Genomic DNA, 144179 nt, shown 5'->3' with positions numbered 1-144179 from the left:
CACAGCAGAGCTCAGAGCCTCACTGCTGTCTCACCACAGCAGAGCTCACAGAGCCCACTCACTGCTGTCTCACCACAGCAGAGCTCACAGAGCTTCACTGCTGTCTCACCACAGCAGAGCTCAGAGCCTCACTGCTGTCTCACCACAGCAGAGCTCACAGAGCCCACTCACTGCTGTCTCACCACAGCAGAGCTCACAGAGCCCTCTCACTGCTGTCTCACCACAGCAGAGCCTCGAGCCTCACTGCTGTCTCACCACAGCATAGCTCACAGAGCCCACTCACTGCTGTCTCACCACAGCATAGCTCACAGAGCCCACTCACTGCTGTCTCACCACAGCAGAGCTCACAGAGCAGACTCACTGCTGTCTCACCACAGCAGAGCTCAGAGCCTCACTGCTGTCTTACCACAGCAGAGCTCACAGAGCCCACTGACTGCTGTCTCACCACAGCAGAGCTCACAGAGCCCACTCACTGCTGTTTCACCACAGCAGAGCTCAGAGCTTCACTGCTGTCTCACCACAGCAGAGCTCACAGAGCCCACTCACTGCTGTCTCACCACAGCAGAGCTCACAGAGCTTCACTGCTGTCTCACCACAGCAGAGCTCATAGAGCCCACTCACTGCTGTCTCACCACAGCAGAGCTCACAGAGCCCACTCACTGCTCTCACCACAGCAGAGCTCAGAGCTTCACTGCTGTCTCACCACAGCAGAGCTCACAGAGCTGATTCACTGCTGTCTCACCACAGCAGAGCTCAGGGCCTCACTGCTGTCTCACCACAGCAGAGCTCACAGAGCCCACTCACTGCTGTCTCACCACAGCAGAGCTCACAGAGCCCACTCACTGCTCTCACCACAGCAGAGCTCAGAGCCTCACTGCTGTCTCATCACAGCAGAGCTCACAGAGCCCACTCACTGCTGTCTCACCACAGCAGAGCTCAGGGCCTCACTGCTGTCTCACCACAGCAGAGCTCAGGGCCTCACTGCTGTCTCACCACAGCAGAGCTCACAGAGCTCACTCACTGCTGTTTCCCCACAGCAGAGCTCAGAGCCCACTCACTGCTGCGTCACCACAGCAGAGCTCACAGAGCCCACTCACTGCTGTCTCACCACAGCAGAGCTCACAGAGCCGACTCACTGCTGTCTCATCACAGCAGAGCTCACAGAGCCCACTCACTGCTGTCTCACCACAGCAGAGCTCACAGAGCCCACTCACTGCTGTCTCACCACAGCAGAGCTCAGAGCCTCACTGCTGTCTCATCACAGCAGAGCTCACAGAGCCGACTCACTGCTGTCTCATCACAGCAGAGCTCAGAGCCCACTCACTGCTGTCTCACCACAGCAGAGCTCACAGAGCCCACTCACTGCTGTCTCACCACAGCAGAGCTCACAGAGCCCACTCACCGCTGTCTCACCACAGCAGAGCTCACAGAGCCCACTCACTGCTGTTTCACCACAGCAGAGCTCACAGAGCTTCACTGCTGTCTCACCACAGCAGAGCTCACAGAGCCCACTCACTGCTGTCTCACCACAGCAGAGCTCAGAGCCTCACTGCTGTCTCACCACAGCAGAGCTCAGAGCCTCACTGCTGTCTCACCACAGCAGAGCTCAGAGCCTCACTGCTGTCTCACCACAGCAGAGCTCACAGAGCCTCACTGCTGTCTCACCACACCAGAGCTCAGGGCTTCACTGCTGTCTCACCACAGCAGAGCTCAGAGCCTCACTGCTGTCTCACCACAGCAGAGCTCAGAGCCTCACTGCTGTCTCACCACAGCAGAGCTCACAGAGCCCACTCACTGATGTCTCACCACAGCAGAGCTCACAGAGCCTCACTTCTGTCTCACCACAGCAGAGCTCAGAGCCCGCTCACTGCTGTCCCATCACAGCAGAGCTCAGAGCCCCACTGCTGTCTCACCACAGCAGAGCTCAGAGCCCACTCACTGCTCTCACCACAGCAGAGCTCACAGAGCCTCACTGCTGTCTCACCACAGCAGAGGTCACAGAGCCCACTCACTGCTGTCTCACCACAGCAGAGCTCAGAGGCTCACTGCTATCTCACCACAGCAGAGCTCACAGAGCCCACTCACTGCTGTCTCACCACAGCAGAGCTCAGAGCCTCACTGCTGTCACATCACAGCAGAGCTCACAGAGCCCACTCACTGCTGTCTCACCACAGCAGAGCTCACAGAGCCCACTCACTGCTGCCTCACCACAGCAGAGCTCACAGAGCCCACTCACTGCTGTCTCACCACAGCAGAGCTCACAGAGCCCACTCACTGCTGTCTCACCACAGCAGAGCTCACAGAGCCCACTCACTGCTATCTCACCACAGCAGAGCTCACAGAGCCCACTCACTGCTGTCTCATCACAGCAGAGCTCAGAGCCTCACTGCTGTCTCACCACAGCAGAGCTCACAGAGTCCACTCACTGCTGTCTCACCACAGCAGAGCTCACAGAGCCCACTCACTGCTGTCTCACCACAGCAGAGCTCACAGAGCCTCACTGCTGTCTCACCACAGCAGAGCTCAGAGTCTCACTGCTGTCTCACCACAGCAGAGCTCACAGAGCCCACTCACTGCTGTCTCACCACAGCAGAGGTCAGAGCCTCACTGCTGTCTCACCACAGCAGAGGTCACAGAGCCCACTCACTGCTGTCTCACCACAGCAGAGCTCAGAGCCTCACTGCTGTCTCACCACAGCAGAGCTCACAGAGCTGACTCACTGCTGTCACATCACAGCAGAGCTCACAGAGCCTCACTTCTGTCTCACCACAGCAGAGCTCAGAGCCCACTCACTGCTATCTCATCACAGCAGAGCTCAGAGCCTCACTGCTGTCTCACCACCGCAGAGCTCACAAAGCCCACTCACTGCTCTCACCACAGTAGAGCTCACAGAGCCTCGCTGCTGTCTCACCACAGCAGAGGTCACAGAGCCCACTCACTGCTGTCTCACCACAGCAGAGCTCAGAGCCTCACTGCTGTCTCACCACAGCAGAGCTCACAGAGCTGACTCACTGCTGTCACATCACAGCAGAGCTCTCAGAGCCCACTCACTGCTGTCTCACCACAGCAGAGCTCACAGAGCCCACTCACTGCTGTCTCACCACAGCAGAGCTCACAGAGCCCACTCACTGCTGTCTCACCATAGCAGAGCTCACAGAGCCCACTCACTGCTGTCTCACTGCATCAGAGCTCACAGAGCCCACTCACTGCTGTCTCACCACAGCAGAGCTCACAGAGCCCACTCACTGCTGTCTCACCACAGCAGAGCTCAGAGCCTCACTGCTGTCTCATCACAGCAGAGCTCACAGAGCCGACTCACTGCTGTCTCATCACAGCAGAGCTCAGAGCCCACTCACTGCTGTCTCACCACAGCAGAGCTCACAGAGCCCACTCACTGCTGTCTCACCACAGCAGAGCTCACAGAGCCCACTCACCGCTGTCTCACCACAGCAGAGCTCACAGAGCCCACTCACTGCTGTTTCACCACAGCAGAGCTCAGAGCTTCACTGCTGTCTCACCACAGCAGAGCTCACAGAGCCCACTCACTGCTGTCTCACCACAGCAGAGCTCACAGAGCTTCACTGCTGTCTCACCACAGCAGAGCTCACAGAGCCCACTCACTGCTGTCTCACCACAGCAGAGCTCACAGAGCCTCACTCCTGTCTCGCCACAGCAGAGCTCACGGAGCCGACTCACTGCTGTCTCACCACAGCAGAGCTCAGAGTCTCACTGCTGTCTCACCACAGCAGAGCTCACAGAGCCCACTCACTGCTCTCACCACAGCAGAGCTCAGAGCCTCACTGCTGTCTCACCACAGCAGAGCTCACAGAGCTGATTCACTGCTGTCTCACCACAGCAGAGCTCAGGGCCTCACTGCTGTCTCACCACAGCTGAGCTCACAGAGCCCACTCACTGCTGTCTCACCACAGCAGAGCTCACAGAGCCCACTCACTGCTCTCACCACAGCAGAGCTCAGAGCCTCACTGCTGTCTCATCACAGCAGAGCTCACAGAGCCCACTCACTGCTGTCTCACCACAGCAGAGCTCAGGGCCTCACTGCTGTCTCACCACAGCAGAGCTCAAGGCCTCACTGCTGTCTCACCACAGCAGAGCTCACAGAGCTCACTCACTGCTGTTTCCCCACAGCAGAGCTCAGAGCCCACTCTCTGCTGCGTCACCACAGCAGAGCTCACAGAGCCCACTCACTGCTGTCTCACCACAGCAGAGCTCACAGAGCCGACTCACTGCTGTCTCATCACAGCAGAGCTCACAGAGCCCACTCACTGCTGTCTCACCACAGCAGAGCTCAGAGCCTCACTGCTGTCTCATCACAGCAGAGCTCACAGAGCCGACTCACTGCTGTCTCATCACAGCAGAGCTCAGAGCCCACTCACTGCTGTCTCACCACAGCAGAGCTCACAGAGCCCACTCACTGCTGTCTCACCACAGCAGAGCTCACAGAGCCCACTCACCGCTGTCTCACCACAGCAGAGCTCACAGAGCTTCACTGCTGTCTCACCACAGCAGAGCTCACAGAGCCCACTCACTGCTGTCTCACCACAGCAGAGCTCAGAGCCTCACTGCTGTCTCACCACAGCAGAGCTCAGAGCCTCACTGCTGTCTCACCACAGCAGAGCTCAGAGCCTCACTGCTGTCTCACCACAGCAGAGCTCACAGAGCCCACTCACTGCTGTCTCACCACAGCAGAGCTCACAGAGCTTCACTGCTGTCTCACCACAGCAGAGCTCAGAGCCTCACTTCTATCTCACCACAGCAGAGCTCAGAGCCTCACTTCTGTCTCACCACAGCAGAGCTCACAGAGCCCACTCACTGCTGTCTCACCACAGCAGAGCTCAGAGCCTCACTGCTGTCTCACCACAGCAGAGCTCACAGAGCCCACTCACTGCTGTCTCACCACAGCAGAGCTCACAGAGCCTCACTGCTGTCTCGCCACAGCAGAGCTCACAGAGCCGACTCACTGCTGTCTCACCACAGCAGAGCTCAGAGTCTCACTGCTGTCTCACCACAGCAGAGCTCACAGAGCCGACTCACTGCTGTCTCACCACAGCAGAGCTCACAGAGCCCACTCACTGCTGTCTCACCACAGCAGAGCTCACAGAGCCCACTCACTGCTGTCTCACTGCATCAGAGCTCAGAGCCCACTCACTGCTCTCACCACAGCAGAGCTCACAGAGCCTCACTGCTGTCTCGCCACAGCAGAGCTCAGAGCCTCACTGCTGTCTCACCAGAGCAGAGCTCACAGAGCTGACTCACTGCTGTCTCACCACAGCAGAGCTCAGAGTCTCACTGCTGTCTCACCACAGCAGAGCTCACAGAGCCCACTCACTGCTGTCTCATCACAGCAGAGCTCAGAGCCTACCCACTGCTGTCTCACCACAGCAGAGCTCAGAGTCTCACTGCTGTCTCACCACAGCAGAGCTCACAGAGCTCACTCACTGCTGTCTCATCACAGCAGAGCTCAGAGCCGACTCACTGCTGTCTCACCACAGCAGAGCTCAGAGTCTCACTGCTGTCTCACCACAGCAGAGCTCACAGAGCCCACTCACTGCTGTCTCATCACAGCAGAGCTCAGAGCCTCACTGCTGTCTCACCACAGCAGAGCTCACAGAGCCTCACTGCTGTCTCACCACAGCAGAGCTCACAGAGCCTCACTGCTGTCTCGACACAGCAGAGCTCAGGGCCTCACTGCTGTCTCACCACAGCAGAGCTCAGAGCCCACTCACTGCTCTCACCACAGCAGAGCTCACAGAGCCGACTCACTGCTGTCTCATCATAGCAGAGCTCACAGAGCCCACTCACTGCTGTCTCACCACAGCAGAGCTCACAGAGCCCACTCACAGCTGTCTCATCACAGCAGAGCTCACAGAGCCCTCTCACTGCTGTCTCACCACAGCAGAGCTCACAGGGCCCACTCACTGCTGTCTCACCACAGCAGAGCTCACAAAGCCCACTCACTGCTCTCACCACAGCAGAGCTCACAGAGCCTCACTGCTGTCTTACCACAGCAGAGCTCAGGGAGCCCACTCTCTGCTGTCTCACCACAGCAGAGCTCACAGAGCCCACTCACTGCTGTCTCACCATAGCAGAGCTCACAGAGCCCACTCACTGCTGTCTCACCACAGCAGAGCTCAGGGCCTCACTGCTGTCTCACCACAGCAGAGCTCAGGGCCTCACTGCTATCTCACCACAGCAGAGCTCAGGGCCTCACTGCTGTCTCACCACAGCAGAGCTCAGGGCCTCACTGCTGTCTCACCACAGCAGAGCTCAGGGCCTCACTGCTGTCTCACCACAGCAGAGCTCAGTGCCTCACTGCTGTCTCACCACAGCAGAGCTCAGAGCCTCACTGCTGTCTCACCACATCAGAGCTCACAGAGCCTCACTGCTGTCTCACCACAGCAGAGCTCAGAGCCTCACTGCTGTCTCACCACAGCAGAGCTCACAGAGCCCACTCACTGCTGTCTCACCACAGCAGAGCTCACAGAGCTTCACTGCTGTCTCACCACAGCAGAGCTCAGAGCCTCACTGCTGTCTCACCACAGCAGAGCTCACAGAGCCCACTCACTGCTGTCTCACCACAGCAGAGCTCACAGAGCCCACTCACTACTGTCTCACCACAGCAGAGCCTTGAGCCTCACTGCTGTCTCACCACAGCATAGCTCACAGAGCCCACTCACTGCTGTCTCATTACAGCAGAGCTCACAGAGCAGACTCACTGCTGTCTCACCACAGCAGAGCTCAGAGCCTCACTGCTGTCTTACCACAGCAGAGCTCACAGAGCCCACTGACTGCTGTCTCACCACAGCAGAGCTCACAGAGCCGACTCACTACTGTCTCACCACAGCAGAGCTCAGGGCCTCACTGCTGTCTCACCACAGCAGAGCTCAGGGCCTCACTGCTGTCTCACCACAGCAGAGCTCAGTGCCTCACTGCTGTCTCACCACAGCAGAGCTCAGAGCCTCACTGCTGTCTCACCACATCAGAGCTCACAGAGCCTCACTGCTGTCCCACCACAGCAGAGCTCAGAGCCTCACTGCTGTCTCACCACAGCAGAGCTCACAGAGCCCACTCACTGCTGTCTCACGACAGCAGAGCTCACAGAGCTTCACTGCTGTCTCACCACAGCAGAGCTCAGAGCCTCACTGCTGTCTCACCACAGCAGAGCTCACAGAGCCCACTCACTGCTGTCTCACCACAGCAGAGCTCACAGAGCCCTCTCACTGCTGTCTCACCACAGCAGAGCCTCGAGCCTCACTGCTGTCTCACCACAGCATAGCTCACAGAGCCCACTCACTGCTGTCTCACCACAGCATAGCTCACAGAGCCCACTCACTGCTGTCTCACCACAGCAGAGCTCACAGAGCAGACTCACTGCTGTCTCACCACAGCAGAGCTCAGAGCCTCACTGCTGTCTTACCACAGCAGAGCTCACAGAGCCCACTGACTGCTGTCTCACCACAGCAGAGCTCACAGAGCCGACTCACTACTGTCTCACCACAGCAGAGCTCAGAGCCTCACTGCTGTCTTACCACAGCAGAGCGCACAGAGCCCACTCACTGCTGTCTCACCACAGCAGAGCTCAGAGCCTTACTGCTGTCTCACCACAGCAGAGCTCACAGAGCCCACTCACTGCACTCACCACAGCAGAGCTCACAGAGCCGACTCACTGCTGTCTCACCACAGCAGAGCTCAGAGCCTCACTGCTGTCTCACCACAGCAGAGCTCACAGAGCTTCACTGCTGTCTCACCACAGCAGAGCTCAGAGCCTCACTGCTGTCTCACCACAGCAGAGCTCACAGAGCCCACTCACTGCCGTCTCACCACAGCAGAGCTCACAGAGCCCACTCACTGCTGTCTCACCACAGCAGAGCTCAGAGCCTCACTGCTGTCTCACCACAGCATAGCTCACAGAGCCCACTCACTGCTGTCTCACCACAGCAGAGCTCACAGAGCAGACTCACTGCTGTCTCACCACAGCAGAGCTCAGAGCCTCACTGCTGTCTTACCACAGCAAAGCTCACAGACCCCACTCACTGCTGTCTCACCACAGCAGAGCTCACAGAGCCGACTCACTGCTGTCTCACCACAGCAGAGCTCTGAGCCTCACTGCTGTCTTACCACAGCAGAGCTCACAGAGCCCACTCACTGCTGTCTCACCACAGCAGAGCTCAGAGCCTTACTGCTGTCTCACCACAGCAGAGCTCACAGAGCCCACTCACTGCTCTCACCACAGCAGAGCTCACAGAGCCCACTCACTGCTGTCTCACCACAGCAGAGCTCAGAGCCTCACTTCTGTCTCACCACAGCAGAGCTCAGAGCCTCACTTCTGTCTCACCACAGCAGAGCTCACAGAGCCCACTCACTGCTGTCTCACCACAGCAGAGCTCAGAGCCTCACTGCTGTCTCACCACAGCAGAGCTCACAGAGCCCACTCACTGCTGTCTCACCACAGCAGAGCTCACAGAGCCTCACTCCTGTCTCGCCACAGCAGAGCTCACAGAGCCGACTCACTGCTGTCTCACCACAGCAGAGCTCAGAGTCTCACTGCTGTCTCACCACAGCAGAGCTCACAGAGCCGACTCACTGCTGTCTCACCACAGCAGAGCTCAGAGTCTAACTGCTGTCTCACCACAGCAGAGCTCACAGAGCCCACTCACTGCTGTCTCATCACAGCAGAGCTCAGAGCCCACTCACTGCTCTCACCACAGCAGAGCTCACAGAGCCTCACTGCTGTCTCGCCACAGCAGAGCTCAGAGCCTCACTGCTGTCTCAGCACAGCAGAGCTCACAGAGCCGACTCACTGCTGTCTCACCACAGCAGAGCTCAGAGTCTCACTGCTGTCTCACCACAGCAGAGCTCACAGAGCCCACTCACTGCTGTCTCATCACAGCAGAGCTCAGAGCCTACTCACTGCTGTCTCACCACAGCAGAGCTCAGAGTCTCACTGCTGTCTCACCACAGCAGAGCTCACAGAGCCCACTCACGGCTGTCTCATCACAGCAGAGCTCAGAGCCGACTCACTGCTGTCTCACCACAGCAGAGCTCAGAGTCTCACTGCTGTCTCACCACAGCAGAGCTCACAGAGCCCACTCACTGCTGTCTCATCACAGCAGAGCTCAGAGCCTCACTGCTGTCTCACCACAGCAGAGCTCACAGAGCCTCACTGCTGTCTCACCACAGCAGAGCTCACAGAGCCTCACTGCTGTCTCACCACAGCAGAGCTCAGAGCCCACTCACTGCTCTCACCACAGCAGAGCTCACAGAGCCGACTCACTGCTGTCTCATCACAGCAGAGCTCACAGAGCCCACTCACTGCTGTCTCACCACAGCAGAGCTCACAGAGCCCACTCACCGCTGCCTCACCACAGCAAAGCTCACAGAGCCCACTCACTGCTGTCTCACCACAGCAGAGCTCACAGAGCCCACTCACTGCTGTCTCACCACAGCAGAGCTCACAGAGCCCACTCACTGCTGTCTCACCACAGCAGAGCTTACAGAGCCCACTCACTGCTGTCTCATCACAGCAGAGCTCAGAGCCTCACTGCTGTCTCACCACAGCAGAGCTCACAGAGTCCACTCACTGCTGTCTCACCACAGCAGAGCTCACAGAGCCCACTCACTGCTGTCTCACCACAGCAGAGCTCACAGAGCCTCACTGCTGTCTCACCACAGCAGAGCTCAGAGTCTCACTGCTGTCTCACCACAGCAGAGCTCACAGTGCCCACTCACTGCTGTCTCACCACAGCAGAGGTCAGAGCCTCACTGCTGTCTCACCACAGCAGAGGTCACAGAGCCCACTCACTGCTGTCTCACCACAGCAGAGCTCAGAGCCTCACTGCTGTCTCACCACAGCAGAGCTCACAGAGCTGACTCACTGCTGTCACATCACAGCAGAGCTCACAGAGCCTCACTTCTGTCTCACCACAGCAGAGCTCAGAGCCCACTCACTGCTATCTCATCACAGCAGAGCTCAAAGCATCACTGCTGTCTCACCACCGCAGAGCTCACAAAGCCCACTCACTGCTCTCACCACAGCAGAGCTCACAGAGCCTCACTGCTGTCACACCACAGCAGAGGTCACAGAGCCCACTCACTGCTGTCTCACCACAGCAGAGCTCAGAGCCTCACTGCTGTCTCACCACAGCAGAGCTCACAGAGCTGACTCACTGCTGTCACATCACAGCAGAGCTCTCAGAGCCCACTCACTGCTGTCTCACCACAGCAGAGCTCACAGAGCCCACTCACTGCTGTCTCACCACAGCAGAGCTCACAGAGCCCACTCACTGCTGTCTCACCATAGCAGAGCTCACAGAGCCCACTCACTGCTGTCTCACTGCATCAGAGCTCACAGAGCCCACTCACTGCTGTCTCACCACAGCAGAGCTCACAGAGCCCACTCACTGCTGTCTCATCACAGCAGAGCTCACAGAGACCACTCACTGCTGTCTCACCACAGCAGAGCTCAGGGCCTCACTGCTGTCTCACCACAGCAGAGCTCAGGGCCTCACTGCTGTCTCACCACAGCAGAGCTCACAGAGCTCACTCACTGCTGTTTCACCACAGCAGAGCTCAGAGCCCACTCTCTGCTGCGTCACCAAAGCAGAGCTCACAGAGCCCACTCACTGCTGTCTCACCACAGCAGAGCTCACAGAGCCCACTCACTGCTGTCTCACCACAGCAGAGCTCACAGAGCCCACTCACTGCTGTCTCACCACAGCAGAGCTCACAGAGCCCACTCACTGCTGTCTCACCACAGCAGAGCTCAGAGCCTCACTGCTGTCTCATCACAGCAGAGCTCACAGAGCCGACTCACTGCTGTCTCACCACAGCAGAGCTCACAGAGCCCACTCACTGCTGTCTCACCACAGCAGAGGTCAGAGCCTCACTGCTGTCTCACCACAGCAGAGGTCACAGAGCCCACTCACTGCTGTCTCACCACAGCAGAGCTCAGAGCCTCACTGCTGTCTCACCACAGCAGAGCTCACAGAGCTGACTCACTGCTGTCACATCACAGCAGAGCTCACAGAGCCTCACTTCTGTCTCACCACAGCAGAGCTCAGAGCCCACTCACTGCTATCTCATCACAGCAGAGCTCAGAGCCTCACTGCTGTCTCACCACCGCAGAGCTCACAAAGCCCACTCACTGCTCTCACCACAGCAGAGCTCACAGAGCCTCGCTGCTGTCTCACCACAGCAGAGGTCACAGAGCCCACTCACTGCTGTCTCACCACAGCAGAGCTCAGAGCCTCACTGCTGTCTCACCACAGCAGAGCTCACAGAGCTGACTCACTGCTGTCACATCACAGCAGAGCTCTCAGAGCCCACTCACTGCTGTCTCACCACAGCAGAGCTCACAGAGCCCACTCACTGCTGTCTCACCACAGCAGAGGTCAGAGCCTCACTGCTGTCTCACCACAGCAGAGGTCACAGAGCCCACTCACTGCTGTCTCACCACAGCAGAGCTCAGAGCCTCACTGCTGTCTCACCACAGCAGAGCTCACAGAGCTGACTCACTGCTGTCACATCACAGCAGAGCTCACAGAGCCTCACTTCTGTCTCACCACAGCAAAGCTCAGAGCCCACTCACTGCTATCTCATCACAGCAGAGCTCAGAGCATCACTGCTGTCTCACCACCGCAGAGGTCACAAAGCCCACTCACTGCTCTCACCACAGCAGAGCTCACAGAGCCTCACTGCTGTCACACCACAGCAGAGGTCACAGAGCCCACTCACTGCTGTCTCACCACAGCAGAGCTCAGAGCCTCACTGCTGTCTCACCACAGCAGAGCTCACAGAGCTGACTCACTGCTGTCACATCACAGCAGAGCTCTCAGAGCCCACTCACTGCTGTCTCACCACAGCAGAGCTCACAGAGCCCACTCACTGCTGTCTCACCACAGCAGAGCTCACAGAGCCCACTCACTGCTGTCTCACCATAGCAGAGCTCACAGAGCCCACTCACTGCTGTCTCACTGCATCAGAGCTCACAGAGCCCACTCACTGCTGTCTCACCACAGCAGAGCTCACAGAGCCCACTCACTGCTGTCTCATCACAGCAGAGCTCACAGAGACCACTCACTGCTGTCTCACCACAGCAGAGCTCAGGGCCTCACTGCTGTCTCACCACAGCAGAGATCAGGGCCTCACTGCTGTCTCACCACAGCAGAGCTCACAGAGCTCACTCACTGCTGTTTCACCACAGCAGAGCTCAGAGCCCACTCTCTGCTGCGTCACCAAAGCAGAGCTCACAGAGCCCACTCACTACTGTCTCACCACAGCAGAGCTCACAGAGCCCACTCACTGCTGTCCCACCACAGCAGAGCTCACAGAGCCCACTCACTGCTGTCTCACCACAGCAGAGCTCAGAGCCTCACTGCTGTCTCATCACAGCAGAGCTCACAGAGCCGACTCACTGCTGTCTCATCACAGCAGAGCTCAGAGCCCACTCACTGCTGTCTCACCACAGCAGAGCTCACAGAGCCCACTCACTGCTGTCTCACCACAGCAGAGCTCACAGAGCCCACTCACCGCTGTCTCACCACAGCAGAGCTCACAGAGCCCACTCACTGCTGTTTCACCACAGCAGAGCTCAGAGCTTCACTGCTGTCTCACCACAGCAGAGCTCACAGAGCCCACTCACTGCTGTCTCACCACAGCAGAGCTCACAGAGCTTCACTGCTGTCTCACCACAGCAGAGCTCACAGAGCCCACTCACTGCTGTCTCACCACAGCAGAGCTCACAGAGCCCACTCACTGCTCTCACCACAGCAGAGCTCAGAGCTTCACTGCTGTCTCACCACAGCAGAGCTCACAGAGCTGATTCACTGCTGTCTCACCACAGCAGAGCTCAGGGCCTCACTGCTGTCTCACCACAGCAGAGCTCACAGAGCCCACTCACTGCTGTCTCACCACAGCAGAGCTCACAGAGCCCACTCACTGCTCTCACCACAGCAGACCTCAGAGCCTCACTGCTGTCTCATCACAGCAGAGCTCACAGAGCCCACTCACTGCTGTCTCACCACAGCAGAGCTCAGGGCCTCACTGCTGTCTCACCACAGCAGAGCTCACAGAGTCCACTCACTGCTGTCTCACCACAGCAGAGCTCACAGAGTCCACTCACTGCTGTCTCACCACAGCAGAACTCACAGAGCCCACTCACTGCTGTCTCACCACAGCAGAGCTCACAGAGCCTCACTGCTGTCTCACCACGGCAGAGCTCAGAGTCTCACTGCTGTCTCACCACAGCAGAGCTCACAGAGCCCACTCACTGCTGTCTCACCACAGCAGAGGTCAGAGCCTCACTGCTGTCTCACCACAGCAGAGGTCAGAGCCTCACTGCTGTCTCACCACAGCAGATGTCACAGAGCCCACTCACTGCTGTCTCACCACAGCAGAGCTCAGAGCCTCACTGCTGTCTCACCACAGCAGAGCTCACAGAGCTGACTCACTGCTGTCACATCACAGCAGAGCTCACAGAGCCTCACTTCTGTCTCACCACAGCAGAGCTCAGAGCCCACTCACTGCTATCTCATCACAGCAGAGCTCAGAGCCTCACTGCTGTCTCACCACCGCAGAGCTCACAAAGCCCACTCACTGCTCTCACCACAGCAGAGCTCACAGAGCCTCGCTGCTGTCTCACCACAGCAGAGGTCACAGAGCCCACTCACTGCTGTCTCACCACAGCAGAGCTCAGAGCCTCACTGCTGTCTCACCACAGCAGAGCTCACAGAGCTGACTCACTGCTGTCACATCACAGCAGAGCTCTCAGAGCCCACTCACTGCTGTCTCACCACAGCAGAGCTCACAGAGCCCACTCACTGCTGTCTCACCACAGCAGAGGTCAGAGCCTCACTGCTGTCTCACCACAGCAGAGGTCACAGAGCCCACTCACTGCTGTCTCACCACAGCAGAGCTCAGAGCCTCACTGCTGTCTCACCACAGCAGAGCTCACAGAGCTGACTCACTGCTGTCACATCACAGCAGAGCTCACAGAGCCTCACTTCTGTCTCACCACAGCAGAGCTCAGAGCCCACTCACTGCTATCTCATCACAGCAGAGCTCAGAGCATCACTGCTGTCTCACCACCGCAGAGCTCACAAATCCCACTCACTGCTCTCACCACAGCAGAGCTCACAGAGCCTCACTGCTGTCACACCACAGCAGAGGTCACAGAGCCCACTCACTGCTGTCTCACCACAGCAGAGCTCAGAGCCTCACTGCTGTCTCACCACAGCAGAGCTCACAGAGCTGACTCACTGCTGTCACATCACAGCAGAGCTCTCAGAGCCCACTCACTGCTGTCTCACCACAGCAGAGCTCACAGAGCCCACTCACTGCTGTCTCACCACAGCAGAGCTCACAGAGCCCACTCACTGCTGTCTCACCATAGCAGAGCTCACAGAGCCCACTCACTGCTGTCTCACTGCATCAGAGCTCACAGAGCCCACTCACTGCTGTCTCACCACAGCAGAGCTCACAGAGCCCACTCACTGCTGTCTCATCACAGCAGAGCTCACAGAGACCACTCACTGCTTTCTCACCACAGCAGAGCTCAGGGCCTCACTGCTGTCTCACCACAGCAGAGCTCAGGGCCTCACTGCTGTCTCACCACAGCAGAGCTCACAGAGCTCACTCACTGCTGTTTCACCACAGCAGAGCTCAGAGCCCACTCTCTGCTGCGTCACCAAAGCAGAGCTCACAGAGCCCACTCACTGCTGTCTCACCACAGCAGAGCTCACAGAGCCCACTCACTGCTGTCTCACCACAGCAGAGCTCACAGAGCCCACTCACTGCTGTCTCACCACAGCAGAGCTCAGAGCCTCACTGCTGTCTCATCACAGCAGAGCTCACAGAGCCGACTCACTGCTGTCTCATCACAGCAGAGCTCAGAGCCCACTCACTGCTGTCTCACCACAGCAGAGCTCACAGAGCCCACTCACTGCTGTCTCACCACAGCAGAGCTCACAGAGCCCACTCACCGCTGTCTCACCACAGCAGAGCTCACAGAGCCCACTCACTGCTGTTTCACCACAGCAGAGCTCAGAGCTTCACTGCTGTCTCACCACAGCAGAGCTCACAGAGCCCACTCACTGCTGTCTCACCACAGCAGAGCTCACAGAGCTTCACTGCTGTCTCACCACAGCAGAGCTCATAGAGCCCACTCACTGCTGTCTCACCACAGCAGAGCTCACAGAGCCCACTCACTGCTCTCACCACAGCAGAGCTCAGAGCTTCACTGCTGTCTCACCACAGCAGAGCTCACAGAGCTGATTCACTGCTGTCTCACCACAGCAGAGCTCAGGGCCTCACTGTTGTCTCACCACAGCAGAGCTCACAGAGCCCACTCACTGCTGTCTCACCACAGCAGAGCTCACAGAGCCCACTCACTGCTCTCACCACAGCAGAGCTCAGAGCCTCACTGCTGTCTCATCACAGCAGAGCTCACAGAGCCCACTCACTGCTGTCTCACCACAGCAGAGCTCAGGGCCTCACTGCTGTCTCACCACAGCAGAGCTCAGGGCCTCACTGCTGTCTCACCACAGCAGAGCTCACAGAGCTCACTCACTGCTGTTTCCCCACAGCAGAGCTCAGAGCCCACTCACTGCTGCGTCACCACAGCAGAGCTCACAGAGCCCACTCACTGCTGTCTCACCACAGCAGAGCTCACAGAGCCGACTCACTGCTGTCTCATCACAGCAGAGCTCACAGAGCCCACTCACTGCTGTCTCACCACAGCAGAGCTCAGAGCCCACTCACTGCTGTCTCACCACAGCAGAGCTCAGAGCCTCACTGCTGTCTCATCACAGCAGAGCTCACAGAGCCGACTCACTGCTGTCTCATCACAGCAGAGCTCAGAGCCCACTCACTGCTGTCTCACCACAGCAGAGCTCACAGAGCCCACTCACTGCTGTCTCACCACAGCAGAGCTCACAGAGCCCACTCACCGCTGTCTCACCACAGCAGAGCTCACAGAGCCCACTCACTGCTGTTTCACCACAGCAGAGCTCACAGAGCTTCACTGCTGTCTCACCACAGCAGAGCTCACAGAGCCCACTCACTGCTGTCTCACCACAGCAGAGCTCAGAGCCTCACTGCTGTCTCACCACAGCAGAGCTCAGAGCCTCACTGCTGTCTCACCACAGCAGAGCTCAGAGCCTCACTGCTGTCTCACCACAGCAGAGCTCACAGAGCCTCACTGCTGTCTCACCACACCAGAGCTCAGGGCCTCACTGCTGTCTCACCACAGCAGAGCTCAGAGCCTCACTGCTGTCTCACCACAGCAGAGCTCAGAGCCTCACTGCTGTCTCACCACAGCAGAGCTCACAGATCCCACTCACTGATGTCTCACCACAGCAGAGCTCACAGAGCCTCACTTCTGTCTCACCACAGCAGAGCTCAGAGCCCGCTCACTGCTGTCCCATCACAGCAGAGCTCAGAGCCCCACTGCTGTCTCACCACAGCAGAGCTCAGAGCCCACTCACTGCTCTCACCACAGCAGAGCTCACAGAGCCTCACTGCTGTCTCACCACAGCAGAGGTCACAGAGCCCACTCACTGCTGTCTCACCACAGCAGAGCTCAGAGGCTCACTGCTATCTCACCACAGCAGAGCTCACAGAGCCCACTCACTGCTGTCTCACCACAGCAGAGCTCAGAGCCTCACTGCTGTCACATCACAGCAGAGCTCACAGAGCCCACTCACTGCTGTCTCACCACAGCAGAGCTCACAGAGCCCACTCACCGCTGCCTCACCACAGCAGAGCTCACAGAGCCCACTCACTGCTGTCTCACCACAGCAGAGCTCACAGAGCCCACTCACTGCTGTCTCACCACAGCAGAGCTCACAGAGCCCACTCACTGCTATCTCACCACAGCAGAGCTCACAGAGCCCACTCACTGCTGTCTCATCACAGCAGAGCTCAGAGCCTCACTGCTGTCTCACCACAGCAGAGCTCACAGAGTCCACTCACTGCTGTCTCACCACAGCAGAGCTCACAGAGCCCACTCACTGCTGTCTCACCACAGCAGAGCTCACAGAGCCTCACTGCTGTCTCACCACAGCAGAGCTCAGAGTCTCACTGCTGTCTCACCACAGCAGAGCTCACAGAGCCCACTCACTGCTGTCTCACCACAGCAGAGGTCAGAGCCTCACTGCTGTCTCACCACAGCAGAGGTCACAGAGCCCACTCACTGCTGTCTCACCACAGCAGAGCTCAGAGCCTCACTGCTGTCTCACCACAGCAGAGCTCACAGAGCTGACTCACTGCTGTCACATCACAGCAGAGCTCACAGAGCCTCACTTCTGTCTCACCACAGCAGAGCTCAGAGCCCACTCACTGCTATCTCATCACAGCAGAGCTCAGAGCCTCACTGCTGTCTCACCACCGCAGAGCTCACAAAGCCCACTCACTGCTCTCACCACAGCAGAGCTCACAGAGCCTCGCTGCTGTCTCACCACAGCAGAGGTCACAGAGCCCACTCACTGCTGTCTCACCACAGCAGAGCTCAGAGCCTCACTGCTGTCTCACCACAGCAGAGCTCACAGAGCTGACTCACTGCTGTCACATCACAGCAGAGCTCTCAGAGCCCACTCACTGCTGTCTCACCACAGCAGAGCTCACAGAGCCCACTCACTTCTGTCTCACCACAGCAGAGCTCACAGAGCCCACTCACTGCTGTCTCACCACAGCAGAGCTCACAGAGCCCACTCACTGCTCTCACCACAGCAGAGCTCAGAGCTTCACTGCTGTCTCACCACAGCAGAGCTCACAGAGCTGATTCACTGCTGTCTCACCACAGCAGAGCTCAGGGCCTCACTGTTGTCTCACCACAGCAGAGCTCACAGAGCCCACTCACTGCTGTCTCACCACAGCAGAGCTCACAGAGCCCACTCACTGCTCTCACCACAGCAGAGCTCAGAGCCTCACTGCTGTCTCATCACAGCAGAGCTCACAGAGCCCACTCACTGCTGTCTCACCACAGCAGAGCTCAGGGCCTCACTGCTGTCTCACCACAGCAGAGCTCAGGGCCTCACTGCTGTCTCACCACAGCAGAGCTCACAGAGCTCACTCACTGCTGTTTCCCCACAGCAGAGCTCAGAGCCCACTCACTGCTGCGTCACCACAGCAGAGCTCACAGAGCCCACTCACTGCTGTCTCACCACAGCAGAGCTCACAGAGTCGACTCACTGCTGTCTCATCACAGCAGAGCTCACAGAGCCCACTCACTGCTGTCTCACCACAGCAGAGCTCAGAGCCTCACTGCTGTCTCATCACAGCAGAGCTCACAGAGCCGACTCACTGCTGTCTCATCACAGCAGAGCTCAGAGCCCACTCACTGCTGTCTCACCACAGCAGAGCTCACAGAGCCCACTCACTGCTGTCTCACCACAGCAGAGCTCACAGAGCCCACTCACCGCTGTCTCACCACAGCAGAGCTCACAGAGCCCACTCACTGCTGTTTCACCACAGCAGAGCTCACAGAGCTTCACTGCTGTCTCACCACAGCAGAGCTCACAGAGCCCACTCACTGCTGTCTCACCACAGCAGAGCTCAGAGCCTCACTGCTGTCTCACCACAGCAGAGCTCAGAGCCTCACTGCTGTCTCACCACAGCAGAGCTCAGAGCCTCACTGCTGTCTCACCACAGCAGAGCTCACAGAGCCTCACTGCTGTCTCACCACACCAGAGCTCAGGGCCTCACTGCTGTCTCACCACAGCAGAGCTCAGAGCCTCACTGCTGTCTCACCACAGCAGAGCTCAGAGCCTCACTGCTGTCTCACCACAGCAGAGCTCACAGAGCCCACTCACTGATGTCTCACCACAGCAGAGCTCACAGAGCCTCACTTCTGTCTCACCACAGCAGAGCTCAGAGCCCGCTCACTGCTGTCCCATCACAGCAGAGCTCAGAGCCCCACTGCTGTCTCACCACAGCAGAGCTCAGAGCCCACTCACTGCTCTCACCACAGCAGAGCTCACAGAGCCTCACTGCTGTCTCACCACAGCAGAGGTCACAGAGCCCACTCACTGCTGTCTCACCACAGCAGAGCTCAGAGGCTCACTGCTATCTCACCACAGCAGAGCTCACAGAGCCCACTCACTGCTGTCTCACCACAGCAGAGCTCAGAGCCTCACTGCTGTCACATCACAGCAGAGCTCACAGAGCCCACTCACTGCTGTCTCACCACAGCAGAGCTCACAGAGCCCACTCACCGCTGCCTCACCACAGCAGAGCTCACAGAGCCCACTCACTGCTGTCTCACCACAGCAGAGCTCACAGAGCCCACTCACTGCTGTCTCACCACAGCAGAGCTCACAGAGCCCACTCACTGCTATCTCACCACAGCAGAGCTCACAGAGCCCACTCACTGCTGTCTCATCACAGCAGAGCTCAGAGCCTCACTGCTGTCTCACCACAGCAGAGCTCACAGAGTCCACTCACTGCTGTCTCACCACAGCAGAGCTCACAGAGCCCACTCACTGCTGTCTCACCACAGCAGAGCTCACAGAGCCTCACTGCTGTCTCACCACAGCAGAGCTCAGAGTCTCACTGCTGTCTCACCACAGCAGAGCTCACAGAGCCCACTCACTGCTGTCTCACCACAGCAGAGGTCAGAGCCTCACTGCTGTCTCACCACAGCAGAGGTCACAGAGCCCACTCACTGCTGTCTCACCACAGCAGAGCTCAGAGCCTCACTGCTGTCTCACCACAGCAGAGCTCACAGAGCTGACTCACTGCTGTCACATCACAGCAGAGCTCACAGAGCCTCACTTCTGTCTCACCACAGCAGAGCTCAGAGCCCACTCACTGCTATCTCATCACAGCAGAGCTCAGAGCCTCACTGCTGTCTCACCACCGCAGAGCTCACAAAGCCCACTCACTGCTCTCACCACAGCAGAGCTCACAGAGCCTCGCTGCTGTCTCACCACAGCAGAGGTCACAGAGCCCACTCACTGCTGTCTCACCACAGCAGAGCTCAGAGCCTCACTGCTGTCTCACCACAGCAGAGCTCACAGAGCTGACTCACTGCTGTCACATCACAGCAGAGCTCTCAGAGCCCACTCACTGCTGTCTCACCACAGCAGAGCTCACAGAGCCCACTCACTGCTGTCTCACCACAGCAGAGCTCACAGAGCCCACTCACTGCTGTCTCACCATAGCAGAGCTCACAGAGCCCACTCACTGCTGTCTCACTGCATCAGAGCTCACAGAGCCCACTCACTGCTGTCTCACCACAGCAGAGCTCACAGAGCCCACTCACTGCTGTCTCACCACAGCAGAGCTCAGAGCCTCACTGCTGTCTCATCACAGCAGAGCTCACAGAGCCGACTCACTGCTGTCTCATCACAGCAGAGCTCAGAGCCCACTCACTGCTGTCTCACCACAGCAGAGCTCACAGAGCCCACTCACTGCTGTCTCACCACAGCAGAGCTCACAGAGCCCACTCACCGCTGTCTCACCACAGCAGAGCTCACAGAGCCCACTCACTGCTGTTTCACCACAGCAGAGCTCAGAGCTTCACTGCTGTCTCACCACAGCAGAGCTCACAGAGCCCACTCACTGCTGTCTCACCACAGCAGAGCTCACAGAGCTTCACTGCTGTCTCACCACAGCAGAGCTCACAGAGCCCACTCACTGCTGTCTCACCACAGCAGAGCTCACAGAGCCTCACTCCTGTCTCGCCACAGCAGAGCTCACGGAGCCGACTCACTGCTGTCTCACCACAGCAGAGCTCAGAGTCTCACTGCTGTCTCACCACAGCAGAGCTCACAGAGCCCACTCACTGCTCTCACCACAGCAGAGCTCAGAGCCTCACTGCTGTCTCACCGCAGCAGAGCTCACAGAGCTGATTCACTGCTGTCTCACCACAGCAGAGCTCAGGGCCTCACTGCTGTCTCACCACAGCTGAGCTCACAGAGCCCACTCACTGCTGTCTCACCACAGCAGAGCTCACAGAGCCCACTCACTGCTCTCACCACAGCAGAGCTCAGAGCCTCACTGCTGTCTCATCACAGCAGAGCTCACAGAGCCCACTCACTGCTGTCTCACCACAGCAGAGCTCAGGGCCTCACTGCTGTCTCACCACAGCAGAGCTCAAGGCCTCACTGCTGTCTCACCACAGCAGAGCTCACAGAGCTCACTCACTGCTGTTTCCCCACAGCAGAGCTCAGAGCCCACTCTCTGCTGCGTCACCACAGCAGAGCTCACAGAGCCCACTCACTGCTGTCTCACCACAGCAGAGCTCACAGAGCCGACTCACTGCTGTCTCATCACAGCAGAGCTCACAGAGCCCACTCACTGCTGTCTCACCACAGCAGAGCTCAGAGCCTCACTGCTGTCTCATCACAGCAGAGCTCACAGAGCCGACTCACTGCTGTCTCATCACAGCAGAGCTCAGAGCCCACTCACTGCTGTCTCACCACAGCAGAGCTCACAGAGCCCACTCACTGCTGTCTCACCACAGCAGAGCTCACAGAGCCCCCTCACCGCTGTCTCACCACAGCAGAGCTCACAGAGCTTCACTGCTGTCTCACCACAGCAGAGCTCACAGAGCCCACTCACTGCTGTCTCACCACAGCAGAGCTCAGAGCCTCACTGCTGTCTCACCACAGCAGAGCTCAGAGCCTCACTGCTGTCTCACCACAGCAGAGCTCAGAGCCTCACTGCTGTCTCACCACAGCAGAGCTCACAGAGCCCACTCACTGCTGTCTCACCACAGCAGAGCTCACAGAGCTTCACTGCTGTCTCACCACAGCAGAGCTCAGAGCCTCACTTCTGTCTCACCACAGCAGAGCTCAGAGCCTCACTTCTGTCTCACCACAGCAGAGCTCACAGAGCCCACTCACTGCTGTCTCACCACAGCAGAGCTCAGAGCCTCACTGCTGTCTCACCACAGCAGAGCTCACAGAGCCCACTCACTGCTGTCTCACCACAGCAGAGCTCACAGAGCCTCACTGCTGTCTCGCCACAGCAGAGCTCACAGAGCCGACTCACTGCTGTCTCACCACAGCAGAGCTCAGAGTCTCACTGCTGTCTCACCACAGCAGAGCTCACAGAGCCGACTCACTGCTGTCTCACCACAGCAGAGCTCACAGAGCCCACTCACTGCTGTCTCACCACAGCAGAGCTCACAGAGCCTCACTGCTGTCTCGCCACAGCAGAGCTCAGAGCCTCACTGCTGTCTCACCAGAGCAGAGCTCACAGAGCTGACTCACTGCTGTCTCACCACAGCAGAGCTCAGAGTCTCACTGCTGTCTCACCACAGCAGAGCTCACAGAGCCCACTCACTGCTGTCTCATCACAGCAGAGCTCAGAGCCTACCCACTGCTGTCTCACCACAGCAGAGCTCAGAGTCTCACTGCTGTCTCACCACAGCAGAGCTCACAGAGCTCACTCACTGCTGTCTCATCACAGCAGAGCTCAGAGCCGACTCACTGCTGTCTCACCACAGCAGAGCTCAGAGTCTCACTGCTGTCTCACCACAGCAGAGCTCACAGAGCCCACTCACTGCTGTCTCATCACAGCAGAGCTCAGAGCCTCACTGCTGTCTCACCACAGCAGAGCTCACAGAGCCTCACTGCTGTCTCACCACAGCAGAGCTCACAGAGCCTCACTGCTGTCTCGACACAGCAGAGCTCAGGGCCTCACTGCTGTCTCACCACAGCAGAGCTCAGAGCCCACTCACTGCTCTCACCACAGCAGAGCTCACAGAGCCGACTCACTGCTGTCTCATCATAGCAGAGCTCACAGAGCCCACTCACTGCTGTCTCACCACAGCAGAGCTCACAGAGCCCACTCACAGCTGTCTCATCACAGCAGAGCTCACAGAGCCCTCTCACTGCTGTCTCACCACAGCAGAGCTCACAGGGCCCACTCACTGCTGTCTCACCACAGCAGAGCTCACAAAGCCCACTCACTGCTCTCACCACAGCAGAGCTCACAGAGCCTCACTGCTGTCTTACCACAGCAGAGCTCAGGGAGCCCACTCTCTGCTGTCTCACCACAGCAGAGCTCACAGAGCCCACTCACTGCTGTCTCACCATAGCAGAGCTCACAGAGCCCACTCACTGCTGTCTCACCACAGCAGAGCTCAGGGCCTCACTGCTGTCTCACCACAGCAGAGCTCAGGGCCTCACTGCTATCTCACCACAGCAGAGCTCAGGGCCTCACTGCTGTCTCACCACAGCAGAGCTCAGGGCCTCACTGCTGTCTCACCACAGCAGAGCTCAGGGCCTCACTGCTGTCTCACCACAGCAGAGCTCAGTGCCTCACTGCTGTCTCACCACAGCAGAGCTCAGAGCCTCACTGCTGTCTCACCACATCAGAGCTCACAGAGCCTCACTGCTGTCTCACCACAGCAGAGCTCAGAGCCTCACTGCTGTCTCACCACAGCAGAGCTCACAGAGCCCACTCACTGCTGTCTCACCACAGCAGAGCTCACAGAGCTTCACTGCTGTCTCACCACAGCAGAGCTCAGAGCCTCACTGCTGTCTCACCACAGCAGAGCTCACAGAGCCCACTCACTGCTGTCTCACCACAGCAGAGCTCACAGAGCCCACTCACTGCTGTCTCACCACAGCAGAGCCTTGAGCCTCACTGCTGTCTCACCACAGCATAGCTCACAGAGCCCACTCACTGCTGTCTCACCACAGCAGAGCTCACAGAGCAGACTCACTGCTGTCTCACCACAGCAGAGCTCAGAGCCTCACTGCTGTCTTACCACAGCAGAGCTCACAGAGCCCACTGACTGCTGTCTCACCACAGCAGAGCTCACAGAGCCGACTCACTACTGTCTCACCACAGCAGAGCTCAGGGCCTCACTGCTGTCTCACCACAGCAGAGCTCAGGGCCTCACTGCTGTCTCACCACAGCAGAGCTCAGTGCCTCACTGCTGTCTCACCACAGCAGAGCTCAGAGCCTCACTGCTGTCTCACCACATCAGAGCTCACAGAGCCTCACTGCTGTCTCACCACAGCAGAGCTCAGAGCCTCACTGCTGTCTCACCACAGCAGAGCTCAGAGCCTCACTGCTGTCTCACCACAGCAGAGCTCACAGAGCCCACTCACTGCTGTCTCACCACAGCAGAGCTCACAGAGCTTCACTGCTGTCTTACCACAGCAGAGCTCAGAGCCTCACTGCTGTCTCACCACAGCAGAGCTCACAGAGCCCACTCACTGCTGTCTCACCACAGCAGAGCTCACAGAGCCCTCTCACTGCTGTCTCACCACAGCAGAGCCTCGAGCCTCACTGCTGTCTCACCACAGCATAGCTCACAGAGCCCACTGCTGTCTCACCACAGCATAGCTCACAGAGCCCACTCACTGCTGTCTCACCACAGCAGAGCTCACAGAGCAGACTCACTGCTGTCTCACCACAGCAGAGCTCAGAGCCTCACTGCTGTCTTACCACAGCAGAGCTCACAGAGCCCACTGACTGCTGTCTCACCACAGCAGAGCTCACAGAGCCGACTCACTACTGTTTCACCACAGCAGAGCTCAGAGCCTCACTGCTGTCTTACCACAGCAGAGCGCACAGAGCCCACTCACTGCTGTCTCACCACAGCAGAGCTCAGAGCCTTACTGCTGTCTCACCACAGCAGAGCTCACAGAGCCCACTCACTGCACTCACCACAGCAGAGCTCACAGAGCCGACTCACTGCTGTCTCACCACAGCAGAGCTCAGAGCCTCACTACTGTCTCACCACAGCAGAGCTCACAGAGCTTCACTGCTGTCTCACCACAGCAGAGCTCAGAGCCTCACTGCTGTCTCACCACAGCAGAGCTCACAGAGCCCACTCACTGCCGTCTCACCACAGCAGAGCTCACAGAGCCCACTCACTGCTGTCTCACCACAGCAGAGCTCAGAGCCTCACTGCTGTCTCACCACAGCATAGCTCACAGAGCCCACTCACTGCTGTCTCACCCCAGCAGAGCTCACAGAGCAGACTCACTGCTGTCTCACCACAGCAGAGCTCAGAGCCTCACTGCTGTCTTACCACAGCAAAGCTCACAGAGCCCACTCACTGCTGTCTCACCACAGCAGAGCTCACAGAGCCGACTCACTGCTGTCTCACCACAGCAGAGCTCTGAGCCTCACTGCTGTCTTACCACAGCAGAGCTCACAGAGCCCACTCACTGCTGTCTCACCACAGCAGAGCTCAGAGCCTTACTGCTGTCTCACCACAGCAGAGCTCACAGAGCCCACTCACTGCTCTCACCACAGCAGAGCTCACAGAGCCCACTCACTGCTGTCTCACCACAGCAGAGCTCAGAGCCTCACTTCTGTCTCACCACAGCAGAGCTCAGAGCCTCACTTCTGTCTCACCACAGCAGAGCTCACAGAGCCCACTCACTGCTGTCTCACCACAGCAGAGCTCAGAGCCTCACTGCTGTCTCACCACAGCAGAGCTCACAGAGCCCACTCACAGCTGTCTCACCACAGCAGAGCTCACAGAGCCTCACTCCTGTCTCGCCACAGCAGAGCTCACAGAGCCGACTCACTGCTGTCTCACCACAGCAGAGCTCAGAGTCTCACTGCTGTCTCACCACAGCAGAGCTCACAGAGCCGACTCACTGCTGTCTCACCACAGCAGAGCTCAGAGTCTAACTGCTGTCTCACCACAGCAGAGCTCACAGAGCCCACTCACTGCTGTCTCATCACAGCAGAGCTCAGAGCCCACTCACTGCTCTCACCACAGCAGAGCTCACAGAGCCTCACTGCTGTCTCGCCACAGCAGAGCTCAGAGCCTCACTGCTGTCTCAGCACAGCAGAGCTCACAGAGCCGACTCACTGCTGTCTCACCACAGCAGAGCTCAGAGTCTCACTGCTGTCTCACCACAGCAGAGCTCACAGAGCCCACTCACTGCTGTCTCATCACAGCAGAGCTCAGAGCCTACTCACTGCTGTCTCACCACAGCAGAGCTCAGAGTCTCACTGCTGTCTCACCACAGCAGAGCTCACAGAGCCCACTCACGGCTGTCTCATCACAGCAGAGCTCAGAGCCGACTCACTGCTGTCTCACCACAGCAGAGCTCAGAGTCTCACTGCTGTCTCACCACAGCAGAGCTCACAGAGCCCACTCACTGCTGTCTCATCACAGCAGAGCTCAGAGCCTCACTGCTGTCTCACCACAGCAGAGCTCACAGAGCCTCACTGCTGTCTCACCACAGCAGAGCTCACAGAGCCTCACTGCTGTCTCACCACAGCAGAGCTCAGAGCCCACTCACTGCTCTCACCACAGCAGAGCTCACAGAGCCGACTCACTGCTGTCTCATCACAGCAGAGCTCACAGAGCCCACTCACTGCTGTCTCACCACAGCAGAGCTCACAGAGCCCACTCACCGCTGCCTCACCACAGCAGAGCTCACAGAGCCCACTCACTGCTATCTCACCACAGCAGAGCTCACAGAGCCCACTCACTGCTGTCTTACCACAGCAGAGCTCACAGAGCCCACTCACTGCTGTCTCACCACAGCAGAGCTTACAGAGCCCACTCACTGCTGTCTCATCACAGCAGAGCTCAGAGCCTCACTGCTGTCTCACCACAGCAGAGCTCACAGAGTCCACTCACTGCTGTCTCACCACAGCAGAGCTCACAGAGCCCACTCACTGCTGTCTCACCACAGCAGAGCTCACAGAGCCTCACTGCTGTCTCACCACAGCAGAGCTCAGAGTCTCACTGCTGTCTCACCACAGCAGAGCTCACAGAGCCCACTCACTGCTGTCTCACCACAGCAGAGGTCAGAGCCTCACTGCTGTCTCACCACAGCAGAGGTCACAGAGCCCACTCACTGCTGTCTCACCACAGCAGAGCTCAGAGCCTCACTGCTGTCTCACCACAGCAGAGCTCACAGAGCTGACTCACTGCTGTCACATCACAGCAGAGCTCACAGAACCTCACTTCTGTCTCACCACAGCAGAGCTCAGAGCCCACTCACTGCTATCTCATCACAGCAGAGCTCAAAGCATCACTGCTGTCTCACCACCGCAGAGCTCACAAAGCCCACTCACTGCTCTCACCACAGCAGAGCTCACAGAGCCTCACTGCTGTCACACCACAGCAGAGGTCACAGAGCCCACTCACTGCTGTCTCACCACAGCAGAGCTCAGAGCCTCACTGCTGTCTCACCACAGCAGAGCTCACAGAGCTGACTCACTGCTGTCACATCACAGCAGAGCTCTCAGAGCCCACTCACTGCTGTCTCACCACAGCAGAGCTCACAGAGCCCACTCACTGCTGTCTCACCACAGCAGAGCTCACAGAGCCCACTCACTGCTGTCTCACCATAGCAGAGCTCACGGAGCCCACTCACTGCTGTCTCACTGCATCAGAGCTCACAGAGCCCACTCACTGCTGTCTCACCACAGCAGAGCTCACAGAGCCCACTCACTGCTGTCTCATCACAGCAGAGCTCACAGAGACCACTCACTGCTGTCTCACCACAGCAGAGCTCAGGGCCTCACTGCTGTCTCACCACAGCAGAGCTCAGGGCCTCACTGCTGTCTCACCACAGCAGAGCTCACAGAGCTCACTCACTGCTGTTTCACCACAGCAGAGCTCAGAGCCCACTCTCTGCTGCGTCACCAAAGCAGAGCTCACAGAGCCCACTCACTGCTGTCTCACCACAGCAGAGCTCACAGAGCCCACTCACTGCTGTCTCACCACAGCAGAGCTCACAGAGCCCACTCACTGCTGTCTCACCACAGCAGAGCTCACAGAGCCCACTCACTGCTGTCTCACCACAGCAGAGCTCAGAGCCTCACTGCTGTCTCATCACAGCAGAGCTCACAGAGCCGACTCACTGCTGTCTCATCACAGCAGAGCTCAGAGCCCACTCACTGCTGTCTCACCACAGCAGAGCTCAGAGAGCCCACTCACTGCTGTCTCACCACAGCAGAGCTCACAGAGCCCACTCACCGCTGTCTCACCACAGCAGAGCTCACAGAGCCCACTCACTGCTGTTTCACCACAGCAGAGCTCAGAGCTTCACTGCTGTCTCACCACAGCAGAGCTCACAGAGCCCACTCACTGCTGTCTCACCACAGCAGAGCTCACAGAGCTTCACTGCTGTCTCACCACAGCAGAGCTCACAGAGCCCACTCACTGCTGTCTCACCACAGCAGAGCTTACAGAGCCCACTCACTGCTCTCACCACAGCAGAGCTCAGAGCCTCACTGCTGTCTCACCACAGCAGAGCTCACAGAGCTGATTCACTGCTGTCTCACAACAGCAGAGCTCAGGGCCTCACTGCTGTCTCACCACAGCAGAGCTCACAGAGCCCACTCACTGCTGTCTCACCACAGCAGAGCTCACAGAGCCCACTCACTGCTCTCACCACAGCAGAGCTCAGAGCCTCACTGCTGTCTCATCACAGCAGAGCTCACAGAGCCCACTCACTGCTGTCTCACCACAGCAGAGCTCAGGGCCTCACTGCTGTCTCACCACAGCAGAGCTCAGGGCCTCACTGCTGTCTCACCACAGCAGAGCTCACAGAGCTCACTCACTGCTGTTTCCCCACAGCAGAGCTCAGAGCCCACTCTCTGCTGCGTCACCACAGCAGAGCTCACAGAGCCCACTCACTGCTGTCTCACCACAGCAGAGCTCACAGAGCCGACTCACTGCTGTCTCATCACAGCAGAGCTCACAGAGCCCACTCACTGCTGTCTCACCACAGCAGAGCTCACAGAGCCCACTCACTGCTGTCTCACCACAGCAGAGCTCAGAGCCTCACTGCTGTCTCATCACAGCAGAGCTCACAGAGCTCACTCACTGCTGTTTCCCCACAGCAGAGCTCAGAGCCCACTCTCTGCTGCGTCACCACAGCAGAGCTCACAGAGCCCACTCACTGCTGTCTCACCACAGCAGAGCTCACAGAGCCCACTCACTGCTGTCTCACCACAGCAGAGCTCACAGAGCCTCACTGCTGTCTCACCACAGCAGAGCTCAGAGTCTCACTGCTGTCTCACCACAGCAGAGCTCACAGAGCCCACTCACTGCTGTCTCACCACAGCAGAGGTCAGAGCCTCACTGCTGTCTCACCACAGCAGAGGTCACAGAGCCCACTCACTGCTGTCTCACCACAGCAGAGCTCAGAGCCTCACTGCTGTCTCACCACAGCAGAGCTCACAGAGCTGACTCACTGCTGTCACATCACAGCAGAGCTCACAGAACCTCACTTCTGTCTCACCACAGCAGAGCTCACAGAGCCCACTCACTGCTGTCTCACCACAGCAGAGCTCAGAGCCTCACTGCTGTCTCACCACAGCATAGCTCACAGAGCCCACTCACTGCTGTCTCACCCCAGCAGAGCTCACAGAGCAGACTCACTGCTGTCTCACCACAGCAGAGCTCAGAGCCTCACTGCTGTCTTACCACAGCAAAGCTCACAGAGCCCACTCACTGCTGTCTCACCACAGCAGAGCTCACAGAGCCGACTCACTGCTGTCTCACCACAGCAGAGCTCTGAGCCTCACTGCTGTCTTACCACAGCAGAGCTCACAGAGCCCACTCACTGCTGTCTCACCACAGCAGAGCTCAGAGCCTTACTGCTGTCTCACCACAGCAGAGCTCACAGAGCCCACTCACTGCTCTCACCACAGCAGAGCTCACAGAGCCCACTCACTGCTGTCTCACCACAGCAGAGCTCAGAGCCTCACTTCTGTCTCACCACAGCAGAGCTCAGAGCCTCACTTCTGTCTCACCACAGCAGAGCTCACAGAGCCCACTCACTGCTGTCTCACCACAGCAGAGCTCAGAGCCTCACTGCTGTCTCACCACAGCAGAGCTCACAGAGCCCACTCACAGCTGTCTCACCACAGCAGAGCTCACAGAGCCTCACTCCTGTCTCGCCACAGCAGAGCTCACAGAGCCGACTCACTGCTGTCTCACCACAGCAGAGCTCAGAGTCTCACTGCTGTCTCACCACAGCAGAGCTCACAGAGCCGACTCACTGCTGTCTCACCACAGCAGAGCTCAGAGTCTAACTGCTGTCTCACCACAGCAGAGCTCACAGAGCCCACTCACTGCTGTCTCATCACAGCAGAGCTCAGAGCCCACTCACTGCTCTCACCACAGCAGAGCTCACAGAGCCTCACTGCTGTCTCGCCACAGCAGAGCTCAGAGCCTCACTGCTGTCTCAGCACAGCAGAGCTCACAGAGCCGACTCACTGCTGTCTCACCACAGCAGAGCTCAGAGTCTCACTGCTGTCTCACCACAGCAGAGCTCACAGAGCCCACTCACTGCTGTCTCATCACAGCAGAGCTCAGAGCCTACTCACTGCTGTCTCACCACAGCAGAGCTCAGAGTCTCACTGCTGTCTCACCACAGCAGAGCTCACAGAGCCCACTCACGGCTGTCTCATCACAGCAGAGCTCAGAGCCGACTCACTGCTGTCTCACCACAGCAGAGCTCAGAGTCTCACTGCTGTCTCACCACAGCAGAGCTCACAGAGCCCACTCACTGCTGTCTCATCACAGCAGAGCTCAGAGCCTCACTGCTGTCTCACCACAGCAGAGCTCACAGAGCCTCACTGCTGTCTCACCACAGCAGAGCTCACAGAGCCTCACTGCTGTCTCACCACAGCAGAGCTCAGAGCCCACTCACTGCTCTCACCACAGCAGAGCTCACAGAGCCGACTCACTGCTGTCTCATCACAGCAGAGCTCACAGAGCCCACTCACTGCTGTCTCACCACAGCAGAGCTCACAGAGCCCACTCACCGCTGCCTCACCACAGCAGAGCTCACAGAGCCCACTCACTGCTATCTCACCACAGCAGAGCTCACAGAGCCCACTCACTGCTGTCTTACCACAGCAGAGCTCACAGAGCCCACTCACTGCTGTCTCACCACAGCAGAGCTTACAGAGCCCACTCACTGCTGTCTCATCACAGCAGAGCTCAGAGCCTCACTGCTGTCTCACCACAGCAGAGCTCACAGAGTCCACTCACTGCTGTCTCACCACAGCAGAGCTCACAGAGCCCACTCACTGCTGTCTCACCACAGCAGAGCTCACAGAGCCTCACTGCTGTCTCACCACAGCAGAGCTCAGAGTCTCACTGCTGTCTCACCACAGCAGAGCTCACAGAGCCCACTCACTGCTGTCTCACCACAGCAGAGGTCAGAGCCTCACTGCTGTCTCACCACAGCAGAGGTCACAGAGCCCACTCACTGCTGTCTCACCACAGCAGAGCTCAGAGCCTCACTGCTGTCTCACCACAGCAGAGCTCACAGAGCTGACTCACTGCTGTCACATCACAGCAGAGCTCACAGAACCTCACTTCTGTCTCACCACAGCAGAGCTCAGAGCCCACTCACTGCTATCTCATCACAGCAGAGCTCAAAGCATCACTGCTGTCTCACCACCGCAGAGCTCACAAAGCCCACTCACTGCTCTCACCACAGCAGAGCTCACAGAGCCTCACTGCTGTCACACCACAGCAGAGGTCACAGAGCCCACTCACTGCTGTCTCACCACAGCAGAGCTCAGAGCCTCACTGCTGTCTCACCACAGCAGAGCTCACAGAGCTGACTCACTGCTGTCACATCACAGCAGAGCTCTCAGAGCCCACTCACTGCTGTCTCACCACAGCAGAGCTCACAGAGCCCACTCACTGCTGTCTCACCACAGCAGAGCTCACAGAGCCCACTCACTGCTGTCTCACCATAGCAGAGCTCACGGAGCCCACTCACTGCTGTCTCACTGCATCAGAGCTCACAGAGCCCACTCACTGCTGTCTCACCACAGCAGAGCTCACAGAGCCCACTCACTGCTGTCTCATCACAGCAGAGCTCACAGAGACCACTCACTGCTGTCTCACCACAGCAGAGCTCAGGGCCTCACTGCTGTCTCACCACAGCAGAGCTCAGGGCCTCACTGCTGTCTCACCACAGCAGAGCTCACAGAGCTCACTCACTGCTGTTTCACCACAGCAGAGCTCAGAGCCCACTCTCTGCTGCGTCACCAAAGCAGAGCTCACAGAGCCCACTCACTGCTGTCTCACCACAGCAGAGCTCACAGAGCCCACTCACTGCTGTCTCACCACAGCAGAGCTCACAGAGCCCACTCACTGCTGTCTCACCACAGCAGAGCTCACAGAGCCCACTCACTGCTGTCTCACCACAGCAGAGCTCAGAGCCTCACTGCTGTCTCATCACAGCAGAGCTCACAGAGCCGACTCACTGCTGTCTCATCACAGCAGAGCTCAGAGCCCACTCACTGCTGTCTCACCACAGCAGAGCTCAGAGAGCCCACTCACTGCTGTCTCACCACAGCAGAGCTCACAGAGCCCACTCACCGCTGTCTCACCACAGCAGAGCTCACAGAGCCCACTCACTGCTGTTTCACCACAGCAGAGCTCAGAGCTTCACTGCTGTCTCACCACAGCAGAGCTCACAGAGCCCACTCACTGCTGTCTCACCACAGCAGAGCTCACAGAGCTTCACTGCTGTCTCACCACAGCAGAGCTCACAGAGCCCACTCACTGCTGTCTCACCACAGCAGAGCTTACAGAGCCCACTCACTGCTCTCACCACAGCAGAGCTCAGAGCCTCACTGCTGTCTCACCACAGCAGAGCTCACAGAGCTGATTCACTGCTGTCTCACAACAGCAGAGCTCAGGGCCTCACTGCTGTCTCACCACAGCAGAGCTCACAGAGCCCACTCACTGCTGTCTCACCACAGCAGAGCTCACAGAGCCCACTCACTGCTCTCACCACAGCAGAGCTCAGAGCCTCACTGCTGTCTCATCACAGCAGAGCTCACAGAGCCCACTCACTGCTGTCTCACCACAGCAGAGCTCAGGGCCTCACTGCTGTCTCACCACAGCAGAGCTCAGGGCCTCACTGCTGTCTCACCACAGCAGAGCTCACAGAGCTCACTCACTGCTGTTTCCCCACAGCAGAGCTCAGAGCCCACTCTCTGCTGCGTCACCACAGCAGAGCTCACAGAGCCCACTCACTGCTGTCTCACCACAGCAGAGCTCACAGAGCCGACTCACTGCTGTCTCATCACAGCAGAGCTCACAGAGCCCACTCACTGCTGTCTCACCACAGCAGAGCTCACAGAGCCCACTCACTGCTGTCTCACCACAGCAGAGCTCAGAGCCTCACTGCTGTCTCATCACAGCAGAGCTCACAGAGCTCACTCACTGCTGTTTCCCCACAGCAGAGCTCAGAGCCCACTCTCTGCTGCGTCACCACAGCAGAGCTCACAGAGCCCACTCACTGCTGTCTCACCACAGCAGAGCTCACAGAGCCGACTCACTGCTGTCTCATCACAGCAGAGCTCACAGAGCCCACTCACTGCTGTCTCACCACAGCAGAGCTCACAGAGCCCACTCACTGCTGTCTCACCACAGCAGAGCTCAGAGCCTCACTGCTGTCTCATCACAGCAGAGCTCACAGAGCCCACTCACTGCTGTTTCACCACAGCAGAGCTCAGAGCTTCACTGCTGTCTCACCACAGCAGAGCTCACAGAGCCCACTCACTGCTGTCTCACCACAGCAGAGCTCACAGAGCTTCACTGCTGTCTCACCACAGCAGAGCTCACAGAGCCCACTCACTGCTGTCTCACCACAGCAGAGCTTACAGAGCCCACTCACTGCTCTCACCACAGCAGAGCTCAGAGCCTCACTGCTGTCTCACCACAGCAGAGCTCACAGAGCTGATTCACTGCTGTCTCACAACAGCAGAGCTCAGGGCCTCACTGCTGTCTCACCACAGCAGAGCTCACAGAGCCCACTCACTGCTGTCTCACCACAGCAGAGCTCACAGAGCCCACTCACTGCTCTCACCACAGCAGAGCTCAGAGCCTCACTGCTGTCTCATCACAGCAGAGCTCACAGAGCCCACTCACTGCTGTCTCACCACAGCAGAGCTCAGGGCCTCACTGCTGTCTCACCACAGCAGAGCTCAGGGCCTCACTGCTGTCTCACCACAGCAGAGCTCACAGAGCTCACTCACTGCTGTTTCCCCACAGCAGAGCTCAGAGCCCACTCTCTGCTGCGTCACCACAGCAGAGCTCACAGAGCCCACTCACTGCTGTCTCACCACAGCAGAGCTCACAGAGCCGACTCACTGCTGTCTCATCACAGCAGAGCTCACAGAGCCCACTCACTGCTGTCTCACCACAGCAGAGCTCACAGAGCCCACTCACTGCTTTCTCACCACAGCAGAGCTCAGAGCCTCACTGCTGTCTCATCACAGCAGAGCTCACAGAGCCGACTCACTGCTGTCTCATCACAGCAGAGCTCAGAGCCCACTCACTGCTGTCTCACCACAGCAGAGCTCACAGAGCCCACTCACTGCTGTCTCACCACAGCAGAGCTCACAGAGCCCACTCACCGCTGTCTCACCACAGCAGAGCTCACAGAGCCCACTCACTGCTGTTTCACCACAGCAGAGCTCACAGAGCTTCACTGCTGTCTCACCACAGCAGAGCTCACAGAGCCCACTCACTGCTGTCTCACCACAGCAGAGCTCAGAGCCTCACTGCTGTCTCACCACAGCAGAGCTCACAGAGCCGACTCACTACTGTCTCACCACAGCAGAGCTCAGGGCCTCACTGCTGTCTCACCACAGCAGAGCTCAGGGCCTCACTGCTGTCTCACCACAGCAGAGCTCAGTGCCTCACTGCTGTCTCACCACAGCAGAGCTCAGAGCCTCACTGCTGTCTCACCACAGCAGAGCTCACAGAGCCCACTCACTGCTGTCTCACCACAGCAGAGCTCACAGAGCTTCACTGCTGTCTCACCACAGCAGAGCTCAGAGCCTCACTGCTGTCTCACCACAGCAGAGCTCACAGAGCCCACTCACTGCTGTCTCACCACAGCAGAGCTCACAGAGCCCACTCACTGCTGTCTCACCACAGCAGAGCCTCGAGCCTCCCTGCTGTCTCACCACAGCATAGCTCACAGAGCCCACTCACTGCTGTCTCACCACAGCAGAGCTCACAGAGCAGACTCCACTGCTGTCTCACCACAGCAGAGCTCAGAGCCTCACTGCTGTCTTACCACAGCAGAGCTCACAGAGCCCACTGACTGCTGTCTCACCACAGCAGAGCTCACAGAGCCGACTCACTACTGTCTCGCCACAGCAGAGCTCAGAGCCTCACTGCTGTCTTACCACAGCAGAGCTCACAGAGCCCACTCACTGCTGTCTCACCACAGCAGAGCTCAGAGCCTTACTGCTGTCTCACCACAGCAGAGCTCACAGAGCCCACTCACTGCACTCACCACAGCAGAGCTCACAGAGCCGACTCACTGCTGTCTCACCACAGCAGAGCTCAGAGCCTCACTGCTGTCTCACCACAGCAGAGCTCACAGAGCTTCACTGCTGTCTCACCACAGCAGAGCTCAGAGCCTCACTGCTGTCTCACCACAGCAGAGCTCACAGAGCCCACTCACTGCCGTCTCACCACAGCAGAGCTCACAGAGCCCACTCACTGCTGTCTCACCACAGCAGAGCTCAGAGCCTCACTGCTGTCTCACCACAGCAGAGCTCACAGAGCCCACTCACTGCTGTCTCACCACAGCAGAGCTCACAGAGCTTCACTGCTGTCTCACCACAGCAGAGCTCAGAGCCTCACTGCTGTCTCACCACAGCAGAGCTCACAGAGCCCACTCACTGCTGTCTCACCACAGCAGAGCTCACAGAGCCCACTCACTGCTGTCTCACCACAGCAGAGCCTCGAGCCTCCCTGCTGTCTCACCACAGCATAGCTCACAGAGCCCACTCACTGCTGTCTCACCACAGCAGAGCTCACAGAGCAGACTCCACTGCTGTCTCACCACAGCAGAGCTCAGAGCCTCACTGCTGTCTTACCACAGCAGAGCTCACAGAGCCCACTGACTGCTTTCTCACCACAGCAGAGCTCACAGAGCCGACTCACTACTGTCTCGCCACAGCAGAGCTCAGAGCCTCACTGCTGTCTTACCACAGCAGAGCTCACAGAGCCCACTCACTGCTGTCTCACCACAGCAGAGCTCAGAGCCTTACTGCTGTCTCACCACAGCAGAGCTCACAGAGCCCACTCACTGCACTCACCACAGCAGAGCTCACAGAGCCGACTCACTGCTGTCTCACCACAGCAGAGCTCAGAGCCTCACTGCTGTCTCACCACAGCAGAGCTCACAGAGCTTCACTGCTGTCTCACCACAGCAGAGCTCAGAGCCTCACTGCTGTCTCACCACAGCAGAGCTCACAGAGCCCACTCACTGCCGTCTCACCACAGCAGAGCTCACAGAGCCCACTCACTGCTGTCTCACCACAGCAGAGCTCAGAGCCTCACTGCTGTCTCACCACAGCATAGCTCACAGAGCCCACTCACTGCTGTCTCACCACAGCAGAGCTCACAGAGCAGACTCACTGCTGTCTCACCACAGCAGAGCTCAGAGCCTCACTGCTGTCTTACCACAGCAAAGCTCACAGAGCCCACTCACTGCTGTCTCACCACAGCAGAGCTCACAGAGCCCACTCACTGCTGTCTCATCACAGCAGAGCTCAGAGCCCACTCACTGCTCTCACCACAGCAGAGCTCACAGAGCCTCACTGCTGTCTCGCCACAGCAGAGCTCAGAGCCTCACTGCTGTCTCAGCACAGCAGAGCTCACAGAGCCGACTCACTGCTGTCTCACCACAGCAGAGCTCAGAGTCTCACTGCTGTCTCACCACAGCAGAGCTCACAGAGCCCACTCACTGCTGTCTCACCACAGCAGAGCTCACAGAGCCCACTCACTGCTGTCTCACCACAGCAGAGCTCAGAGCCTCACTGCTGTCTCACCACAGCATAGCTCACAGAGCCCACTCACTGCTGTCTCACCACAGCAGAGCTCACAGAGCAGACTCACTGCTGTCTCACCACAGCAGAGCTCAGAGCCTCACTGCTGTCTTACCACAGCAAAGCTCAGAGAGCCCACTCACTGCTGTCTCACCACAGCAGAGCTCACAGAGCCCACTCACTGCTGTCTCATCACAGCAGAGCTCAGAGCCCACTCACTGCTCTCACCACAGCAGAGCTCACAGAGCCTCACTGCTGTCTCGCCACAGCAGAGCTCAGAGCCTCACTGCTGTCTCAGCACAGCAGAGCTCACAGAGCCGACTCACTGCTGTCTCACCACAGCAGAGCTCAGAGTCTCACTGCTGTCTCACCACAGCAGAGCTCACAGAGCCCACTCACTGCTGTCTCATCACAGCAGAGCTCAGAGCCGACTCACTGCTGTCTCACCACAGCAGAGCTCAGAGTCTCACTGCTGTCTCACCACAGCAGAGCTCACAGAGCCCACTCACTGCTGTCTCATCACAGCAGAGCTCAGAGCCTCACTGCTGTCTCACCACAGCAGAGCTCACAGAGCCTCACTGCTGTCTCACCACAGCAGAGCTCACAGAGCCTCACTGCTGTCTCGCCACAGCAGAGCTCAGAGCCTCACTGCTGTCTCACCACAGCAGAGCTCAGAGCCCACTCACTGCTCTCACCACAGCAGAGCTCACAGAGCCGACTCACTGCTGTCTCATCACAGCAGAGCTCACAGAGCCCACTCACTGCTGTCTCACCACAGCAGAGCTCACAGAGCCCACTCACCGCTGCCTCACCACAGCAGAGCTCACAGAGCCCACTCACTGCTGTCTCACCACAGCAGAGCTCACAGAGCCCACTCACTGCTGTCTCACCACAGCAGAGCTCACAGAGCCCACTCACTGCTGTCTCACCACAGCAGAGCTTACAGAGCCCACTCACTGCTGTCTCATCACAGCAGAGCTCAGAGCCTCACTGCTGTCTCACCACAGCAGAGCTCACATGGTCCACTCACTGCTGTCTCACCACAGCAGAGCTCACAGAGCCCACTCACTGCTGTCTCACCACAGCAGAGCTCACAGATCCTCACTGCTGTCTCACCACAGCAGAGCTCACAGAGCCCACTCACTGCTGTCTCACCACAGCAGAGGTCACAGAGCCCACTCACTGCTGTCTCACCACAGCAGAGCTCAGAGCCTCACTGCTGTCTCACCACAGCAGAGCTCACAGAGCTGACTCACTGCTGTCACATCACAGCAGAGCTCACAGAGCCTCACTTCTGTCTCACCACAGCAGAGCTCAGAGCCCACTCACTGCTATCTCATCACAGCAGAGCTCAGAGCATCACTGCTGTCTCACCACCGCAGAGCTCACAAAGCCCACTCACTGCTCTCACCACAGCAGAGCTCACAGAGCCTCACTGCTGTCACACCACAGCAGAGGTCACAGAGCCCACTCACTGCTGTCTCACCACAGCAGAGCTCAGAGCCTCACTGCTGTCTCACCACAGCAGAGCTCACAGAGCTGACTCACTGCTGTCACATCACAGCAGAGCTCTCAGAGCCCACTCACTGCTGTCTCACCACAGCAGAGCTCACAGAGCCCACTCACTGCTGTCTCACCACAGCAGAGCTCACAGAGCCCACTCACTGCTGTCTCACCATAGCAGAGCTCACAGAGCCCACTCACTGCTGTCTCACTGCATCAGAGCTCACAGAGCCCACTCACTGCTGTCTCACCACAGCAGAGCTCACAGAGCCCACTCACTGCTGTCTCATCACAGCAGAGCTCACAGAGACCACTCACTGCTGTCTCACCACAGCAGAGCTCAGGGCCTCGCTGCTGTCTCACCACAGCAGAGCTCAGGGCCTCACTGCTGTCTCACCACAGCAGAGCTCACAGAGCTCACTCACTGCTGTTTCACCACAGCAGAGCTCAGAGCCCACTCTCTGCTGCGTCACCAAAGCAGAGCTCACAGAGCCCACTCACTGCTGTCTCACCACAGCAGAGCTCACAGAGCCCACTCACTGCTGTCTCACCACAGCAGAGCTCACAGAGCCCACTCACTACTGTCTCACCACAGCAGAGCTCAGAGCCTCACTGCTGTCTCATCACAGCAGAGCTCACAGAGCCGACTCACTGCTGTCTCATCACAGCAGAGCTCAGAGCCCACTCACTGCTGTCTCACCACAGCAGAGCTCACAGAGCCCACTCACTGCTGTCTCACCACAGCAGAGCTCACAGAGCCCACTCACCGCTGTCTCACCACAGCAGAGCTCACAGAGCCCACTCACTGCTGTTTCACCACAGCAGAGCTCAGAGCTTCACTGCTGTCTCACCACAGCAGAGCTCACAGAGCCCACTCACTGCTGTCTCACCACAGCAGAGCTCACAGAGCTTCACTGCTGTCTCACCACAGCAGAGCTCACAGAGCCCACTCACTGCTGTCTCACCACAGCAGAGCTCACAGAGCCCACTCACTGCTCTCACCACAGCAGAGCTCACAGAGCCCACTCACTGCTGTCTCACCACAGCAGAGCTCACAGAGCTGATTCACTGCTGTCTCACCACAGCAGAGCTCAGGGCCTCACTGCTGTCTCACCACAGCAGAGCTCACAGAGCCCACTCACTGCTGTCTCACCACAGCAGAGCTCACAGAGCCCACTCACTGCTCTCACCACAGCATAGCTCAGAGCCTCACTGCTGTCTCATCACAGCAGAGCTCACAGAGCCCACTCACTGCTGTCTCACCACAGCAGAGCTCAGGGCCTCACTGCTGTCTCACCACAGCAGAGCTCAGGGCCTCACTGCTGTCTCACCACAGCAGAGCTCACAGAGCTCACTCACTGCTGTTTCCCCACAGCAGAGCTCAGAGCCCACTCTCTGCTGCGTCATCACAGCAGAGCTCACAGAGCCCACTCACTGCTGTCTCACCACAGCAGAGCTCACAGAGCCGACTCACTGCTGTCTCATCACAGCAGAGCTCACAGAGCCCACTCACTGCTGTCTCACCACAGCAGAGCTCACAGAGCCCACTCACTGCTGTCTCACCACAGCAGAGCTCAGAGCCTCACTGCTGTCTCATCACAGCAGAGCTCACAGAGCCGACTCACTGCTGTCTCATCACAGCAGAGCTCAGAGCCCACTCACTGCTGTCTCACCACAGCAGAGCTCACAGAGCCCACTCACTGCTGTCTCACCACAGCAGAGCTCACAGAGCCCACTCACCGCTGTCTCACCACAGCAGAGCTCACAGAGCCCACTCACTGCTGTTTCACCACAGCAGAGCTCACAGAGCTTCACTGCTGTCTCACCACAGCAGAGCTCACAGAGCCCACTCACTGCTGTCTCACCACAGCAGAGCTCAGAGCCTCACTGCTGTCTCACCACAGCAGAGCTCAGAGCCTCACTGCTGTCTCACCACAGCAGAGCTCAGAGCCTCACTGCTGTCTCACCACAGCAGAGCTCACAGAGCCTCACTGCTGTCTCACCACACCAGAGCTCAGGGCCTCACTGCTGTCTCACCACAGCAGAGCTCAGAGCCTCACTGCTGTCTCACCACAGCAGAGCTCAGAGCCTCACTGCTGTCTCACCACAGCAGAGCTCACAGAGCCCACTCACTGATGTCTCACCACAGCAGAGCTCACAGAGCCTCACTTCTGTCTCACCACAGCAGAGCTCAGAGCCCGCTCACTGCTGTCCCATCACAGCAGAGCTCAGAGCCTCACTGCTGTCTCACCACAGCAGAGCTCAGAGCCCACTCACTGCTCTCACCACAGCAGAGCTCACAGAGCCTCACTGCTGTCTCACCACAGCAGAGGTCACAGAGCCCACTCACTGCTGTCTCACCACAGCAGAGCTCAGAGCCTCACTGCTATCTCACCACAGCAGAGCTCACAGAGCCCACTCACTGCTGTCTCACCACAGCAGAGCTCAGAGCCTCACTGCTGTCTCATCACAGCAGAGCTCACAGAGCCCACTCACTGCTGTCTCACCACAGCAGAGCTCACAGAGCCCACTCACCGCTGCCTCACCACAGCAGAGCTCACAGAGCCCACTCACTGCTGTCTCACCACAGCAGAGCTCACAGAGCCCACTCACTGCTGTCTCACCACAGCAGAGCTCACAGAGCCCACTCACTGCTATCTCACCACAGCAGAGCTCACAGAGCCCACTCACTGCTGTCTCATCACAGCAGAGCTCAGAGCCTCACTGCTGTCTCACCACAGCAGAGCTCACAGAGTCCACTCACTGCTGTCTCACCACAGCAGAGCTCACAGAGCCCACTCACTGCTGTCTCACCACAGCAGAGCTCACAGAGCCTCACTGCTGTCTCACCACAGCAGAGCTCAGAGTCTCACTGCTGTCTCACCACAGCAGAGCTCACAGAGCCCACTCACTGCTGTCTCACCACAGCAGAGGTCAGAGCCTCACTGCTGTCTCACCACAGCAGAGGTCACAGAGCCCACTCACTGCTGTCTCACCACAGCAGAGCTCAGAGCCTCACTGCTGTCTCACCACAGCAGAGCTCACAGAGCTGACTCACTGCTGTCACATCACAGCAGAGCTCACAGAGCCTCACTTCTGTCTCACCACAGCAGAGCTCAGAGCCCACTCACTGCTATCTCATCACAGCAGAGCTCAGAGCCTCACTGCTGTCTCACCACCGCAGAGCTCACAAAGCCCACTCACTGCTCTCACCACAGCAGAGCTCACAGAGCCTCGCTGCTGTCTCACCACAGCAGAGGTCACAGAGCCCACTCACTGCTGTCTCACCACAGCAGAGCTCACAGAGCTGACTCACTGCTGTCACATCACAGCAGAGCTCTCAGAGCCCACTCACTGCTGTCTCACCACAGCAGAGCTCACAGAGCCCACTCACTGCTGTCTCACCACAGCAGAGCTCACAGAGCCCACTCACTGCTGTCTCACCATAGCAGAGCTCACAGAGCCCACTCACTGCTGTCTCACTGCATCAGAGCTCACAGAGCCCACTCACTGCTGTCTCACCACAGCAGAGCTCACAGAGCCCACTCACTGCTGTCTCACCACAGCAGAGCTCGGAGCCTCACTGCTGTCTCATCACAGCAGAGCTCACAGAGCCGACTCACTGCTGTCTCATCACAGCAGAGCTCAGAGCCCAGTCACTGCTGTCTCACCACAGCAGAGCTCACAGAGCCCACTCACTGCTGTCTCACCACAGCAGAGCTCACAGAGCTTCACTGCTGTCTCACCACAGCAGAGCTCACAGAGCCCACTCACTGCTGTCTCACCACAGCAGAGCTCACAGAGCCCACTCACTGCTCTCACCACAGCAGAGCTCAGAGCCTCACTGCTGTCTCACCACAGCAGAGCTCACAGAGCTGATTCACTGCTGTCTCACCACAGCAGAGCTCAGGGCCTCACTGCTGTCTCACCACAGCTGAGCTCACAGAGCCCACTCACTGCTGTCTCACCACAGCAGAGCTCACAGAGCCCACTCACTGCTCTCACCACAGCAGAGCTCAGAGCCTCACTGCTGTCTCATCACAGCAGAGCTCACAGAGCCCACTCACTGCTGTCTCACCACAGCAGAGCTCAGGGCCTCACTGCTGTCTCACCACAGCAGAGCTCAAGGCCTCACTGCTGTCTCACCACAGCAGAGCTCACAGAGCTCACTCACTGCTGTTTCCCCACAGCAGAGCTCAGAGCCCACTCTCTGCTGCGTCACCACAGCAGAGCTCACAGAGCCCACTCACTGCTGTCTCACCACAGCAGAGCTCACAGAGCCGACTCACTGCTATCTCATCACAGCAGAGCTCACAGAGCCCACTCACTGCTGTCTCACCACAGCAGAGCTCACAGAGCCCACTCACTGCTGTCTCACCACAGCAGAGCTCAGAGCCTCACTGCTGTCTCATCACAGCAGAGCTCACAGAGCCGACTCACTGCTGTCTCATCACAGCAGAGCTCAAAGCCCACTCACTGCTGTCTCACCACAGCAGAGCTCACAGAGCCCACTCACTGCTGTCTCACCACAGCAGAGCTCACAGAGCCCACTCACCGCTGTCTCACCACAGCAGAGCTCACAGAGCTTCACTGCTGTCTCACCACAGCAGAGCTCACAGAGCCCACTCACTGCTGTCTCACCACAGCAGAGCTCAGAGCCTCACTGCTGTCTCACCACAGCAGAGCTCAGAGCCTCACTGCTGTCTCACCACAGCAGAGCTCAGAGCCTCACTGCTGTCTCACCACAGCAGAGCTCACAGAGCCCACTCACTGCTGTCTCACCACAGCAGAGCTCACAGAGCTTCACTGCTGTCTCACCACAGCAGAGCTCAGAGCCTCACTGCTGTCTCACCACAGCAGAGCTCACAGAGCCCACTCACTGCTGTCTCACCACAGCAGAGCTCACAGAGCCCACTCACTGCTGTCTCACCACAGCAGAGCTCAGAGCCTCACTGCTGTCTCGCCACAGCATAGCTCACAGAGCCCAGTCACTGCTGTCTCACCACAGCAGAGCTCACAGAGCAGTTTCACTGCTGTCTCACCACAGCAGAGCTCAGAGCCTCACTGCTGTCTTACCACAGCAGAGCTCACAGAGCCCACTGACTGCTGTCTCACCACAGCAGAGCTCACAGAGCCGACTCACTGCTGTCTCACCACAGCAGAGCTCAGAGCCTCACTGCTGTCTTACCACAACAGAGCTCACAGAGCCCACTCACTGCTGTCTCACCACAGCAGAGCTCAGAGCCTTACTGCTGTCTCACCACAGCAGAGCTCACAGAGCCCACTCACTGCACTCACCACAGCAGAGGTCACAGAGCCGACTCACTGCTGTCTCACCACAGCAGAGCTCAGAGCCTCACTGCTGTCTCACCACAGCAGAGCTCACAGAGCCCACTCACTGCTGTCTCACCACAGCAGAGCTCACAGAGCCCACTCACTGCTGTCTCACCACAGCAGAGCTCAGAGCCTCACTGCTGTCTCACCACAGCATAGCTCACAGAGCCCACTCACTGCTGTCTCACCACAGCAGAGCTCACAGAGCAGACTCACTGCTGTCTCACCACAGCAGAGCTCAGAGCCTCACTGCTGTCTTACCACAGCAGAGCTCACAGAGCCCACTCACTGCTGTCTCACCACAGCAGAGCTCACAGAGCCGACTCACTGCTGTCTCACCACAGCAGAGCTCAGAGCCTTACTGCTGTCTTACCACAGCAGAGCTCACAGAGCCCACTCACTGCTGTCTCACCACAGCAGAGCTCAGAGCCTTACTGCTGTCTCACCACAGCAGAGCTCACAGAGCCCACTCACTGCTCTCACCACAGCAGAGCTCACAGAGCCCACTCACTGCTGTCTCACCACAGCAGAGCTCAGAGCCTCACTTCTGTCTCACCACAGCAGAGCTCAGAGCCTCACTTCTGTCTCACCATAGCAGAGCTCACAGAGCCCACTCACTGCTGTCTCATCACAGCAGAGCTCACAGAGCCCACTCACTGCTGTCTCACCACAGCAGAGCTCACAGAGCCCACTCACCGCTGCCTCACCACAGCAGAGCTCACAGAGCCCACTCACTGCTGTCTCACCACAGCAGAGCTCACAGAGCCCACTCACTGCTGTCTCACCACAGCAGAGCTCACAGAGCCCACTCACTGCTGTCTCACCACAGCAGAGCTTACAGAGCCCACTCACTGCTGTCTCATCACAGCAGAGCTCAGAGCCTCACTGCTGTCTCACCACAGCAGAGCTCACATGGTCCACTCACTGCTGTCTCACCACAGCAGAGCTCACAGAGCCCACTCACTGCTGTCTCACCACAGCAGAGCTCACAGAGCCTCACTGCTGTCTCACCACAGCAGAGCTCACAGAGCCCACTCACTGCTGTCTCACCACAGCAGAGGTCACAGAGCCCACTCACTGCTGTCTCACCACAGCAGAGCTCAGAGCCTCACTGCTGTCTCACCACAGCAGAGCTCACAGAGCTGACTCACTGCTGTCACATCACAGCAGAGCTCACAGAGCCTCACTTCTGTCTCACCACAGCAGAGCTCAGAGCCCACTCACTGCTATCTCATCACAGCAGAGCTCAGAGCATCACTGCTGTCTCACCACCGCAGAGCTCACAAAGCCCACTCACTGCTCTCACCACAGCAGAGCTCACAGAGCCTCACTGCTGTCACACCACAGCAGAGGTCACAGAGCCCACTCACTGCTGTCTCACCACAGCAGAGCTCAGAGCCTCACTGCTGTCTCACCACAGCAGAGCTCACAGAGCTGACTCACTGCTGTCACATCACAGCAGAGCTCTCAGAGCCCACTCACTGCTGTCTCACCACAGCAGAGCTCACAGAGCCCACTCACTGCTGTCTCACCACAGCAGAGCTCACAGAGCCCACTCACTGCTGTCTCACCATAGCAGAGCTCACAGAGCCCACTCACTGCTGTCTCACTGCATCAGAGCTCACAGAGCCCACTCACTGCTGTCTCACCACAGCAGAGCTCACAGAGCCCACTCACTGCTGTCTCATCACAGCAGAGCTCACAGAGACCACTCACTGCTGTCTCACCACAGCAGAGCTCAGGGCCTCGCTGCTGTCTCACCACAGCAGAGCTCAGGGCCTCACTGCTGTCTCACCACAGCAGAGCTCACAGAGCTCACTCACTGCTGTTTCACCACAGCAGAGCTCAGAGCCCACTCTCTGCTGCGTCACCAAAGCAGAGCTCACAGAGCCCACTCACTGCTGTCTCACCACAGCAGAGCTCACAGAGCCCACTCACTGCTGTCTCACCACAGCAGAGCTCACAGAGCCCACTCACTACTGTCTCACCACAGCAGAGCTCAGAGCCTCACTGCTGTCTCATCACAGCAGAGCTCACAGAGCCGACTCACTGCTGTCTCATCACAGCAGAGCTCAGAGCCCACTCACTGCTGTCTCACCACAGCAGAGCTCACAGAGCCCACTCACTGCTGTCTCACCACAGCAGAGCTCACAGAGCCCACTCACCGCTGTCTCACCACAGCAGAGCTCACAGAGCCCACTCACTGCTGTTTCACCACAGCAGAGCTCAGAGCTTCACTGCTGTCTCACCACAGCAGAGCTCACAGAGCCCACTCACTGCTGTCTCACCACAGCAGAGCTCACAGAGCTTCACTGCTGTCTCACCACAGCAGAGCTCACAGAGCCCACTCACTGCTGTCTCACCACAGCAGAGCTCACAGAGCCCACTCACTGCTCTCACCACAGCAGAGCTCACAGAGCCCACTCACTGCTGTCTCACCACAGCAGAGCTCACAGAGCTGATTCACTGCTGTCTCACCACAGCAGAGCTCAGGGCCTCACTGCTGTCTCACCACAGCAGAGCTCACAGAGCCCACTCACTGCTGTCTCACCACAGCAGAGCTCACAGAGCCCACTCACTGCTCTCACCACAGCAGAGCTCAGAGCCTCACTGCTGTCTCATCACAGCAGAGCTCACAGAGCCCACTCACTGCTGTCTCACCACAGCAGAGCTCAGGGCCTCACTGCTGTCTCACCACAGCAGAGCTCAGGGCCTCACTGCTGTCTCACCACAGCAGAGCTCACAGAGCTCACTCACTGCTGTTTCCCCACAGCAGAGCTCAGAGCCCACTCTCTGCTGCGTCATCACAGCAGAGCTCACAGAGCCCACTCACTGCTGTCTCACCACAGCAGAGCTCACAGAGCCGACTCACTGCTGTCTCATCACAGCAGAGCTCACAGAGCCCACTCACTGCTGTCTCACCACAGCAGAGCTCACAGAGCCCACTCACTGCTGTCTCACCACAGCAGAGCTCAGAGCCTCACTGCTGTCTCATCACAGCAGAGCTCACAGAGCCGACTCACTGCTGTCTCATCACAGCAGAGCTCAGAGCCCACTCACTGCTGTCTCACCACAGCAGAGCTCACAGAGCCCACTCACTGCTGTCTCACCACAGCAGAGCTCACAGAGCCCACTCACCGCTGTCTCACCACAGCAGAGCTCACAGAGCCCACTCACTGCTGTTTCACCACAGCAGAGCTCACAGAGCTTCACTGCTGTCTCACCACAGCAGAGCTCACAGAGCCCACTCACTGCTGTCTCACCACAGCAGAGCTCAGAGCCTCACTGCTGTCTCACCACAGCAGAGCTCAGAGCCTCACTGCTGTCTCACCACAGCAGAGCTCAGAGCCTCACTGCTGTCTCACCACAGCAGAGCTCACAGAGCCTCACTGCTGTCTCACCACACCAGAGCTCAGGGCCTCACTGCTGTCTCACCACAGCAGAGCTCAGAGCCTCACTGCTGTCTCACCACAGCAGAGCTCAGAGCCTCACTGCTGTCTCACCACAGCAGAGCTCACAGAGCCCACTCACTGATGTCTCACCACAGCAGAGCTCACAGAGCCTCACTTCTGTCTCACCACAGCAGAGCTCAGAGCCCGCTCACTGCTGTCCCATCACAGCAGAGCTCAGAGCCTCACTGCTGTCTCACCACAGCAGAGCTCAGAGCCCACTCACTGCTCTCACCACAGCAGAGCTCACAGAGCCTCACTGCTGTCTCACCACAGCAGAGGTCACAGAGCCCACTCACTGCTGTCTCACCACAGCAGAGCTCAGAGCCTCACTGCTATCTCACCACAGCAGAGCTCACAGAGCCCACTCACTGCTGTCTCACCACAGCAGAGCTCAGAGCCTCACTGCTGTCTCATCACAGCAGAGCTCACAGAGCCCACTCACTGCTGTCTCACCACAGCAGAGCTCACAGAGCCCACTCACCGCTGCCTCACCACAGCAGAGCTCACAGAGCCCACTCACTGCTGTCTCACCACAGCAGAGCTCACAGAGCCCACTCACTGCTGTCTCACCACAGCAGAGCTCACAGAGCCCACTCACTGCTATCTCACCACAGCAGAGCTCACAGAGCCCACTCACTGCTGTCTCATCACAGCAGAGCTCAGAGCCTCACTGCTGTCTCACCACAGCAGAGCTCACAGAGTCCACTCACTGCTGTCTCACCACAGCAGAGCTCACAGAGCCCACTCACTGCTGTCTCACCACAGCAGAGCTCACAGAGCCTCACTGCTGTCTCACCACAGCAGAGCTCAGAGTCTCACTGCTGTCTCACCACAGCAGAGCTCACAGAGCCCACTCACTGCTGTCTCACCACAGCAGAGGTCAGAGCCTCACTGCTGTCTCACCACAGCAGAGGTCACAGAGCCCACTCACTGCTGTCTCACCACAGCAGAGCTCAGAGCCTCACTGCTGTCTCACCACAGCAGAGCTCACAGAGCTGACTCACTGCTGTCACATCACAGCAGAGCTCACAGAGCCTCACTTCTGTCTCACCACAGCAGAGCTCAGAGCCCACTCACTGCTATCTCATCACAGCAGAGCTCAGAGCCTCACTGCTGTCTCACCACCGCAGAGCTCACAAAGCCCACTCACTGCTCTCACCACAGCAGAGCTCACAGAGCCTCGCTGCTGTCTCACCACAGCAGAGGTCACAGAGCCCACTCACTGCTGTCTCACCACAGCAGAGCTCACAGAGCTGACTCACTGCTGTCACATCACAGCAGAGCTCTCAGAGCCCACTCACTGCTGTCTCACCACAGCAGAGCTCACAGAGCCCACTCACTGCTGTCTCACCACAGCAGAGCTCACAGAGCCCACTCACTGCTGTCTCACCATAGCAGAGCTCACAGAGCCCACTCACTGCTGTCTCACTGCATCAGAGCTCACAGAGCCCACTCACTGCTGTCTCACCACAGCAGAGCTCACAGAGCCCACTCACTGCTGTCTCACCACAGCAGAGCTCGGAGCCTCACTGCTGTCTCATCACAGCAGAGCTCACAGAGCCGACTCACTGCTGTCTCATCACAGCAGAGCTCAGAGCCCAGTCACTGCTGTCTCACCACAGCAGAGCTCACAGAGCCCACTCACTGCTGTCTCACCACAGCAGAGCTCACAGAGCTTCACTGCTGTCTCACCACAGCAGAGCTCACAGAGCCCACTCACTGCTGTCTCACCACAGCAGAGCTCACAGAGCCCACTCACTGCTCTCACCACAGCAGAGCTCAGAGCCTCACTGCTGTCTCACCACAGCAGAGCTCACAGAGCTGATTCACTGCTGTCTCACCACAGCAGAGCTCAGGGCCTCACTGCTGTCTCACCACAGCTGAGCTCACAGAGCCCACTCACTGCTGTCTCACCACAGCAGAGCTCACAGAGCCCACTCACTGCTCTCACCACAGCAGAGCTCAGAGCCTCACTGCTGTCTCATCACAGCAGAGCTCACAGAGCCCACTCACTGCTGTCTCACCACAGCAGAGCTCAGGGCCTCACTGCTGTCTCACCACAGCAGAGCTCAAGGCCTCACTGCTGTCTCACCACAGCAGAGCTCACAGAGCTCACTCACTGCTGTTTCCCCACAGCAGAGCTCAGAGCCCACTCTCTGCTGCGTCACCACAGCAGAGCTCACAGAGCCCACTCACTGCTGTCTCACCACAGCAGAGCTCACAGAGCCGACTCACTGCTATCTCATCACAGCAGAGCTCACAGAGCCCACTCACTGCTGTCTCACCACAGCAGAGCTCACAGAGCCCACTCACTGCTGTCTCACCACAGCAGAGCTCAGAGCCTCACTGCTGTCTCATCACAGCAGAGCTCACAGAGCCGACTCACTGCTGTCTCATCACAGCAGAGCTCAAAGCCCACTCACTGCTGTCTCACCACAGCAGAGCTCACAGAGCCCACTCACTGCTGTCTCACCACAGCAGAGCTCACAGAGCCCACTCACCGCTGTCTCACCACAGCAGAGCTCACAGAGCTTCACTGCTGTCTCACCACAGCAGAGCTCACAGAGCCCACTCACTGCTGTCTCACCACAGCAGAGCTCAGAGCCTCACTGCTGTCTCACCACAGCAGAGCTCAGAGCCTCACTGCTGTCTCACCACAGCAGAGCTCAGAGCCTCACTGCTGTCTCACCACAGCAGAGCTCACAGAGCCCACTCACTGCTGTCTCACCACAGCAGAGCTCACAGAGCTTCACTGCTGTCTCACCACAGCAGAGCTCAGAGCCTCACTGCTGTCTCACCACAGCAGAGCTCACAGAGCCCACTCACTGCTGTCTCACCACAGCAGAGCTCACAGAGCCCACTCACTGCTGTCTCACCACAGCAGAGCTCAGAGCCTCACTGCTGTCTCGCCACAGCATAGCTCACAGAGCCCAGTCACTGCTGTCTCACCACAGCAGAGCTCACAGAGCAGTTTCACTGCTGTCTCACCACAGCAGAGCTCAGAGCCTCACTGCTGTCTTACCACAGCAGAGCTCACAGAGCCCACTGACTGCTGTCTCACCACAGCAGAGCTCACAGAGCCGACTCACTGCTGTCTCACCACAGCAGAGCTCAGAGCCTCACTGCTGTCTTACCACAACAGAGCTCACAGAGCCCACTCACTGCTGTCTCACCACAGCAGAGCTCAGAGCCTTACTGCTGTCTCACCACAGCAGAGCTCACAGAGCCCACTCACTGCACTCACCACAGCAGAGGTCACAGAGCCGACTCACTGCTGTCTCACCACAGCAGAGCTCAGAGCCTCACTGCTGTCTCACCACAGCAGAGCTCACAGAGCCCACTCACTGCTGTCTCACCACAGCAGAGCTCACAGAGCCCACTCACTGCTGTCTCACCACAGCAGAGCTCAGAGCCTCACTGCTGTCTCACCACAGCATAGCTCACAGAGCCCACTCACTGCTGTCTCACCACAGCAGAGCTCACAGAGCAGACTCACTGCTGTCTCACCACAGCAGAGCTCAGAGCCTCACTGCTGTCTTACCACAGCAGAGCTCACAGAGCCCACTCACTGCTGTCTCACCACAGCAGAGCTCACAGAGCCGACTCACTGCTGTCTCACCACAGCAGAGCTCAGAGCCTTACTGCTGTCTTACCACAGCAGAGCTCACAGAGCCCACTCACTGCTGTCTCACCACAGCAGAGCTCAGAGCCTTACTGCTGTCTCACCACAGCAGAGCTCACAGAGCCCACTCACTGCTCTCACCACAGCAGAGCTCACAGAGCCCACTCACTGCTGTCTCACCACAGCAGAGCTCAGAGCCTCACTTCTGTCTCACCACAGCAGAGCTCAGAGCCTCACTTCTGTCTCACCATAGCAGAGCTCACAGAGCCCACTCACTGCTGTCTCACTGCATCAGAGCTCACAGAGCCCACTCACTGCTGTCTCACCACAGCAGAGCTCACAGAGCCCACTCACTGCTGTCTCACCACAGCAGAGCTCGGAGCCTCACTGCTGTCTCACCACAGCAGAGCTCACAGAGCCCACTCACTGCTCTCACCACAGCAGAGCTCACAGAGCCCACTCACTGCTGTCTCACCACAGCAGAGCTCAGAGCCTCACTTCTGTCTCACCATAGCAGAGCTCACAGAGCCCACTCACTGCTGTCTCACTGCATCAGAGCTCACAGAGCCCACTCACTGCTGTCTCACCACAGCAGAGCTCACAGAGCCCACTCACTGCTGTCTCACCACAGCAGAGCTCAGAGCCTCACTGCTGTCTCACCACAGCATAGCTCACAGAGCCCACTCACTGCTGTCTCACCACAGCAGAGCTCACAGAGCAGACTCACTGCTGTCTCACCACAGCAGAGCTCAGAGCCTCACTGCTGTCTTACCACAGCAGAGCTCACAGAGCCCACTCACTGCTGTCTCACCACAGCAGAGCTCACAGAGCCGACTCACTGCTGTCTCACCACAGCAGAGCTCAGAGCCTTACTGCTGTCTTACCACAGCAGAGCTCACAGAGCCCACTCACTGCTGTCTCACCACAGCAGAGCTCAGAGCCTTACTGCTGTCTCACCACAGCAGAGCTCACAGAGCCCACTCACTGCTCTCACCACAGCAGAGCTCACAGAGCCCACTCACTGCTGTCTCACCACAGCAGAGCTCAGAGCCTCACTTCTGTCTCACCACAGCAGAGCTCAGAGCCTCACTTCTGTCTCACCATAGCAGAGCTCACAGAGCCCACTCACTGCTGTCTCACCACAGCAGAGCTCACAGAGCCGACTCACTGCTGTCTCATCACAGCAGAGCTCACAGAGCCCACTCACTGCTGTCTTACCACAGCAGAGCTCACAGAGCCCACTCACTGCTGTCTCACCACAGCAGAGCTCACAGAGCCGACTCACTGCTGTCTCATCACAGCAGAGCTCACAGAGCCCACTCACTGCTGTCTCACCACAGCAGAGCTCACAGAGCCCACTCACTGCTGTCTCACCACAGCAGAGCTCAGAGCCTCACTGCTGTCTCATCACAGCAGAGCTCACAGAGCCGACTCACTGCTGTCTCATCACAGCAGAGCTCAGAGCCCACTCACTGCTGTCTCACCACAGCAGAGCTCACAGAGCCCACTCACTGCTGTCTCACCACAGCAGAGCTCACAGAGCCCACTCACCGCTGTCTCACCACAGCAGAGCTCACAGAGCCCACTCACTGCTGTTTCACCACAGCAGAGCTCACAGAGCTTCACTGCTGTCTCACCACAGCAGAGCTCACAGAGCCCACTCACTGCTGTCTCACCACAGCAGAGCTCAGAGCCTCACTGCTGTCTCACCACAGCAGAGCTCAGAGCCTCACTGCTGTCTCACCACAGCAGAGCTCAGAGCCTCACTGCTGTCTCACCACAGCAGAGCTCACAGAGCCTCACTGCTGTCTCACCACACCAGAGCTCAGGGCCTCACTGCTGTCTCACCACAGCAGAGCTCAGAGCCTCACTGCTGTCTCACCACAGCAGAGCTCAGAGCCTCACTGCTGTCTCACCACAGCAGAGCTCACAGAGCCCACTCACTGATGTCTCACCACAGCAGAGCTCACAGAGCCTCACTTCTGTCTCACCACAGCAGAGCTCAGAGCCCGCTCACTGCTGTCCCATCACAGCAGAGCTCAGAGCCTCACTGCTGTCTCACCACAGCAGAGCTCAGAGCCCACTCACTGCTCTCACCACAGCAGAGCTCACAGAGCCTCACTGCTGTCTCACCACAGCAGAGGTCACAGAGCCCACTCACTGCTGTCTCACCACAGCAGAGCTCAGAGCCTCACTGCTATCTCACCACAGCAGAGCTCACAGAGCCCACTCACTGCTGTCTCACCACAGCAGAGCTCAGAGCCTCACTGCTGTCTCATCACAGCAGAGCTCACAGAGCCCACTCACTGCTGTCTCACCACAGCAGAGCTCACAGAGCCCACTCACCGCTGCCTCACCACAGCAGAGCTCACAGAGCCCACTCACTGCTGTCTCACCACAGCAGAGCTCACAGAGCCCACTCACTGCTGTCTCACCACAGCAGAGCTCACAGAGCCCACTCACTGCTATCTCACCACAGCAGAGCTCACAGAGCCCACTCACTGCTGTCTCATCACAGCAGAGCTCAGAGCCTCACTGCTGTCTCACCACAGCAGAGCTCACAGAGTCCACTCACTGCTGTCTCACCACAGCAGAGCTCACAGAGCCCACTCACTGCTGTCTCACCACAGCAGAGCTCACAGAGCCTCACTGCTGTCTCACCACAGCAGAGCTCAGAGTCTCACTGCTGTCTCACCACAGCAGAGCTCACAGAGCCCACTCACTGCTGTCTCACCACAGCAGAGGTCAGAGCCTCACTGCTGTCTCACCACAGCAGAGGTCACAGAGCCCACTCACTGCTGTCTCACCACAGCAGAGCTCAGAGCCTCACTGCTGTCTCACCACAGCAGAGCTCACAGAGCTGACTCACTGCTGTCACATCACAGCAGAGCTCACAGAGCCTCACTTCTGTCTCACCACAGCAGAGCTCAGAGCCCACTCACTGCTATCTCATCACAGCAGAGCTCAGAGCCTCACTGCTGTCTCACCACCGCAGAGCTCACAAAGCCCACTCACTGCTCTCACCACAGCAGAGCTCACAGAGCCTCGCTGCTGTCTCACCACAGCAGAGGTCACAGAGCCCACTCACTGCTGTCTCACCACAGCAGAGCTCACAGAGCTGACTCACTGCTGTCACATCACAGCAGAGCTCTCAGAGCCCACTCACTGCTGTCTCACCACAGCAGAGCTCACAGAGCCCACTCACTGCTGTCTCACCACAGCAGAGCTCACAGAGCCCACTCACTGCTGTCTCACCATAGCAGAGCTCACAGAGCCCACTCACTGCTGTCTCACTGCATCAGAGCTCACAGAGCCCACTCACTGCTGTCTCACCACAGCAGAGCTCACAGAGCCCACTCACTGCTGTCTCACCACAGCAGAGCTCGGAGCCTCACTGCTGTCTCATCACAGCAGAGCTCACAGAGCCGACTCACTGCTGTCTCATCACAGCAGAGCTCAGAGCCCAGTCACTGCTGTCTCACCACAGCAGAGCTCACAGAGCCCACTCACTGCTGTCTCACCACAGCAGAGCTCACAGAGCTTCACTGCTGTCTCACCACAGCAGAGCTCACAGAGCCCACTCACTGCTGTCTCACCACAGCAGAGCTCACAGAGCCCACTCACTGCTGTCTCACCACAGCAGAGCTCACAGAGCTGATTCACTGCTGTCTCACCACAGCAGAGCTCACAGAGCCCACTCACTGCTGTCTCACCACAGCAGAGCTCACAGAGCCCACTCACTGCTGTCTCACCACAGCAGAGCTCACAGAGCTGATTCACTGCTGTCTCACCACAGCAGAGCTCAGGGCCTCACTGCTGTCTCACCACAGCTGAGCTCACAGAGCCCACTCACTGCTGTCTCACCACAGCAGAGCTCACAGAGCCCACTCACTGCTCTCACCACAGCAGAGCTCAGAGCCTCACTGCTGTCTCATCACAGCAGAGCTCACAGAGCCCACTCACTGCTGTCTCACCACAGCAGAGCTCAGGGCCTCACTGCTGTCTCACCACAGCAGAGCTCAAGGCCTCACTGCTGTCTCACCACAGCAGAGCTCACAGAGCTCACTCACTGCTGTTTCCCCACAGCAGAGCTCAGAGCCCACTCTCTGCTGCGTCACCACAGCAGAGCTCACAGAGCCCACTCACTGCTGTCTCACCACAGCAGAGCTCACAGAGCCGACTCACTGCTATCTCATCACAGCAGAGCTCACAGAGCCCACTCACTGCTGTCTCACCACAGCAGAGCTCACAGAGCCCACTCACTGCTGTCTCACCACAGCAGAGCTCAGAGCCTCACTGCTGTCTCATCACAGCAGAGCTCACAGAGCCGACTCACTGCTGTCTCATCACAGCAGAGCTCAAAGCCCACTCACTGCTGTCTCACCACAGCAGAGCTCACAGAGCCCACTCACTGCTGTCTCACCACAGCAGAGCTCACAGAGCCCACTCACCGCTGTCTCACCACAGCAGAGCTCACAGAGCTTCACTGCTGTCTCACCACAGCAGAGCTCACAGAGCCCACTCACTGCTGTCTCACCACAGCAGAGCTCAGAGCCTCACTGCTGTCTCACCACAGCAGAGCTCAGAGCCTCACTGCTGTCTCACCACAGCAGAGCTCAGAGCCTCACTGCTGTCTCACCACAGCAGAGCTCACAGAGCCCACTCACTGCTGTCTCACCACAGCAGAGCTCACAGAGCTTCACTGCTGTCTCACCACAGCAGAGCTCAGAGCCTCACTGCTGTCTCACCACAGCAGAGCTCACAGAGCCCACTCACTGCTGTCTCACCACAGCAGAGCTCACAGAGCCCACTCACTGCTGTCTCACCACAGCAGAGCTCAGAGCCTCACTGCTGTCTCGCCACAGCATAGCTCACAGAGCCCAGTCACTGCTGTCTCACCACAGCAGAGCTCACAGAGCAGTTTCACTGCTGTCTCACCACAGCAGAGCTCAGAGCCTCACTGCTGTCTTACCACATCAGAGCTCACAGAGCCCACTGACTGCTGTCTCACCACAGCAGAGCTCACAGAGCCGACTCACTGCTGTCTCACCACAGCAGAGCTCAGAGCCTCACTGCTGTCTTACCACAACAGAGCTCACAGAGCCCACTCACTGCTGTCTCACCACAGCAGAGCTCAGAGCCTTACTGCTGTCTCACCACAGCAGAGCTCACAGAGCCCACTCACTGCACTCACCACAGCAGAGGTCACAGAGCCGACTCACTGCTGTCTCACCACAGCAGAGCTCAGAGCCTCACTGCTGTCTCACCACAGCAGAGCTCACAGAGCCCACTCACTGCTGTCTCACCACAGCAGAGCTCACAGAGCCCACTCACTGCTGTCTCACCACAGCAGAGCTCAGAGCCTCACTGCTGTCTCACCACAGCATAGCTCACAGAGCCCACTCACTGCTGTCTCACCACAGCAGAGCTCACAGAGCAGACTCACTGCTGTCTCACCACAGCAGAGCTCAGAGCCTCACTGCTGTCTTACCACAGCAGAGCTCACAGAGCCCACTCACTGCTGTCTCACCACAGCAGAGCTCACAGAGCCGACTCACTGCTGTCTCACCACAGCAGAGCTCAGAGCCTTACTGCTGTCTTACCACAGCAGAGCTCACAGAGCCCACTCACTGCTGTCTCACCACAGCAGAGCTCAGAGCCTTACTGCTGTCTCACCACAGCAGAGCTCACAGAGCCCACTCACTGCTCTCACCACAGCAGAGCTCACAGAGCCCACTCACTGCTGTCTCACCACAGCAGAGCTCAGAGCCTCACTTCTGTCTCACCACAGCAGAGCTCAGAGCCTCACTTCTGTCTCACCATAGCAGAGCTCACAGAGCCCACTCACTGCTGTCTCACTGCATCAGAGCTCACAGAGCCCACTCACTGCTGTCTCACCACAGCAGAGCTCACAGAGCCCACTCACTGCTGTCTCACCACAGCAGAGCTCGGAGCCTCACTGCTGTCTCACCACAGCAGAGCTCACAGAGCCCACTCACTGCTCTCACCACAGCAGAGCTCACAGAGCCCACTCACTGCTGTCTCACCACAGCAGAGCTCAGAGCCTCACTTCTGTCTCACCATAGCAGAGCTCACAGAGCCCACTCACTGCTGTCTCACTGCATCAGAGCTCACAGAGCCCACTCACTGCTGTCTCACCACAGCAGAGCTCACAGAGCCCACTCACTGCTGTCTCACCACAGCAGAGCTCAGAGCCTCACTGCTGTCTCACCACAGCATAGCTCACAGAGCCCACTCACTGCTGTCTCACCACAGCAGAGCTCACAGAGCAGACTCACTGCTGTCTCACCACAGCAGAGCTCAGAGCCTCACTGCTGTCTTACCACAGCAGAGCTCACAGAGCCCACTCACTGCTGTCTCACCACAGCAGAGCTCACAGAGCCGACTCACTGCTGTCTCACCACAGCAGAGCTCAGAGCCTTACTGCTGTCTTACCACAGCAGAGCTCACAGAGCCCACTCACTGCTGTCTCACCACAGCAGAGCTCAGAGCCTTACTGCTGTCTCACCACAGCAGAGCTCACAGAGCCCACTCACTGCTCTCACCACAGCAGAGCTCACAGAGCCCACTCACTGCTGTCTCACCACAGCAGAGCTCAGAGCCTCACTTCTGTCTCACCACAGCAGAGCTCAGAGCCTCACTTCTGTCTCACCATAGCAGAGCTCACAGAGCCCACTCACTGCTGTCTCACTGCATCAGAGCTCACAGAGCCCACTCACTGCTGTCTCACCACAGCAGAGCTCACAGAGCCCACTCACTGCTGTCTCACCACAGCAGAGCTCGGAGCCTCACTGCTGTCTCACCACAGCAGAGCTCACAGAGCCCACTCACTGCTCTCACCACAGCAGAGCTCACAGAGCCCACTCACTGCTGTCTCACCACAGCAGAGCTCAGAGCCTCACTTCTGTCTCACCACAGCAGAGCTCAGAGCCTCACTTCTGTCTCACCATAGCAGAGCTCACAGAGCCCACTCACTGCTGTCTCACTGCATCAGAGCTCACAGAGCCCACTCACTGCTGTCTCACCACAGCAGAGCTCACAGAGCCCACTCACCGCTGTCTCACCACAGCAGAGCTCACAGAGCCCACTCACTGCTGTTTCACCACAGCAGAGCTCAGAGCTTCACTGCTGTCTCACCACAGCAGAGCTCACAGAGCCCACTCACTGCTGTCTCACCACAGCAGAGCTCACAGAGCTTCACTGCTGTCTCACCACAGCAGAGCTCACAGAGCCCACTCACTGCTGTCTCACCACAGCAGAGCTCAGAGCCTCACTGCTGTCTCACCACAGCAGAGCTCACAGAGCTGATTCACTGCTGTCTCACCACAGCAGAGCTCAGGGCCTCACTGCTGTCTCACCACAGCTGAGCTCACAGAGCCCACTCACTGCTGTCTCACCACAGCAGAGCTCACAGAGCCCACTCACTGCTCTCACCACAGCAGAGCTCAGAGCCTCACTGCTGTCTCATCACAGCAGAGCTCACAGAGCCCACTCACTGCTGTCTCACCACAGCAGAGCTCAGGGCCTCACTGCTGTCTCACCACAGCAGAGCTCAAGGCCTCACTGCTGTCTCACCACAGCAGAGCTCACAGAGCTCACTCACTGCTGTTTCCCCACAGCAGAGCTCAGAGCCCACTCTCTGCTGCGTCACCACAGCAGAGCTCACAGAGCCCACTCACTGCTGTCTCACCACAGCAGAGCTCACAGAGCCGACTCACTGCTATCTCATCACAGCAGAGCTCACAGAGCCCACTCACTGCTGTCTCACCACAGCAGAGCTCACAGAGCCCACTCACTGCTGTCTCACCACAGCAGAGCTCAGAGCCTCACTGATGTCTCATCACAGCAGAGCTCACAGAGCCGACTCACTGCTGTCTCATCACAGCAGAGCTCAGAGCCCACTCACTGCTGTCTCACCACAGCAGAGCTCACAGAGCCCACTCACTGCTGTCTTAACACAGCTGAGCTCACAGAGCCCACTCACCGCTGTCTCACCACAGCAGAGCTCACAGAGCTTCACTGCTGTCTCACCACAGCAGAGCTCACAGAGCCCACTCACTGCTGTCTCCCCACAGCAGAGCTCAGAGCCTCACTGCTGTCTCACCACAGCAGAGCTCAGAGCCTCACTGCTGTCTCACCACAGCAGAGCTCACAGAGCCCACTCACTGCTGTCTCACCACAGCAGAGCTCACAGAGCTTCACTGCTGTCTCACCACAGCAGAGCTCAGAGCCTCACTGCTGTCTCACCACAGCAGAGCTCACAGAGCCCACTCACTGCTGTCTCACCACAGCAGAGCTCACAGAGCCCACTCACTGCTGTCTCACCACAGCAGAGCTCGGAGCCTCACTGCTGTCTCGCCACAGCATAGCTCACAGAGCCCACTCACTGCTGTCTCACCACAGCAGAGCTCACAGAGCAGACTCACTGCTGTCTCACCACAGCAGAGCTCAGAGCCTCACTGCTGTCTTACCACAGCAGAGCTCACAGAGCCCACTGACTGCTGTCTCACCACAGCAGAGCTCACAGAGCCGACTCACTGCTGTCTCACCACAGCAGAGCTCAGAGCCTCACTGCTGTCTTACCACAGCAGAGCTCACAGAGCCCACTCACTGCTGTCTCACCACAGCAGAGCTCAGAGCCTTACTGCTGTCTCACCACAGCAGAGCTCACAGAGCCCACTCACTGCACTCACCACAGCAGAGGTCACAGAGCCGACTCACTGCTGTCTCACCACAGCAGAGCTCATAGCCTCACTGCTGTCTCACCACAGCAGAGCTCACAGAGCTTCACTGCTGTCTCACCACAGCAGAGCTCAGAGCCTCACTGCTGTCTCACCACAGCAGAGCTCACAGAGCCCACTCACTGCTGTCTCACCACAGCAGAGCTCACAGAGCCCACTCACTGCTGTCTCACCACAGCAGTGCTCAGAGCCTCACTGCTGTCTCACCACAGCATAGCTCACAGAGCCGACTCACTGCTGTCTCACCACAGCAGAGCTCACAGAGCAGACTCACTGCTGTCTCACCACAGCAGAGCTCAGAGCCTCACTGCTGTCTTACCACAGCAGAGCTCACAGAGCCCACTCACTGCTGTCTCACCACAGCAGAGCTCACAGAGCCGACTCACTGCTGTCTCACCACAGCAGAGCTCAGAGCCTTACTGCTGTCTTACCACAGCAGAGCTCACAGAGCCCACTCACTGCTGTCTCACCACAGCAGAGCTCAGAGCCTTACTGCTGTCTCACCACAGCAGAGCTCACAGAGCCCACTCACTGCTCTCACCACAGCAGAGCTCACAGAGCCCACTCACTGCTGTCTCACCACAGCAGAGCTCAGAGCCTCACTTCTGTCTCACCACAGCAGAGCTCAGAGCCTCACTTCTGTCTCACCACAGCAGAGCTCACAGAGCCCACTCACTGCTGTCTCACCACAGCAGAGCTCAGAATCTCACTGCTGTCTAACCACAGCAGAGCTCACAGAGCCCACTCACTGCTGTCTCACCACAGCAGAGCTCACAGAGCCTCACTGCTGTCTCGCCACAGCAGAGCTCACAGAGCCGACTCACTGCTGTCTCACCACAGCAGAGCTCAGAGTCTCACTGCTGTCTCACCACAGCAGAGCTCACAGAGCCGACTCACTGCTGTCTCACCACAGCAGAGCTCAGAGCCTCACTGCTGTCTCACCACATCAGAGCTCCCAGAGCCTCACTGCTGTCTCACCACAGCAGAGCTCAGAGCCTCACTGCTGTCTCACCACAGCAGAGCTCACAGAGCCCACTCACTGCTGTCTCACCACAGCAGAGCTCACAGAGCTTCACTGCTGTCTCACCACAGCAGAGCTCAGAGCCTCACTGCTGTCTCACCACAGCAGAGCTCACAGAGCCCACTCACTGCTGTCTCACCACAGCAGAGCTCACAGAGCCCACTCACTGCTGTCTCACCACAGCAGAGCCTCGAGCCTCCCTGCTGTCTCACCACAGCATAGCTCACAGAGCCCACTCACTGCTGTCTCACCACAGCAGAGCTCACAGAGCAGACTCACTGCTGTCTCACCACAGCAGAGCTCAGAGCCTCACTGCTGTCTTACCACAGCAGAGCTCACAGAGCCCACTGACTGCTGTCTCACCACAGCAGAGCTCACAGAGCCGACTCACTACTGTCTCGCCACAGCAGAGCTCAGAGCCTCACTGCTGTCTTACCACAGCAGAGCTCACAGAGCCCACTCACTGCTGTCTCACCACAGCAGAGCTCAGAGCCTTACTGCTGTCTCACCACAGCAGAGCTCACAGAGCCCACTCACTGCACTCACCACAGCAGAGCTCACAGAGCCGACTCACTGCTGTCTCACCACAGCAGAGCTCAGAGCCTCACTGCTGTCTCACCACAGCAGAGCTCACAGAGCTTCACTGCTGTCTCACCACAGCAGAGCTCAGAGCCTCACTGCTGTCTCACCACAGCAGAGCTCACAGAGCCCACTCACTGCCGTCTCACCACAGCAGAGCTCACAGAGCCCACTCACTGCTGTCTCACCACAGCAGAGCTCAGAGCCTCACTGCTGTCTCACCACAGCATAGCTCACAGAGCCCACTCACTGCTGTCTCACCACAGCAGAGCTCACAGAGCAGACTCACTGCTGTCTCACCACAGCAGAGCTCAGAGCCTCACTGCTGTCTTACCACAGCAAAGCTCACAGAGCCCACTCACTGCTGTCTCACCACAGCAGAGCTCACAGAGCCCACTCACTGCTGTCTCATCACAGCAGAGCTCAGAGCCCACTCACTGCTCTCACCACAGCAGAGCTCACAGAGCCTCACTGCTGTCTCGCCACAGCAGAGCTCAGAGCCTCACTGCTGTCTCAGCACAGCAGAGCTCACAGAGCCGACTCACTGCTGTCTCACCACAGCAGAGCTCAGAGTCTCACTGCTGTCTCACCACAGCAGAGCTCACAGAGCCCACTCACTGCTGTCTCACCACAGCAGAGCTCACAGAGCCCACTCACTGCTGTCTCACCACAGCAGAGCTCAGAGCCTCACTGCTGTCTCACCACAGCATAGCTCACAGAGCCCACTCACTGCTGTCTCACCACAGCAGAGCTCACAGAGCAGACTCACTGCTGTCTCACCACAGCAGAGCTCAGAGCCTCACTGCTGTCTTACCACAGCAAAGCTCACAGAGCCCACTCACTGCTGTCTCACCACAGCAGAGCTCACAGAGCCCACTCACTGCTGTCTCATCACAGCAGAGCTCAGAGCCCACTCACTGCTCTCACCACAGCAGAGCTCACAGAGCCTCACTGCTGTCTCGCCACAGCAGAGCTCAGAGCCTCACTGCTGTCTCAGCACAGCAGAGCTCACAGAGCCGACTCACTGCTGTCTCACCACAGCAGAGCTCAGAGTCTCACTGCTGTCTCACCACAGCAGAGCTCACAGAGCCCACTCACTGCTGTCTCATCACAGCAGAGCTCAGAGCCGACTCACTGCTGTCTCACCACAGCAGAGCTCAGAGTCTCACTGCTGTCTCACCACAGCAGAGCTCACAGAGCCCACTCACTGCTGTCTCATCACAGCAGAGCTCAGAGCCTCACTGCTGTCTCACCACAGCAGAGCTCACAGAGCCTCACTGCTGTCTCACCACAGCAGAGCTCACAGAGCCTCACTGCTGTCTCGCCACAGCAGAGCTCAGAGCCTCACTGCTGTCTCACCACAGCAGAGCTCAGAGCCCACTCACTGCTCTCACCACAGCAGAGCTCACAGAGCCGACTCACTGCTGTCTCATCACAGCAGAGCTCACAGAGCCCACTCACTGCTGTCTCACCACAGCAGAGCTCACAGAGCCCACTCACCGCTGCCTCACCACAGCAGAGCTCACAGAGCCCACTCACTGCTGTCTCACCACAGCAGAGCTCACAGAGCCCACTCACTGCTGTCTCACCACAGCAGAGCTCACAGAGCCCACTCACTGCTGTCTCACCACAGCAGAGCTTACAGAGCCCACTCACTGCTGTCTCATCACAGCAGAGCTCAGAGCCTCACTGCTGTCTCACCACAGCAGAGCTCACATGGTCCACTCACTGCTGTCTCACCACAGCAGAGCTCACAGAGCCCACTCACTGCTGTCTCACCACAGCAGAGCTCACAGAGCCTCACTGCTGTCTCACCACAGCAGAGCTCACAGAGCCCACTCACTGCTGTCTCACCACAGCAGAGGTCACAGAGCCCACTCACTGCTGTCTCACCACAGCAGAGCTCAGAGCCTCACTGCTGTCTCACCACAGCAGAGCTCACAGAGCTGACTCACTGCTGTCACATCACAGCAGAGCTCACAGAGCCTCACTTCTGTCTCACCACAGCAGAGCTCAGAGCCCACTCACTGCTATCTCATCACAGCAGAGCTCAGAGCATCACTGCTGTCTCACCACCGCAGAGCTCACAAAGCCCACTCACTGCTCTCACCACAGCAGAGCTCACAGAGCCTCACTGCTGTCACACCACAGCAGAGGTCACAGAGCCCACTCACTGCTGTCTCACCACAGCAGAGCTCAGAGCCTCACTGCTGTCTCACCACAGCAGAGCTCACAGAGCTGACTCACTGCTGTCACATCACAGCAGAGCTCTCAGAGCCCACTCACTGCTGTCTCACCACAGCAGAGCTCACAGAGCCCACTCACTGCTGTCTCACCACAGCAGAGCTCACAGAGCCCACTCACTGCTGTCTCACCATAGCAGAGCTCACAGAGCCCACTCACTGCTGTCTCACTGCATCAGAGCTCACAGAGCCCTCTCACTGCTGTCTCACCACAGCAGAGCTCACAGAGCCCACTCACTGCTGTCTCATCACAGCAGAGCTCACAGAGACCACTCACTGCTGTCTCACCACAGCAGAGCTCAGGGCCTCACTGCTGTCTCACCACAGCAGAGCTCAGGGCCTCACTGCTGTCTCACCACAGCAGAGCTCACAGAGCTCACTCACTGCTGTTTCACCACAGCAGAGCTCAGAGCCCACTCTCTGCTGCGTCACCAAAGCAGAGCTCACAGAGCCCACTCACTGCTGTCTCACCACAGCAGAGCTCACAGAGCCCACTCACTGCTGTCTCACCACAGCAGAGCTCACAGAGCCCACTCACTACTGTCTCACCACAGCAGAGCTCAGAGCCTCACTGCTGTCTCATCACAGCAGAGCTCACAGAGCCGACTCACTGCTGCCTCATCACAGCAGAGCTCAGAGCCCACTCACTGCTGTCTCACCACAGCAGAGCTCACAGAGCCCACTCACTGCTGTCTCACCACAGCAGAGCTCACAGAGCCCACTCACCGCTGTCTCACCACAGCAGAGCTCACAGAGCCCACGCACTGCTGTTTCACCACAGCAGAGCTCAGAGCTTCACTGCTGTCTCACCACAGCAGAGCTCACAGAGCCCACTCACTGCTGTCTCACCACAGCAGAGCTCACAGAGCTTCACTGCTGTCTCACCACAGCAGAGCTCACAGAGCCCACTCACTGCTGTCTCACCACAGCAGAGCTCACAGAGCCCACTCACTGCTCTCACCACAGCAGAGCTCACAGAGCCCACTCACTGCTGTCTCACCACAGCAGAGCTCACAGAGCTGATTCACTGCTGTCTCACCACAGCAGAGCTCAGGGCCTCACTGCTGTCTCACCACAGCAGAGCTCACAGAGCCCACTCACTGCTGTCTCACCACAGCAGAGCTCACAGAGCCCACTCACTGCTCTCACCACAGCAGAGCTCAGAGCCTCACTGCTGTCTCATCACAGCAGAGCTCACAGAGCCCACTCACTGCTGTCTCACCACAGCAGAGCTCAGGGCCTCACTGCTGTCTCACCACAGCAGAGCTCAGGGCCTCACTGCTGTCTCACCACAGCAGAGCTCACAGAGCTCACTCACTGCTGTTTCCCCACAGCAGAGCTCAGAGCCCACTCTCTGCTGCGTCACCACAGCAGAGCTCACAGAGCCCACTCACTGCTGTCTCACCACAGCAGAGCTCACAGAGCCGACTCACTGCTGTCTCATCACAGCAGAGCTCACAGAGCCCACTCACTGCTGTCTCACCACAGCAGAGCTCACAGAGCCCACTCACTGCTGTCTCACCACAGCAGAGCTCAGAGCCTCACTGCTGTCTCATCACAGCAGAGCTCACAGAGCCGACTCACTGCTGTCTCATCACAGCAGAGCTCAGAGCCCACTCACTGCTGTCTCACCACAGCAGAGCTCACAGAGCCCACTCACTGCTGTCTCACCACAGCAGAGCTCACAGAGCTCACTCACCGCTGTCTCACCACAGCAGAGCTCACAGAGCCCACTCACTGCTGTTTCACCACAGCAGAGCTCACAGAGCTTCACTGCTGTCTCACCACAGCAGAGCTCACAGAGCCCACTCACTGCTGTCTCACCACAGCAGAGCTCAGAGCCTCACTGCTGTCTCACCACAGCAGAGCTCAGAGCCTCACTGCTGTCTCACCACAGCAGAGCTCAGAGCCTCACTGCTGTCTCACCACAGCAGAGCTCACAGAGCCTCACTGCTGTCTCACCACACCAGAGCTCAGGGCCTCACTGCTGTCTCACCACAGCAGAGCTCAGAGCCTCACTGCTGTCTCACCACAGCAGAGCTCAGAGCCTCACTGCTGTCTCACCACAGCAGAGCTCACAGAGCCCACTCACTGATGTCTCACCACAGCAGAGCTCACAGAGCCTCACTTCTGTCTCACCACAGCAGAGCTCAGAGCCCGCTCACTGCTGTCCCATCACAGCAGAGCTCAGAGCCTCACTGCTGTCTCACCACAGCAGAGCTCAGAGCCCACTCACTGCTCTCACCACAGCAGAGCTCACAGAGCCTCACTGCTGTCTCACCACAGCAGAGGTCACAGAGCCCACTCACTGCTGTCTCACCACAGCAGAGCTCAGAGCCTCACTGCTATCTCACCACAGCAGAGCTCACAGAGCCCACTCACTGCTGTCTCACCACAGCAGAGCTCAGAGCCTCACTGCTGTCTCATCACAGCAGAGCTCACAGAGCCCACTCACTGCTGTCTCACCACAGCAGAGCTCACAGAGCCCACTCACCGCTGCCTCACCACAGCAGAGCTCACAGAGCCCACTCACTGCTGTCTCACCACAGCAGAGCTCACAGAGCCCACTCACTGCTGTCTCACCACAGCAGAGCTCACAGAGCCCACTCACTGCTATCTCACCACAGCAGAGCTCACAGAGCCCACTCACTGCTGTCTCATCACAGCAGAGCTCAGAGCCTCACTGCTGTCTCACCACAGCAGAGCTCACAGAGTCCACTCACTGCTGTCTCACCACAGCAGAGCTCACAGAGCCCACTCACTGCTGTCTCACCACAGCAGAGCTCACAGAGCCTCACTGCTGTCTCACCACAGCAGAGCTCAGAGTCTCACTGCTGTCTCACCACAGCAGATCTCACAGAGCCCACTCACTGCTGTCTCACCACAGCAGAGGTCAGAGCCTCACTGCTGTCTCACCACAGCAGAGGTCACAGAGCCCACTCACTGCTGTCTCACCACAGCAGAGCTCAGAGCCTCACTGCTGTCTCACCACAGCAGAGCTCACAGAGCTGACTCACTGCTGTCACATCACAGCAGAGCTCACAGAGCCTCACTTCTGTCTCACCACAGCAGAGCTCAGAGCCCACTCACTGCTATCTCATCACAGCAGAGCTCAGAGCCTCACTGCTGTCTCACCACCGCAGAGCTCACAAAGCCCACTCACTGCTCTCACCACAGCAGAGCTCACAGAGCCTCGCTGCTGTCTCACCACAGCAGAGGTCACAGAGCCCACTCACTGCTGTCTCACCACAGCAGAGCTCACAGAGCTGACTCACTGCTGTCACATCACAGCAGAGCTCTCAGAGCCCACTCACTGCTGTCTCACCACAGCAGAGCTCACAGAGCACACTCACTGCTGTCTCACCACAGCAGAGCTCACAGAGCCCACTCACTGCTGTCTCACCATAGCAGAGCTCACAGAGCCCACTCACTGCTGTCTCACTGCATCAGAGCTCACAGAGCCCACTCACTGCTGTCTCACCACAGCAGAGCTCACAGAGCCCACTCACTGCTGTCTCACCACAGCAGAGCTCGGAGCCTCACTGCTGTCTCATCACAGCAGAGCTCACAGAGCCGACTCACTGCTGTCTCATCACAGCAGAGCTCAGAGCCCAGTCACTGCTGTCTCACCACAGCAGAGCTCACAGAGCCCACTCACTGCTGTCTCACCACAGCAGAGCTCACAGAGCTTCACTGCTGTCTCACCACAGCAGAGCTCACAGAGCCCACTCACTGCTGTCTCACCACAGCAGAGCTCACAGAGCCCACTCACTGCTCTCACCACAGCAGAGCTCAGAGCCTCACTGCTGTCTCACCACAGCAGAGCTCACAGAGCTGATTCACTGCTGTCTCACCACAGCAGAGCTCAGGGCCTCACTGCTGTCTCACCACAGCTGAGCTCACAGAGCCCACTCACTGCTGTCTCACCACAGCAGAGCTCACAGAGCCCACTCACTGCTCTCACCACAGCAGAGCTCAGAGCCTCACTGCTGTCTCATCACAGCAGAGCTCACAGAGCCCACTCACTGCTGTCTCACCACAGCAGAGCTCAGGGCCTCACTGCTGTCTCACCACAGCAGAGCTCAAGGCCTCACTGCTGTCTCACCACAGCAGAGCTCACAGAGCTCACTCACTGCTGTTTCCCCACAGCAGAGCTCAGAGCCCACTCTCTGCTGCGTCACCACAGCAGAGCTCACAGAGCCCACTCACTGCTGTCTCACCACAGCAGAGCTCACAGAGCCGACTCACTGCTATCTCATCACAGCAGAGCTCACAGAGCCCACTCACTGCTGTCTCACCACAGCAGAGCTCACAGAGCCCACTCACTGCTGTCTCACCACAGCAGAGCTCAGAGCCTCACTGCTGTCTCATCACAGCAGAGCTCACAGAGCCGACTCACTGCTGTCTCATCACAGCAGAGCTCAAAGCCCACTCACTGCTGTCTCACCACAGCAGAGCTCACAGAGCCCACTCACTGCTGTCTCACCACAGCAGAGCTCACAGAGCCCACTCACCGCTGTCTCACCACAGCAGAGCTCACAGAGCTTCACTGCTGTCTCACCACAGCAGAGCTCACAGAGCCCACTCACTGCTGTCTCACCACAGCAGAGCTCAGAGCCTCACTGCTGTCTCACCACAGCAGAGCTCAGAGCCTCACTGCTGTCTCACCACAGCAGAGCTCAGAGCCTCACTGCTGTCTCACCACAGCAGAGCTCACAGAGCCCACTCACTGCTGTCTCACCACAGCAGAGCTCACAGAGCTTCACTGCTGTCTCACCACAGCAGAGCTCAGAGCCTCACTGCTGTCTCACCACAGCAGAGCTCACAGAGCCCACTCACTGCTGTCTCACCACAGCAGAGCTCACAGAGCCCACTCACTGCTGTCTCACCACAGCAGAGCTCAGAGCCTCACTGCTGTCTCGCCACAGCATAGCTCACAGAGCCCAGTCACTGCTGTCTCACCACAGCAGAGCTCACAGAGCAGTTTCACTGCTGTCTCACCACAGCAGAGCTCAGAGCCTCACTGCTGTCTTACCACAGCAGAGCTCACAGAGCCCACTGACTGCTGTCTCACCACAGCAGAGCTCACAGAGCCGACTCACTGCTGTCTCACCACAGCAGAGCTCAGAGCCTCACTGCTGTCTTACCACAACAGAGCTCACAGAGCCCACTCACTGCTGTCTCACCACAGCAGAGCTCAGAGCCTTACTGCTGTCTCACCACAGCAGAGCTCACAGAGCCCACTCACTGCACTCACCACAGCAGAGGTCACAGAGCCGACTCACTGCTGTCTCACCACAGCAGAGCTCAGAGCCTCACTGCTGTCTCACCACAGCAGAGCTCACAGAGCCCACTCACTGCTGTCTCACCACAGCAGAGCTCACAGAGCCCACTCACTGCTGTCTCACCACAGCAGAGCTCAGAGCCTCACTGCTGTCTCACCACAGCATAGCTCACAGAGCCCACTCACTGCTGTCTCACCACAGCAGAGCTCACAGAGCAGACTCACTGCTGTCTCACCACAGCAGAGCTCAGAGCCTCACTGCTGTCTTACCACAGCAGAGCTCACAGAGCCCACTCACTGCTGTCTCACCACAGCAGAGCTCACAGAGCCGACTCACTGCTGTCTCACCACAGCAGAGCTCAGAGCCTTACTGCTGTCTTACCACAGCAGAGCTCACAGAGCCCACTCACTGCTGTCTCACCACAGCAGAGCTCAGAGCCTTACTGCTGTCTCACCACAGCAGAGCTCACAGAGCCCACTCACTGCTCTCACCACAGCAGAGCTCACAGAGCCCACTCACTGCTGTCTCACCACAGCAGAGCTCAGAGCCTCACTTCTGTCTCACCACAGCAGAGCTCAGAGCCTCACTTCTGTCTCACCATAGCAGAGCTCACAGAGCCCACTCACTGCTGTCTCACTGCATCAGAGCTCACAGAGCCCACTCACTGCTGTCTCACCACAGCAGAGCTCACAGAGCCCACTCACTGCTGTCTCACCACAGCAGAGCTCGGAGCCTCACTGCTGTCTCACCACAGCAGAGCTCACAGAGCCCACTCACTGCTCTCACCACAGCAGAGCTCACAGAGCCCACTCACTGCTGTCTCACCACAGCAGAGCTCAGAGCCTCACTTCTGTCTCACCATAGCAGAGCTCACAGAGCCCACTCACTGCTGTCTCACTGCATCAGAGCTCACAGAGCCCACTCACTGCTGTCTCACCACAGCAGAGCTCACAGAGCCCACTCACTGCTGTCTCACCACAGCAGAGCTCAGAGCCTCACTGCTGTCTCACCACAGCATAGCTCACAGAGCCCACTCACTGCTGTCTCACCACAGCAGAGCTCACAGAGCAGACTCACTGCTGTCTCACCACAGCAGAGCTCAGAGCCTCACTGCTGTCTTACCACAGCAGAGCTCACAGAGCCCACTCACTGCTGTCTCACCACAGCAGAGCTCAGAGAGCCGACTCACTGCTGTCTCACCACAGCAGAGCTCAGAGCCTTACTGCTGTCTTACCACAGCAGAGCTCACAGAGCCCACTCACTGCTGTCTCACCACAGCAGAGCTCAGAGCCTTACTGCTGTCTCACCACAGCAGAGCTCACAGAGCCCACTCACTGCTCTCACCACAGCAGAGCTCACAGAGCCCACTCACTGCTGTCTCACCACAGCAGAGCTCAGAGCCTCACTTCTGTCTCACCACAGCAGAGCTCAGAGCCTCACTTCTGTCTCACCATAGCAGAGCTCACAGAGCCCACTCACTGCTGTCTCACTGCATCAGAGCTCACAGAGCCCACTCACTGCTGTCTCACCACAGCAGAGCTCACAGAGCCCACTCACTGCTGTCTCACCACAGCAGAGCTCGGAGCCTCACTGCTGTCTCACCACAGCAGAGCTCACAGAGCCCACTCACTGCTCTCACCACAGCAGAGCTCACAGAGCCCACTCACTGCTGTCTCACCACAGCAGAGCTCAGAGCCTCACTTCTGTCTCACCACAGCAGAGCTCAGAGCCTCACTTCTGTCTCACCATAGCAGAGCTCACAGAGCCCACTCACTGCTGTCTCACTGCATCAGAGCTCACAGAGCCCACTCACTGCTGTCTCACCACAGCAGAGCTCACAGAGCCCACTCACCGCTGTCTCACCACAGCAGAGCTCACAGAGCCCACTCACTGCTGTTTCACCACAGCAGAGCTCAGAGCTTCACTGCTGTCTCACCACAGCAGAGCTCACAGAGCCCACTCACTGCTGTCTCACCACAGCAGAGCTCACAGAGCTTCACTGCTGTCTCACCACAGCAGAGCTCACAGAGCCCACTCACTGCTGTCTCACCACAGCAGAGCTCAGAGCCTCACTGCTGTCTCACCACAGCAGAGCTCACAGAGCTGATTCACTGCTGTCTCACCACAGCAGAGCTCAGGGCCTCACTGCTGTCTCACCACAGCTGAGCTCACAGAGCCCACTCACTGCTGTCTCACCACAGCAGAGCTCACAGAGCCCACTCACTGCTCTCACCACAGCAGAGCTCAGAGCCTCACTGCTGTCTCATCACAGCAGAGCTCACAGAGCCCACTCACTGCTGTCTCACCACAGCAGAGCTCAGGGCCTCACTGCTGTCTCACCACAGCAGAGCTCAAGGCCTCACTGCTGTCTCACCACAGCAGAGCTCACAGAGCTCACTCACTGCTGTTTCCCCACAGCAGAGCTCAGAGCCCACTCTCTGCTGCGTCACCACAGCAGAGCTCACAGAGCCCACTCACTGCTGTCTCACCACAGCAGAGCTCACAGAGCCGACTCACTGCTATCTCATCACAGCAGAGCTCACAGAGCCCACTCACTGCTGTCTCACCACAGCAGAGCTCACAGAGCCCACTCACTGCTGTCTCACCACAGCAGAGCTCAGAGCCTCACTGATGTCTCATCACAGCAGAGCTCACAGAGCCGACTCACTGCTGTCTCATCACAGCAGAGCTCAGAGCCCACTCACTGCTGTCTCACCACAGCAGAGCTCACAGAGCCCACTCACTGCTGTCTCAACACAGCTGAGCTCACAGAGCCCACTCACCGCTGTCTCACCACAGCAGAGCTCACAGAGCTTCACTGCTGTCTCACCACAGCAGAGCTCACAGAGCCCACTCACTGCTGTCTCACCACAGCAGAGCTCAGAGCCTCACTGCTGTCTCACCACAGCAGAGCTCAGAGCCTCACTGCTGTCTCACCACAGCAGAGCTCACAGAGCCCACTCACTGCTGTCTCACCACAGCAGAGCTCACAGAGCTTCACTGCTGTCTCACCACAGCAGAGCTCAGAGCCTCACTGCTGTCTCACCACAGCAGAGCTCACAGAGCCCACTCACTGCTGTCTCACCACAGCAGAGCTCACAGAGCCCACTCACTGCTGTCTCACCACAGCAGAGCTCGGAGCCTCACTGCTGTCTCGCCACAGCATAGCTCACAGAGCCCACTCACTGCTGTCTCACCACAGCAGAGCTCACAGAGCAGACTCACTGCTGTCTCACCACAGCAGAGCTCAGAGCCTCACTGCTGTCTTACCACAGCAGAGCTCACAGAGCCCACTGACTGCTGTCTCACCACAGCAGAGCTCACAGAGCCGACTCACTGCTGTCTCACCACAGCAGAGCTCAGAGCCTCACTGCTGTCTTACCACAGCAGAGCTCACAGAGCCCACTCACTGCTGTCTCACCACAGCAGAGCTCAGAGCCTTACTGCTGTCTCACCACAGCAGAGCTCACAGAGCCCACTCACTGCACTCACCACAGCAGAGGTCACAGAGCCGACTCACTGCTGTCTCACCACAGCAGAGCTCATAGCCTCACTGCTGTCTCACCACAGCAGAGCTCACAGAGCTTCACTGCTGTCTCACCACAGCAGAGCTCAGAGCCTCACTGCTGTCTCACCACAGCAGAGCTCACAGAGCCCACTCACTGCTGTCTCACCACAGCAGAGCTCACAGAGCCCACTCACTGCTGTCTCACCACAGCAGTGCTCAGAGCCTCACTGCTGTCTCACCACAGCATAGCTCACAGAGCCGACTCACTGCTGTCTCACCACAGCAGAGCTCACAGAGCAGACTCACTGCTGTCTCACCACAGCAGAGCTCAGAGCCTCACTGCTGTCTTACCACAGCAGAGCTCACAGAGCCCACTCACTGCTGTCTCACCACAGCAGAGCTCACAGAGCCGACTCACTGCTGTCTCACCACAGCAGAGCTCAGAGCCTTACTGCTGTCTCACCACAGCAGAGCTCACAGAGCCCACTCACTGCACTCACCACAGCAGAGGTCACAGAGCCGACTCACTGCTGTCTCACCACAGCAGAGCTCATAGCCTCACTGCTGTCTCACCACAGCAGAGCTCACAGAGCTTCACTGCTGTCTCACCACAGCAGAGCTCAGAGCCTCACTGCTGTCTCACCACAGCAGAGCTCACAGAGCCCACTCACTGCTGTCTCACCACAGCAGAGCTCACAGAGCCCACTCACTGCTGTCTCACCACAGCAGTGCTCAGAGCCTCACTGCTGTCTCACCACAGCATAGCTCACAGAGCCGACTCACTGCTGTCTCACCACAGCAGAGCTCACAGAGCAGACTCACTGCTGTCTCACCACAGCAGAGCTCAGAGCCTCACTGCTGTCTTACCACAGCAGAGCTCACAGAGCCCACTCACTGCTGTCTCACCACAGCAGAGCTCACAGAGCCGACTCACTGCTGTCTCACCACAGCAGAGCTCAGAGCCTTACTGCTGTCTTACCACAGCAGAGCTCACAGAGCCCACTCACTGCTGTCTCACCACAGCAGAGCTCAGAGCCTTACTGCTGTCTCACCACAGCAGAGCTCACAGAGCCCACTCACTGCTCTCACCACAGCAGAGCTCACAGAGCCCACTCACTGCTGTCTCACCACAGCAGAGCTCAGAGCCTCACTTCTGTCTCACCACAGCAGAGCTCAGAGCCTCACTTCTGTCTCACCACAGCAGAGCTCACAGAGCCCACTCACTGCTGTCTCACCACAGCAGAGCTCAGAATCTCACTGCTGTCTAACCACAGCAGAGCTCACAGAGCCCACTCACTGCTGTCTCACCACAGCAGAGCTCACAGAGCCTCACTGCTGTCTCGCCACAGCAGAGCTCACAGAGCCGACTCACTGCTGTCTCACCACAGCAGAGCTCAGAGTCTCACTGCTGTCTCACCACAGCAGAGCTCACAGAGCCGACTCACTGCTGTCTCACCACAGCAGAGCTCAGAGCCTCACTGCTGTCTCACCACATCAGAGCTCCCAGAGCCTCACTGCTGTCTCACCACAGCAGAGCTCAGAGCCTCACTGCTGTCTCACCACAGCAGAGCTCACAGAGCCCACTCACTGCTGTCTCACCACAGCAGAGCTCACAGAGCTTCACTGCTGTCTCACCACAGCAGAGCTCAGAGCCTCACTGCTGTCTCACCACAGCAGAGCTCACAGAGCCCACTCACTGCTGTCTCACCACAGCAGAGCTCACAGAGCCCACTCACTGCTGTCTCACCACAGCAGAGCCTCGAGCCTCCCTGCTGTCTCACCACAGCATAGCTCACAGAGCCCACTCACTGCTGTCTCACCACAGCAGAGCACACAGAGCAGACTCACTGCTGTCTCACCACAGCAGAGCTCAGAGCCTCACTGCTGTCTTACCACAGCAGAGCTCACAGAGCCCACTGACTGCTGTCTCACCACAGCAGAGCTCACAGAGCCGACTCACTACTGTCTCGCCACAGCAGAGCTCAGAGCCTCACTGCTGTCTTACCACAGCAGAGCTCACAGAGCCCACTCACTGCTGTCTCACCACAGCAGAGCTCAGAGCCTTACTGCTGTCTCACCACAGCAGAGCTCACAGAGCCCACTCACTGCACTCACCACAGCAGAGCTCACAGAGCCGACTCACTGCTGTCTCACCACAGCAGAGCTCAGAGCCTCACTGCTGTCTCACCACAGCAGAGCTCACAGAGCTTCACTGCTGTCTCACCACAGCAGAGCTCAGAGCCTCACTGCTGTCTCACCACAGCAGAGCTCACAGAGCCCACTCACTGCCGTCTCACCACAGCAGAGCTCACAGAGCCCACTCACTGCTGTCTCACCACAGCAGAGCTCAGAGCCTCACTGCTGTCTCACCACAGCATAGCTCACAGAGCCCACTCACTGCTGTCTCACCACAGCAGAGCTCACAGAGCAGACTCACTGCTGTCTCACCACAGCAGAGCTCAGAGCCTCACTGCTGTCTTACCACAGCAAAGCTCACAGAGCCCACTCACTGCTGTCTCACCACAGCAGAGCTCACAGAGCCCACTCACTGCTGTCTCATCACAGCAGAGCTCAGAGCCCACTCACTGCTCTCACCACAGCAGAGCTCACAGAGCCTCACTGCTGTCTCGCCACAGCAGAGCTCAGAGCCTCACTGCTGTCTCAGCACAGCAGAGCTCACAGAGCCGACTCACTGCTGTCTCACCACAGCAGAGCTCAGAGTCTCACTGCTGTCTCACCACAGCAGAGCTCACAGAGCCCACTCACTGCTGTCTCACCACAGCAGAGCTCACAGAGCCCACTCACTGCTGTCTCACCACAGCAGAGCTCAGAGCCTCACTGCTGTCTCACCACAGCATAGCTCACAGAGCCCACTCACTGCTGTCTCACCACAGCAGAGCTCACAGAGCAGACTCACTGCTGTCTCACCACAGCAGAGCTCAGAGCCTCACTGCTGTCTTACCACAGCAAAGCTCACAGAGCCCACTCACTGCTGTCTCACCACAGCAGAGCTCACAGAGCCCACTCACTGCTGTCTCATCACAGCAGAGCTCAGAGCCCACTCACTGCTCTCACCACAGCAGAGCTCACAGAGCCTCACTGCTGTCTCGCCACAGCAGAGCTCAGAGCCTCACTGCTGTCTCAGCACAGCAGAGCTCACAGAGCCGACTCACTGCTGTCTCACCACAGCAGAGCTCAGAGTCTCACTGCTGTCTCACCACAGCAGAGCTCACAGAGCCCACTCACTGCTGTCTCATCACAGCAGAGCTCAGAGCCGACTCACTGCTGTCTCACCACAGCAGAGCTCAGAGTCTCACTGCTGTCTCACCACAGCAGAGCTCACAGAGCCCACTCACTGCTGTCTCATCACAGCAGAGCTCAGAGCCTCACTGCTGTCTCACCACAGCAGAGCTCACAGAGCCTCACTGCTGTCTCACCACAGCAGAGCTCACAGAGCCTCACTGCTGTCTCGCCACAGCAGAGCTCAGAGCCTCACTGCTGTCTCACCACAGCAGAGCACAGAGCCCACTCACTGCTCTCACCACAGCAGAGCTCACAGAGCCGACTCACTGCTGTCTCATCACAGCAGAGCTCACAGAGCCCACTCACTGCTGTCTCACCACAGCAGAGCTCACAGAGCCCACTCACCGCTGCCTCACCACAGCAGAGCTCACAGAGCCCACTCACTGCTGTCTCACCACAGCAGAGCTCACAGAGCCCACTCACTGCTGTCTCACCACAGCAGAGCTCACAGAGCCCACTCACTGCTGTCTCACCACAGCAGAGCTTACAGAGCCCACTCACTGCTGTCTCATCACAGCAGAGCTCAGAGCCTCACTGCTGTCTCACCACAGCAGAGCTCACATGGTCCACTCACTGCTGTCTCACCACAGCAGAGCTCACAGAGCCCACTCACTGCTGTCTCACCACAGCAGAGCTCACAGAGCCTCACTGCTGTCTCACCACAGCAGAGCTCACAGAGCCCACTCACTGCTGTCTCACCACAGCAGAGGTCACAGAGCCCACTCACTGCTGTCTCACCACAGCAGAGCTCAGAGCCTCACTGCTGTCTCACCACAGCAGAGCTCACAGAGCTGACTCACTGCTGTCACATCACAGCAGAGCTCACAGAGCCTCACTTCTGTCTCACCACAGCAGAGCTCAGAGCCCACTCACTGCTATCTCATCACAGCAGAGCTCAGAGCATCACTGCTGTCTCACCACCGCAGAGCTCACAAAGCCCACTCACTGCTCTCACCACAGCAGAGCTCACAGAGCCTCACTGCTGTCACACCACAGCAGAGGTCACAGAGCCCACTCACTGCTGTCTCACCACAGCAGAGCTCAGAGCCTCACTGCTGTCTCACCACAGCAGAGCTCACAGAGCTGACTCACTGCTGTCACATCACAGCAGAGCTCTCAGAGCCCACTCACTGCTGTCTCACCACAGCAGAGCTCACAGAGCCCACTCACTGCTGTCTCACCACAGCAGAGCTCACAGAGCCCACTCACTGCTGTCTCACCATAGCAGAGCTCACAGAGCCCACTCACTGCTGTCTCACTGCATCAGAGCTCACAGAGCCCTCTCACTGCTGTCTCACCACAGCAGAGCTCACAGAGCCCACTCACTGCTGTCTCATCACAGCAGAGCTCACAGAGACCACTCACTGCTGTCTCACCACAGCAGAGCTCAGGGCCTCACTGCTGTCTCACCACAGCAGAGCTCAGGGCCTCACTGCTGTCTCACCACAGCAGAGCTCACAGAGCTCACTCACTGCTGTTTCACCACAGCAGAGCTCAGAGCCCACTCTCTGCTGCGTCACCAAAGCAGAGCTCACAGAGCCCACTCACTGCTGTCTCACCACAGCAGAGCTCACAGAGCCCACTCACTGCTGTCTCACCACAGCAGAGCTCACAGAGCCCACTCACTACTGTCTCACCACAGCAGAGCTCAGAGCCTCACTGCTGTCTCATCACAGCAGAGCTCACAGAGCCGACTCACTGCTGTCTCATCACAGCAGAGCTCAGAGCCCACTCACTGCTGTCTCACCACAGCAGAGCTCACAGAGCCCACTCACTGCTGTCTCACCACAGCAGAGCTCACAGAGCCCACTCACCGCTGTCTCACCACAGCAGAGCTCACAGAGCCCACTCACTGCTGTTTCACCACAGCAGAGCTCAGAGCTTCACTGCTGTCTCACCACAGCAGAGCTCACAGAGCCCACTCACTGCTGTCTCACCACAGCAGAGCTCACAGAGCTTCACTGCTGTCTCACCACAGCAGAGCTCACAGAGCCCACTCACTGCTGTCTCACCACAGCAGAGCTCACAGAGCCCACTCACTGCTCTCACCACAGCAGAGCTCACAGAGCCCACTCACTGCTGTCTCACCACAGCAGAGCTCACAGAGCTGATTCACTGCTGTCTCACCACAGCAGAGCTCAGGGCCTCACTGCTGTCTCACCACAGCAGAGCTCACAGAGCCCACTCACTGCTGTCTCACCACAGCAGAGCTCACAGAGCCCACTCACTGCTCTCACCACAGCAGAGCTCAGAGCCTCACTGCTGTCTCATCACAGCAGAGCTCACAGAGCCCACTCACTGCTGTCTCACCACAGCAGAGCTCAGGGCCTCACTGCTGTCTCACCACAGCAGAGCTCAGGGCCTCACTGCTGTCTCACCACAGCAGAGCTCACAGAGCTCACTCACTGCTGTTTCCCCACAGCAGAGCTCAGAGCCCACTCTCTGCTGCGTCACCACAGCAGAGCTCACAGAGCCCACTCACTGCTGTCTCACCACAGCAGAGCTCACAGAGCCGACTCACTGCTGTCTCATCACAGCAGAGCTCACAGAGCCCACTCACTGCTGTCTCACCACAGCAGAGCTCACAGAGCCCACTCACTGCTGTCTCACCACAGCAGAGCTCAGAGCCTCACTGCTGTCTCATCACAGCAGAGCTCACAGAGCCGACTCACTGCTGTCTCATCACAGCAGAGCTCAGAGCCCACTCACTGCTGTCTCACCACAGCAGAGCTCACAGAGCCCACTCACTGCTGTCTCACCACAGCAGAGCTCACAGAGCTCACTCACCGCTGTCTCACCACAGCAGAGCTCACAGAGCCCACTCACTGCTGTTTCACCACAGCAGAGCTCACAGAGCTTCACTGCTGTCTCACCACAGCAGAGCTCACAGAGCCCACTCACTGCTGTCTCACCACAGCAGAGCTCAGAGCCTCACTGCTGTCTCACCACAGCAGAGCTCAGAGCCTCACTGCTGTCTCACCACAGCAGAGCTCAGAGCCTCACTGCTGTCTCACCACAGCAGAGCTCACAGAGCCTCACTGCTGTCTCACCACACCAGAGCTCAGGGCCTCACTGCTGTCTCACCACAGCAGAGCTCAGAGCCTCACTGCTGTCTCACCACAGCAGAGCTCAGAGCCTCACTGCTGTCTCACCACAGCAGAGCTCACAGAGCCCACTCACTGATGTCTCACCACAGCAGAGCTCACAGAGCCTCACTTCTGTCTCACCACAGCAGAGCTCAGAGCCCGCTCACTGCTGTCCCATCACAGCAGAGCTCAGAGCCTCACTGCTGTCTCACCACAGCAGAGCTCAGAGCCCACTCACTGCTCTCACCACAGCAGAGCTCACAGAGCCTCACTGCTGTCTCACCACAGCAGAGGTCACAGAGCCCACTCACTGCTGTCTCACCACAGCAGAGCTCAGAGCCTCACTGCTATCTCACCACAGCAGAGCTCACAGAGCCCACTCACTGCTGTCTCACCACAGCAGAGCTCAGAGCCTCACTGCTGTCTCATCACAGCAGAGCTCACAGAGCCCACTCACTGCTGTCTCACCACAGCAGAGCTCACAGAGCCCACTCACCGCTGCCTCACCACAGCAGAGCTCACAGAGCCCACTCACTGCTGTCTCACCACAGCAGAGCTCACAGAGCCCACTCACTGCTGTCTCACCACAGCAGAGCTCACAGAGCCCACTCACTGCTATCTCACCACAGCAGAGCTCACAGAGCCCACTCACTGCTGTCTCATCACAGCAGAGCTCAGAGCCTCACTGCTGTCTCACCACAGCAGAGCTCACAGAGTCCACTCACTGCTGTCTCACCACAGCAGAGCTCACAGAGCCCACTCACTGCTGTCTCACCACAGCAGAGCTCACAGAGCCTCACTGCTGTCTCACCACAGCAGAGCTCAGAGTCTCACTGCTGTCTCACCACAGCAGAGCTCACAGAGCCCACTCACTGCTGTCTCACCACAGCAGAGGTCAGAGCCTCACTGCTGTCTCACCACAGCAGAGGTCACAGAGCCCACTCACTGCTGTCTCACCACAGCAGAGCTCAGAGCCTCACTGCTGTCTCACCACAGCAGAGCTCACAGAGCTGACTCACTGCTGTCACATCACAGCAGAGCTCACAGAGCCTCACTTCTGTCTCACCACAGCAGAGCTCAGAGCCCACTCACTGCTATCTCATCACAGCAGAGCTCAGAGCCTCACTGCTGTCTCACCACCGCAGAGCTCACAAAGCCCACTCACTGCTCTCACCACAGCAGAGCTCACAGAGCCTCGCTGCTGTCTCACCACAGCAGAGGTCACAGAGCCCACTCACTGCTGTCTCACCACAGCAGAGCTCACAGAGCTGACTCACTGCTGTCACATCACAGCAGAGCTCTCAGAGCCCACTCACTGCTGTCTCACCACAGCAGAGCTCACAGAGCACACTCACTGCTGTCTCACCACAGCAGAGCTCACAGAGCCCACTCACTGCTGTCTCACCATAGCAGAGCTCACAGAGCCCACTCACTGCTGTCTCACTGCATCAGAGCTCACAGAGCCCACTCACTGCTGTCTCACCACAGCAGAGCTCACAGAGCCCACTCACTGCTGTCTCACCACAGCAGAGCTCGGAGCCTCACTGCTGTCTCATCACAGCAGAGCTCACAGAGCCGACTCACTGCTGTCTCATCACAGCAGAGCTCAGAGCCCAGTCACTGCTGTCTCACCACAGCAGAGCTCACAGAGCCCACTCACTGCTGTCTCACCACAGCAGAGCTCACAGAGCTTCACTGCTGTCTCACCACAGCAGAGCTCACAGAGCCCACTCACTGCTGTCTCACCACAGCAGAGCTCACAGAGCCCACTCACTGCTCTCACCACAGCAGAGCTCAGAGCCTCACTGCTGTCTCACCACAGCAGAGCTCACAGAGCTGATTCACTGCTGTCTCACCACAGCAGAGCTCAGGGCCTCACTGCTGTCTCACCACAGCTGAGCTCACAGAGCCCACTCACTGCTGTCTCACCACAGCAGAGCTCACAGAGCCCACTCACTGCTCTCACCACAGCAGAGCTCAGAGCCTCACTGCTGTCTCATCACAGCAGAGCTCACAGAGCCCACTCACTGCTGTCTCACCACAGCAGAGCTCAGGGCCTCACTGCTGTCTCACCACAGCAGAGCTCAAGGCCTCACTGCTGTCTCACCACAGCAGAGCTCACAGAGCTCACTCACTGCTGTTTCCCCACAGCAGAGCTCAGAGCCCACTCTCTGCTGCGTCACCACAGCAGAGCTCACAGAGCCCACTCACTGCTGTCTCACCACAGCAGAGCTCACAGAGCCGACTCACTGCTATCTCATCACAGCAGAGCTCACAGAGCCCACTCACTGCTGTCTCACCACAGCAGAGCTCACAGAGCCCACTCACTGCTGTCTCACCACAGCAGAGCTCAGAGCCTCACTGCTGTCTCATCACAGCAGAGCTCACAGAGCCGACTCACTGCTGTCTCATCACAGCAGAGCTCAAAGCCCACTCACTGCTGTCTCACCACAGCAGAGCTCACAGAGCCCACTCACTGCTGTCTCACCACAGCAGAGCTCACAGAGCCCACTCACCGCTGTCTCACCACAGCAGAGCTCACAGAGATTCACTGCTGTCTCACCACAGCAGAGCTCACAGAGCCCACTCACTGCTGTCTCACCACAGCAGAGCTCAGAGCCTCACTGCTGTCTCACCACAGCAGAGCTCAGAGCCTCACTGCTGTCTCACCACAGCAGAGCTCAGAGCCTCACTGCTGTCTCACCACAGCAGAGCTCACAGAGCCCACTCACTGCTGTCTCACCACAGCAGAGCTCACAGAGCTTCACTGCTGTCTCACCACAGCAGAGCTCAGAGCCTCACTGCTGTCTCACCACAGCAGAGCTCACAGAGCCCACTCACTGCTGTCTCACCACAGCAGAGCTCACAGAGCCCACTCACTGCTGTCTCACCACAGCAGAGCTCAGAGCCTCACTGCTGTCTCGCCACAGCATAGCTCACAGAGCCCAGTCACTGCTGTCTCACCACAGCAGAGCTCACAGAGCAGTTTCACTGCTGTCTCACCACAGCAGAGCTCAGAGCCTCACTGCTGTCTTACCACAGCAGAGCTCACAGAGCCCACTGACTGCTGTCTCACCACAGCAGAGCTCACAGAGCCGACTCACTGCTGTCTCACCACAGCAGAGCTCAGAGCCTCACTGCTGTCTTACCACAACAGAGCTCACAGAGCCCACTCACTGCTGTCTCACCACAGCAGAGCTCAGAGCCTTACTGCTGTCTCACCACAGCAGAGCTCACAGAGCCCACTCACTGCACTCACCACAGCAGAGGTCACAGAGCCGACTCACTGCTGTCTCACCACAGCAGAGCTCAGAGCCTCACTGCTGTCTCACCACAGCAGAGCTCACAGAGCCCACTCACTGCTGTCTCACCACAGCAGAGCTCACAGAGCCCACTCACTGCTGTCTCACCACAGCAGAGCTCAGAGCCTCACTGCTGTCTCACCACAGCATAGCTCACAGAGCCCACTCACTGCTGTCTCACCACAGCAGAGCTCACAGAGCAGACTCACTGCTGTCTCACCACAGCAGAGCTCAGAGCCTCACTGCTGTCTTACCACAGCAGAGCTCACAGAGCCCACTCACTGCTGTCTCACCACAGCAGAGCTCACAGAGCCGACTCACTGCTGTCTCACCACAGCAGAGCTCAGAGCCTTACTGCTGTCTTACCACAGCAGAGCTCACAGAGCCCACTCACTGCTGTCTCACCACAGCAGAGCTCAGAGCCTTACTGCTGTCTCACCACAGCAGAGCTCACAGAGCCCACTCACTGCTCTCACCACAGCAGAGCTCACAGAGCCCACTCACTGCTGTCTCACCACAGCAGAGCTCAGAGCCTCACTTCTGTCTCACCACAGCAGAGCTCAGAGCCTCACTTCTGTCTCACCATAGCAGAGCTCACAGAGCCCACTCACTGCTGTCTCACTGCATCAGAGCTCACAGAGCCCACTCACTGCTGTCTCACCACAGCAGAGCTCACAGAGCCCACTCACTGCTGTCTCACCACAGCAGAGCTCGGAGCCTCACTGCTGTCTCACCACAGCAGAGCTCACAGAGCCCACTCACTGCTCTCACCACAGCAGAGCTCACAGAGCCCACTCACTGCTGTCTCACCACAGCAGAGCTCAGAGCCTCACTTCTGTCTCACCATAGCAGAGCTCACAGAGCCCACTCACTGCTGTCTCACTGCATCAGAGCTCACAGAGCCCACTCACTGCTGTCTCACCACAGCAGAGCTCACAGAGCCCACTCACTGCTGTCTCACCACAGCAGAGCTCAGAGCCTCACTGCTGTCTCACCACAGCATAGCTCACAGAGCCCACTCACTGCTGTCTCACCACAGCAGAGCTCACAGAGCAGACTCACTGCTGTCTCACCACAGCAGAGCTCAGAGCCTCACTGCTGTCTTACCACAGCAGAGCTCACAGAGCCCACTCACTGCTGTCTCACCACAGCAGAGCTCACAGAGCCGACTCACTGCTGTCTCACCACAGCAGAGCTCAGAGCCTTACTGCTGTCTTACCACAGCAGAGCTCACAGAGCCCACTCACTGCTGTCTCACCACAGCAGAGCTCAGAGCCTTACTGCTGTCTCACCACAGCAGAGCTCACAGAGCCCACTCACTGCTCTCACCACAGCAGAGCTCACAGAGCCCACTCACTGCTGTCTCACCACAGCAGAGCTCAGAGCCTCACTTCTGTCTCACCACAGCAGAGCTCAGAGCCTCCCTTCTGTCTCACCATAGCAGAGCTCACAGAGCCCACTCACTGCTGTCTCACTGCATCAGAGCTCACAGAGCCCACTCACTGCTGTCTCACCACAGCAGAGCTCACAGAGCCCACTCACTGCTGTCTCACCACAGCAGAGCTCGGAGCCTCACTGCTGTCTCACCACAGCAGAGCTCACAGAGCCCACTCACTGCTCTCACCACAGCAGAGCTCACAGAGCCCACTCACTGCTGTCTCACCACAGCAGAGCTCAGAGCCTCACTTCTGTCTCACCACAGCAGAGCTCAGAGCCTCACTTCTGTCTCACCATAGCAGAGCTCACAGAGCCCACTCACTGCTGTCTCACTGCATCAGAGCTCACAGAGCCCACTCACTGCTGTCTCACCACAGCAGAGCTCACAGAGCCCACTCACCGCTGTCTCACCACAGCAGAGCTCACAGAGCCCACTCACTGCTGTTTCACCACAGCAGAGCTCAGAGCTTCACTGCTGTCTCACCACAGCAGAGCTCACAGAGCCCACTCACTGCTGTCTCACCACAGCAGAGCTCACAGAGCTTCACTGCTGTCTCACCACAGCAGAGCTCACAGAGCCCACTCACTGCTGTCTCACCACAGCAGAGCTCAGAGCCTCACTGCTGTCTCACCACAGCAGAGCTCACAGAGCTGATTCACTGCTGTCTCACCACAGCAGAGCTCAGGGCCTCACTGCTGTCTCACCACAGCTGAGCTCACAGAGCCCACTCACTGCTGTCTCACCACAGCAGAGCTCACAGAGCCCACTCACTGCTCTCACCACAGCAGAGCTCAGAGCCTCACTGCTGTCTCATCACAGCAGAGCTCACAGAGCCCACTCACTGCTGTCTCACCACAGCAGAGCTCGGGGCCTCACTGCTGTCTCACCACAGCAGAGCTCAAGGCCTCACTGCTGTCTCACCACAGCAGAGCTCACAGAGCTCACTCACTGCTGTTTCCCCACAGCAGAGCTCAGAGCCCACTCTCTGCTGCGTCACCACAGCAGAGCTCACAGAGCCCACTCACTGCTGTCTCACCACAGCAGAGCTCACAGAGCCGACTCACTGCTATCTCATCACAGCAGAGCTCACAGAGCCCACTCACTGCTGTCTCACCACAGCAGAGCTCACAGAGCCCACTCACTGCTGTCTCACCACAGCAGAGCTCAGAGCCTCACTGATGTCTCATCACAGCAGAGCTCACAGAGCCGACTCACTGCTGTCTCATCACAGCAGAGCTCAGAGCCCACTCACTGCTGTCTCACCACAGCAGAGCTCACAGAGCCCACTCACTGCTGTCTCAACACAGCTGAGCTCACAGAGCCCACTCACCGCTGTCTCACCACAGCAGAGCTCACAGAGCTTCACTGCTGTCTCACCACAGCAGAGCTCACAGAGCCCACTCACTGCTGTCTCACCACAGCAGAGCTCAGAGCCTCACTGCTGTCTCACCACAGCAGAGCTCAGAGCCTCACTGCTGTCTCACCACAGCAGAGCTCACAGAGCCCACTCACTGCTGTCTCACCACAGCAGAGCTCACAGAGCTTCACTGCTGTCTCACCACAGCAGAGCTCAGAGCCTCACTGCTGTCTCACCACAGCAGAGCTCACAGAGCCCACTCACTGCTGTCTCACCACAGCAGAGCTCACAGAGCCCACTCACTGCTGTCTCACCACAGCAGAGCTCGGAGCCTCACTGCTGTCTCGCCACAGCATAGCTCACAGAGCCCACTCACTGCTGTCTCACCACAGCAGAGCTCACAGAGCAGACTCACTGCTGTCTCACCACAGCAGAGCTCAGAGCCTCACTGCTGTCTTACCACAGCAGAGCTCACAGAGCCCACTGACTGCTGTCTCACCACAGCAGAGCTCACAGAGCCGACTCACTGCTGTCTCACCACAGCAGAGCTCAGAGCCTCACTGCTGTCTTACCACAGCAGAGCTCACAGAGCCCACTCACTGCTGTCTCACCACAGCAGAGCTCAGAGCCTTACTGCTGTCTCACCACAGCAGAGCTCACAGAGCCCACTCACTGCACTAACCACAGCAGAGGTCACAGAGCCGACTCACTGCTGTCTCACCACAGCAGAGCTCATAGCCTCACTGCTGTCTCACCACAGCAGAGCTCACAGAGCTTCACTGCTGTCTCACCACAGCAGAGCTCAGAGCCTCACTGCTGTCTCACCACAGCAGAGCTCACAGAGCCCACTCACTGCTGTCTCACCACAGCAGAGCTCACAGAGCCCACTCACTGCTGTCTCACCACAGCAGTGCTCAGAGCCTCACTGCTGTCTCACCACAGCATAGCTCACAGAGCCGACTCACTGCTGTCTCACCACAGCAGAGCTCACAGAGCAGACTCACTGCTGTCTCACCACAGCAGAGCTCAGAGCCTCACTGCTGTCTTACCACAGCAGAGCTCACAGAGCCCACTCACTGCTGTCTCACCACAGCAGAGCTCACAGAGCCGACTCACTGCTGTCTCACCACAGCAGAGCTCAGAGCCTTACTGCTGTCTTACCACAGCAGAGCTCACAGAGCCCACTCACTGCTGTCTCACCACAGCAGAGCTCAGAGCCTTACTGCTGTCTCACCACAGCAGAGCTCACAGAGCCCACTCACTGCTCTCACCACAGCAGAGCTCACAGAGCCCACTCACTGCTGTCTCACCACAGCAGAGCTCAGAGCCTCACTTCTGTCTCACCACAGCAGAGCTCAGAGCCTCACTTCTGTCTCACCACAGCAGAGCTCACAGAGCCCACTCACTGCTGTCTCACCACAGCAGAGCTCAGAATCTCACTGCTGTCTAACCACAGCAGAGCTCACAGAGCCCACTCACTGCTGTCTCACCACAGCAGAGCTCACAGAGCCTCACTGCTGTCTCGCCACAGCAGAGCTCACAGAGCCGACTCACTGCTGTCTCACCACAGCAGAGCTCAGAGTCTCACTGCTGTCTCACCACAGCAGAGCTCACAGAGCCGACTCACTGCTGTCTCACCACAGCAGAGCTCAGAGTCTAACTGCTGTCTCACCACAGCAGAGCTCACAGAGCCCACTCACTGCTGTCTCATCACAGCAGAGCTCAGAGCCCACTCACTGCTCTCACCACAGCAGAGCTCACAGAGCCTCACTGCTGTCTCGCCACAGCAGAGCTCAGAGCCTCACTGCTGTCTCACCACAGCAGAGCTCACAGAGCCGACTCACTGCTGTCTCACCACAGCAGAGCTCAGAGTCTCACTGCTGTCTCACCACAGCAGAGCTCACAGAGCCCACTCACTGCTGTCTCATCACAGCAGAGCTCAGAGCCTACTCACTGCTGTCTCACCACAGCAGAGCTCAGAGTCTCACTGCTGTCTCACCACAGCAGAGCTCAGAGTCTCACTGCTGTCTCACCACAGCAGAGCTCACAGAGCTCACTCACTGCTGTCTCATCACAGCAGAGCTCAGAGCCGGCTCACTGCTGTCTCACCACAGCAGAGCTCAGAGTCTCACTGCTGTCTCACCACAGCAGAGCTCACAGAGCCCACTCACTGCTGTCTCATCACAGCAGAGCTCAGAGCCTCACTGCTGTCTCACCACAGCAGAGCTCACAGAGCCTCACTGCTGTCTCACCACAGCAGAGCTCACAGAGCCTCACTGCTGTCTCGACACAGCAGAGCTCAGAGCCTCACTGCTGTCTCACCACAGCAGAGCTCAGAGCCCACTCACTGCTCTCACCACAGCAGAGCTCACAGAGCCGACTCACTGCTGTCTCATCACAGCAGAGCTCACAGAGCCCACTCACTGCTGTCTCACCACAGCAGAGCTCACAGAGCCCACTCACAGCTGTCTCATCACAGCAGAGCTCACAGAGCCCACTCACTGCTGTCTCACCACAGCAGAGCTCACAGGGCCCACTCACTGCTGTCTCACCACAGCAGAGCTCACAAAGCCCACTCACTGCTCTCACCACAGCAGAGCTCACAGAGCCTCACTGCTGTCTTACCACAGCAGAGCTCAGGGAGCCCACTCTCTGCTGTCTCACCACAGCAGAGCTCACAGAGCCCACTCACTGCTGTCTCACCATAGCAGAGCTCACAGAGCCCACTCACTGCTGTCTCACCACAGCAGAGCTCAGGGCCTCACTGCTGTCTCACCACAGCAGAGCTCAGGGCCTCACTGCTATCTCACCACAGCAGAGCTCAGGGCCTCACTGCTGTCTCACCACAGCAGAGCTCAGGGCCTCACTGCTGTCTCACAACAGCAGAGCTCAGGGCCTCACTGCTGTCTCACCACAGCAGAGCTCAGAGCCTCACTGCTGTCTCACCACAGCAGAGCTCAGAGCCTCACTGCTGTCTCACCACATCAGAGCTCACAGAGCCTCACTGCTGTCTCACCACAGCAGAGCTCAGAGCCTCACTGCTGTCTCACCACAGCAGAGCTCACAGAGCCCACTCACTGCTGTCTCACCACAGCAGAGCTCACAGAGCTTCACTGCTGTCTCACCACAGCAGAGCTCAGAGCCTCACTGCTGTCTCACCACAGCAGAGCTCACAGAGCCCACTCACTGCTGTCTCACCACAGCAGAGCTCACAGAGCCCACTCACTGCTGTCTCACCACAGCAGAGCTCACAGAGCAGACTCACTGCTGTCTCCCCACAGCAGAGCTCAGAGCCTCACTGCTGTCTTACCACAGCAGAGCTCACAGAGCCCACTGACTGCTGTCTCACCACAGCAGAGCTCACAGAGCCGACTCACTTCTGTCTCACCACAGCAGAGCTCAGAGCCTCACTGCTGTCTTACCACAGCAGAGCTCACAGAGCCCACTCAATGCTGTCTCACCACAGCAGAGCTCAGAGCCTTACTGCTGTCTCACCACAGCAGAGCTCACAGAGCCCACTCACTGCACTCACCACAGCAGAGCTCACAGAGCCGACTCACTGCTGTCTCACCACAGCAGAGCTCAGAGCCTCACTGCTGTCTCACCACAGCAGAGCTCACAGAGCTTCACTGCTGTCTCACCACAGCAGAGCTCAGAGCCTCACTGCTGTCTCACCACAGCAGAGCTCACAGAGCCCACTCACTGCTGTCTCACCACAGCAGAGCTCACAGAGCCCACTCACTGCTGTCTCACCACAGCAGAGCTCAGAGCCTCACTGCTGTCTCACCACAGCATAGCTCACAGAGCCCACTCACTGCTGTCTCACCACAGCAGAGCTCACAGAGCAGACTCACTGCTGTCTCACCACAGCAGAGCTCATAGCCTCACTGCTGTCTTACCACAGCAGAGCTCACAGAGCCCACTCACTGCTGTCTCACCACAGCAGAGCTCACAGAGCCGACTCACTGCTGTCTCACCACAGCAGAGCTCTGAGCCTCACTGCTGTCTTACCACAGCAGAGCTCACAGAGCCCACTCACTGCTGTCTCACCACAGCAGAGCTCAGAGCCTTACTGCTGTCTCACCACAGCAGAGCTCACAGAGCCCACTCACTGCTCTCACCACAGCAGAGCTCACAGAGCCCACTCACTGCTGTCTCACCACAGCAGAGCTCAGAGCCTCACTTCTGTCTCACCACAGCAGAGCTCAGAGCCTCACTTCTGTCTCACCACAGCAGAGCTCACAGAGCCCACTCACTGCTGTCTCACCACAGCAGAGCTCAGAGCCTCACTGCTGTCTCACCACAGCAGAGCTCACAGAGCCCACTCACTGCTGTCTCACCACAGCAGAGCTCACAGAGCCTCACTCCTGTCTCGCCACAGCAGAGCTCACAGAGCCGACTCACTGCTGTCTCACCACAGCAGAGCTCAGAGTCTCACTGCTGTCTCACCACAGCAGAGCTCACAGAGCCGACTCACTGCTGTCTCACCACAGCAGAGCTCAGAGTCTAACTGCTGTCTCACCACAGCAGAGCTCACAGAGCCCACTCACTGCTGTCTCATCACAGCAGAGCTCAGAGCCCACTCACTGCTCTCACCACAGCAGAGCTCACAGAGCCTCACTGCTGTCTCGCCACAGCAGAGCTCAGAGCCTCACTGCTGTCTCACCACAGCAGAGCTCAGAGCCTCACTTCTGTCTCACCACAGCAGAGCTCAGAGCCTCACTTCTGTCTCACCACAGCAGAGCTCACAGAGCCGACTCACTGCTGTCTCACCACAGCAGAGCTCAGAGTCTCACTGCTGTCTCACCACAGCAGAGCTCACAGAGCCCACTCACTGCTGTCTCATCACAGCAGAGCTCAGAGCCTACTCACTGCTGTCTCACCACAGCAGAGCTCAGAGTCTCACTGCTGTCTCACCACAGCAGAGCTCACAGAGCCCACTCACTGCTGTCTCATCACAGCAGAGCTCAGAGCCGACTCACTGCTGTCTCACCACAGCAGAGCTCAGAGTCTCACTGCTGTCTCACCACAGCAGAGCTCACAGAGCCCACTCACTGCTGTCTCATCACAGCAGAGCTCAGAGCCTCACTGCTGTCTCACCACAGCAGAGCTCACAGAGCCTCACTGCTGTCTCACCACAGCAGAGCTCACAGAGCCTCACTGCTGTCTCGCCACAGCAGAGCTCAGAGCCTCACTGCTGTCTCACCACAGCAGAGCTCAGAGCCCACTCACTGCTCTCACCACAGCAGAGCTCACAGAGCCGACTCACTGCTGTCTCATCACAGCAGAGCTCACAGAGCCCACTCACTGCTGTCTCACCACAGCAGAGCTCACAGAGCCCACTCACTGCTGTCTCATCACAGCAGAGCTCACAGAGCCCACTCACTGCTGTCTCACCACAGCAGAGCTCACAGGGCCCACTCACTGCTGTCTCACCACAGCAGAGCTCACAAAGCCCACTCACTGCTCTCACTACAGCAGAGCTCACAGAGCCTCACTGCTGTCTTACCACAGCAGAGCTCAGGGAGCCCACTCTCTGCTGTCTCACCACAGCAGAGCTCACAGAGCCCAATCACTGCTGTCTCACCACAGCAGAGCTCGGGGCCTCACTGCTGTCTCACCACAGCAGAGCTCACAGCGCCCACTCACTGCTGTCTCACCACAGCAGAGCTCGGGGCCTCACTGCTATCTCACCACAGAAGAGCTCAGGACCTCACTGCTGTCTCACCACAGCAGAGCTCAGGGCCTCACTGCTGTCTCACCACAGCAGAGCTCAGGGCCTCACTGCTGTCTCACCACAGCAGAGCTCAGAGCCTCACTGCTGTCTCACCACATCAGAGCTCACAGAGCCTCACTGCTGTCTCACCACAGCAGAGCTCAGAGCCTCACTGCTGTCTCACCACAGCAGAGCTCACAGAGCCCACTCACTGCTGTCTCACCACAGCAGAGCTCACAGAGCTTCACTGCTGTCTCACCACAGCAGAGCTCAGAGCCTCACTGCTGTCTCACCACAGCAGAGCTCACAGAGCCCACTCACTGCTGTCTCACCACAGCAGAGCTCACAGAGCAGACTCACTGCTGTCTCACCACAGCAGAGCTCAGAGCCTCACTGCTGTCTTACCACAGCAGAGCTCACAGAGCCCACTCACTGCTGTCTCACCACAGCAGAGCTCACAGAGCCGACTCACTGCTGTCTCACCACAGCAGAGCTCAGAGCCTTACTGCTGTCTTACCACAGCAGAGCTCACAGAGCCCACTCACTGCTGTCTCACCACAGCAGAGCTCAGAGCCTTACTGCTGTCTCACCACAGCAGAGCTCACAGAGCCCACTCACTGCTCTCACCACAGCAGAGCTCACAGAGCCCACTCACTGCTGTCTCACCACAGCAGAGCTCAGAGCCTCACTTCTGTCTCACCACAGCAGAGCTCAGAGCCTCACTTCTGTCTCACCACAGCAGAGCTCACAGAGCCCACTCACTGCTGTCTCACCACAGCAGAGCTCAGAGCCTCACTGCTGTCTCACCACAGCAGAGCTCACAGAGCCCACTCACTGCTGTCTCACCACAGCAGAGCTCACAGAGCCTCACTGCTGTCTCGCCACAGCAGAGCTCACAGAGCCGACTCACTGCTGTCTCACCACAGCAGAGCTCAGAGTCTCACTGCTGTCTCACCACAGCAGAGCTCACCGAGCCGACTCACTGCTGTCTCACCACAGCAGAGCTCAGAGTCTAACTGCTGTCTCACCACAGCAGAGCTCACAGAGCCCACTCACTGCTGTCTCATCACAGCAGAGCTCAGAGCCCACTCACTGCTCTCACCACAGCAGAGCTCACAGAGCCTCACTGCTGTCTCGCCACAGCAGAGCTCAGAGCCTCACTGCTGTCTCACCACAGCAGAGCTCACAGAGCCGACTCACTGCTGTCTCACCACAGCAGAGCTCAGAGTCTCACTGCTGTCTCACCACAGCAGAGCTCACAGAGCCCACTCACTGCTGTCTCATCACAGCAGAGCTCAGAGCCTACTCACTGCTGTCTCACCACAGCAGAGCTCAGAGTCTCACTGCTGTCTCACCACAGCAGAGCTCAGAGTCTCACTGCTGTCTCACCACAGCAGAGCTCACAGAGCTCACTCACTGCTGTCTCATCACAGCAGAGCTCAGAGCCGACTCACTGCTGTCTCACCACAGCAGAGCTCAGAGTCTCACTGCTGTCTCACCACAGCAGAGCTCACAGAGCCCACTCACTGCTGTCTCATCACAGCAGAGCTCAGAGCCTCACTGCTGTCTCACCACAGCAGAGCTCACAGAGCCCACTCATTGCTCTTACCACAGCAGAGCTCACAGAGCCCACTCACTGCTGCTTCACCACAGCAGAGCTCACAGAGCCCACTCACTGCTGTCTCACCACAGCAGAGCTCACAGAGCCCACTCACTGCTGTCTCACCACAGCAGAGCTCAGAGCCTCACTGCTGTCTCACCACAGCAGAGCTCACAGAGCCCACTCACTGCTGTCTCACCACAGCAGAGCTCAGAGCCTCACTGCTGTCTCACCACAGCAGAGCTCACAGAGCCCACTCACTGCTGTCTCACCACAGCAGAGCTCAGAGCCTCACTGCTGTCTCACCACAGCAGAGCTCACAGAGCCCACTCACCGCTGTCTCACCACAGCAGAGCTCACAGAGCCCACTCACTGCTGTCTCACCTCAGCAGAGCTCAGAGCCCACTCACCGCTGTCTCACCACAGCTGAGCTCAGAGCCTCACTGCTGTCTCACCACGGCAAAGCTCAGAGTCTCACTGCTGTCTCACCACAGCAGAGCTCACAGAGCCGACTCACTGCTGTCTCACCACAGCAGAGCTCACAGAGCCCACTCACTGCTGTCTCATCACAGCAGAGCTCAGAGCCTACTCACTGCTGTCTCACCACAGCAGAGCTCAGAGTCTCACTGCTGTCTCACCACAGCAGAGCTCAGAGTCTCACTGCTGTCTCACCACAGCAGAGCTCACAGAGCTCACTCACTGCTGTCTCATCACAGCAGAGCTCAGAGCCGACTCACTGCTGTCTCACCACAGCAGAGCTCACAGAGCCCACTCACTGCTGCTTCACCACAGCAGAGCTCACAGAGCCCACTCACTGCTGTCTCACCACAGCAGAGCTCACAGAGCCCACTCACTGCTGTCTCGCCACAGCAGAGCTCAGAGCCTCACTGCTGTCTCACCACAGCAGAGCTCACAGAGCCCACTCACCGCTGTCTCACCACAGCAGAGCTCACAGAGCCCACTCACTGCTGTCTCACCTCAGCAGAGCTCAGAGCCCACTCACCGCTGTCTCACCACAGCTGAGCTCAGAGCCTCACTGCTGTCTCACCACGGCAGAGCTCAGAGTCTCACTGCTGTCTCACCACAGCAGAGCTCACAGAGCCGACTCACTGCTGTCTCACCACAGCAGAGCTCACAGAGCCCACTCACCGCTGTCTCACCACAGCAGAGCTCAGAGCCTCACTGCTGTCTCACCACAGCAGAGCTCACAGAGCCCACTCACTGCTGTCTCACCTCAGCAGAGCTCAGACCCCACTCACTGCTGTCTCACCACAGCATAGCTCAGAGCCTCACTGCTGTCTCGCCACAGCAGAGCTCAGGGAGCCCACTCACTGCTGTCTCACCACAGCAGAGCTCAGAGCCCACTCACTGCTCTCACCACAGCAGAGCTCACAGAGCCTCACTGCTGTCTCGCCACAGCAGAGCTCAGAGCCTCACTGCTGTCTCAGCACAGCAGAGCTCACAGAGCCGACTCACTGCTGTCTCACCACAGCAGAGCTCAGAGTCTCACTGCTGTCTCACCACAGCAGAGCTCACAGAGCCCACTCACTGCTGTCTCATCACAGCAGAGCTCAGACCCCACTCACTGCTGTCTCACCACAGCATAGCTCAGAGCCTCACTGCTGTCTCGCCACAGCAGAGCTCAGGGAGCCCACTCTCTGCTGCCCCTCCACAAAAGAGCTCCCACTGAGAGCCCACACTACTATCTGTAATGTTGGGCCTCAGGCCCACATGACGAGCAATGACAGACGTGGACACCCAGATATGTAGTTGTTGCGCGGTGGAGAAGCAGGCCAGGACAACAGTTCGATTTGTACTGAGGTGTTTAATCAAATAGTCAAGATAAGGAATTCTGGGAACCATAGTCTGGTTATGTACCAACCCCACTCTGCTCAGAAAAGAGCATAGCTAAGTTCAGAAAGGCCTTGAAGACCTGGCTTTTTGTGATGCCTTCACCTATCTCTTCTTTCCTTCGTCCTACAGCGCCAAGACGCCTCGGCATAAAAGCGCTCTAAAAATAATTCAGTCAGTCATGTAGTCCTGTGCTTTGGTCACAGGGAGGAATGTTGGGAATTATAGTCCCGAAATTATAGTCCTGTGGGTCGCCTTCCCGTGTTGATGAGCTTCTTTTCTCTCTCTTGTGCACGAGGCCCGGGTATACCACAAAAGAAAAAAAAGGAAAAGAAAACAGGGTGTCAGGAAGGTGATACGCCTTCAGGTCAGGACGCAGGTGTAGTGTCCGAGCATGGACACGTTCTAGTGTTCCTAAGTGATGTAAGACACTTTACACACACCCACCACAGACGTCATGGTGTCACATGACGCTGCCAATAAAAGAGGCCGAGCGCACGTGCTCGTGGCCATTCCCACTACCCCTAACTGGTGTCTGTGTCCACGTTATTGCTGCTCCTGCGACATGCGGGCCTAGGGCCCTCCACCACTTTACACTGGCGACGAGGTCGGTAGTGCAGCCCATGCGTGCCACTGCCCAAGGAAAAGAAAAAGGGGATGAGAGCTGCCCGCCTGCAGGGCACCCCCAGTAGCAGGGCGCAGCGCGCCGAGAAGCCGGTGGGCACGTCGGAGCCCCGCAGTGACCGGGAGCCACACAGCAAGCCGACCGGAGCCCACCCGCGTCGACCGCCACCAACGAGTGCCACCAAGCAACAGCAGACCGCCCAGAGCCCACCTGCGACGGCGGCGTGGCTGATACCCCCACCGGAGAGGTGTACGGGCCGGGCGGAGCCCACCCGCCACGACCGCGACAAAGCATCTGGCCCGCCGGCCGAAGGTGAGCCCCAGGGGCGAAGTGCCCGCCATGAACTGTGCCCAACTATAAGCAGGACCAGCGGAGCCTACCCGCGGCCTGCCCGAGTCGTCCCCTGCCCCCGCCGCGTGTGTGCTTAGAAGCGGCGGGGCACAGAGACTGAAGACGGCGTGGGAGAGTGCGGCCGGACCCGCAACTAACTGACTCAACGAGGGGGAGGGAGCGGAGTAGCTAACCGCCTCCCGACCCCCCTCGCAGTGTGATCCGGGCCAGCGGAGCCCACCCGTGGCCCGCCGGGAGCGCCCCAGCAACAGGAAGTCTCTGCAGCACCAGCGGAGCCCACCCGCGGCCTGCCGGCGGCACCCAGAGTGTGAGGACACTGCAGAACCAGCGGAGCCTACCCGCGGCCTGCGAGGTTCATGGCAGGTCTCCGCCGCGCAGCGTGTGCAAGAAGCTGCTGCGGCGGGAGACCGGAGAGCGGGGCCTGCAGGGTCGGACAATCACCACCGGCATTGAAATAGGCAGAGCCGGCGGAGCCTACCCGCGGCCTGCCTTGAGCGCCCCCGCCGAGGGAGGAGTGACGGGATCGACGCGCTCCCCCGCCGGACAGAAGCACCAACACCCCCACCCCGCCCGCGCGAGGACTGCCAAGGCTGCCGCGGGCTGGGGAGGGGAAAAGCAGGAGATTAGGGAAGCGCCTGCATGCGGCCAGCGCCGCCGCGTCCTAATGTGCCCCCACCTCGTGGGCTCAACGTGAGAGCAAAGTGCCTGCAAGCGGCCAACGCCGCCGAAATTAACTGACTGTGCCCCAGGGACCCTGGCTGCCAAAAACACTCATAAAGAGAGAAAGTGAAAGTGCCGGTGCACCCGGCAAGAACATGAACATGTGCCCCTTGTGCCCCTCTGTAGCAAGCAATCAACTGTGAGGCGCCTATGCCTTTCTGCCCCCAAAAGTGAAAAGGAAAGAGACTCACCGTGAGGACAGTCTGAAACAGGTTCCCAGCAGCAGCTCCAGCCCCAGCCCCCTGTGCACTGAGAGAGAGACTGTAGAGTGCACCTCAGGGAAGACAATACCCACAAGATAGGCTGCTACTAAATCCAGCATCACTGCCACCCGGTGGCCAAAAGGAAAAGCGCACCTGCCACCAGAACAAATAAAACAAGCATTGCACAACACAAATAAATCAGCAGCAGCAAGGGGCAACAGACTGAGTAGCGCCCCCAAGGAAAGCATCTGAACTCCCGCAGCAAGGAAGTGCGCAACAGCGCAGAAGACACCCACACACCAGCAAGGAGTCGGCGGCTGCCACTTCCAACGCGGCGTGGGAAAAGGCGCGAACATCTCACTCAACATCCAAACACTGACGTCCGGAGGAAACGACTGCCAAGCACTGGAAGAACGTCCAGGGAAAAGACTGCCGCGATCAAAGGACGGAGAGAGCAGTGACGCCTTGTGGCCACAGGCGCTCACCGCAGCATCAACTACTCCCGCCAACAGCCAAAGCAGCCAATACCCAAAGCCAGCCAAAGCAGCAAGTATCCAAAGCCAGCCAAAGCAGCAAGTAGCCAAAGCAGCACGCACCTGACGTCAGCCAAAGCAGCAAGTACCCAAAGACAGTCAAAGCAGCAAGCACCTGACGTCAGCCAAAGCTGCAAGTACCCAAAGTCAGCCAAAGCAGCAAGTACCCAACTACATGCAACAGGTGTTCAAGAGCCCTGAACAGTAAGTGCGCAGACAACGTGCCACGTGGCAACGCTCAGCCACCGGAAGGTGTAAGAAGAGCGCAGGCAGCGCCACCGCGCAGAACAACTATCCCGCACGACCACACGACGTGGCGCCTCCCAGAATATGATCCGCAAAATGATCGCCCATCAAGCGCTGACCCACGATGGGTCCCCAAACAAAGAAATAGTTAAAGCGCAAAGTCCGAAAGGACGACCGAAGATAACCTGCCAGGCATCGGCAGAAGTGGACCGCCAAACGGTCCAGGACGTTCAACCAAGACAAGGTCTACGGACGTGGACCACGAACGTCACCAACCAGAACCAAGAGAAGAGAGTTCGCGACACCAACTCTGGTTGCTGAGGAAGAAGGAGAAAGTGTCTCCGACGGAGACAAGACCCGGGGTACACATGCAGCGGGCGCGCCCTGCATGGAGGAGCCAGGTCAGGAGAGAAGTTACAAGATCGGACCAAGTGATGTCGCGAAGCAGAAGGAAGAAAAGGAGAGATCAGAGTGGCATGTCTGCCACTGCAAAAAGAAGGAAGAAAAGGAGAGATCTGAGTGGCACTTCTGCCACCGTGAAATGGAAAGAAGAAAAGGAGAGATCAGAGTGGCACGTCTGCCACTGTCAGAGTGGAAGGAAGTATACCCACGTTGGCCTGTTGCCACAGTTAAGAGTGGAAGGAGAAGTCAGTGCGAAGCAACGTCCCCACAGTGACCCAACCAAGGAAAGGGAGAGGAGTGCAGGAAGACCTTTCACACTCCCGAAGAGAAGGAAGGCGACAAGTGCCAGGACAACGGTGCAACGAGCACAAGGCCGGAAGAACACCAGTGGCAAAGAAGACCAGGCCGGAAGAACACCAGTGGCAAAGACCAGCTGATCTGAACGACGATGTTTCCGCACACCCAGGATCTGCGGAGAGGAGCAAGCGAGACCGTTTGTGAGATCCACCTCTGGGGTCACACGGACACTGCACAATGCCAGCTGTGGTGGCCCAGGGGCAGAGGCCTCCGGGACAACAGTCCCCGCGACGAGAGATGGTCATCCAACGCCCATCCGAAAGTTCAGGGGAGGGCGAAGACATCGCAAGCAAAGACAGAAACCAACAGCTACCTTGAGACGAGGCTGCGGAATCTGAGGTGAGGCACATCGTCTCCTCCATACCCCCACTGACGGCGGCGTTAGAGCAACTGATGTGGCACATCCAGCCCAGTGCGAGTCTAAGAAAAGAGGACCTCAAGGATATCCCGTGGCAGGGGAACACCAACGAGAGAAGTCATCCTAGTGAGAGGGATGCCTTTCAACAGATCTGACTTTTGCTAAGTAAGACAAAGACCACGAGTGAAACCAAGGCAGAGACCGGCATGTGAACATTATTCCACGGCGAACAATAAGAACTCTAACTGCACCCGTTGCCACGGAAGTCAACAAAAGAAAGACTGGGAGAACCACTTGGTTGCAGAGTCGTCAACAGACTGTTTCCATCGAGCACCCCAAACCGGTGCCACTGTGAACTGATGTTCCCCGCAACAGATTGAACATCATCTGCGATTCCAAGCAGCGGCGGATGGAAAGACACTGCGGAAGCTGAACACTTTACTGCATCCTGATACATGTTATTTCCCCACAGGTTGATTTCTGAATGTGGGTCTTTGCAATTAAAAAAAGGGAGGGATGTAGTGTCCGAGCATGGACACGTTCTAGTGTTCCTAAGTGATGTAAGACACTTTACACACACCCACCACAGACGTCATGGTGTCACATGACGCTGCCAATAAAAGAGGCCGAGCGCACGTGCTCGTGGCCATTCCCACTACCCCTAACTGGTGTCTGTGTCCACGTTATTGCTGCTCCTGCGACATGCGGGCCTAGGGCCCTCCACCACTTTACAGCAGGGAGCAGGGGGAGTGCGGGTTATCTTCACCACAACCGTCACTAGTGTTTGCCACATGCACCGCTAAACGCCGGAAGCCGTCTAACGTCGGTGTTTAGGAGGCGGATACTATTCAACGGCACCCCCTCCCTTGGGGTTCTCTGTCAACCGCCCCCAGACCCGGCCAAACCGACCCCGTACCTTGTACAGCCACGTCGCTCCGGAGCCGTGGCTGGATTCCAAGTGTTGCCAGCTAGGGACTGGCTGCCCTTCTGTTGCGCCGTCCGCCTTCTCCGGTTCCGGTGACGCTCTGGAGTCCGCTGCTTCTTCTGTTGTCGCTGAAGGTTCCGGGCTGCACCACAGCGATACCTCAAAGGTTTCCACGAGCTGCTTCTTCTGCTCCAGTACCTCCGAAGGTCCCCACGAGAACCCAGAGGACGCCGCGTTTTCCGCTTTAATCCACAAAGGTGCCGCTGACTCTCTCACGTGACCAGGGAGTGAGGCTGTCTTAAAGGTACAATGCTTCTCTTCAAGTGTCTGCAAATACATAAGGGAAGACGGAGAGGTAAGGGGGAAAGTGTTTTGCTGTTGGGGCCACTGGATAAGCTTCAGCAAGCTTCTCTTCCTCACACACCCCAACCCCAGTCTGTTCACGATCGGGGAACAGTGGAATGCGAGAAAGGAAATCTGCGTTCGCATTGTCCGCGCCCTTTCGATGGATGACCTCGAAAGAGAAAGGCTGTAAGGAGAGGAACCACCTCAATATTCGGGGATTATTCCCCTTGTTGCGACTCATCCATTGTAAAGAGGCATGGTCTGTATACAGACGGAAATGGGTGCCTTCTGGATAGTACCTAAATTTGTCGACAGCCCATTAAATTGCAAGGCATTCCTTTTCAATAGCTGGGTATCTCTATTCGCGTGGAAAAACTTTCTACTAATGAAGAGAATGGGATGTTCGATGCCCTCAGGGGATATCTGCGACAAGATAGCCCCCAACCCATGGTCGGAAGCATCGGTGTGCAGCAAAAAGGGGCTGGAAAAATCAGGAGAGCGTAAGATGGGTGCTGTGGTTCTGGCAGTTTTTAGATCCTTTTAGGCTTGAGGAGGAGGATTTTGCAAGTCTTTGGTTTTGACATGTTTTTGTAGGAGGTCAGTGAGAGGTGTAGCCATTTTAGAATATTGAGGAATAAACCTCCTATAATACCCCAGTAGCCCTAAAAAGGCTCTGACTTCTCGTTTTGTGGATGGGAAGGGGGCTTCCTGTATTGCCTTTACTTTTTCTGCCTGGGGTTCAATGAATCCATCACCTAGCAAATAACCTAAGTACTTTACTTTCCTGAAACAGGCTCAGGTTTATTTTGCATGTATATGTAGTCCGGCTGTTTGGAGTGCTGTCAGGACCTGTACACAATGTCGAAGATGTGTCTCCCAGTTAGGACTCAATATAACAATGTCATCAAGGTAAGCGGACGCATAGTCCTGGTGTGGTAGCAATACCTTGTTCATGAGCCTTTGGAACGTGGCAGGTGCACCATGCAAACCGAAGGGCAACACTGTGAATTCATACAAGCCAGTAGGTGTTGGAAAGGCCGTTTTCTCTTGGTCTTCTGGTTTGAGGGGCACCTGCCAGTATCCTTTTGTCAGGTCTAGGGTTGTGATGTACTGGGCTTCCCCTAGTTTCTCAATCAACTCATCGACTCTGGGGATGGGATATGAGTCGCATTTAGAAATAGAATTGACAGCACTTTAATCAATGCAGAACCGGACAGACCCATCCGGTTTTGGCACTAATACGATAGGTGACGACCATTCACTCTGGGATGGTTTTATGACACCCAGGGCCAACATGCTTTTGACCTCTTGTCCTATTGCATCTCTTCTGGCCGCTGGTATACAATAAGGCTTTTGTTTTACTATGAAAAGAGATGTTTAAAGGGCCTTAGGGTCTCCTGAAGGGTTTTTCTTTGTTCCTCCATTAAATCTGAGTTAACTACTAATTGTTCTATGGTGGTTTCTGGAAGAAACTTGGTGGTTTGTACGTCTCTTGGAGGGGGACCTAACCACTTTTTAAAGAGGTTTATGTGGTACAGTTGTTGTTTTTTTGGAGTGTCCTGAATTCTATAGGAAGTCAACCCTATTTTGTCTACAACCTTATAGGGTCCTTGCCAACTTACTTTGGTTTTTGCTATGGCAAAGGGTAGGAGAACCAACATCCAATCCCCTATGTTTAGATGTCTCCATTTTTTTCCTTTATTGTATGTCAGTTGTTGTTTGACCTGTGCTTTTTCTAAGTTATTTATTTATTTTTATTTTGAAAGTTTTATATAGCGCGAACCAGATCTTTGCAGATATCAGAGAGCTTTACAGTGCATACAAAACAGGCCATTAGATATGGCGATATTGTAGGTAATAAGTGGGGTGGGGAAGGCATAGGAGTGAGCATAGTAAAGCAGTTACATCAATAATGCAAGTGGAAAAAATAAGTGAAAATATAGATCGTCAGGTAAATCAAAAACACAAGTAGAACAAATAATCGAAGGGATCTAACAGATAGTAAAGACTGGTGCAGCGACCTTGAAAACCGTCGTCAATAGCTCAGGTGTATTTAGCCATGAGAATAGCTTTTACTTCTTTCTTAAAGAGTGTGATGGATGATATGAGCCTGGTTTCAGGAGGGAGTGAGTTCCAGATACTGGGTGCCATTCCAGAGAAGGAGCGTTTATAAGTTTTTTCCTTCCGGAATCTTCGAGGTTTTAGCAGAAGATTGTTTGTGCCTCTAGTGTTTCTAGAGCCGCCAGAGATTGTCAGCTTCTGGGTGAGGTATCTGGGTGAGCTTAGGTGTACAGCCTTGTGTGTCATGCATGCGATTTTCAGATGTATTCTGGCTTCAAAAGGCAGTCAATTCAGGGATTTCAAGTCAGGGGAGATGTGCGAGTGTTTTTTAGACCCAGTGATGAACCTCGCTGTAGCATTTAGAGAAGCTCTTAGGGGTGCAGTAGAGGTTAGAGGGAGACCGCAGAGAGCGATGCTGCCATATTCTATTCGGGGAATGACTAGTGCTTGTACTGCAGTTTGGAAGTCTTTGGCCGGGAGGAAGGGTTTAAATCTCCTCAGGGTATTGATTTGATAGTTCGCTCCCTTAGTTGCCTTGCCGATATGTTGCTGCATGTTGAGATTGGTGTCGAGTGTTATGCCTAAAGATTTTGCTGAGTCCACGATGGTAGGTTGGACATTGAGTGCAGTTGGGTGTTTAAGCCAAAGTTGAGTGGAAGAGATCTTCGTGGGAGGTGCGATCAGAAGGAACTCTGTTTTCAGAGCATTGAGTTTGAGATGATTCGGGGAGGAGTCAAGATGGCGGGCTGACACCGCCAAGTGGAGGCTGCTGCATGGAGCTGCTCTGCCTAAAGATTGCTACAACCGATGAAACAAATACTTTACACCAAAATTGGTTGATTTGGAAAAGCCACTAAAGCTAGAACATCAAGAACGGAAAAGAGAAAACATAGCGGGCGCGCTGATCCGCACAGTAAATGACAGCAGACATTAACGTTCGCTAAAGATCAAAAAAAAAAAAAAATCACCGTAAAAACTTTCAGTTTGCAGACTTGGATTGCAGACTCAGTTTTTGGCTTTGAGCCGCTATCTTGCTTTCCTTTGTTTCCTTTGTTTGTATGCTCGACTACCGGCACCAACAGAATCAATGATACGGGTCCTTCGCCTACACTGCAGCGGGAGTTTGTTACACTCCTGGAGATACGTGGCGGTCAGCCTTACTCGCACACCAGCGGGGGTAGTCGGTTGGGCGTCTCCATTACAGCTGGGTGCTCACCTGACCCTACGCCCAATCACACAGACGCTGAGAACGCCGAGGTGTTGGAGACCAGAGGAGACGGAGGCGACGAAAGGGCTGATGCCCTCGAGGCAGACGAGGTCTACACGGAGCCGGAAGACTTGTCAGACTGGGAGACAAGCAAACACAGGTACGATGGCGGCAGCGGTAGCAGAGTTAGCGGTAGCAGTGGCGTCAGGCACTAACAATGAGGCTCAGCTGGAGCACGCTACAAAATTAAACTTAGAAACTAACAATATTAACAGTGGGAAAATCAAACCCAATAAAACAAAGACTGATGATACAAGTGCTGCAAACCTGGGTTTGGATACGAAATGTGCTCAAGCCAATAAGGGAGGAGGGTGTATTGCACCCAAACCAGGATCTGAGCTAACAGCCGAGGTAAAATCAAAAGGGAAAACGAACGATAAAGACGAAGACTTCAATGTGAACGCAAATGCTGCTCTATCAGTTAAGAATGTAATCCTGGCGGAAAAGACTATTGGGAGAGTAGTAGTGGGCAAAGCTGAGTTAAAGAGTGGAAAGAAAGGCTCGGATAAGCTGCCTAGCGCCAATGGAGATACAAGTACAGGTACAGATACAAATAAACTAGCTCTGGAAACTCAGATGGAGACTATAGATGATACACTGCGTGAAAGCAAAAGGGTTGTTGAGAGAACGGAAGAAACAGAGGAACTACAAACTATGGTACAAAACCAAAAGGCGGATATTGTTGAACTTTACACAAACACCCAATTACATACTGACAAAAATAAAATGAAGGAGAAAAAAAGTGGAGATGGCCTACTTCAAGAATCTACGGGCATATCAGATGATATCTGCGTTTGTCGCGGAGGGTCCCTGCAAGAGCGCCACTTCCGCTTCGCGGCACTTCCGCCCTGCCTCCAGACCGCGCAGGTGAGCGGTCTAGTGTCTGCTGAGCTAGGGCTTATAACGTTGCCCTGCCGGCCCCACTGGTTGACTCTGTGGCCTGAAGACCACTCGTGTGCATCAGCGCGGCTGACAAGCGCTTTTAATCTCCCCCAGCTGACTTGGAGCTGTTGCTCTTAGGATTTTAATATTCCTGGTGCTCTGAAGCTGAATACTAGCCTCAGCGGACGTGTACTCACCCCTGCACTGCTGCTCTGCGCGAAGGCTGACAGCGCTCGCATTTACGCTGTGACGCTCATTTTTCTTCTTCTGCCGCTTACCCGCTCCTGACCCCGGTCCGCCCCGGCTGTGTGCCGTTTGTCGCGGAGGGTCCCTGCAAGAGCGCCACTTCCGCTTCGCGGCACTTCCGCCCTGCCTCCAGACCGCGCAGGTGAGCGGTCTAGTGTTTCACGTCGGATGGTATAAATGGCCATCTGGAGGAAGCGCAGCGGACGAGCGCAGCGGGAGCGCCGACTTCGCGCCGAAGTCGCGCATAAGTCGAGCCCGTCTGCGCCCGTCCGCGACCGACCGAGGCCAGGGGCCACGCATGCCGTTCCACGTCTGGTCTACTCCTCTCAGGCACTTCGCGCCTTATCCCATCACGTCTCCCTTGCTCCTCATGTCAAAGCTACCATTCTAGGACACAATATCCTATCCTCTCCCCCGTCTACAATTCCTCCCTCCCCTTCCCTTCCCTCTTCCCATCCTCCTCCCGCTGCACCCCGGCCTACTCAGTCCAGTCTTAGTGGCAGAGACCCCTTTTCACTACTCTATCTCAATACTCGTTCCCTTCCCAAACATCAACTAGACATATTCCAACTTTTAGAAGGAGGTCTCATTGACATCTTGCTCCTTACGGAAACTTGGTTAAATGCTGACTCTTACCCAGATATCTTGGCCGCCATTCCTGCGGGTTACTATATCCTCCATTCTAATAGAAACTCCGGCAGACCTGGCGGCGGAGTTGCCGCCATTATTCGCTCTCATTTACAATTCACTACCCTTACTACTCCACCCATAGCCAACACGGACATTCTTACATTGAAATTTACCTCTCCCAACTCTTCATTTATCTGTATATTAGTTTATCGCCCCCCGGTCAACATGCCCCTTTTCCCATCCCTATTTAGCAATATGATTTCGCAGATAGCCATCAACTCTGCCAGGGTTCTAGTGGTAGGCGACTTTAATTACTGGCCATCAGACCCCCAAGAATCTTCTCTCTCCCGTGAGTTCACTAACTCATTGCTTGGCCTAAACTTCTCCAAACACATCTCTGTTGCCACACACAATAAAGGCCATATATTAGACCAGATCTGGTCTACCAATTCTGATATTTCCCCTCCCCTGGTTTATCCCTGTCCCTGGTCCGATCACTTTTTCATTTCCTTTTCCTTACACCTATTCTTGTCTACCTGCCCGCCGGTCCCTCATAATTTTCAGGCCCGAAACTGGAAACATGCTGACATTCCCCACTTTCACTCGATTCTTGCCTCAACATCTCCTCCTGACTATTCTGATTTGAACTCACAAGCAACTTCTCTCGATCAGTGGCTGTCCTCTGCCTGCGACGTCGTTGCCCCCATCAAAACTGTTAAGTCTAAACGTCCCCACGACGCTCAGCGCTGGTTTACTTCTACTCTGAAGGCGGACAAACTTCGTCTTAGACAGGCTGAGCGCCGCTGGCGGCGCAATTATGACCCTTTACTTAAAATCAGTTACATTGACCTACTAAAAACGTATAAAAAATCGATCATTTCGGCCAAACTCTCTTATTTTTCTCAGAAGGTCTTGACCTCGGCATCCAAGTCCAAAGAAATTTTTTCTATTGTAGCTGAGCTTTCCCTTCCTGACCGGGTCACTCCCCAGCCCCTTCCTTCTCAAGCCCTGTGTAATTCTCTTAATTCTTTTTTTTCTGACAAGATTTCCGCGATTAAAAACAACATTCCCTCTACTACTCTATCTCACGATTCTGTTCTCCCTCCCTCGAATCCTCATTCTTTCTCTAAATTTCCCCCTATCTCTTTGGACATCTTTCTTTCACTGCTTCAGACTGTGAGCTCTGGCTCGCCTAATGATTGCTGTCCTACGTCTATTCTGAGAGCTGCTTTTGTGGCCTGTCCTGGCCCCCCTCTTGATCTCTTAAATAAATCTCTCTTGTCAGGCTCTGTCCCCAATGCCTTTAAAAGCGCTGTGGTGGTCCCCATTCTAAAAAAACCTGGTCTTGACCCTACCACGTTGGCTAATTACCGTCCCATCTCCCTCCTCCCTTACCTGGGTAAGGTCTTGGAGACCTATGTCACCCGCTGCCTCAGTGCCTTCATCGAGGAAACTCATTTCCTCGACGACCGGCAAGCCGGTTTCAGACCTACTCACTCCACTGAGGCAGTGGTGGTGGCAGTCATGGACACGCTGAAACAGGGAGCTGACAAGAACTTGGCCCAGGCCCTTGTACTCTTAGACCTTTCAGCCGCATTTGACACGGTCGACCATGGAATCCTGGTCGACCGTGTCAGAAATGCTGGCATCTCTGGCTTGGCCCTGTCATGGGTGGTATCCTTTCTCCATTCCCGCTCCCAATCTGTTCGCCTTTCCTCTTTCTCTGCCCCTCTATCTTCTCTCTCCTGTGGTGTCCCCCAGGGTTCTGCTTTGTCCCCGCTTTTGTTTAATCTTTATATGCAGCCCCTTCTTGTTTCCCTTCGTCAGTTTTCAGTTACTGCTTTCAATTACGCAGATGATCTGCAGCTTATCTTTCCTATTAATTCTTCCTCTTCTGCTTGTTCCAACTTTCAAAATGCCATGCTCTTTATCTATGAGTGGATGAACCTTAGCCAATTAAAGCTTAATCCAAGCAAAACGGAGCTGGTGGTGACTGGCGGTCCTCTCACTCCCTGGTCTCCCAACTTCTGGCCTACCGCCCTGGGTTCCCCTCCTTGCCCAGTGAACACCGTGAAGAGCTTGGGGGTTACCATTTCTAGTGACCTCTCGATGCGGCCTCACATCAACACAGTCACTTCGGCCTGTTTTTTCCATCTCCGCCGAATCGGGAAGATTCGCAGGTTCTTATCCCAAGAGGCCCTTATTCTTGTTATCCTTGCCCTCATCACCTCACGTCTAGACTATGCCAACTGTCTATACGTGGGGGTTCCTGCCTGTCACCTTTCCCGACTCCAACTGGTTCAGAATCAGGCAGCCAGACTAATCTTTCAGCAACCTAAATACCAGCATGTCACCCCTCTGCTGAAGACTCTACACTGGCTCCCTGTTGCGCAACGGTGTGTTTTTAAAATGGCTTGTACCATTTTTAAATCCCTGTTTACCTGTGCCCCTGCCTTTATTTCTTCTTGTCTGCACGCTTATGTTCCTCCCCGTCACCTCAGATCGTCGGCTCATAATCTGCTGACCACTCCCAGGTTTAACCGTAAAAAACATGGGGGCGCTTGTTTCTCTTTTCTTGCTCCCACTACCTGGAATTCCCTCCCTCTTGTTATTCGTTTGTCCACCGACTATTGCTGCTTTCGCAGTTCTTTGAAAACCCACTTGTTCCGTCTGGCGCACGGTTAGCTGCTCTGACCCTGAATGTTCCTTCTCCCGCCTGGTCTTGAGCGCCAAGAAACCAATTGGTGAATGTGCGCGGTACCAAATCCCTTTTAATAATAATAATAATAATAATAATAAAAGATTCTAATCTAGAATACGAGGAACTAACAGATGAAGAGGGGATAGACGAAACACCCAAAGCTTTATTTAACAAAAAAACTGGATCAAGGAAAACTAAAATGAAGGTTACAACCAAGCAAAAAAATCTGATACTTAAGGCAGCTAATAAAGAGCTGCCAGGAAACAGGAAAAGTCGCCTAATCGATGATAGCCCTCTGAGAAGATGGATCGAGGCAAAGGGTGGCGTCAAAAATATGGCTTTAAGACTCTCTGGCGCCAGCCCCGACGACGTGCACAACACTCAGGGGGGTAATATAATTAATCTTACAGATTCCATAATAGACTCTAGCAAAGGTGCAGTATCTATAAATCAAGAGATATCAAGGCACTCAACCAGACTTAGCACGGAAGTGATTAGAGGGTTCAGAGTGGGGGTCTCCCCAATAACCTCTCCTACTCCTATTCCCAATATCCCTCCTATTTCTCCTACTTACAATGTAGAGGATAATGAATGTGTAGACCAGGATCTCGAAATAATAGCCCATAATTCTGATCAGATAAGTGAAGATACGGAATGTATAATATCAAGTCTGAGAAAAATTCAAACACTGTCAGCTGGGAATTCTGTTGATAACCCAGGAGAAAATCTTGAACTTGAATTAGCAGATATGGCGACAGATGACTTAAATATGAATAATATGAACATTAACCCATCGGTAATTAGGCACGAGTTGACAAATAATATAAACATGGGTGTCCCGTCTCTAAAAACACTAGAAGGTCCCACATCCTTATCCTCACAAGAACATCCACTAATGGCATTACAGGATTCCTCTAGTTCCGCTGACTCAACAAATATATCAATGGAATCAATTATGCAGACTCTTTTAGAGCAAAGAGCGGTGATTTAACAACAATATCTGCAGTTAAGAGAAGATAATACCAAGCTGCAAGAAAGTATGAGAGATATCTGCCAAGGCTTGGGAGGAGTGACAAAGGATATAGAGGACATAAAACAACGAATCGTAGAAGTGGAAGAAGATGTTAATAAGACTACCTCAACAGTTAAACAAAATACATCAAGAGTTTCCAAACTAGAAGCTAAAGTGGAGGATTTGGAAAATCGGGCACGAAGGCAAAACTTCAGAATATTTGGCATACCAGAAGGAATGGAGGGGGGCGACCCGAGGGCGTTCATGGTGAAACTATTTCAAAGAGCCTTCACTGATCTCGCTGATTGGGACTGGGATTCCCAGCTACAGAGAGTACACAGACTGCCTTTGATTAAAAAAAACACAAACAGTAAATTTCCTAGATCATTCCTGATATATTTTGGGAATTTTCTTTTGAGGCAAGCTGTATCATTTAAGGCCAGGTCTAATAATCCTGTAACCGTTGACAACCTCACTTTCTTTGCAAAATCTGATCTAAGTAAGGGCACAATGGACAGACGTTGGGAGCTTCGGAAGATGATAGATGCTTTTAAGAACTTAGGATGTTTGGCTTATCTCCAAGAGCCCGCTCGCCTCAAGGTCATACGTAATGGACAAGTGGTTTTCTTTACTGATCTCTCAGCGGCAGAACGAACTCTGGAAAAATTCTCTTTGGAAAATGAAAAAGAAAAACAAAAAGAAAAAGAAAACATATGAGATGAAAAAACTGGAGCTCAAACACTAATGACACTATTTAGCTTCTCTTTTCTTTTGAGTGCACTATACTGAACTTATATTTAATTAGCAGATGGCTAATCTCTCTTTGTTTTTTTTATTCATGACAATACTACTACCAACTTTTTCCGAAGGTGGGCTCACTTTATTTCTACTTTCACTTTCTAGGTGTGAGTAAATATAGAGATATATAAGATGTGGCATGAGCAGTCTCTCATATAGGCACCTTCACTACGCTGCCCCTACAGCGGCAGCAAAAGATAGAGGGGTGCTCCCCCCTAAGGGACGGGAGGGTGGGGGTGGGGTTCTTGTAAGGGAGGGGGTGTCAAAAGGTGTTGGGGGTGGGAGGGGGAAAAAATACGGAAGAAATTGATTGCAAGATTCGACTTTTTTATGTTTAATTAGAAAATATGTTACTATTATGAAAAAGGTAATGATAGAGGGGAACCATATGTACAGGAGAAATACCACACTATTTAAATGTTTAAACTAAGAATACTATGTTGGAATGTAGATGGCCTAAATAGTAAAAACAAAAGGAATTTAGTACAAGAAGAGATTAAAATGTATAACCCCAATATAGTTTTGGTTTCAGAAACTCATATCAAATATCAAGATCGAAAGCTACTATCACAGCTAAGATATCAATTGGTTGTATGTTCTACTCTAAATGAGACTATTAGAGGAGTAGCTATTTTAAAACAAAGAGGAGCTAGATTAGAAACAATTAAAACTGCCTCGGATGCTCGGGGTAGGTGGGCAATTGCACAGATGCAAGGTGATAATATTACATTTGTACTATGTGTAGTATATGGACCAAATATTGATGATCCCAAAGTCTTCGAAGAGTTAAGTTTAGAAATACTTGAATGGGAGGGAGAAATTATCATTGCTGGGGACTTCAACTGTGTTATCGATTATAAAGTAGACTCCACTGGGCAAAGTAACTATAAAAGAATGCACAAAGTTAGAGCAGCAATTCTAGAATTAGCAAGATTGAATAATGTGAGAGATGTATGGCGGTCAAAACATCCTATGCTGGCAGACTTTACTCATTATTCTGCACCACATAGATCCTGTTCTAGAATAGATATGATATGGGCCTCTGATCAAACAATAGACAATTGTGAGATTGAAATTTGTCCTAAAATCACTTCTGACCACAATCCCCTGTTAATTGAAGTTACAATAAAAGACCAAAAAAAAGAACCACGAAAATTCACATTCCCAAGATACTTACTCGTTGATATAAGATTCACTACATTAGTAAAAAAGCATATACAGGAGTTTATCTCAATAAATATTAACTCAGCTAGCATAAACACTGTATGGGATACATGTAAATGTAGCATTAGGGGGTTTGCTCAACAATATATACTTAGGCTAAATGCTGAGAGTCGCAAAAACAATAAAAAATTGACCTCTAATATACTAGACATGGAAGCACAACTCGCTGAGGCAACACGGCACTCAAAAAACAATATAGAGAAGATTAGACTAAAGTTGGCGGAATTACAAGCAGGACTAAAAAAAACTCTGAGAGAAAGATATAGTGCAAAATTACACAAGTATAAATTTGATCAATATGAAGGTGGCGACCGTATTGGTAAAATACTAGCTTTTAAAACTGCGGATAGAAAAGCCAAAACTAAAATTAAAGAAATATTAGGAGCAGACTTAAACACTTATGAACGAGCGGATCAAATATTGAATCAATTCGTTAAATTCCACCAAAAACTTTATACACCAGAGACTACACCATCCAAAGCAGCAATTACACAATATCTTAACAAATATTTAATGCCATCTAGGGAGCTAAATACAGAAGTACTCCAACAATTAAATTAAAAAATAACATTAGAGGAAATAAAATGAGCAATCGATAATTAACCTTTAGGGAAGGCGGTTGGAGAAGATTGTCTGCCTGTGGAAATATATAAACTTTGCGCCAAAGAATTGCTGCCGCTATTGGAAAAAGTGATAAATTCAATTCTTGTTTCCAAACAAGCACCATCATCATGGAAAATTGCTAAAATATTTTTTTTTTTTGAAAAAGGGAAAACCTGAAATTCAGATGTAAAAATTTTTGCTAAAATCGTTGCCAATCGCTTAGCTCCTATCATGCCAGATATTGTTAACCTTCAACAGCATGGTTTTGTAATGGGTAGAGACACCACTACACATGTAAATACATCAATTACAGCTTTCGATGTAGCAGAAGCTACCCACACCCCGCTCGGTATGATTATGTTAGATGCGGAAAAGGCATTTGACCGAGTGGGGTGGGAATATCTGTGGGAAGTATTAAAGAAAATGGGAATATCTGGGTCATATTTAGATTGGGTAAGATCACTATACGATGAACCACTGGCTATGATAAGCTACGGCGGTAAAGATTCAGCCAACTTTAAGATAGGAAGAGGCACAAGACAAGGTTGCCCCCTTTCCCCATTACTTTTTGCTCTTTCTTTAGAACCTTTTTTAAATGCACTAAATGATCAAGTCAATATTATCCCAGCTAACCATGGGGGTAAAGCTCTTAAACTAACCGCTTTTGCCGACGATATAGCAATTTACACAACAGACATCAATAAAGCTATGCCAGAGATCATCAATGAAGCGCAAAACTATGTTAAAATTTCCGGGTACAAACTGAATGTGAGCAAAACTCAAATTATAGTCAACTATATCCCTGATGCACATATCTATGACACTTGCCGAGAGGCTGTTTATTTAGGTAATAAACTAGCTGCCAAACTGGAAAAAATTTTGGAAATGAATTATGAAACATTTTTAAAAGAAACTATCATAAGCCTTAAAAAATGGCACAAAATCCCTCTCAGTCTATTAGGACGACTTAATTTGATAAAGATGAAAATACTACCTAAACTACTTTACTTGTTTAGAGCTATACCGCTGCAACCGAATAAACTCTTTTTTAAAAAGCTAGATGGTATATGTAGTAGCTTTATATGGGGGTACAAAAAAGCACGAAGGGCTATAACATTTTTGGCATTGCCAATATCTAAAGGGGGACTTGCTTTTCCGGATTTTAATTTTTATTTCTTAGCTACTTTCTTTTTGCGAATAAGGAGCTTATTAAAAAATGAGCCATCTCTATTTTTTCATCAATATATGTTAGGCTCTGATTGCAATCAATTCCTACTTCGAGTGCATGACCCAAACTACTTTAAGCGGGTCAAATTTAAGACTGCAAAACACGCCATAAAAATTTGGGACAAAATTCTGCATATTAGCAAAAGTTCATTTTATAATGCCGAACTTAGATTATGGAATAACCCAGGTCTCCCGGGTATCTTTTCGGATGGGACAGGGAATCGCTGGGTTAGACATGAAATAAACACACTAGGAGATCTGTATGGAATTAATGGTTTGTTAGACTTTGAAAACTTCAAAATAACAAACGGTCTAACGAATGATATGCACTTTAAATATCGACAACTGAGAGACTTCTTTCATAACAAAATGAAAATAATGGAAGTTACACAGTCAGATATCTTGGAGTGTATATATTCTGATAAAACCAAATCAATAATAAAATTGGGCTACCAACATCTAATTAAAGACAAATGTGAAAATACTACCAAAATTGCAGCAAAATGGTCTCGTAGACTAAATCTAGATATAAACTCAACGCAGATTGGAAATGCCTTAACACACCTAAGTGATATAGTACACTCCTCTAATCTTAGATTGCAACTATATAGGACAATTACAGAGCTGTATTACACACCACAAAGAATATCCATATGGACGCAGGGGAATTCTATATCAGATAAATCTAAATGTGCAAAATGCAATCTGTATGCAGCTGGAATTGAACATATGCTATTTTCCTGTCCTGCACTCTCTTATTTTATTTTATTTATTTTATATGCTTCTATAGCGCCTGAATAGATCCCCGAAGGGATATCTCCGCGCTCATGCTGGAAGGGAAGATAAGACCTGTACCTGAACACTACAGAGATGAGAATCATAAACTGAAATTAATTAGTGGTGAATAAATGGGTCTTAAGTGTTTTGCGAAAGGATAAGTGGTTGGTAATGAGTTTAAGTTTAAGGGGAAGGGAGTTCCAAAGGGCGGGACCTGTATGTGCAAGAGCACGACCACCCAGGCGAGATTTTTTTATTTTGGGGACCTGAAGTAAATGAAGGTTACTCGATCGAAGTGATCGGCCTGGCACATAGGGTTGAAAAGCTTTGGTCAGATATTTGGGGCCCTTTCCTGTCAGGCATCTATGAATGGTACAGAGAATTTTGAACTTCGTGCGTTCCCGCACTGGCAACCAATGGAGCTTAGCTAGTAGAGGACGGGAGGGAGTTCTAGATGGAACATTGAGAACTAGCCTTGCCGCCGTATTCTGGACTACTTGTAATTTGTTTAGTTGGCCTTCATTAGTTGACAATAGAAGGCCATTACAGTAGTCCAGTCTACTGATCACAAGTGCCTGGACTAGGGTTTTCCTGTGACTATCAGGAATATAAGGGAACACCCTTTTCAATAGTCCGATTGCCCTAAAGCATGTGCCTGCAACTTGGTTGACATGTTGTTTGAAAGTCAGGGCTTGATCGAACAGCACCCCCAAGTTTTTGACAGTCTGCTTTGGGACAAGGACTGGTCCTAGTTCTGTGGGCCACCACTCCCCCGGCCATAATGTTGCCGCCTCTCCAAACAGTAAGACTTCCGTTTTGCCCACATTGCATTGAAGGCAATTCTCGGCCATCCAATTTGCGACGGCTCTCATGCCTTGAGCAAAAGATTTTTGCAGGGCAGAAGTGAAAGTCTTAAAGGGGAACATCAGCTGGGTGTCATCAGCGTAGGATATCGGGGTAAACCCATATGGCCTCACTAAGTCGGCTAGGGGGGCCACATACACATTAAATAATGTGGGGCTTAGGCATGAGCCCTGTGGCACACCCCTGGTGAGCTCCCTGGAGGTGGATTTATGGGAGCCCAGCCTGACTTCTTGAGAGCGGCCGGAAAGGAAACTTTCCACCCAGGACAGGGCTACACCTCCCACCCCTACATCCTTCAGACGATCGAGAAGCACTTTATGAGACACCGTATCGAAAGCAGCAGACAAATCCAACAGCACCAGAATCATAGATCCCCCACTATCCAGTGTCAGCCTGATGTTATTGGTCACTTCAAGTAGGGCTGATTCGGTGCTGTGGTTTGGCCTGAACCCAGATTGTGAAGGGTCCAGGCCTTCTGCTGCTTCCAGGTGATTCGATAGGTGGGTGTTTACGTGCTTCTCCGTGTGGCTCAGGGGTTAGAGGCGGCAGACCTGGAGCTTGAGTTCGGCCCGGGACCAGGGTTCAATTCCCCGCCTCGGCGGGTCTTGGGCTCAAAATTCCACGGACTTGTTAATTCTCGCTCTGGTGTCTTCTCAACTCACGGGTTCACACTCTGCGACTTTGGGCAATAGCTTGCTTAATCTCCACAATGGCCCCTCGTGGTGGGATGCCTGGCTTTCACTTTGTGGATACCCTGCCAGGGTTATCTCACAGGGGAATACCAGGATGGGTTCCCTAAGCAAGCGCTGAGATGCCCCAGGGTAAGTCGTGCGCTATATAAGTTTCATTCATTCATTCATTCATTCATTTTACCGATGTAGGGTAGAAGGGAGATGGGCCGAAGGTTGGAAAGGTCTGTCCAGGGGGAGGTTGCCTTCTTCCTTATGGGGTTTACCACCGCTATTTTCCATTCCCTCGGCACCTGTCCTTTCGCCAGTGAGGTGTTCATAACTGACTGAATGGAGGGTCCAAGGATGGAAATCAGAGGAGCCACCATTTTAGCAGGAAGGTGATCATTTGGGGAGCCAGTTTTCATGTGGTTGATGAGGAGTGGAAGGTCTAGATCACTGACAGGTGGAATGGTGAGAAAGGTGCTTTTACTAGGTGCAGAAGATACACGCGCAGGGGGGGACCTGGTTCCTGTGCTTTGAGAAGCAATGATTTTATTATAAATCAGATTTATTTTATCCTCAAAGAAGATAGAAATCTCATCACAAAGTGACTGTGAAGCATCATCAGGACTTTCAGCAGCAGACGGCTTTACAAAGCTGAGCAAGATTTTAAATAATTCCCTTGGACAATTGCCCGCCTCCTCTAATTGAAGGGAAAGGTTGTTTTTCCTTGCGAGTTTTATGTTCTTGTAATAGTTTGACTGAGCATCTAGAAACATTTTCTTTTCCTGCTCTTTTTTTGATTTCCTCCACGCTTTTTCAAGCCTCCTACATTTCTGTTTTTCTTTCCTGAGATCTAGGGTATACCACTTTTCTTGTTTAGCAGGGGAATACTGCTTATGAAGTAAAAGCGGGGCAAGAGTATCAATGGCTTGTTTAAGAGATTTATTGTACTTTTCCAATGCCACTTCTGGTGAGTCTCCTTCAGAGAACTGAGGTTGTTGCCAGTGTTCACGCAGATTTTCAACTGATATTTTATGCCATTTGCGGCGATAAATAGGAGGAGGTGGTGTTTTAGGTTGTCTTTTGGTAGGTCCTGCCAGATAGAACTCAACCAAAAAATGGTCAGTCCAGTAAATTTCTGTGGCAAGAAGGCACCTAATTTTGGTACAATTGGAAAATATAGCATCAAGAGTATGACCCGCTATGTGGGTAGCCCCACTATTTTTTATCTGAAGTCCAAGATTGGACAGATCTGCTGCTAGTTGAATTGATTCAGGGTCTACAGAGTTATCCATGTGCACATTAAAGTCGCCGAGGAGAAAAAAATCCTCCTTAGCTTTAACATGGGGGGCCAATAATTCCAGCAGAGAAAGAGCAAAATCAGAATTATGTCCCGGTGGGCGATATATTAATGCACCTTTCCACGAAATGTTGCTTGCTAGGCTATATACCATAATTTTCATAAAAGGGGTGAAACTTTGTTCTAACATTGCTATCTTCAAGGAGTCTTTAAATATGATAGCTAACCCCCCTCCTGTTTTAATTGGCCTATCCGCATGTATAATTCTATAACCAGCTGGGATCCCTAGTGTAATGGCAGTTATAGTATGTGGTTTCATCCACGTTTCGGTGAAAAAGCATATATCAGGTTGTTGGGAAGAAATCAGATCCCAGATCTGAAGTTGGTGTTTGGGGAAAGAACGTACGTTAAGGAGAAGACACTCCAGTTCTAAAGGGGAACCTAATGAGGTTACATTGCCATGGGAACTATCTGTTGACACGATTGAATGATAGCGGCATTGTCGACATGAAAAGCAGCCCTCGAGTTGTTCGCAAGAGAGTCGTGTAGTACAATTGCTTATGGGTTCCAACAAGCGTAGAGAGCTAGCGGAATAGGAAATAACGCAAGTACCTGAGGCAGAGGGATCTCTATCTATTGGAATGGAATAACAGATCATTTAAAAATCAATCAGATAACGATACCGGACCTTTCGGCACATTTGGTCTTACTAGACATTCAAGAAACTAATTGTCTCAATAGGGACCTTATAACTATTCTGTTTGCATGCGCAAGATTGATTATAGCCAGGGCATGGATCTCTAAGGAACCTCCAAACGTAGCTGAGTGGCTCGCTTTGGTTAGCGAAATCAGAATCATGGAACTCACACTAGCTAAATTTAGAGGCCAAAAGCCCTTGCTAGAAAAGAAAGGATTTGGAAACAATTCTTTGAAGTACAAGAAGTGGGGATTTTCTGCTAAAGCTTTTTTATGATTTAAATTACTCTTTTGTTTAACTGTCTATCAAGCACTAAAATGTCTTCATACCCCTCCTTTCTTTCCTTTTTTCTTACTTTTGTTTCTTGCTTTAAAATGTATATCAAAGCTAACCTTATGTAAATACAGTTTTATTGAATCTGTATATTTGTATTATTATGTTATATGTCTTATCTTGCAATAATAAAAAAAACATTTTAAATAAAAAATAAAAAATAAAGAGTTTGAGATGATTATCGGCAAGCCACGATTGTGTGCTTCTGATCGTTGAGTTCAGAATTACAATGTCTTTGGGGGATTGTAGTTTGAGATATAGTTGAGTGTCATCGGCGTACATGTGAAAGTGTACATTGTATGCTTGTAACAAGGTGGTGAGAGGTTCCATAACTAGGTTAAACAAAGTTGGGGATAGGGAGGATCCTTGGGGGACGCCTAACGATACCTGTATTGGCGCGGACATCAGGTTGTTGCTCTTGAATTTCTGCGACCTGTTGTGAAGGAAGGAAGTGAACCACTTGAGAACAGTCCCAGATAGACCCATTCTTGTGTTTAAAAGTTCGAGTAAATTCTCATGTTTGACGGTGTCGAATACTGAAGAGAGATCAAGAAGGATGAGGAGGCAGGTATCATTTTGATCTAGGATTTGAAGGGCGTCGTCTATTATGTGAGTCATAGCAGTTTCTGTACTGTGTCCTGCTCGGAAGCCTGATTGATGAGGGTTGAGGAGATCAAACTGATCAATGTGTTTGGTCAATTGTAGTTGTGCGCATTTTTCCAGGAGTTTGGCGAGAGTGGGAATATTGGTAATAGGACGGTAGTTGTTTAGATCCGATGGGTCGGCTGTGGGTTTCTTTAGTAAAGGTGTGACTTGTCCAACTTTGAGGGAGTCAGGGATGATTCCTTGTTGAAGTGAGCTGTTGATAATTTTAGTCCAGAGTGGAAGGAGCAAAGGGGTGAAGTCTTTGACAGCGTTAGCAGGGAGGGGGTCCGTGAGGTGATTGGAAGGTTTCAAGGTGGTGAGCAGTTTGCCAATTTCCTCTTCAGAGTAGGTGTCAAAGGATGACCATGTAGCATTGTTTTTTGGATCATTGGGTGCTATGCAGTGGGGTTTGGAGTAAAGGTTTGCGTCAATGAGGATGTGAGAAGGTGGCCTGATATGCAGTGCTCACTATTCTAGTGATCACTATGCATTAGTCCAAACGACCCTTATGGTGATTGGTTGTAAGTCAACCTTTTAGACCAGCTATCCTAGTAGCGTGGATACGAGCAGTCTTCGGGCTAAACTCTAGAGGGCGTGTTAAGCCAGCTGTTATACCATCACTTATACCCCTTGAACACCAAGTGAAAGGACACCACACAAGTGTTATGAAAATAAACAGTGTATTTATTTAAGTCACAACAGCCCTGTACTCTTTATGAGGACAGGGTACTAAGCACACAACAAAACTCTTATGAAAATACTTCAAGTTGCACAATTTACACAAATGCCCGAGGGGCACGAAAAACCATATACTATGGAAGTGGAATGTGAAATTACTAGCAGGTAAGTACTGTACTAATAGGCTTTGGAATCGCTAGGACTACGTTACTGAACCTTCAGATTACTAGTAGGAGGCCTAGGGGACTCGGGTGCAGAGTGTGCACTCTCACGCGGGATGCGGGACAAAGTCTATGGGAGCTAGTAAAAGCAAAGTTAGTGTTCTCGGGCGAACCCGATAAGGTAGGTCGAAAACGACAGTGACTCTGGACCCTTAGATAGTGAGGCTATGCTGGGGCACCGAAATGCCGAGGTTGCCTAGCCCAGGGGCTGCGGCTGCATAGGTCTTTACAGACGTCGGGAATTCTCGCTGACGAACCAGGAGCCTGAAGAAAGGAGTTGCTGGCAGGCGACCAGTGAAGATAGTTCGAAGTGATCCAAGCATGGATCGAAGATGGATGACACCTGAAAGCAGAGGGGACCAAGTTCGTAACTACTAGCCAGTAGTCAGAGGGCACCAGGAGGGCACCGGATGGTAGTCACCTCGACTAGGTGAGTGGGCGACGCTGGGCTCTGCAGTCTCACGGACCAGGAGGCATTGTCGGCGGCCAGGATGGAGGTGCGAGCTGTCCCACGATGGTTGATGCTGTCGGCGTCGCTGGGCCCAGGATTGGGGCAACAAGCCTTGGCAAATTCAAGCCCACGCGGTGGACCTAAAATGGCGTCTTGAGTGGACCAGGAGGGTCCGGGGTGCTCCTCTTTTGGAAGGGAGCAAGGGCCAGTCTGGAGCAACCAGACCAGCAGCGTTGTTGTCGTCGGGCGTCGTCGAGAAGGCCACAAGCCAGCGGGCTAGTAGCCAGACAACGCGGTGAGCAGCAAAAAGCAGAAGGGCCCCACGCAGATCGTGGAGATGCTGGGAGGCTGGACTTCGGTGCTGGAGCTGCTCAGGGTCGGGGCTTCTCGGACCCCAAAGCACTCACCAGAGGATCCCTCGGCGGTCGTGCTGGATAGAAGTCGTGCAGTTCTGATGATGGCCGGTCCCTCGAGGTCTCGTCGCACCTACGGTTCTCAGCTTAGCTGTAGAGGTAGGTAGAGGTCAGAGGTGCCAGGGAAACCGGGTCTCGTCGAGCTGGGCAGTCGGATTCCGGAGGAAGGACGTGCAGCAAACCGCAGAGTTCTTAGATGGTGCCTGCGGATGCAGGGTGACTACTCCTTAGTCACAAGGGAGAAATCTTGAGAAGAGTCGAGAGTTCCTTTCGTAGAAAGTAGTTTCTTGAATCAAAGATGATCTAATTTGGAAGGGTCCCCACTCCTGCCTTTATCCAAAAGAAAGGGGTGGGTACGCGACTAGGTCCTGCCCTAGGGGTGGGACCAGGAAGGGGGGTGGTTACACCCCTCTCCCATGCCGGACTTTCCCCAGGCCAGGGGCTGGTGTGCCCCTGGAACTGGTTCTAGCCGGCAGATGCGTAGTGAGCACCGGGGTGCCACTTGCAGTCACCTTCCTGTAAAGCCCTGCTTACCCAGGATACACAAAACCCTGTCTGGGATGGTGCTAGCACCGCCCCTGACAGGAAACCCTTTGTCCAAGCTATCCTCGCTGGAAGGACTCCCAGCAGCAGGAGGTCAGACTCGTGTCTGTGGTGGCAGCATCCATTTTGTGGAGCTGAGGCTTCAGTTAACTTTAACCGGGGTTCACAGTTACGTACATGTCGAGTCCCTCTAGAAGGGTGGAATGTTAACCCCGTCGCCAGAATTGGCGAGGGGTTAGTATTCCAATTCGTATGACACCTTACTCGACATGTTTTGATAAAGCGATACCAAAGATAGCATTTAACCGCGAGGATTATAATGCACTTAAGAGTATATGGTATGCGTTATCATGGAACAGCTATTAGGACTTGGTTCCGCAAGCTGCAAACGGGCTCAGCTCATGCCAGAGCACCATCTCACATGATTCCAAGCACTCTGCCTTCAGGATTGTCAAGACCTGCCATAGGAGTGACTGATAGGAATCCGTGTCTCCATTTTTAGGGTTAGATATAGGTATACTATATCTAAAGCAAAGGGTGATTACACCACCTTGCCCCAGCTGTCGTGCAGCCAGTTGTGTCAGATTTAGATGGCCATCCAGGGGTGGCATAATACATGCTTCAGCCCCTGGTAGGCCCTGGGTACACCTATGCCCTGAGTTACAGGGTCTGATAAGGTGGCCCAGTCCCAATTGGATAATGCACCTAAGGTACACATGCCAATTTAGTGAGAGAACAGCTAGGCTGTGGGTCTGATTGGCAGGCCCATAGCCAGAGAAAGTCGTAAACCAGTGAAACAAAAGCAAAAAATCTGGGTGATCAAAGGATTGCAGACCCTGCTCTCCTACATGACCCCTCCCCCCCCCCAAACTTTGGGACAATAAACTAACCTTGACCAGGTGAGTCTTCTTGTTCTAAGTGGAAATACCTGGAGAGCCCATCTGCATTGCAATGATCAGTGCCAGGTCTATGTTCCACTGTAAAGTCCATCCCCTGTAGGGAAATGGACCACCTAAGCAGTTTGGGGTTTTCACCCTTCATCTGATTTAGCCATAAGAGGGGCTTATGGTCGGTCTGAATCTTGAAGTGAGTGCCAAACAAGTATGGCCTCAGTTTCTTCAGGGCCCAAACCACAGCAAAGGCCTCCCTCTCAATAGCTGACCAATTTTTCTCTCTGGGGGTCAGCCTTCTGCTTATAAAAGCAATGGGCTGGTCATTACCATCAAAATTCAGTTGAGATAGAACAGCTCCCACACCCAGCTCAGAAGCATCTGTTTGGACAATGAATGGTTTGGAGTAGTCTGGACTCTTGAGGATAGGTGCTGTGCACATGGCCTGTTTTAGGTCATCGAATGCTTTTTGACAGCCTGCTGTCCACTGAACCTTTTTTGGCATTTTCTTACTTGTCAGTTCATTAAGTGGAGTCACAATTGATCCATAATTTCTGACAAACTTTCTGTAGTAACCAGGCAGGCCCAAGAAAGCTCGAATCTGAGTCTGGGTGGTTGGAGGAGCCCATTCCCTGATTGACTGTATTTTGCTCTCCAGTTGCTGAACTTGGCCTCCACCTACAAGGTGGCCCAAGTATACAACCTGTGTCTGCCCTATCTGGCACTTTGTGGCCTTGATAGTGAGACCTGCTGCTTGCAGTGCCTCTAACACTTTCCTCAGGTGGACCAGGTGATCCTCCCAGGTGGAGCTAAAGACAGCAATATCGTCAAGATATGCTGCACAGAAGTCATCCAGCCCAGTGAGAACATGATTCACCAGCCTTTGGAAGGTGGCAGGTGCATTTTTCAAACCAAAGGGTATTACCACAAATTGATAATTCCCACCAGGGGTAGAAAATGCTGTCTTTGGCTTGGCATCCTCAGCTAACCTGATTTGCCAATACCCAGCTGCCAGGTCAAATGTACTTAAGTAGTTGGCAGAAGCCAATCTATCTATAAGCTCATCTGCCCTTGGTATTGGGTGGGCATCAGTCTTAGTGACTGCATTGAGACCCCTGTAGTCTACGCAAAACCTCATCTCCTTCTTACCACCCTGGGTGTGAGGCTTTGGCACTAGAACTACTGGACTAGCCCAAGGGCTATCCGAGGGTTCAATGACTCCCAACTCCAACATTTTCTGCACTTCAGTTTTGATGCAGTCTCTAACATGATCAGGCTGCCTGTAGATTTTACTCTTGACTGGCAAGCTGTCACCAGTGTCAACCTCATGGGTACACCAATTGGTCTGACTGGGTGTTAGAGAGAACATATGCCTGAAGGATTGAAGAACTTGTTTACAATCCTTCTGTTGATGTTCAGAGAGGCTGCCACAAAAGACAACACCATCCACTGATCCATCATCAGGATTCTGAGTGAGCAGGTCTGGGAGAGGGTCACTCTCTTCCTCCTGTCCCTCATCTATGGCCATGAGCAAGCTCATGTCCTTCCTGTCGACATATGCTTTGAGCCTGTTGACATGGAGCACCCTGTGGGGGCTCCTGGGAGTTCCAAGGTCCACCAGGTAGGTGACCTCTCCCTTTTGCTCTAGAATTGTGTGGGGCCCAGACCATTTGTCTTTGAGTGCTGCTGGGGCCACTGGCTCCAACACCCACACCTTCTGTCCAGGCTGATAAACAGTCAGGACAGCCTTTTGGTCATGCCAAGCTTTTTGGAGTTCTTGGCTGGCCTTAAGGTTTTCAGATGCCTTTTCCATGTACTCAGCCATCCTGGAGCGGAGACCAAGTACATAGTCCACTATGTTGGTTGCAGGCTTTTTGAGAGGTCTCTCCCATCCTTCCTTCACCAAACACATGGGTCCTCTTACAGGATGCCCATACAAAAGTTCAAAAGGGCTGTAGCCAACCCCCTTCTGTGGGACTTCTCTATAAGCGAATAAAAGGCAGGGAATCAGGACATCCCATCTACGCCTGAGCTTTTCAGGTAGTCCATGAATCATCCCTTTTAGGGTCCTGTTGAACCTTTCAACAAGCCCATTGCATTGTGGATGATAGGGTGTAGTGAACTTGTAGTTGACACCACATTCCTTCCACATAGCAGTTAAGTAGCTTGACATGAAGTTTGCACCTCTGTCAGAGACAACCTCCTTAGGGAAGCCCACTCTGGAGAACACTCCAACTAGGGCTCTTGCCACAACAGGTGCTGTAGTGGTCCTAAGGGGAATAGCTTCAGGATACCTGGTGGCATGATCCACTACCACCAGTATAAACTTGTGCCCTGATGCTGTCTGGCGTTCCATTGGACCAACAATGTCAATCCCCACTCTTTCAAAGGGCACCCCCACCACAGGCATTGGTATAAGGGGGGCCTTTGTTGTGCCACCTGACTTACCACTGGCTTGGCAAGTGACACAGGAGCGACAAAACTCCTTGGTATCCTCATTCATGTGAGGCCAGTGAAAGTGTGAGACAAGCCTGTCCCAAGTCCTCATCTGGCCTAAGTGTCCTGCTAAGGGAATCTCATGGGCCAAGGTAAGAAGGAAACCTCGCTGAGACAAGGGGATAACCAGCCTCCTGGCCATGCCAGGCTTGGGGTCTCTTGCCTCAGTGTACAGGAGTCCATCCTCCCAGTATACCTTGTGGGTACCTGTGGCGTTCCCAGCAGCCTCAGCAGCCGCCTGCTGTCTGAGGGGTTCAAGGGAAGGGCAGTCTAACTGGTCCTTCCCCAGGTCTTCTCTTGAGGGTCCCCCTGAACCCAGAAACTCAACTTGATCAAGTTCGAATTCTTCAGGCTCAGTTTCCCTCAATTCCTGTAGGTCAGCCTCCTCTGAGACTTGATCCTCAACCTGGGGCAAGGGGGAAGGCGATGCCTTAACCCTACTGCTCTTCTTCTTGGGAGGTGTCTGGTCCATTGTTCCAGGATCCAGCACCTGTTCAGTGGGGCATCTTCTGACCTGTGACCTAGTCAAAGCAAACACATGTGCTGGCAAGCCTAACATCTCCATGTGAGTCCTCTGCTCCACTTCTGACCATTGTGATGACTCCAAATCATTGCCCAACAAACAATCCTCTGGGAGGTCTGAACTAACTACAACCTTTTTCTGGCCATTTACCCCTCCCCAGGAGAAAGCAACAATCGCCATACTATGACTGGTAGTGACGTTGCTGGCATTGGTCACCAGGAAATCTGTACCTGGCATGATCTGTCCAGGGTCCACAAAGTTAGGTGTCACCATGGTGACACTGGCACAAGTGTCCCTATAGGCCTGAGCCATTTTTCCATTTATCAAAGGCGTCTGCCTGTATTTGCCCAAAGTATTGGGACTGACATCAGGGGATATATCCATATCCCCTGTACAGACAAGGACAGCCTGAGTGAGTGTGCCAACTAAGTTGTCATACCCCTCAGAACCCAAGGTTAACCCAACTAATCCCTTGGGAGGTGCACTACTACTGCTGGCTGTACTAGGGGGCACAGGTGCCTTAGGGGCTGCAGTAGCAGGAGTCTGCCCTCCTTTCTTGGTGCACTCACTAAACCAGTGAGTTTTACTTTTACAGTATTGGCACCACCTTTTAGATTGGCCTTCTTGATTCTTCTTTTTCTGGGGAACCTGACCCCCACCCTCTTTGGGTTGTTGGGGACCTGTCGAAGACTTCTGGTCATTTTGTTCACCCTTAGAATCTTTACCCTTCTGGTCTGCTTTCTTCTGACCACCCTGGTTCTGGCCCTGGTTTTGCTTAACCCTTGTTCTGACCCATCTGTCTGCCTTCTTTCCCAATTCTTGGGGAGAGGTCAGATCCGAGTCAACAAGGTGCTGATGCAACAACTGGTTCTGACAATTGTTTAAAATCTGTTCCCTCATGATCAGATTGTACAATCCTGTATAATCAGTAACCTTACTGCCCAGCAACCAGCCCTCCAAAGCCTTTGTGGCACAATCGACAAAATCAGACCAGTCCTGAGACTGAGTTTTCTGGGTATCCCTGAACAGCAACCTGTACTGCTCAGTGGTTATGCCAAACCCATCAATCAGTGTATTCTTCAGGACCTGGTAATTGTTAGCATCCTCAGCTCTAGTAGTGAGGAGCTTATCTCTACCTTTACCTTCAAAGGAGAGCCACAAGATAGCTGCCCACTGACTCTGGGGGACACACTGTACAGTGCAGGCCCTCTCCAAAGCAGTAATCCATTTGTGGATATCATCCCCTTGTTTAAAGGGGGGCACTATCTTACTCAGGTTGTGGTAAATTCTAATTACCTATGCTTAATTTATGCGGTAAAGTTCAATAAGAATAACTCAGTCAAAAATAAGAGGCAGAATCCGTGATATTTGAGGTTTTAAAAGGGGTTTTATTCCTTAAAAAGGAATTGGTTCGAACCAGGCAGATCGCATTCCGTCACCACGAAGGTTCGGGAAGGGATAGACAATACTTTATTGACAGATTATCATATATATAGTCAATGCATTACAGTAAAAGCAGATGCAGAAGGCGTAACAGCTGAGAGGAGAGATAAGAGTACACATACGTAATGAAGAAGGCGTTACAATAGGCGTGCATGAGGGCATGTACTAGAAACGTCATTATGAGGATGTCACAGGTGGGTGGATCCATAAGAGAATCCTGCAGTGTCAGCAGAAATATATGGCAGAGATGCGCGCGCAGCAGCATGACGTGTGATTGACGTGTAACTGGAGGGTGAAGGGGACTTGACATTTAGCCCTACATGAGGAGACAGAAGGCTGGGATGTCAGATCAACCTAATCTCAAATCGTATCTAATATCTTGTGTTTAAGGAACTGTATTATCTGGAAGGAAAGGTCTCTCGGGCAGAGGCTATTCTATACTGACTGTTAGTGCGTGTATAAGCGTCTACGTGTCTGCATGAGATGCAAGGGGGCATGGGCCTACCATGGTAACAGGAGCTATGAATTACTTGCACGGAGACAGTGAGGCCGGGCCCTTTGCTCTGCAGCTGGAAGGATGTTTACCTAAACTACTAGACAGGAATGTATGTTTCGAGGAGCGGAGCAGATAACTTGAAGGCTGAATACAGTCTTGGCAGGCAACAGGCTGAGCCAGGCACCGTTAGCCGCGCAGGGAGTAAGACAAAGGTCATGGATACAGATGCAGGTCCAGGCTGGAGCATTCAGAGGCAGAAGGCAGGAAAAGGCTCGATGGCAGAATTCAGGGCCTAACTCGCCAGAGCTGAAAAACGTGTAAAGTACACCGTATAAAGACGTTGGCAAGGCATACTTAGGAACGGAATATTCGACCCATTCATGGTGGATCTGAAAGAGGACATATTAACGTTGGACGCAAATGTATTTGCGTCTTCATAGCTGGAAGTGGAGGGAACATACATGTACTTGTAGCACGTACATGGAGCCGTTGGGGTCTAAGATAGGGGACACAATGGATCATAAAAATTCATATTTCCTCATTCCCTCCTTGTCCCCTACGGACCCTTCATGATATATCGATCCTCATGAATCTATCGATCTGCTCACGTAACATCATTTGCTCTTCTTTCTTCTTATGGCGTTTTGAATGGGAACTTGAATGTGGAATACATGATGTGGCACACAGGCCGCAAATCGCTGGCCCACATTGTAGACATAGGCAGCAACTGAATACTATGAGAAGGGCAATACCTAAGAAGGATAGGACCTTCCATCCCCAGGCTGACAACACGCTCCAGAACCAACCGGACCAAGTCCAGGTGCCTGGATTCTGGTGTATCAAACTTGCAATCTTATGAAGACGGGTTATGGCTCTATATACTGATGGCGCGTTTTCTGGAATGAAAACACAGCAGCTCGATCCGATGACTCTACAGGCTCCGCCCCTATCGGCTAGGATGACGTCAAGGACAAGACGATTTTGGAGAACAACAATCCGCATCGCAGACTGCTCCTCCGTTAAGTTGCCTAGGGCAGAAGTAGTTTCATTCACTACTGCTTCGAGGGTTCTGGTTAATTTGCGTATCAGTTTACTATTAAAAACAGCACCTAAGTAGGGGAAGAAACCTTTATTGAAGTCTGTGTATTGCTCCCATGCCGTTTCAGTGTAGTCGACAATCGGGAGATCTCTCCGGAGTCTATTGTTTACTAGATGGGTATTTCTATGATAATCAGGAGGGGCTAGGAAAACAGGTGGCAGAAGGAATGCAATGTAACAGGTACCATCCCAATCTAGAGGTAAGCGTATATATTAAGCATGGGCGAATTTTGCGAATCTCGCGTTCGCGAATTTTGCGGATTTGCAAACTCGCAATCCGCAAAATCCGCGAATTCTTGCGAATTTGCGGATTTTTTTTTTTTTTGTGTTCGCAAGGATTTCTGCCAGTTCGCGAGGGTTTCGTACCAGTTCGCAATTGCGAACTTACATTTCGTCGTGCAACGGTCGCGAATTATGTTGTTTCTACGTCTGGTTCATCATCACAGGTTCCCAATCCCAGCACCCTCTGTTTCACCACTGCAACCCTCTTTTACATCAATGCCCCACTCTGGTTCATCATTACTGTAGATTATGGGGGGGAAAAGCAAGAACACCAGCCCTGCTTCAACTGAGATGAATTAATTTGGGGTTAGTTTATTAATGTGTCACTGTTTTAAAATTCCAGTCTGGCACCTGCTTCCTTATCTGTAATTTTGCTTTCTGTTGCAGTGCATTTTTTTTCCCCAGGACCTTCTTTGTGGCCTACTTGTAGCTATTGTATGAGCCTGCTGTGAGGGTCAGAGCAGGGTCATACAATTGTTGCAACTAGCAACTGAATTCTGGAGGGGCCCCAGTCAGGAAGCACTACCGGGAATTGTTACTAATGATGAGTTTGAACTCTTGCCCCTGCCGAGTGCTTTCAGTTTTGAAAAACTAGTTTTTCTGCAATTTCGCGGGGTTCGCGGGGTGCGAACACGCGCGAGATCGGATTCGGAAGCCGCAAATTCGTGCGAATATGCAATTTGTTTTTTTTGCGGCGTGTTAGTTGGCAAGGTTTTGTGCGTTTTTGCGAGCCGCTCGTAGCGCAAGACGCGAAGTTACCCTCGCGGTCGTTCAAGGGCGCAGCCATCTTGTTTGCCTGACGTATTTCCGTTTCCGGGCGCGAAGTGTAATCTCGCAAAGTCCGCGGCTTGCCAGTACAGTCTCGCGCGTGTTCGCAAGGAAAATCTCGCGCGAACTTACCCGCGCGGTCGTGAACGGGCGCGGCCATCTTGTTTCTCATTCATTGCTATGGTTCTGGGCATGGTCTTTGTATCCTCTGTCAATCTCTGCCATCCTTTGCTTGTTTGAAGTTTTTTTGGATTTATTTTACTTATTATCTATCCCTCTATTTTTCTAGCCCTATATTTTTGTGTTTACTGCTACTTTTGGTTAATTTTAAACTACTTTTGTAAACTCTTTTCTTTTCTTCTCTTCCCTATTCTATTTTCTTTATTCCTTTCCGCCCAGACTATGGTGAAGGGAGCCGGGAAGCATCCCGAGAAGGGGAAGGGTCCCGCACCCCGTGTCCGGCTCCCGTGCGGGCGTTTGAGGGGGGAGCTAGTGATGCCACGGGAGATCTTTACCCCGGAGGATGGAGTTCTGGACTTTTTGGTTCCGTCCAGAGGTGTCAGGGTACAACACCCAAAGACCCCGGAGTTCCACCTGCCTTGGTGCACAAATGAACAGAAACACGGGCTTCTCGATGGTGGCGTCAAAGACCAAAGGTTTATTACTGCAGGGACACAGAAGTCACAGAATCTACACACGGGCAGAAACTAGGAGCCTGTTCGATTTGTACATTGAGGGTTGCTCCTTATATACTAAAAATTGTGCTCTAGGCAAATATTTCACATGTCGGTACATTCCCAAACCTTTGTGTCTCTAAACAATAAATATTTGGCGTTACACAGGAACTGTCGATAATATCTGATACCAAACATCACGAAGAGGGGTTCCCACCAGTCCATCACAATCCCTTGTCAATATTGCATTCAAGAGCCGGACCGCCTCATCGTAAAGTTCGTTACCTCCCCCTAATAAAGGCCCAGAAGGAAAGGAGCAGAGCCAGGTGCAGAAGATAGAAAAACGGGATAAGAGATGTTTGTGGGTTGTAAATGGGCAAGGCTACCGGCTTCGGCCGCCTAATCATGATCAGGTACAATGGACACGAAGACCAGTTTGGCAGGACTGGCCTCGGGCAGAGGAGGCAGCCTTTGTCGAGTCATGCAGCTACAGCGTGATCTGGTTTAAGGTGCACGTGTCATGTAAGAGGTGAATCTCCGGCTAAGGCTACGTGTCCTTAATCAAAGTGGAGTGAATGAAGTGATCAGAGGCTATTGCATATGTGAGGGCAAGGAAACACAAAATGGCGGCCACGATCTAAGATGGATGCCGTGGGTATATCAGAAATATGTCAATGGAAGGAGTGCTCTTGCTCGTAGCGTAGCGAAAACACTAGGATATACTAAATGGATCATTTGCGGTTCGCTGATACCAATATTAGGTATTTCCGACAAACTTGAAAACACGGGTTCAAGTCGTCACGGAACCGTCACGGAACCTCAGACCCTCCTTTTGCCCTTACATAGGCAATTACTTAGTCTATATCAGAATCTAGTTCTATGCTCATCAGGTCAGTGACATGCTGTTGTATCATCATCCTTTCTCGTGTCTTTTCTCCAAACGCAGGTGGTTTTCTGAGACAAGTCGCAGCACAAAGACTACACAGAGCAGGACCACACTGGATAATCAGACAACATGAGAATAGGAATACTAAGATGACACCAATGACCATTAGAACCTTCCATCCCCACGCTGAGATCAGAGTCCAAAACCACTCCATGAAGGACCAGTTTCCTTTGTCTACATGTATGGAGTCTGAAATCTTGTGCAACTTAGAGATCGCCTCATAGACTGTTGGAGCATTATTAGGAATAAAGACACAGCAGCTCGATTGGATCATTCTGCATACCCCACCTCGGTCTGCAAGTATAACATCTAGAACCATACGGTTCTGCAATGTCATGAGCCTATCCGCCTGAAGCTCAGCTGTCAAATTGCTAAGGGCACCAGCAGTTTCAGTAATAGTAGATTCAACTACCCGTGTTAGCTGACGTATGTTTCTACTATTGGCCATAGGTCCCCAAAACGGAAGGAAGCCTTTGAAGAAGTCTCCGGCTTCCTGACCAGCGGTATCTTCCTTGCTGAAGACACCTCTCGCTACTCTTGTTCTGTGGTAATCAGGTGAAGCAGTGTATGTCGGAGGCAACAATCGAGCAATATAACATGATCCTGAGAAGTCGGCAGGCAACCATGTATAAGCTCTGTCTCGACAAATGAAATAGGTACCCCTAGCAGTGAGAAAGGCAGGGGAAGAGTTAGCCGGAAACACGTAAGTCTCTACGCACTCACTCCTCCCTAGCTGAGCTCTCGGATTTCTCCCATTACCTTGCAAACAGACCTGACCTCGGTGAGGTACGACCCAGATTGGAGTTGAGCTTTTACGCTTGCTTTCTCCTAAACTAAGGCGATACTCTGAAGTATTCCAACTTAAATATACTCGCAATTCGTCTCTAGGGTATGATGGAGTATTATTGACGTCCTTGACCATGTCAATAATTCCCTGGACTAAGGCTTTGTTAGCAGAGTTATATTTAGTGGAACGCGGTGGACGTGGAGGATAGGTTTCAAGGGCATAAGCAAAGATGGTTTGGAAGGCCTGAAATGATCCATTATAGCTGTAAGGCAAAACCAAATAGGGAATACCTTTATCCATAGTGTGAGGTATCAAGCCACACACCCAGCAGTCTGTAGTGTTAACTACCAGTTGGTGTTGGTGCAAGAGCTGTACAAAAGTGTTGTTGGTGAATTCTGAGCGTCGGGCTTGCTCATGTTCTGGAAATGAGTGAAAAGAGTGTATAGAAGAAACAGTAGAGATAGCTGGATCAAGGGGAGGTACTGTAGAAACTGGCACAAAAATCAAATTTATGCTAAAGACGATTCCACCCACCAATGTTGCTAAAACAATCAAGAATGTAACGGCACATTGCATCAGGAAACATTTGCTGTGAAGAATTCTATTAAGTCTGTTTCTGCGAACATAAATCACATTTTCTCGTTGCAGCGCAGGAAGCTCCATCTTCTACGATCCGCTCGCGACCACTGATGATGTGTACGTAGATGAAAATGCCTCTATCAGCCCTGGGAGTTCCCAGAACCAACAGAAAGATCGACCTTGTGTCAGACCCCTGCAAATTCAAACTAGGCACACAGCCACGACCCTACGGCTACCCAGACGGCAAGGCAATTTTAAAAACAATAAACAATAGCAAACTTCCTGGCTGAAAAGCAAAAGTTCAATATATATATATATCAAAATCACAATATGCAGTTGCCTGCTTTATTAGTCCTTTTTATGGCTTCTAAGATTGTATCTCTTCTTTGCTGGTACTGTTTGATCGGAAAATAGTGTATCACTAGCAGCTGTTGCAGAGTTTAAGTTCGTAGGTAGCAAAGTTTCTTCTGATGCTGGAGATAAATGTTCAGTGTTCAAAGGAGTCTTTTCAGGAGGAGAGTCAAGTTTCAAAGTGTCAGTAATCAAATCGGCATCGCTGAAAGGGATAAACTTCGGAGTGATTTCAGATTCGGAGGCACCAATTCCCTTCTTCACCCAGTCGTTGTAAGGCAGCGGCAGTGGAACACGCTTTACGTGAGAAGCGTGGATCCAGTGCTTGCGGCCAGCAACACGTACAGCTGTCCTCGTCGCCAACAGGACCTGGAAGGGGCCGATGTAGCGAGGCTGAAGATTCTTTGTCCTCGCAAAATTTCTGACCACCACGTGGTCGCCGGGTTTCAGCTGATGCCCTGGACTCTCCGGAGGTTTTGGCAAAGCATCAAAGACCTGTTGATGAATAAGACTTAATTTAGCAGTCAAGTCGTAAAGGTAGTCTATCAACATAGGATATTCAATGGAGCAAAACTGTTTAGGCCTCGGCACACCCCAGATATTTGCCGGACGGCCAAACACAATCTCATATGGAGAAAGCCCTATTCTAGAATGCACTGTTGCTCTCGTTGATAACAAGGCCAAAGGAAGTGCGTCTGGCCAAGCCAAACCTGTGGATGCTTGTATTTTGGCTATTTTAAGCTTGAGAGTGCCATTGTAACCCTCGACTAAACCAGCAGACTGGGGATGGTTTGCACTATGGAATTTTTGTTTCAATCCTAGACCAGCACACACACTCTGCATAACTTTCCCTATAAATTCACTTCCGTTATCTGACCATACAATCCGTGGCATTCCGAATCTAGGGAAAAATTCCTTGAGAAGAATTTTGGCAGTTGATAGGGCAGTGTTGTCCTTTAGTGGGTATGCTTCTATCCACCTGGAAAAAGCACAAACTACCACCAGGACGTATTTTAAATTGTTGCAGCGTTCCATGTGAATGAAGTCTAACTGAATCACTTCAAAGGGGCAGGAAGGAGGAGCGAAATGACCAGCTGGAGTTGGAGTTCCCTTGCCAGGATTATGCATCAAGCACACCATACAATTTTTCACCACTCTCTCTGCACACTTACTGATTCCCTCATTCTTCCAGACCGGAGCTAACATCTTACATATCCCTTTAGAACTTATATGCGCTACTCCATGTGCCATCGTCACTACTGCAAGCACATACGCATCAGGCAACATCCAACGCTGCTGTTCTGTCAAATCAATCCAACATCCATTCGAGTCCAACTTGCCCGTACTTTCTCTCCATACACGTTTCTCTTCCTCAGTCGCTTCTTTCTGAATCTCTTTCACACTTTCCATAGTGTCCTCACACATTCCAGACTCAGCAATCCATCTTGCAGATGTAGCAACATACATTCTACTCATCGTGTCTCTAGCTGTCTGTTTAGCGGTTTTATCGGCAAAGGCATTCCCACGACCAACATCATCCGTGATTGCTTTATGAGCACTGCACTTCACAATCGCAACTTCAGTCGGCAAGGTTAGAGATTCCAACAAGTCGTTAACTAGCTGACCATGTTGGATCTTAGTCCCATGGGACGTAATGAAACCCCTTTCTCTCCACAACCGGCCAAAACTATGGGCCACGCCAAATGCGTACTGACTATCTGTAAACACATTCACTCTCTTTCCCTCAGCTAAAACACACGCTCTCGTTAGAGCTATTAATTCTGCAGCTTGGGCAGAATTCTGACTCACTCTTGCAGTCTCCACAATCGTCTTCAAAGTCGTTACCGCGTAGGCAGCAGTCACATCACCATTCTCCAATTTAAAACTTGACCCGTCCACATACAGCGTACCATCTGGGTCGGACAGGGGAGTATCCTTTAAATCGATACGTCCTTTTGTCTCTTCCTCCGTTTTAAAATAACAGTCATGTGGCTCAGAATCACTCGACTCTTGATCAGTCGGCAACAATGTTGCTGGATTCAATACATTGCATCTTTTGATCTGAATATGACTCGCTAATAATGTCAGCTCGTAACCAGATAATCTCGCACTAGTAAGGTGTTGTGTCTTCGTTCGGTTCATGAGTGTATCCACTGCATGAGGAACCATGACCACTAGCATATTGTTCATCACCAAACCAGCAGATTGTCGAATGGAAGCTGCAGCTGCCGCTGTAGCCCTCAAACAACTAGGTAACGCTCTGGCTACCGGATCTAATGTTGATGAAAAGTACGCACAAGGGCGTTGTTTATCACCAAATTTCTGTGTCAGAACACTCAACGCGCAACCTTCTCTTTCGTGAACGTAGAGCGTGAATGGCTTGCTGTAATCAGGTGTACCCAATACAGGAGCTGAACACAATGCTTTTCGTAATTCAGTAAAACTCTCTTGACATTCATCAGACCATGGCACCGGACTCGGAACATTTTTCCCAGTCAAAGCTACCAATGGTTTCGCTAAAAGAGAAAAATTTGGAATCCACTGCCTACAGTAAGAGGTAATACCTAGAAAGGCACGTACCTCTCTCTGTGTGCGTGGAACACTCATCTGCGTAATTGCTTTTATTCTTTCTGGGGTCAACTTCCTTCCCTCCTTTGACAAGAGATGACCTAGATAGGTTACTTCTTGGCAGCAGTATTGCATTTTGGAAGGTGACACCTTATGATTCAAATTAGACAAATGATGCAATAGGGAAATTGTAGCTGCTTTGCAAGTTTCCTTGTCATCGGCAGCCACTAAAAGATCGTCTACGTACTGTACTAGGGCAGAACCTGGAGGAAGGACAAAAGAATCTAGCTGACTTTTTAAAGCTTGACTATAAATGGATGGACTTTCACAATAGCCTTGTGGAGCGCGTTTAAATCTGAAACTGCGACCTCCTAAACAGAAGCCGAAAATATCCCTACTTTCTTCGGCTATCGGAATGCTGAAAAAGGCATTTTTAAGGTCTATAACTGAGAACCACGTAGCTGTGGCAGGAATCAATGTTAACAAGGCAGTAATGTCTGGCACTACAGGAAACTGCGGAATGACAATCTTATTAACTTCTCTAAGGTCTATGACAAACCTATAAACTGGAGGTTTTGTAGGATCAGTTCGCTTCAGAATCGGTAATACAGGACTGTTACAGACATTTCCTCGAGTTTCTTCAACCACACCTTTCTTAATCAAATCTTGCACAATCAATAAGAGTGCACGCTCACCTTCACTCGAGATTTTATACTGGGGAATTCTTGGAAATTTCACATTCACTTTCAAAGTCACTACATACGGTGGAATTTCTAGGAGACCTACATCATTAGGACCAGTCGCCCAAAGAGAATCAGGGAGTGAACGTAGCTCCGGCGGGAGTGCGTCCATTGACAAGTACATCGGAGAAGTGATATTTTTACCCAATGTAAGCTGTACTCCTTCCGGAGAACAGTACAATGTCGCATATAGTCGTTTTAACAAATCTAAACCAAGCAGATTTTCATTACAACCTGTCGTCAAAATCAGGGGTGCTTTCAATTGGCACGGTCCAACAGAAATAGACAAAGGACCAGATATCGGGTTGTACACAGGGGCGCCTGAAAAACCTACGGAAACATTTGTTGAGCCAGACAAAGGTGCGCCAGGGAGTTTCGCATGCATGATAGAACTTTTCGCGGCACCAGTATCCAACAGAAACGGTTCGACTACACCTGATGTTGCTACTGCGACATAAGGCCCACTCTGATCCACTGGAACTGATACTACTCCCTCTCTCTGTCCATGGCTGTCCTAGTACCCATTTTGTTGAAAACCTTCATCTACTTCACAATAATCTTCAACAAGATATTGCTGAGATCTATTTTGCTGAACAGATTGTCCATTTCGTTGATCAAAGTGATTGGAGGGACGATCATTCATTTGTGAAGGCATAGCACCTCGTCCTCGTCCTCTAGAATTCTGCACAAAACCACCACGACCTCTCTGAGCTGCTGCTGCATTATTTTGCGCTAAGATCGGACATTCATTTTTATAGTGGCCCTCTTTCTTGCAGTACGCACACTGATTCCATTGATATTGAGGTCTTGATGTACTATAATCTGTCCTTTGGTATGAGTTTTGCTGCGTATTAGTTTGATTCGCGCGAGGCGGATACGCCTGCTGCAAAAGAACTTTAGTTTTTAAATCTTTCGTTTTCTTCTCTGATTTTTCCTTCTCCTCTTTATCCCTATTTTCGTAGTACTGCGCAGTCGCAAGTATTTGCGCTGTCGTAGATACAGCCCACGCACTTTCTGAGTCTTTTAATTTATTGCATAATTCAGGTAACAAATTATGCACAAATTTATCGACAAACAATCTCTGTCCTCCTTCTGTACTCATGTCCTGACCACTATGATCCACAAAAGTCTCTTCGAACCTCGTGAAGAAGTCCGAGACACTTTCGTCTTTCTTCTGTCTACACGCTGACAACTTGTCCCAATTTACACGCAATGCTGGCATCAGAGTTTTCATTAGATCAATTATTCTACCTGGCAGATTAGCAATCAAAGGTTCAGGTTTCGCACCACCTATTTGTTGACCATCTGCTGCAGTGATAGCTGCCCAATCACCACCTAAAGCAGCCTGATGATCCTCTCTACGAATTTTAGCCCACACTGGTTGCGGAACTACATTACCAAATAACATGTCGATGTCGGCTAAGTTCATTATACAAGCCTCAACTGTCTGTGTTAATTCCTTGTAATATCCGGCTGGATTCTTACGCGGATCTGGCAAGGCCTGTTTCACTGCTAACACTTCTGCTCGCTTCCATGGAATGTGTATCCACACTCGTTGGAACTGTGCTGGAGCAGCTACAATACCAGCATTATGATCAGCTTGTACAGCTTCGCGCCAAATTGGAGGAACCTCCCTCATAGGATATTGGCGACTTAGCTTCATTTTACCTTTCTCTAAATCTCTCGGCGAACGAAGAGATGGATCATTCCTAAAACTTAAAATTAGTTCCATCGCTTGCTTTATACTCTCACCTACTATCATTCCAGCAGCAAACTCCTTTTGAACCCTAATTAAATCTTCCAGATCTGATTCGACATCGTCTTCTTCTATCTCTTCACGTAACAACGAGCACATCTCATCAAAGACGTATCGTTGCGTTGGCTCTCCCCATTGCATAAATGTCTCTAACACATCTCTCGTACTATATCTTCTACCCTTCGAAATCCATCTGAGAGCCGTGGAGTCTAAAACTCCCCGTTCCTCAGTACTCGGAAGCTGACTCCGTCTCTGTACAGAGTCAGGAGTAGGAGTCTTAATCAAAGTTTTATATATAGGAGACAGCATATTAGTAACAGAATCAGTGATCCTTCGACGAACAGAAAGTGGAGTTAGTACACTCGCAGACATAGAGAATGCAGTAGAGGTAGGAATAGATGAGGAAGCAGTAGGAGTATCGAGGAAAATAGTTTCTGGAGCAGTAGGTACAGAGGTAGGTATAGGAGTTGGCAGTGTAGGAAGAGGAGGAGCTGTAGGAACATTCACATTCACCACAGGAAGTATAGGAACTTGATTCTGAGGGATAAGAGCAGGAGCACCAGGTTGTCCAGCAACCGGCAATTGAACATTCGGGACAGGCGGAGCTGTAGCACCTTGTGCATACGGTGGAGGTGACCGTAACAGATAAGATAGCAGAGGATCGTTTTCGGAGTCCTCCAGTATCTTAGCCATTTTCGATGGCAAGGCAGGATAGCACTTGTCAATCGCTAAGTTATGCTCTCTAATGGCTACATCTATGGCCTTCTCACACTCGTTAGCCTGCAACTGTTTAGTCGCTTGCTCTAGAGTTAACTCTTCTTGTTCTTTTTGCTCTTTCTTCAACCTTCTCATTTCTCTCTGTTTGGATTCTTTCCGCCAATAACGGAAGGAATCAAACATTGCCGGCCGGGCTTTCTTCTTAAACAATTTCGCTTCTAAGTTGTCGAGAATCTCTTGTTCAAAACTACCATGCAGTGGCCAACTAAGGACACCATCCTTCTTACAATATCGGACCCATATCTCATTATAAGTTATAGGACCCACTCCATACTTACAATATAAATCATATAGGGGAGTCCCAATCGGAGGAACCAGACAAGAGTCCTCCAATCGTGAGTCACTGTTGCAACTAAAACAAGACAACATTTTCCGACTTACCATTTACAGTCCGGAACACAAGACAAACAAACACGGAACAAATATGTGCACTCGAACCAAGAACTTAGGCCTACCAAAACGAACTGATGTATCGATACCCAAAACTAAACCAAATAGATTATCGTAACTTGAACAACCAATGATAATCTTACAAAACCAAACCAAACCAAGAACCAATCAAGGATCTTTAGCAATCCTCACAAAAGTAACCAGCTAGCTATCACTAAATACTTAACTGAGTCACTGAAGACGTCACCAAGGAGAAACCCGTCACGTTTCGCCGTACTAAGGACTGCACCACTTCGGGTCCAAGACAGGGCGACGGTCAAGGCAACGGCCCACTGCAGCCGTCCTGAACGGGAACCCTCGTGGAAGAGAACGTCAGGGCCACTTTTGCGATATGCCGGGATCGATGAAGTGGGGCGCCTCCCTCAGGAATCTTCACACGAAGCTTCTCGAACTCTTCAGGCTTTTGGACCGGTACCGAATGACGTCGCCCCACGTTGGGCGCCAATTGGAGTTCTGGACTTTTTGGTTCCGTCCAGAGGTGTCAGGGTACAACACCCAAAGACCCCGGAGTTCCACCTGCCTTGGTGCACAAATGAACAGAAACACGGGCTTCTCGATGGTGGCGTCAAAGACCAAAGGTTTATTACTGCAGGGACACAGAAGTCACAGAATCTACACACGGGCAGAAACTAGGAGCCTGTTCGATTTGTACATTGAGGGTTGCTCCTTATATACTAAAAATTGTGCTCTAGGCAAATATTTCACATGTCGGTACATTCCCAAACCTTTGTGTCTCTAAACAATAAATATTTGGCGTTACACAGGAACTGTCGATAATATCTGATACCAAACATCACGAAGAGGGGTTCCCACCAGTCCATCACAATCCCTTGTCAATATTGCATTCAAGAGCCGGACCGCCTCATCGTAAAGTTCGTTACCTCCCCCTAATAAAGGCCCAGAAGGAAAGGAGCAGAGCCAGGTGCAGAAGATAGAAAAACGGGATAAGAGATGTTTGTGGGTTGTAAATGGGCAAGGCTACCGGCTTCGGCCGCCTAATCATGATCAGGTACAATGGACACGAAGACCAGTTTGGCAGGACTGGCCTCGGGCAGAGGAGGCAGCCTTTGTCGAGTCATGCAGCTACAGCGTGATCTGGTTTAAGGTGCACGTGTCATGTAAGAGGTGAATCTCCGGCTAAGGCTACGTGTCCTTAATCAAAGTGGAGTGAATGAAGTGATCAGAGGCTATTGCATATGTGAGGGCAAGGAAACACAAAATGGCGGCCACGATCTAAGATGGATGCCGTGGGTATATCAGAAATATGTCAATGGAAGGAGTGCTCTTGCTCGTAGCGTAGCGAAAACACTAGGATATACTAAATGGATCATTTGCGGTTCGCTGATACCAATATTAGGTATTTCCGACAAACTTGAAAACACGGGTTCAAGTCGTCACGGAACCGTCACGGAACCTCAAGGAGGTGGCCCAACTCATTTTTTGTGTTCAGCGCCGCCTCCCCAGGACCATCATGGGAGGCGGCAAGATCAGTGCCGGGTACGGGGCCCGGGAGCGCCGGAAGCGGTGGGAGAAGGTGTGCCAGGCCATTTACCACCACTCTCGGGTCTGGCGCACCTACAACCAGGCCACCCACCGCTGGACGGATGTCCTGACCCGTGAGCGAGATCTGCTCGACCTCCTTGGCCTTGAGATCCCCGGGCTTGGTGAGTAGTAGTAGCTATGTCTTTACTACTATGTTTTCTCCTGCTGTGTTATTATATTGCAAATTTTTGTTTTTTACCAAGAGCAATAATGCTGCTCATTACATTGTAGGTAAATTTTATTTCAAAATCTTCTGTGCATTTCAGGTACACTGCTCTCCTTCTCAGTAGTGTTGCTACTATGCTTATTTGTTTTAGATTTTGTGTTCATTTCATTGGCCTGTGAAATTATGTATGAGTGTAGTTGAAAGAACTGCGTAATGCTACACACTAAGGTTCAGATTTTTAATTACCGGCGCATCCCTGCAAAGTTGCAGGGATGCGCCAGTAATTGTGCGTCACGCCACCATCACCCATGGTGCGCCGTATTTACAATGCGGCGCGCCATGGGCCTAAAACGTCACCAAAGCGTTACGCATCTGTGCCGTAAAGGCGGCGCATTGCTGGAGTTGCGTCGCAACGATGGTGCAGCTCCATCAATGCTCTGGGGTGCCCTATCTCCCCAATGCTGCGTCAAGCCGTACGTCTGCTTCAAGCAGGCGCAGGGTTTGAGTCACGCATCATTGTCCTCAAAGTGACTGATTGAAATCTTGTAGATTTCCCTCAGCCAGTTTTAGGATGCGTTCCTGCGCAGGAACGCCCTCCCTTGCGCCGGAACACCCCTATTGGCGCAGGGCTTTACAACGTGATGCATCTCCCAGATGCGTCACGTTGTTAATATACGCCGCACCATTGCGCCTCTTTTGTGCTGTCGCTGCGTCACAAAAGTCACGCAACAATGGAGCAAAAGAGCCGTAAGGGCCTTCTAAATCAGCCCCTACAGACTCAAGTCCAGTCCTTCCTTTGTACACATGGCGATAAGAAGAAATAGTGGTGGTGGATTAATAGTTTGAGTATTTTAATGACTGGTGAATGTAGTAGGAAACTTTAGTGTTGTCGCTGATCTTCAATCACGATGGACTTTGGCTGTCACTTTGCGTGCTGCGGACTGCTGCCTGCCAATCCTAGGCAAACCTTTTTAGTACTTTGTTTAGTGACTTACATAGGGTAGTTTCCAATTCGACGGTCCTCAAATCAAGCAATGCTAAAGTAATGACGTAGTCGACCACATGAGATTGGTCAATAATATATCCCGTGGAGTCGTTCCCTATTTGCTATTTCGCAAAAATATTTTGTTACTTGTTTGTTCTTTTTTAAATGTTTGATTTGGTTGAGAAATATCATCCATGTTTTCTGTTTTTCTTTCTTTCATGTTGTACATCAGCTTCCCCCAGGGGCAAGAGGAGGACACAGGAGGAGGAGGAGGAGGGTGCTGTTGTCGATGCAGGCCAGGACCGGGCAGTCGAGGGCTCCTTTGCTGGCCCCAGTAAGTTTTAATTTTAATATAGAGTACTTATTTTTTCCTAGCGTTCCTCATTCGATTTTTTCTAAATCGTCTTTGATCTTCTTGTAGACAGGATCTAAATTCTTATCCTGCCTCGACTATGACTCCGTGTGGTATTACTAGATTATTCTTATTAGTCTGTCTGTGTAGCTAACTAAGATTGCACATTTGGCATTTCCATTGGACTCCCATTCTAGTCAGCAATAGCTCTATGCACTGAGTGTAGTCCTCTGGGATTGTCCATAATGTCTTTTCAAGTATTCTAAATGTTTATGCTTTGACCATTGCCAACAATAAAAAGGTGAATGACCACCACCAAGAAATAATAAGATACTACTTTACTTTTGGTTTGGATAGGAGGACAATCCATTCTACTACTGTTGCAGGGACAAATCTGCACAAACAGAACTATGGACACTAAATAATGCATCGCTTAGCTTATCAATTATAATAGGTGCTGTAACTGTTAGACTTTCCACATACCTCAGTGATAACAGACTTTGTAGTTGAACCCCCAATCTCCTTACTGACTAGATAGTGTGGCAGAGTCATTTAGCTCCCAAAGTCATCGATGGCAGAGGCACGACTCATGCTTGCAAAAATTCGAAAACCTTTAGCTCATCCACTCTAGTCTGGAGGACCAAAAACCACAGAGTCTATTTAAGTTTAAAAGCTTTATTAAAAGTAAACACATTTATTAAATTCAAGTTTGTCATAAAAGTGAACGTGTAACGGAAAATGGAAAAGTGCTTAGTGCTGACGATTAATTGGACACATTTCTTGTGGTCGAGCCGAGCTCTCACCTGGTTTGAACTTGATCCTGCTCGTGTTCTTAGAAGTCAAGGTTCTGTCTGTTAGGAGAAAAAGTGGTGCGTGTTAAAAAGTAAAAAGCAAACATTCATCAGTTGTGCCAAAAAGTGCAGCAAGACAACAGCCTTCCCTGGAAAAAGGGACATTTTTACTCTAGAGTACACAGTCAAAAATTATTAAATTGTACACTTTTTTTCACATTTCTTTCTTCCTCCTAGACCAAATATTATATAGTAGTGAGTGGTGTATTCTAACATTATTAAATGTACTTTGTAGGTGGAACATGTGGAGACGGGGCCAGCGCGGAGGTGGTGGTGGCATTGGACGAGGAGGACAACTCTGGGGAGGAGGCGGTGCAAGTGCCGGACAAGGACATGCCTGTGAGGGTTCACACGGTGGTGGCGGGCAGAGGTAAGCTATACATTCCTTAGTCATTGGGATTGAAGACTGCAGAGTGTGCTTTCTGCACGGGTGTATTATAAAAAAAGCAGGTAGTAGCCTCCTCTAAATGTACTTCGACATAGCTGTGAAGTTTTTGGCGAGAAGAATCCCAATCAGATCTGAGGTGAACTTGATGGATGGGATGAACGAAAAGCGAAAGAAGGGTGTAAGTGTGGAAGCACGAGAAATGTAATGATGACTGGCAAAGAAGAATGATATGTGTTTGCTTGGTCCCCGAGGTGGCTGGGAAGGTAAGAAAATGGTATGGTGCATGGCTGGGTGAATGATGAAGCAAGGATGGGTGGAAGGAGAACAGCCTGGGTGGGTGAGACAGAAACTGTATGTGTGCAATATACTTTGAATGGATGGATGCCTGGATCATTCATGGTACTATCTGACTCTTAGATAGCATATGTGAATCTAGAGAGAGTAGACGGTCACTGGATGAACTAAGTGTTACTTTGAAGAGCATGTAACACCGCACCCGCACGTCCGTTCCAGTGTAGGAAAGGCAAGGAAAAGAAGTTGTAACGTTGTCCAAAGACTACCATGAATAGTAGCAGTAGTTTGTATTGCAACTGCAAGCACAGCATATATCCAGTTATTACGGTGGACACTCCCTACCTCCCTTAATAACTTTAGTTTAGTAGTAGTACGTCATTCATGTGTGGGGGTATCACTGTTCACTCAATAATAAGCAAAGCACCTAAAATCATCCCATATGTCATCAAATACATCCCATGTGAAGTGATAGATAATCAGATAATTTAGCTTCTTCATTTTCCTTTTCTAATACTCATTTGCACTGTAGGGTGAAAGCTAAATTAATTAAGCAGTAGCCCTTTTAACAGAGTATTCTCAGTGCCACCCGTAATAGAAAAGTAAGAGCTTCACCACCTGCATGTACTGGACCGGTACAGTAACGCAAGTCTGTCTCACTCACCATGGTGTGCGTCTGTTTTTCTCGGGTGCAAGTTCACTGCGCTGGCATTATGCCGGCTTGCCTAAGATAACGTACCAATTTTCCTAAACAAGAGAGAAGAAGAAGAATAAGAGTGGTGTACTGTCATAGTCGACTGTAATAGAAGTCCATAGTGCTCGTAGAATTTGTTCCTTAAACTCCCACTAATGTTAGAGCAAGGATGAAGAAGTCGGAGGTTACATAGATACTGTCCTCAATAGTTATGCACTGTGCTTTCAATTTGCTACTTGTACTGTGACAACTTTCTGCTCAATCATTTAGTGTTAATCTTAAGGAGCATTGGTTACAGACTATGTCTTTCTTTTTTCATGTAGTTGCTCCTTCCAAATCCAAGACACCATCAAGGAGGAAGGAGCTGGCTCGAATGGCCCGGCAACGGAGGCTGGATGCCACTGTTGCTGAATATCGGCGGCTGGTGGCCCTGGAGGAGGAGACGCAGTCTGGTACAACAACAACGTCCACTGGGACAGCTGCATCCTCCTCCGTGCGGGCTGCCAGCCAGCGCAGTGCTCCAGCGGTACGGAGCCGGGCTACCAAAGCCAAACGCCACCGCCCAGCAGCAAAGAAAGCAGCTGCCCCTCACAGGATTTGCAAGGCACACCGGCGCCGCTTATCCCTCAGACTGTCCTACCTGGAGCAGGAGGTCCATAATTATAAGAACGTGGTGGAGGGCCTCCGCTTCGAACTTGCCACCCTCCGCAAGGAGCATGATGCCCTGGCTGCTAATTCCAACAGCACCCTGCCATAGTGTCCCTTGCCCCTTTTTTAGAGACTTTTGGGGGGTGGGAATTGGGAGTTGTGATTTTTGGGGACTTTTGAAGGACAATCGTTGGGGTTAGGGAAGGTCTTGCGGGAGATTCTTTTGTTAGGGCTATAAAAATATACTTTTTGAAACTTTATCTGACCATACCTGTTTTTTACTGCTTTTGAGTCTGGTGGGTGGGGGTTTAACATAACAGTAAGTTTGTTTTCCTGAATAGCCCTAGGACTTTAGTAGTACTACCGTCAATCAAATCTCTCGTCTCTCCTAATACTCCATTATACTACCTCCAACCAAACGCCTATCTTACCTGTAATTTCTGTTTGCAAGTAGGGCTAGGCCCAGGGCTGGCTCCACGGGAAACAGCAAATAAGGTTGGCAATCCTGGGCGGATAAAATTTCCTCATAGCGGTGGTACTAGTGGTGTGACACAGTGGCAGTTGCTTGCCTATGAAAAAAAAGAAAATGAAATCTGGTTTGTCCTCCTGAGCAATACAAAGGTACAATACAGAATATAGCAGGTGACAGTACACTAGAACAGTGCCACATTGTAGCCTAACAAATGTTAAAATATAACTAATTCGGTTGAAGTTCTTTGACATTAGCCATGGGTCTTTGTCAAGTAGAGTAAGAATATATCCTCGGATTTCTTCACCAGCCTGTTGCTATCACCTTATCCTCTCCAGCAAGTGTGTGGATTTATTGCTGTAATTTAGTCACACATCAATCAAAACCACACAGCCCGGGGGAAGAGGGTTAGGGTTTGAAAAATGGATGGGTACGGGGGTTTTTGGGAAAGGTTTTGGGAGACAAGAAAAAGTAGCACAGCATGGACAAACAAATGTGAACATAAACAAATCTTTGGGTACAAACCTATCCATCAAACTTTGAAAGTGCATGCACTACTGCATGCATGTCAGTTAAAAGTAAGTAGTACTTTCGACAACTGTGGAAGAAAGAATGCGACAGTACAGGGCGTGGGTGGAAATATTGATAACTATATTCAACATAAGGTCTCTGTAGCCAGATACCTGAGAGCCTTGCTGGTCACTATAAATCCATTCACAACAACACTCAATGGGGTTGGTCTGGAAGGTATGGTAGATAGAAAAGGAGAAATTGCTTGTTTTCTAGGTGTCCCCTCACTCACCAGGGTTGCCCCTTGGTGACATGCTTCATCATTGGGGCCATCCCAGTCCTCTGCGGGCTGGGGCGTGCTGCGACTTGCGAATTACGTAGGAGCACTTACAAATGACTATGTGTGGTGCAGATGTGATAGTGGAGTGGACTAAGTGATGTGTTAAGGGATCAATTTAGAAGCAGAGAGAGATCCAAGAAATGCAGTCACAGTCAGAGAAAAAGGCAAGGGATACTGTATCTATGTGGTTGTAGTGGTCCTGTTGGAAGTGGTAAGTAAGTTGCCTGCAGAAAAAAAATCCTCCTTTTAGCGGCAC

The sequence above is a fragment of the Lissotriton vulgaris genome, chromosome 5, assembly GCF_964263255.1.
Source record: "Lissotriton vulgaris chromosome 5, aLisVul1.2, whole genome shotgun sequence".
NCBI classification, from domain to species: Eukaryota; Metazoa; Chordata; class Amphibia; order Caudata; family Salamandridae; genus Lissotriton; species Lissotriton vulgaris.
This window is presented reverse-complemented; position numbering follows the sequence as displayed.